Raw genomic sequence first — 138747 nt, forward strand, 5'->3', positions numbered from 1 at the left:
CACACTGACGCAATTACGGCGCCATTAGGCGGGCCCGGTGGGCGCCTCCGCTTTGTGGCCCCTGAATATGCAGATTAGGGACAAAACGCGGCCCAGATACCCGACACCCGCGATCGGGTTTCCATCGGCCCAATCAAGCGCCCTTGTCGCGCGGCGCTCATCCGTGGCAGCGCCGGACAAACATACCTGATTGAGAGCCCCCTTCGGAGGTCCCCCCCCCCCCCCCCCCCCCTCCGTTATCCCAATTAAGCTAATGGCGGCGGCCGGGGCCCGGGCCAGATGGGCCGCGGGCCAGGTGGGCACCCGACAATGGGCCCGCGGGCGACAGACGGCGCTGCCGTTTAGCGACCGCGAACTGGCCACAAAGAGCGGGCCGAGGTGTCCCCGCGGGACCCCCGAGCGGCGCTCCGGTTCACGGCGTCGCCTTTTGAGCCCCGTTCAGGGCCTCGTCGAGAGGACGGCCCCTGACGGCCGCCAATTTCCAGCCCACAAAGCGGACGCCGTCACGGGCTGGCGACCGGGGCCCCTCCTGCGGGGAGGAGTCGCTCGCCGGCCAGGTAGGACCGGGTCGGCGCGGGAGGGGGAGCCCCCTGCGCGCCTCGCCGGAGCCCTATCACGCCGTTTCCCAGTGGACGAGCGCCGAGGTCGGCCGCCTCGCGCTCATTAGCCTCGCAGGGATCCGCTGGCGGACAGCCCTTCCCCCGCCACTGGGTCTTCGGACCTCTAGTTTCGAGGGTCCCTACTCCGAACCCCGCGGTCGACTACCCTCCCTCGTCTCATTTTCGTCTCTCCCCCTCGAACACACGCAAGCCTGCAGGAGTGCAGGCGTACGCACGTATTTATGTGGAGCAGTGTCTCTCGAGGGTTTATGAAAATCGATATGCAGATGCCTGTTGATACGCGTCAAGAGAAAATGCAACCATGTTGAACACTGATAATAACTGTCGTCCAAGTGTTCTAAAGTTTATGTAAAACGCAAGAGGCCCAAGTTCTTTCCGGTAATGACGTGCAATGTCAAGCGATGTTCTGCGCCCTCCCTTTACAAAAACACAATTGCGATGCTTGGTTGAAAGTTTTGTTTTTAAAGTTAGCGATCCAAACAAAGCAGACTGTTCTAGAAGCTGGTTGGAAGAACGAATAGAAACCTTTTGAATCAAAAGGACAGTCAAAGATTTCGCCGAAGGACCTGACGTTTGGACGGTTATATTTAGTATAATAACATGCTGAAGCACTAAAGGCAACCAATACCAGAATGATTATAATGCAATGAAATGCAAAGGTGCAAGCGAGCTGGACAAGAATGACGAAAATAATCCCTGGAAAAGGGGAACAAGAGGGACAAAGGAGAAACACAAATCTCCAAACACAGCTAGGCGACTGGTGCGCGACCCATACTTTCTTTCACAAACTTTCTGGACACAAAAAATTATTACTATTTTTTTGTGTAAAGGAAGCTTGAGTTGGTACTGTTTACTTCGCGAGACTACAGAAAAATCGTGCCAAGTTCCCTCAATCGTCACTATGAAGAAGAGATGCCTCCTATAGAAAGGTCAATAAACCTTTCCTTGTTTTTGTACAGTCCATAGATCTTGATATATATATATATATATAGGTGAGGCAGAGTAGTTTGGAGAACAATAGACCGGGAAACTGTAATAAGTAAGAGATCCGTACTTGCGGAGTTGCTATGCTAGGAGTTTATAGTATGTATTACGACAGTTTCGCCGATTATATTTCTCCTCACACGCGTCACCTACATCAATTCCACTGAAAGCAAATCACCCATAGCACACATTGTACAATACACTGGCTGCAGGCAAATTTCCTTCAACATGCCTTTCCATAACCCAGCAGCTACAGCTGTCAGTCGGAGCACACTTTGGGGTCGTCTTTAATTTTTTTTAGCCTTAAAATGCTAAGGGAAGGGAGGTTGGATGTGTTTGAGGGGCGGGGGGGGGGGGGGGGGGGGGGTTGAAGGGGCCACGATGTGAGTGAGCTAAAATATGCATTTATTTTATCGAAAAATCTCCTGCCTTGGCCGAGTTTTATGAGGCTTATGGGACTATGTGGTTGGGTTAGGTGATTACGTCAAGACCATAGATGAGTTCCATAGGTGTCTTATGTAATCCACCAGTACCAGATCCACAGTACCAGATCTTATGCAATCCTTTAGTAAATCGAGGATGGCTTTCATGAGTTCTGACGAGCCCTTCGGTCGAGCCCACTCGTCTAGCGTCCTCGGTTTGTAACCTTTTTTTTTTCTTTTTAAACGGTGGTGGAGAGGGGCGACGTGCCCCCATTAAGAACAAATGTCTGCATCTTCCCCTCCGCTGTTCTGACGTTACTGGCAAAGCATGCTTCTTATATTATTATTATTATTATGATTATTATTATTATAGGAGTGCTTGGCCTTCTGTGTCGCGTGACTAGAGAATTCAACAATGTACGCACGTTTTTAACCCCTTACTGCTTTGTGCTCACTGTGCCGCTCGCAGCTAGACTATGCGTCGGTGGTGTGAGACGGAATCTATAAAACCAAATCACTGAGAATTGAACGGGTAAATTCATATCGATTTTTAAGTATCGATATTTGGCAGGAGATGTGCAAACTTTGGATTATGAAACCCTTTTGAAACGTTTTAGACTACCTGATCAACATCGACGTAGAGAAAAAAAGGATTTGGTACTTTTGTTTAAAACCCTTCACAGCTTAATTGACACCACAAGTCTCTTATTTGAAGTTAATATTAGGATGCCTAGACTAGGTACCTACAAGACTCAATTCACATTTTTATACATCTAGACAATTTAGCCATTTGTGTCCAATTCCCATGTTATTGGATTGTTATAACGGTTACGCTGAAAAACTGGACATATTTTACTTCAGTCAAAAGAATTTCGACCACTCAATCCAAAACCTGTACCAATTAAGGCAGAGCTGAAATATACTAAGATGTTAAAGTGAATCTCAGACGAATATTTTTTTTTTTCTTTCTTGTGACTTTGTCGGCCCGTTGCTTTACTTTTAAAGCTCATGTAACGACGTTTTACTATCACTTTTGAACTACTTTATGATGATTACAAATGGTATGAGGGCTACATGGGCACTAATTGTAAGAAACTTCGCCAGTTTACACTTTCTTTTTTCTTCTTTCTGCGTGATGTACTCTCGCGATTATAGACATCATCTTCACGGTGCACCAACGTTATGAACTTCCCAAAATTAATATTTGCCTTCTAATTTTATGTGGCGCTGATTCTGATGTTTGTTTGTTTTTGTCTGGTTATAATTTTCATGTTTTATCTTGTAATGTGAGTGTGCTCCTTGTTTTTAAGTGCTTAAATGTCCAGTGTGCCAGTACAGAGACCAAATGGTTGCTGCTGCACACCCAAGAAAATTTATTATTATTATTATTATTACTATTTAAGTAACGACACTTTAGTTGGGGCGCATATTGTTTTTATCTCAGTTTAGTATATGTAATATTTTTTTATCCCTCAACTTGTCTGTGTCCTTTGATTTGTCATGTTCTTTTCCTCCCGAAGATTGCGCCGACTCAATACAAACATTGGTTAAAACCAGATGATATCTATGAACGGTAGATCTGGTATTGTCGCTAGCATTCCAGTCTTCTAGATGTTCCAGCTTTTTACACTCGAACGTGTGTCGAGTTTTAACAATGCATGCCGTTCACAGATCTGGTCGAGTATCATACGATGACCGACATAAAAAGAAGATATACCTGAATGAACGTTTCCTCTTATAAAACACATCAACATGGATCTGCTGAGGTTAGCTATGTAAACAGCTCATGGAGATGAGTTCTTGCTTTGTAATTTAATCTTTGAGCGAGTACAAAAAACAGTCAGAAATTGGTACAACACACATGGGCACATACTGTTTGCTTTGAGTTGATCTTCCTCAATTTAGACGCAGTGATTAAAATGTTGTAATCTCTGTTTTAGTTTTCTGAAACATCTGGTAGGTCTTCCAAATACACCTTATCCGGTATATTCTGATTACGGCCGTCTCTTTGCAATCCTTAATTACTTCCACGGCATCTTTCATGTTTGGAATCGAAATAAAACAATGAAGATCGTCCTTGTGCAGTACTCAGTGGCCAAATCCAATATAGATGCTGGCCTTCACTGTAAGGAAAAAATGTCAAACACCAAATTGAGTCTGCTGCAGTCTTGTCACCACGCCACCACAGGAATTCCTTTCATAACATCCCTGAGCATATCAAGCTTGAAAACTACACTTGTTCTGGAATTTTCTGTTATACGCCGAAGGGAATCTCCGTGGAGTCGCGTTCAGTACGCCACCAGAAATTCCTTTCATAACGTCCCTCAGCGTATCAAGCTTGGAAACTACACTTGGGCACAAGCAAGAGCTATACTTTCTGGCACAGCATGCAGTTTTCAGCCAGGCATGCGAAGCAATTCTGGCCAAAACATGTTAGTATACCCCATCGCAGCAGCACTGTGAGGCGGCATGGTTGACCTCAGCAGATCCACGTCGAGCTGCTTTTTCAGTGCTAAAACGTTCATTTCGAGATCTCTTCTTTTCATGTAGACCATGTAAAGGGACGTAATCAAATTTGTGAACAACACACATTGATAAAACTGAAGGAAATTAACTTCGAATATAAAAAGCTCGAGCAGAGGACTGCAATGATAGCTGCTGTGTTGCAGCCATCATTACAGTCCTCTGCTCAAACATACCATTTCCCGCAACTCATTGGTATATGTTATATGTAGGGCTTCGTGTTTTCGGATAAGTCCGGAAAACTACCAAAAACACCCGCCGGTAAAATTTTTGTCAATTCGGATTTATCCGATAATCTCCGAATTGCTATGTGTTCATGCCACCCTCCACCCCCCCCCCCCTTTTTTTTCAAAAAAAAAAAGTCTTTTTTTTTTTTTTATTTGAGCAGCGCAGGATCAATGGTCCTGGGAAAAAGACACCATAATTATCTTTCAAGCCTCGGACCGTTGTCACAAGGAAATATGATCGTCATCTTTTTTTTTTTTTTTTTTTCCATCTTGGAAACAAGGTTATCCGCTACTTCCCCCAAGAAGCGATCGAGGTACCGTCCGCGTTTTAGATGATTCACCTGCGTGAGGAAGCTTTCATCCGCAAAATGCTGGCATGAATTTGCCAGCGAAGCTCTCATTAGGCACGATGCTGTTCCCCTTTTAATGAGTTTGGATTGCGCAGAATTGAAGGGCAGAAACCCTTTCTTAGTTCGCGGCTCATATGAGGGGTTCTGCCCTTCAATTCTTCGCAATCTGAACTTGTTACAAGGGGAACAGCACCGTGCCTAATGAGAGCCTCGCTGGCAAAATCATGCCAGCATGTCGCGGATGAAAGCTTCCTCACGCAGGTGAATCCTCTAAAACGCGAAGGGTACCCCGATTGCTTCTTGGGGGAAGTAGCGGATAACCTTGTTTCCAAGATGAAAAAAAAAAAAAAAGAAAAAAAAAAAAAAGAAGATGATGATTATATTCCTTCCAGACAACTAACAATACCGGCGGAGACTGCTTACATTCACAATCTATCTCACAATCTAAAAACTAAATGGCGGCTTCGGCTCATTTTGAAGTGCCAGTGGTGTTTTCAGCGCCACACAAGCTGTCTGATATATGTTCAAAAATAAACAACGAAAAGGGAGAGGGTAAAGTGTGTCAAAAGAAACATGCTAAGCAATACGTGGAGTGTGCAACGTCAGTGCACATATACCAAAGAGTTGCGAGAAATCGTATGTGGGCCGAACGGGGCGTTGCGTAAGTGAGAGGGCCAGGGAACATGCCTGGTCAGTGAAACATTCCCCGTCGGGCAATCTTGCGTTGCACTGTGATAGGTGCCAATGTGGCCCGGAGTTGGAAAAAAAACGACAGTTCTGGGCAAATACGCAAACAAAAGAGCGCGAGAATACATGAGGCATTCCGCATAAGAGAGCAAGGGGAGAGTCTGTGTATTAGTGCGCCGTCACTGCACTTAACAGATAAAGAGTTTTTCTTTTGAGCCAACACCCAGATCGACGGTACTAATAGTCAATGTCTGTTTCAATAAACCTTCAGTTGAGACTGCGCTTCGTCTCTGTCTCCTTCTTCGTCCTTGTTTATTCGGCGCTCTCCATTCAAAGGTTCTACAGCTCGCGTATGATATTTATATACCCTTTTGTTAGGCTTTCTAAGTCTTTGAGATAATGTTGAGATATATATTTTTTTTTCTACCATATATAGGGTGTCCCAAGTCACCAGGATCGATCTAAAATGGACCGTAAAAATCGGCGCCTGCATGTAGCAATCTACACTTTTCGTCAAAGGTGTATTTCACAGGTCGGTGTTTTCTCGTAAAATTACAAAGCGGAGCTGTCTGTAAAAAATAGGGCCAAGAAACTTTCCAGGGTCAACGGCGGGTGCACCGACGCAGACGACCAAGTCGAGTAGCGGGGCGGGTTTGGCGCTCGTATTGATAGATGGCGCTACCTCCTTAACGAGACTGCTTGCGACCACCATGGTTTATTCAAATAAACACAATCCTTTTGTAATGTACCTTTGGTTAAAAAATAAATGTGGACAATGAAAGCAAAACTTCAAGGGAAAAAAAAAAAACGCGTTTGCTTAACGACGGCGCTTTTGCTCTACTTTCTGTCATTGGTCGGCTACACCTTCGGACTCTGCTCCAAACGCCATCTATCAATACGCGCGCAAAACGCACCCCGCAACTGGAGTTGGTCGTCTGCATCGCCGCCCGCTGTTGAGCGTGGCAAGTTTCTTGGCCTTATTTTTTACACAAAGAAAGGTGCGCTTTGTAATTTTACAAAAAAGAAAAAAAGAAAACAAAAACGACCTGTGAAATACAGCTTTGACGAAAAGTTTAGATTGCTACGTACAAGCGTAGATTTTTACGGTCCATTTTAGATCAAGCTTGGTGACTTGGGACACTCTATATTTTGAACATAAACGATATTTGCATAAGATAAAGAAAAATAGGCTACCCGACTCAAGTGCTATAATATATTTACCCCCCACCCCCTCAGAAAAAAAAAAAAAGAACAATAAACATGCGTTGCCAGTGTCGTTGGAACAGCGGAGGGGTAGATGCAGACATTTTTTTCCCAATGCACGTCGTCGACACACCTGCCTCCCCTCCCCCCTCTCCCACCACTTTCCGTCGCCCCTTCCTGTCCGAAACACTTCCGACCCCTCTCCCCTTAGTACTTTCTAATAAACCCTGCAGTAAAGCCAACTTGCGAAACTACCCTTTTGCCGATTCCAGTGCCTGCATGTGTGCTTGAGCACTTCTACACACACAAAAAAAAAAAGAAGGGGCGGGGGAATTTTGATTATGTGCACTGAATGTTTATTATTATTGGGAACAATATAAAGGGGGGAAAGAATAAAAAAAATGGCCTTTTTAATGATGCGGGAGGGGAGGCAGTTGGAGTTTAATTTTGGCTAAATTTTCTTTTTTGACGAGATTAAAAAGATTATATAAATTATTAATAAATTAAACTAGAGTGATACCAGTCGATGGCTCATGTATAGGCCTACAGACACATATTATGCAATACGCAGCATGTATAATTAATCTTAAGACAAAAGGCTCCAAATATGTCACCTAAACGTCAAAAATACGATGTTTGGATTTTTTTTTTTTTTTTGAGAGGGGGGGGGGGGGGCAATAATGATACCGAAGTTGTTTAGTTTAAAGAAACAGATAGGTCATTCGATATACATTCCCAAGAAAAATTACTGTGAGTATTTTCGTTTTTACCTTTTTATAACAAAGGACAGAACCGGGCACAAAACTCATGCAGCCTAAAAGTAGTATTTCCCCTTCCTAGCCACTTCAAAATTCTTGCAAATAAAAATAATAATAAAAACATTTTAACTTGTTTTTTTTATTGCAGGGATAGTGCTATAACATTTAGTTTTAATGGAATTAAAAATACCCACCCCTGCAGGAGTGTTCGATTTCACATGAAACCTATTAACTTGGGAGCACTGGATCTTCGGCAAAAGTGCGGAAGACCCGCGTGCTTTTCCTTTACATTTATTGTTTGAGATATTATAAAATGGAAAATTCTCACGCTATCGCTTTTCAATTTTTTCTTCCGAGTTGGTGTGGTCATCAACGAGAGATATCTCTAAACGAACGCACACTCACCTCTCTCAGCGTGTAACCACGCGCTTGTGTGCGCGCGCACGTTGCAGGAGAGCGGCCATAACCAGAAACGAGGCAGCTCGGGAATAAAAAAAAAAAAAATGCTTCAGTAGGAGGAGGAGGAGGAGGAGGAGAACACTTTATCGCAGTTTGCCCCCCCCCCCCCCCCTTTCCCCCCTTGAGAACCATGGCACAAATATAATTTTGTAAGTATTTCTCTTTTACTATTTCCTCCAAAACGTTCAAAGTTCGATAAAGAAACAGCTCAATTATATTAATATATGACTGTGTTAAGATTTGTTTTGGGTACTTGGAGTCTCCGTTAAACCACATAGGTTTAACTATAGTATAGTATAAGCTGGAAAAAAATAACTTGAAAATGAACCTCCTGGAAGCCCTGAGTGGCAGTCGACGTTTTCCTAAGTGACTTCTTTGTCAAGTCTAACTTTAATCTAAGGTGTTAGGCGATAAAAAAAAAAACAAAAAAAAACCTCATTTTCAATGATTTCTGTTTCGTCACTGTTGAACCAAGTATGTCGCAGTACGTTATAATAATTATATATAATTTTATAAATGCACCATGTCATCATACACTCCCCTTCTACAATTCTTTTCAGCAGTTTTTTTTTTTGTTTTTCCGGTGAAGAAAGGACATGTATTGTGACGCGAAGAATTTGAGGCATTTCCAGATTTTAGGTTTACTGGCATTGTTCGTAGCAGCTGCGTCTGATACCGCGCATACATTTGTCTCCGTAAGGTTGCGACAAGTCATACGGTACAATTACGACTGTTCCCTCACGCTGCGTTACTAACGTGTTCAGAGGAGCAACTTGTGGACGGCATCCTACCTTCCCCTAATAAATCTCTTCGTCTCATCGAATTTGTCACTCGTCGCGAACGCCTCTATAGTGAACCGCTGGCTCAAATGCATTGTTTGATCCGCAAGCGGCGATAATATTTATACCACTAAGACGTCAGCTGAACGAACGAGTAAATCCACGCTTTTGGTCAACAATTTTATGTCGGGCGAGTTTTTGGGTATCGCAAAGCCCCTTCGTCACCTCCCCGAAGAGCTCCAAGCGATCCACGGCGGGCTCCAGCGACGACAGCACAGAGCTGCCTTCTATTGACCGTGCTCCGAGGCTCGAGTAAGACTTCAGCTGGCAGCGCCATCTAGGCTCCGGGTTGCAGACCACGGGTCGATCAGCGATGCAGCCCACGGTTGCCAGCGCGGCGCTTCTCTGAGCTTTGCGATCGCGATCAATAAATGGAACGTGTTTCAAATGGGGAACGTCGACTTCCATTTAGACTGAAGCCCGACCGCAATATCGAAACCGCCCCGGTCAAAGCCCGTCGACATTTATTACGTTCTCACGAAAGCCGACAGCAGGAAGGGAAGCCGGTGTCATTGTTCCCTCGGTCCCACTCGTTCTCCGAGGATGCCCGCTGGCGGCTGCCTTGTCTGCATTCTGGCACCCACGAGGTCGAGTTAAAGCATCGAAGTTGATCGAACCCCACCCCAAACCGATCAAACTTCGATGCTGTCATAACATTACTGGAATCCGGGATGGACACTACACAAGGTCATTGACAGCGTCCGACTTTTCACTCGTGACACGGAGCCGCTCGAGGCGGTGTGAACCTTACGCGGAGAGCAAGCCGTCTGCTTTTTACGCAGGACTTGAGGCGACATCAGAACGACACCGAGCTCTGATTGGCTTTGATTCGAGGGATAGTGGGTAGACCTCAATATTAAATGCCTCGAGGTCTACCCATTATTTGTTTTTTTCAACCGGCCAATAAGAGTTCGGTGTTCTGACATCATCGCAACCCCTGTGCAAGAAGACGAACCTGCGCTGCGCATATAGGAGCGGACTGTCAATAAACGTTCGTGTCAACCGAAGGAGAGCGTGCGAGTCCAATATTGGTCCCCTAACGCGTTTTGAAATCGGGCCGCTCAAGCCTGAGCGGTGCTGCGGATATTCTTCCGAGAAGGCTCCTGCCAACAGCCAACGCGCGAAGGCCAGCTTGCCTTTGGGCGCTCTCTCTCGCGCGCAGCGGTCCGTCTACGGCGCGCAGATGGCGGCATTAAAACGAAAGGACAGTAAAAATGAAGGCGCGGAGGAGGAAGCCCACGGATAGCAAGGGGAGAAAGGGGAAGTCCAGGGATGCGCAGCAGAGGTAGAGCCGCGCGTAGCGCCGAGTCCGCCCGGAAGCGGCGCTGAGCAAACGCGTGCTGTCAACAGGAGCCGCGATATTGGCGCGAGGGCAGCGCAGAGGCGAACATGCGCTGGCCGCTGCTGGCTGCGACGCTGCAGCTCCTGACTGCGCTGGGCCTGCCCGAGGATGACAACCCGGCGACCCCCGACTACGTGGAGCTCGAGCTGGGCAGCGAGCCCGCCCGCAACCGGACCCGCTGGGACGCCCGCTTCGTGGACCCCGCCGACGGACGCTTCGTGGCCAAGATCATGGACACGTTCATTCTCAGCAAGGACCTGACCCGCAGCTTCGACTACCGGATCGTCAAGCCCGCCCTCGACATCGCTGTCCGCAAGGTGGGACTGAATGCGAGGAGAGTGCGCGGACCGGGCTCGGGAACACGGCTCGCCGAATTTGGGGTCGAAATTTGAGAAAAACAAAAAGTACTTCGGAGTGGTCACCTGGGCCGCCTGTGGGTACATTCGGTTCTCATGTAAAAGAAATATAGCACCGCCGCGGACAAGAACCAGGCAGACAGACGCGGCGCATCTCGCCCTGTCTCTCTCTCTGGAGTCTGGTCCTGACTTCCGTAGGCGTTGATGCCTTTTGATAAACTAAAAAAAAGCTGCACAAAAGAAAAAAAAACTACGTTGAATTCGGATATGTAGAACAGAAGTACGTATTTGTCTTTTTAAGGTCAAAGATCGATACTGTGTATTTCCGTTTGTTTCTTTTGCTTGTTTGCACGTACCAAGGAGTTCCAATGACCAACACGGTAGAGTTTTCAATCCGGTTGCACCCTGTTCTCATGCTGCTGTACGTACAGATGTCATCATCCTAGGAAAAGACCATGACCTCTGCAGCGCTCCTTCCAAAGGCAACTGGAACTTCTTACAGCGGAAGCTGTTAGTGCACTTTCCCTTCCAAAAATGGTCATGTAGGAACGCAAAACCCGACTCTACAATAGATGCACTGCTCTCCCTCTCCCCGTTGTTCCTCACGACAAGGCTCTCTCCCCCTCCCCCCTTATTTCGCCCCTGAAGGCAGCCGCTGCTCTTGCTCCGGCGACGCTCTCCCTTCCTCCCCTCCCCACTTTTCCGGCAGCCGTCGTTGAGAAATACCCACGTCGTCGCGGGGCGCGGACACGCTCCCTCCCCTCCCCACCGCCGCCGCCCAGGTTACGTTCTCGTGTACAGTCCCCTGCAATATGAAAGACCCATTCGCCTATTCAGTTTATGCGTTGGTGCTAAGCCCGCACATGCAGAAACGAAGACATTGCAAACATTGTAACAGTACACTGACTGAATCAAATCTCCTTCACACGCCTTTCCACAACGGAGCAGCTACCGGTGTCAATCGAAGCATACTTTGTGTGGTCAATTAGAAATTTTTTGGAAAGAGTTTTGCAAATCGGCTAGGTATTCCGGCAAAGCTCTTGACCCGCATCATCCAACCCCCCTGGCAATTGTTTAGATCAGTGGTTCTCAACCGTTGATGTTTCGCGGACCCCTTGTAGGTCGGCGGAGATCATGGAGGACCTCGGTTGTAGTCAGGGGAAGGTAAATGTATAGGTTAAATATGATAATTATTTAATAAATGGATAATTGGGAGCTGTGTGAAGGAGACCTCTCTCATTGACATACATACGAGAAAACTCACCCGAAAATTTGAACTTTTCTTCCCAATTTGAAAAAAAAAGAAAACTTTTATTGCCGGGCTTGACTGATGAGGCAGAGCTTCGCGGACCCCTAGAATGCCTTCGCGAATCCCAAAGGGTCCGTGGAGCCGCATTTGAGAACCACTGGTTTGGATCATCGAGTTAGGAAAGCAGAAATTCATTGATGGTTTTGTTTCTCGCTGGCCTCCTGTAAACGAGTGGGTGTGAAGGGCGGCCGTGTCTACGTATCTCGTGGATGTTCGGTTGTACCTGTCTTCTCCTGGCCACCTTGCTAGGGGAGGGGAACTGATTGGCAGTGGCACAGCTAGTGAGGGGGGGGGGGGGTTATAAGGTTTTCAGCTCCTTCCCCCCCCCCCCCCCCCCCTTTTCCCCGAAATATAGCCGACCATATAATTCTGTCACGGATGGGACTGACGACTCCGCAAATAGGCCGATGAGAAACTGAAGAAACTGAACGTTTAATGTTGTGAACTTGTGCCGAGAAGACAAAAGAGAAAAAGCACTTCTTATGAGTTGTGTATGCGAAAGCATTCTCGGCGCCAAGACGAGCAGAAGCGGCCGCAGCGCCGGCAGGGAAAGCGGTGGTGCCCCGCGCAAACCGCCCACCGTGTATTCCGAGACTTGACAAAGACGGTGGACTTCGTCTACACGCGCCCTCATGAAGGTAGGGCGAGGGTAAGACGGGCCGGGGAAGAAAAAGGACACGGAACGCTAAAGAGAGGTTTCCCCCTCTTCTTTAGCATTCCGTCTGCTTCCTTCTCCCCGGCCCGTCTTATCTTCGCCCTGCCTTCTTGAGTTGCAGCGTCTTCCTTTTTGCACACGTCGCTCCGGCGGTGACATCACACTCTCTCACTGCGCAGGTGCGGCGATACCCGCGGGCTTCACAACGGCTTACGTGACGATGCATATGCGTTGCTGGGCTTTTCTTTATGTTTTATTTATTTCTGGGCGCGGCCGCTTTGACCTCGAGCGGCCTCGCTGGCTTCAGTGACGAAGTATCTGATAAGACGCGTCGCAGCCAATGGAACTTTAGGGGCCGTTTCGCTCAGCCAATATGAAAATGGGAATTTAGATGCAGTTTTTTGCTGTTACCGACGCCGCCGGCTTCGCTGCACTGTACGGCTAACGCTTTCGCATTAATAGTAGGGGTGTCGCAAGCGTAGGAGTCGGCGTAACCGCAAGGGTCGAGCGCTAAAAGGAGACTGACTTCGGCTCGCCACGCTGAGCCCCTTATGTACACTCGTGGGCGTTTGAAACAATCGGCGTAGCAGGTTCGGCGCGTAGAACATTCGGACCTCGAACAAGCAACAGGGTTCTCGAATTTACGAGAACGCGACATTTGCAGAAATAACAAAAACGTTTTCACTCGCTGGCATTGAACGTCGGCCCTTTTGCGCGGGGAGCCAAGCACGATAACCATTCGGCCACGGACGCGCCTGCCCGGAGACGCGCGAGGCAATATACACATGTATTGTGATTCGTGAACGCCCCCTCCGCACCTCAAGTCATGGACATCCCAGCCACTTCCACCCTCTTCCCCCAAAAAAACAACAAAAAACTAATCAATACGTCGCTGTTGACCTGTCATCCATTTACCAGAAAATATTCGCGTCTCCAGTTCGTTGCTCGCCCTCCCGCGGACAAAACGAGAAACGCTCCAGTGAGTTTCCCCATGTTCTCTGGCTTAGCGAGCATGGCGGAACTGCTCGCGATCATGGCTCGTGAAATGTAATTTCCGAATGCAAACAACGCTCTTCACTGTTCCAATGTAATGCTGCAGCCAGCATTAGAGAGTTTTAGTATTGTGTATACATGCAAACGCAAGGGCTGTGCGTTTGTGTAAAGGGTATGTTACACTCCGACGTCGAGTGCAGCGTAGCGCAGCGTAGCGCAGCGTAGCGCAGCGTAGCGCAGCGTAGCGCAGAACGTGGTCCTTTCATTGGCCGGCGAGCAGGAACTCGATATATGCGACCAATCAGTATCGGTGTCCGCTGCGCTATGCCGCGTTTGCTACGTCCAACGTCGAAGTATAGCAGAGTCTTTGGAGTTGCATACTCCACGCTGCGCATGCGCGTCGTCGCCATGCTCCAATCCAAGACCGCAATTTTGGGCTCCGCGCACGCGCGGTGTCGAACACGCGACGCTAACGCGAACACACAGTGCTTGTGTTGGCTCGTATACGCAACACTAAAACTCACTACTGTTTCATCGGTTTCCAACACTGCGGGGTAGACGTTTTTTTTCGAACTGGAAAGGGCCGAGAGTGGTAAAACGACGGCGCGAAAAAATTAAAGAAGCAAGAGGTTCTGAAAATATTGCTAATTAAAAAATACAAAAACGGAATTTTTTTTTTTTGTTTGCGGTGGGAAAGAGGGGGGGGGGGGGGGGGCATTTGTTACGGAAGGATTAGCGGCGACTTTAGAAGTTTTGCCGAGTTTCGAAAGTCACAACTTTGATGGCATTGTATGCTTTACCCGCAATTAATGTAATTTTACTTGAATTTCTCAGACTAGCTAGAATGTTTTTGATTGATTTCAAACTATTTTTGTTTTATACCTTGCTAATTAAAAATGCCGCAATTGGCACCAGTGATGATAACTCGCCTAGCTTTGATTGCCATACTTGTTCGCGTGTTTGAAATTAGATCATAAGCAACAAATTATATTAGAATTTGAAGAACTACGCATTAAAGTATCTTAATTGTATTGTTATTAATAATACAAATTGCGGCAATGTAGGCCTTCATAAACGCCATGATCACAAAAATACGTCATTTAAACACAACAGTCTTTCCAGAATATGCGTCACGTGTCGCTTTAAAACACACACACACACACACACACACACACACACACACACACACACACACACACACGCTCTCTCTCTTCTGCTGTCTGACTCGGATTCCGTCTTTAGATTTTTGGTATTGTGAACAGAGTTTCTTAATTTATACCTTTTGTGAACATATTCTGGACTCATCACCCGTGGTGATATTTTGTAAAATTTGAATGCTTTTATTATTTTTTTCCTGAATATAATGTGAAAGCATTTAATCATCTGAATACCCAAACACTATGACATGACCCGCAATTCATTATTTCACATTACAATTATCTGAACGAGAAAAGGCATCAAGAACAGACACATATCAGCGCTGATTTTTAAACAAATAAATATTCTATGTTACCTCTTGAGTGTATGAATGACCCTGTCTTTAATGGACACTGAACACCAAAATATTTTGAAGTGTCTGGATCGGGCACGTATGCCATAAAATAATATTTCCGCGAACAACACCTTTAACTCAATAGTTACGCTGTGAGCCACATCTTGAGTTTTGAAAGAATCCGAAATTAACACCTATACTGAGAAATTAAATTCAAAATAGAGGTTAGTTTTAGTTTCGTTCCAGAATTAAAACGTGGCTGATGGCGTAAGTATTACGCTAAACATCGTTTTTGCTTTCAGGATAAAGAGGTGACCTGCGCATAACACCCTACCATCCTCGTAAAAAGAGGAATAATTTGTGTCGCTCAGTGAAGCCAACACACTAGACAGGCTCAGCAACTGGTATACCAGCACGCATCCCCGAAGAGCTTGAGTACCTTAGAGCGGCAAACCGGAACCCACGGCCTGCAGCCGAAATGGCACCCCCCCCCCCCCCCCCCCCTTTCAACCCCCCCGGTTTCCACCATCTTGCCCTTTTACCACATTAGTTATCACGTGACGTTAAGATGGCTGCGCCAAGAGGTGGGCCAGATGAGATTGGCCAGATCACGGTCAGCAGACGGGACATCTGGAATTGTGTTCCAATCTTATTCAAATGGATCAGAGTTATTCCGGCAGATCAAGTCACGTGACAAGACAGATACAGAAATGCTGGACGCGGATAAGTTTTCGAACTCAACGGGTACAATGCCTTTACCCGAGAGTGAGATAGAGTAAATTTTGGAACACGTTCGTCTGGATGGTGGGGACCGGGCCGACCGAGCGACCGAGCAAGTGCGGGCTGGCCGAGCGCGGCTGGCGTGGCGACGGCGGTGCGACTCATATTTAACCGCGATGATCGTGCTGTGGGAGTATGGTAGATCTCCATGTGTGCCATGTTTAGCTAGGCAGACGATGAACCAATAGGACCGGGTATGCACGCATCGCACAAGATCTGACCAGATAGGGGCACCGATCCGAGGAAATCAATCGTATGTGTCAAACATCGCGTGGATATCTCGCATGAAAGTTTTGCATTCTCGCTTCACTCGACCAGCGAAGGAAAGTATCTGCAAGTGGAATCCCAGAAGGAATGCGTAAGAGCTCCCACGCATTCCTTTTTGGATCGGATCCACGCGTCGGTGCCCATACGTGATCAGATCTAGTACGACTCAACGTAGCGCAATGCAGTCGACGTGTCCACACTGCGTAACACTGTCAACATAAACGAACGATACTTTTGTTTTTGTTTCGTTTTAGTGGTTGCCGTTAAAACTGCTAGTGCTGTGGAAATTGCTCATTCGGAGCACAAACGTAGGTGATAAAAGTAGCACTACCCTGCAAACGGCCCCTTTAAATAATAATTTAATTCGAGGTGAGGTTTTCTCCGGGTCTGTATGAAGACTAATGAGCTTTTCTCCGAACCCACACAGAAGTGATTGAGCTTTTCTCCGGTGAGTTTTTCTCCGGTGAGCTTTCCTCCGGTGAGCTTTTCTCCAGTGAGCTTTTCTCCAAGATTCAACTTGTTTCACCACAATGCAAAGGGCAGCCGACACTACAAACGATGGAGCCCAAACAAGTGCGCAATAAACGCAACGTCAGGTCATTGGTCATCCTTCTGTGCGTCTATACTATCAGCGACAAAACCAACCATTAATAATGCAATTAAAATGCGAAGGTGCAAGCGAGCTGGACAAGAATGACGAAACTGATCCCTGGAGAAGGTTACGGGGGACAAAGGACAAATACAAATCTCCAAACACAGCTAGGTAGCTGGTGCGCGACCGGAAAATCCGCCTGGTCCGTGTATCGAACCCGGGACCTCTCCATTTCCAGTGGAGCGCTTTACCAACTGAGCTAACCAGGGGTTAGTTCACCCTTGTGGTGTTAGCCAACAACCAACACGCTTCACCCTTCAATCAGTCAACACCAACAAGCTTCACCCTTTTTGGTGTTAGACTGGTGGCGGCTGATAAAACCCGTTTGCTCTACTGACGTCTAACTCCATGGTTAGCTCAGTTGGTAGAGCGCTCCACTGGAAATGGAGAGGTCCCGGGTTCGATACCCGAACCAGGCGGATTTTTCGGTCGGACATCAGTTACCTAGCTGTGTTTGGAGATTTGGATTGGTCCTTTGTCCCCCTTCTTCCCCTTCTCCAGGGATAATTTTCGTCGAACCAACCAAGTGCAGAGTATGCACACGGACCCTGTAAAAAACGCTAAAAAACCTAAAACGATAGAAGTGACAAATCAGAAACCATCAAAACGTTAGAGTTCACTACAATGAGGACATGAAAACTGTCACACGAGTTCATCGTTGCGTAGTTGAACTTGAGTAAGCTATTTTACTTTGAAAAAAACATTTGTTGAAACGGCGTTCGATGAAACAGCTTCGATAAAACGGCGTTCCATGAAATGTCCGGGAACCAAATTCGTCACCAGAGAGCGAGCAGACTTTGAATTCCTGAACACTCCGACAGTCTATCTTGCTTTATTGAAATTGTGTGCTATAGCGACCATTTAAAAGAAAACTACATAAGTAAATTTAAGCTATTATCAGGCTAATTGGTACGCCCCATTCGTATTCTTGCGTCCGCTTCGTTTGATAACGAATCGGGAAGCTTCTTTTTTTTTTTTAATGTAGTGTTTAGCCTAGAAAAAAATTCAACTTGTCACGATCATTCTTAAAAATCCTGGGAGCACAAAATGTGTAGTTCGTGCGTTAGGATTTCGGTGGTTTCGGTGGGCACAGTCTACTACGCGTTATTGAAAAACAAAATAACCGATAACAATTACAATTAAATGAAAATGTGACTGATTACAGTAATCTATTAATGCATCACAAAAGTAACTGAAAAATTACCAGAAGGTAATTTCTTACTTTTCACGTTACTTCTTTTAACTTTTTTACTACGAAATCAAAAATGCAGACATATATGTTCAAAGTGGGTAGCAGACATTTCAGCGAACTCTGTTTTATCGAGTGAATGGACCTTTCATCGAACGCCGTTTAATCGAATCGCAAAGGGCCGTTCAATCGAATTTCTCTGCACCGAGTTTTGGAACATAACAATGCCTTATAGATGTTTTACTTCGCGTTTTTTTTTTTATTCACTAGTGAAATTGTTTTGAAGGTTGTGTCAAATGACAAGAAATAAAATTACCACAATTGGCACTTTTCCTCCAAAAATTCGGCTACTGAAACATAGACGGTAACTAAATAACAGCAGGTGATTGGGTATGCGACTTTCTGAAAAGCTTTACTCATGCACATGACTGAAACTCCGAGCCTGCAAGTAAAGAAGGACAGACACTTAAAAGACTTTTAAGTGCCTCTGCCGTTCTTTACTTGCTGTCGCGGTGTTTCAGTCACGTGCAACTTACAACACCTCGTTTGCGCCCTTACGTTTAGTTCAAGGCTTGTTCACGGAAAAACATTAAACTGACAGGACCGCACACTCGAAATCAAATATAACAATACTCTGATTATCAACTTTATGCTCAAAGTAACTTATCTGCTTTATTTTTTTTCATTTTTTATTTTTCAAACCCTATTGGGACGAAAGCTGCACGAAGGGTCTGCAACAGGTCACCTCCAGCTGGGTTCCAGCGTGCAAGAAAAACAAATGAGATCAGCTTTGGAATTAAATGACTTCTATTTCTCAACACTATGTTACAAGTCCACACTCCTTAGTGTTTAAGATGGTGAAAAAATCGCTCTGAGAAAATCTGGTACGCTCATTTTGCGTCAATTTTGGCACAAAAAAGCAATCCTTTGGTAGTTCTTTTTTTTTGCCTTTTTTTGGCAGGGTGGGTTTTGGAAGCACTCTCTCCAGCTTGTCCTCGGTGGCCTTGCGTTCGGCGGCCATGCAGACCAAGTATTTCCAGATCCCCGGGTGTGCACTTCCTACCACCTTCAGGAAACGCGCGTGCCAACTCCCTACATAGTTGTGTCCCCTCGGGTGGCCCTGGTTCATGAGTAGGTGTACGGACCATAGGTCAGGGGAAAACCGTGGCGCGCGGACGACCAGGCCATTGGGAAAGTGTCCGGGGTTTCTCGACCACGTAGTTATTCTCGAACCATTTCAGGAGCGCAGCTGGCTGCGCCGGAAAGCTGGGCTTGATCTGCTTATACCGCTGGATATAAACAACAGCAAAACTAATAATTGCGCCTGCTAGAATTTTTAACTAAAATTACGAAACTGCTAATGAAACGGTAAAGAGTGCGCCCCCGACGAATTCGATGAGAAGGCAGGAAGGATAGCGCGCAGAAAAGCCGCACGGAGCTCGCAAACGTGGTGTCGTTCACGTACAGGGTTTAAATCCCTGTCTTCTTCACACGCCAAAAAAATATTTTGAGACAAGTGAAAAAAAAAAAAAAAAAGCGTGGAATATGCTGGTTTGAAACACGCGACGCAACGCGTCAATCGCCAGCCAACTCAAAGTCAGTTACAATAAACCTCGTCCATGGCGCCCGGCGATGTGGACAAGGGCCTGCGTGATAAATCACGAACACAGCATCAGAGTATGCAAATAAAAATGTTTAGCTATTATCGCGCTTTAAACATACTCAGGGTGCTTAATATTAATTTGAACAGATTTTGTTTTGAAGAGGGTGAAAGTTAGACGAGTGCCGTCTTTACAATAGATTTATCAGGCCACGGGGACATTAGATAAGGGGATAACCGTCGTGATATGTTGAATGATTACTTTATCTTTTAATTATCATATATCCGCTCTCAAGCATCGATTTGTATAAAGAATTTGTTTGAATAAAGCAAACGCCCTGTATATTTATCGACGAATGGCTGATGACATCGAACTTACATTGGAGAGGTGCAGGTAAGCACTTTCGGACTTCGCAAATAACAGGCTGCAAACCCGAGGCAAAGTAACTGTGCAAACTCCGATCACATTGACGCCATGGAATGTACACAGCTGATAAAACTGGCGCGGCACAGTTTTAAATGTCCAGTCGCACAGAACCGTTGGCGACTGAAAGAAAAAGAATATTTAGGATGGACAGAGGTATGGTGCCTGGATCGCGTCTTCGACTGGTGTGTTTAGCGTCCTATGCTGCCCATTCATCAAAAGTGGTCCCAAAGTGGCAACAAATGACGTCACAGAAGCCGGAGTGTCATGCTGTTGTCGCGATCCTGGTGGTCGGCCGTAGAAATACTGGCAAAAAGCACGAGCGAACGCGAGCGTCACTGTCGTCACGGCGTCCCAGGCCTGCAAGGACTTTTTTACTGGTTTTTAATTTGCACCGAACCTGAGCGCACTGAACGTAGTAACTTAGTTAAACTTTTCTTTTCTCGAATTTCGCTTTATTTTAAAAGTTATAGAAAAATTAAAATGACAAAAACAAGCAAAAATAACCTCCGTCATGACGTTTTTGGTTGCTTGAGTGGCCGTGAACTAGAGGAAGGGTAGTGAGCTCAGCGAGCGGTCACGGCTACCGCACTCCGTGTCGACGGCTTGAGGGGGCGCCACTAAAGCATCTTCTGGCTAGGTTGTATGAAGCGGGCAGCCAGGGCGGCTCGCATTGCATTTGCTGCGCGTTTCAACACTAATTCGGCATGGCATTTCATTGGCCACAAACTACAGCAAACACGGGGTAAAGATTAGTTCAGAACGGGAGCCACTTCGCGCTGCCATACCGCCAAAAGGTCAAGCCGCAACCCAAAGCTGCTCGCCGAAGGCCTTGAAAACGCTCGGAACGGGTCGGATCCTGCAGTCCATACGACCGCAGCGCCGCCGCGTACATCCGGGACCTTTCTACTCTTGCCGCTCGTTGGTGCCTGATCTCACAACACCTTTCTAGTATGCGCCGCCTTTTCCACCGCTTGGTTGCGGGTATGTCAACGGGTCATTTCTTGTTTCCGTACTTTCTAAACTGCATTTGTTTCTTTTCTAATCTAAAATAGTGAACAAAAACTACGTTTATATATAATTGAAACGGTTCGCGCCTCTAATATTTTGTATTTCGACCAAAAAGAAGCTTTTAGTGGCTCTGACCAGTAGTAAGCCCAGGACCAAAGACGTCACATATCGCGCACTTTCGGCACCGCGGGTCGCCCCCATGGGTGGAGGAGGTTTCCCCGTCGTCCGGTTAAAATATGACGCACTGATATTTAGCTACTCTCTCCGTGCCCGCTGGCTTGCCAGAACACCAAGAGACATGGAAACCGCAAAAAGGTAGAAGCTTAAATATGATTACAGGGCCCCTTAATACACCGCTGTAAAAAAAAAAAAATGCATTGATAGTTCTGCAGCTCGACACTTGAACGCGCATTACTATTTCAAAGGGCTGGGCCGAACGACAAGGCTGACGACTTCAGAAAAAAAGGTAATAACAAGAAAAATAGAATTATAAAGAGCGACGCTGGTCAGCCCTCTGGGACACGTGTAGGTGGCAACAGTTGTTCGGGAATCCATACAAAATATATTGAAATTTGTTTGCCCACATCTCAGAGTCCGATAATATATTGCTGATGCCTACAGCGTGCCCATTGTATCATAAAATAATCGCAGAAGTTAACAAAGCTCACGCGACCCAGGAAAACGGAAACACCAGTTGCCGGCGCTTTGTGTTCGGGTGGAGAGGGTCACGTGGTGCGCCGCTGGCGCGGTTTTGGTTTCCGATGCTAAAGTGAACTAAAATAGGAGTAGTGGAAAAATAACCGGGCCTCCAGGTGAGGCACTTCGTGTTGAATCTACCAGGTAGCGCTGGTGCTCGATTCCGGAGGCCTCCTGCCAGCGAAGTTCGCTCCAAGCATAGCTGTTTTTGATCTTAGTGGTTCATTAGTCTGGGCTATGTATGCTTCATGGGTGTTTCAACGTCTATGAATTAATGTTTAAAGCTTACTTGGGCAATGTAGTGAAAACCGGGGCAAGCGGTCTTGCATTCTGGCACGTAGCGGTGCGCATCCGTCTTCTTTCTCTTCGTTTGCATTGCTTAGCGACAAGACTCGAACCTATGTAATCACAATGCTAAACACTTGACATTCACGAAAACAAATTGCGAAAACGACCATAGACACCACAAAAACCCTCTGAGAACGTACGCGACGCCGTATCCCATGTTACAGTAGCCATGTCCTCCGAATTTCGACAACTGCGCCACTCGCGGCAGTCTACACTTCTGGCTTCACACGGCCGATGGGGCACCGCCGACGCTTTTTCCACTGTCCCTATATTCTTGTTCACTGTGCCGGTGCCGCCGACGAGGGCTCGCCGGCGATTGACCACCCGAATTCGCCATATGTGCACCAAATATATTCAAAGTCCTGGGTCATCTAAGGGACACATTAAATATTAAAAATAGAAAAGGAAATGAACCATTTTTGCGGCCTCCAAAAAGCTGAAAATATGCTGACCGAAAAAACAAATGTTGCACAGATCACAGGAAGTAGATGCACGCGTCATTCTCAATAAAGAGACGTACAACGGACTGCACGACGCGATGGCAGCGCGCAGCGGACCAAACTTGCGACGGAATTGGGGACGTTACTTCGGGACAGTCGAGCGTGGTGCCGGCCAATCGATCTTCAAGCGCAGAGGTGCACGCAACTTGATCCCTGTCGTCGTTTGCTTCACACGCCAAACATGCAAAAAAAAAAAAAAAAAAAAAAAAAAAAAACGCGGTCGGGTGTAGTTACGTGACTTCCGGCCATGAGCTTCCGTGCTCGTGTTTCGGTTTCGAAAAGTTGATTTTTCGTTGTCTTTATTAAAACTATACATGACTCTGCTGCAAAATACATATCGGGTCTCCCGACACCATATGAAATCTCCTAAAAACAAAAAAAGTCTAAAAAACGGTTGTCCCTCTATGTTTTTTTTTCTGTAGCATTTATTTAATTTCGATTTTTGCCCGAATTTGGAAATTGAATTCCACTATTTTCCTAATTACTCTGCTCCGAAAATCACTTGTAGGAAGCAGAGGGTTGGTAGGAACATATGCGTGAAATCCGGACCTCGGAAACTAACCTAGATTCTGTTGGCTTCAGTGAACTGTATGTGACATAAATCGAGCCCCAAAATGTATCTTTTCTGTATATTCTGAAGTATCCCTAGCCTTTTTTTTTTATTTCTGTTTCAACCAGCGAAAAAAAAAGATGAAAAACTTTTTTTCAAAACTTTGTTTCGAAACAAAGGGCAGGTATTTTGTCCCTAGTGAACTGAAGTGATTTGTGCTGCATTACAAGTGGACGCGTAAGCTGTGATGTTGAGAGAACATTTTGTCAATTCAGATATGTCCAAAAGCCAGAAGACTAGGATGGACACAAAGCATCTGGCATGCAGGAGATTATGTAAACAACAAGAATTATGAAAAATCAAAAAGGCCAAGTGCAGCTCCTATACCATGTTCCAATGCTCTCTTGGGCACTTTAATTTGTTATTTAAACAATAACTGCTGCGACGTTTGGCATTATGCAAGGGGGGAGGGGGGGGAGGGGTAAATAAACAATGTGTAAAACACGCGTTCTCAGGATGCATGCACAAAACAACAGTAAAAATAAACCTTTACACTTAAACACAACTGTGTATTCTTTTGTAAAAAAAAAAAAAAAAAAAAAAACAGCATCCTCCGAAATATTTTATATAAGTTCAAGAGGAGTTGGAAAGTGCACCACTAAGGAGGCGTCAAGCTGTTAGGGTACAATGAAAATAAATAAATTAATTAATTGACCCTTCTTGAAGTAAGTTCCATTCCCGACTGGTCTGAACAAAGAATGAGAAAGAAAAAAAATGAAAGCCGCTTACAACTCTCTGTAACACCGAATTAGAGCGCAGCTCTTGAGGAGGAGGAGGGAAGGGTACTAAAGGGAGGGTATACCCCTCCTCCCTCCTCCTCACCTCCTCATCCTGCCTGCTACTCCTCCCTCCGAGCGCCGTCGGCGTCGCCGTCGCCGTCGGCGTAACCGTGAGGTCACGTGACACGTCGCGTGACCCTCGCCATGGCGTCGGCGTCGCCGCTCAAGCCGGAAACGGGCGCCTAAGAGCTGCGCTCTAAAGGAATCAGTATAATAACAGAATTCTGCAACTTTTTTTTCGAATGATCCAGTCTTGAAGATACGTGGTGCGGTTCTCTAATGTACAGTTTAAGTTCAATGCCTATCGTTCCTAATATACGATGCCGAAAAACGTTCCACCTTCAACATCTTATTCGACGTTTAAGAGAGTCCCAACCTAGTATGTGCTTCACTTCCGTACAACTTGAGGGGCTATAGTCACTTCTCACAAACCTTAATGCCTGATTTTGAACCCGCTCTAATTTATACGACAGGTAATCCTGTGGGGGATCCCATATCTACAAAGCATATATATTCCAAAATTTGATTAATGAAATTATGCGCGATGCGCGATGTATTCTGAAATGCCTCCTGATAAAACACAACATTCTGCTAACCTTAGCCACTACATTATCAATCCGACCATTCCATTTAAAATTGGACGAAAACTAAACTCCCTGGTACTTATATTTTTCAACATGCTCAAGTATTACATGTTTTACCTCCTATGCAGTCGGGGAAGTTAGACACTTAGAAAAATACATCGACTTCCACTTTTTTTTAAATATTTAGGCATATTTCCCTCATTTTGAAGTATACGAGCATCGCATCATTTTCAACCGGAATGTATCCCACACAATCGTCTGCAAGTAAATCAATATCAGACTGAATGCTCTTGCAAATGTTGTTAATAAATACAAAAATAAAAATGGCCCCAGCACACTTCCTTGTGGCCTCGCTAATGTCACGATTACTGGCGAAGATTTCTGACCATTCAGCATGACACTTTGTTCGCGACCGGACAAATAGTTAGGTACCCAGTTTATAATTTTATAGTAAATACCTAGGGATACAAGCTTTTTCAATAATAAATGATGTGGAACGGCGTCCAAAGCTTTACAGAAATCCAAAAATACACAATCCACATGTTGTTTCTTGTCTATGGCATTCGAGACCAAATGATTTACTTCTGCCAGCAGGTTGATACACGAGCATAGAGTTATTATAATGTACAGAGCGCGACACTGTTAGCGCAAACAAGCGATCACCAGTTTTTCCAGTTTTTCTCTTTGAAACGCAGGGATGTCATCCAAGTTATTATTGCTACGGAAAGAGCTCATTTAGTTCTATAATGTAAGCGATAAAATTTCGTACTCGCTAATACTATTTAGAAGTAAAATGCCAAAATGCGCCGATGTCGTGTTTGCGCTAACAGTGTAGCGATGTGTACGCTAGAGCAGTGGCGTACGCAGGATTTCATTTCGGGGGGGAGGGGGGGGGGGGGGGGGGGGACAACGAGAGTAAAGGGGGCAAGATGAAAAGAGAAAAGAAAGTCCAAGAGTAAATAAACGCAGTTAAAACTTGTTGTTGGCCTAGTTGGTTCGTGATGCAGTCTAGAAGCCTTTTTAACTTGTCCGCGCTTGTCCGTGTCTACTCCCGTGTGATTGCCCGTGTGTCGCGTAACAAACTTCTAAAGTAAATAAAAGCATTTTAATTTTTTTTCTAATAAACTATGCATTCTTCTATTAAATAATTTAAATAAAGTTGTCATACTGGTTTTGGGATGATTATGATACATGAAAATGATGCCCCGGAAATTCCTCACCAGGAAGCCATTTGCATTTTGCTTTTTTTTATTTACAAGTCACGCCAAGAGAAGGCAGCAGAGTTAGCAAAAAACAAGAATCATAAAAGCAAATATTTTATAAAGCACTACTCCAATGCACGAAGCCTCCAGTCATCAGGGCTGATAAAACAATGATGCTTAACCACACTCTAAGAAATGCCTGCGCGTCTACTTACCCGCAAAACATTCGAACAGCCAATCTCTGCGATCTACGAAATCAGCTCAGCGAGTGATGAGGCGGAACATCCGTTTAGGCCTCAAAATTAAGTCTGCGCTGTGGCATTACGCAATGCAAGCTGAGCTGATTTCCTAGGTCGCAATGATTGACTCTTTGAGTGTTTGCGGGTGAGTAGACGTGCAGGCATTTTTTAGAGTTTAGAAAAGCCGAACACCTTGATGGATAGACGATGAACACCGGAAAGCTGCTCAACCATAAATTACTCCCCATCTTAACCTGATCTAACCAACAAAATTCTCACGTGATTTGTTAATTGGTGTCAATTTCTAACGTTTCCGAAGTCCGTTCACAAAAGCAAGTCAAGGAAGTCACACACCGCAACGGAGGAACGATGGAAAGTGGCTCTCGTCCTGAGGCAGCCGGTCGCACACTCGCGCCCCTAGCTCGCGCGGTTCTCAAACTGCCGATGACAACTTCCGCACTCGAACCTTGAACCGCAAATCCCGCGCCTTTAGGCGCCTATATTCACTTTGCTAAGATTTTTTTCGCCATCCGAGAAGCCAATCAGATATCGCACTTTTTAGACCAATGGGAGTCACGCGGTACAAAACAAACACGTATAATACAAAATCCAATTAAGAAAGGAGACGTGCACATACCCCCGAAAACTCCCAAAAAACCTTCGCCCTAACTGTCGACCGTCAGCCGGACATCGCTTCCAAGAAAAAGCCCTCGTCGGGGTGCCAGAGCAGTACCGACGCTTCTTCTCAGAATAAATAGGGCTACAAAAAGGAGCCCCGCTGCGCTCGCGTGAGGCACAGCACATGGTACGCACCCAGAGCGGGGGTCCTCGCTCCGTGGCGACGACAAACCAGCCCTGGCAACTCCGCGAGAGGGACTTGGGGCCGGCACTCGCGAAGCAAGAAAATACGAAAACATATCTTTTCTTTCCTGAGCAACGCTTCGCAGCGTAGCCTACCTCACTATTTATATAAAAAATGAGATATGCGGCCGATTATAGTATATATATATATATATATATATATATATATATATATATATATGTTTTTGTCCAGTCCATGGATCTTGTATATATACGTATATATATATATATGTATATATAAATATATATGTGTGTGTGTGTGTGTGTGAGAATCCCGCAGTGTCGGTTACTCCGCGACGAGCGTTATATAAAACTATATATTGGAAGAGAAGAAAACGCAAAAGCAACAACACACACACACACAAAAAACAGATTGCGGAGGCCGCGGCTTACACGCCCGATCGCGCAACCCGCAGTCCTTGGTTACGTTTATCGTGATTTGTGGTGTCCCCACAAGCTGGACCCTTCGTATTAAGTGTTTTATGTTTTTGTTGTTGTTTCTTCCTACTAAACGTTATGTTGTATCGTTTTACACGCGTGGGAATTCAGAAAAGTGTTAAATATTAAGCCGGATGCTTCCATAATCTTATTGCTGTGCTTTGTAGAACCTTTGGTCCTACATATTTTTGTTATATCGCACAATCCATGGCTTTCATAAAGCGTTGAATCTTGATTAGAGATGGGGGTTGATTAACAAATTAATTCGACTGATCGCCACCCTTTAATAGACTAATCAATCAATCAATTCGTTAATTGATTATTCTCCAGACGTATGACATAAAAGACGTTAAAACTACACATTTTTTTTAGTATTTTTACTACGTCATAAATTGCATATTGCATTTCCTTCCATTTTCCTTTTCTTTTTTTTTTTTTTTACAAGTTCTCCACGAAGTTAGCTCCGCTGTTTTTGAAAAAAAATATACAACACCGCATTGATATTGATGAACCCAAAAGTCAGTAACCTCGCCCACTCTCCCCGCCCCCCCCCCCCCCCCCCCCTTTTTCGGAAATTTCGGGGGAGGCCGCGGCCCCTTCGGCCCTCTCCTCCCCTCCCTCCCCCCCCCCCCCCCCCCCGCCCCCTCACTACGCCACTGCGCTAGAGGTTCAACTGGCGCTAGTGTACTGTCGCCAATTGAAGCAGACAGCAACCAGTCGAAAATTGACTTCCGGTAATGCATTTGTATGGGAAAAAGTAAATGCAATTCCTTTGCGCTGGATTATAAGAGCAAATATCCCGATTAATTCGTATGTACTGGGTAGTTTGGAACATTTCTCAATCAGGCAAACGAAATAATTTATCAAGTACGGCGTTTCCTTTTCAAATTCATGGCTATAAGAACGGTGCTAAAAAGGTTTCGCACATGCATTTTTTGTGCACTGTCAGACACTCTTAGCGCGAACATGACGTCGGTGCTTTTCAGCATGGGGGATATACGTGCCAAACGAACAAAGGACATCTGGAAACCAAGAGACGGCAAGAACTACGCGGTAATACTGGATCAATAATTCCCTGTGCATCTACGATCAGATTAAATTCAAAACCACGTAATATACTCAGATTTTCAATAGGTACTGCTTTATTCATTCTGCTATATGCGAGAAACGTTTGTTCTACGTTCAAAACATCGCCCGCACGCTCGAAATCTTTGATAACAAGTGTCCGATAAAAGCGGCCCGGCATAGAAAATAATAAAAAGAGACACTTTTCATAGCCCACGTACCTTATTCTTTATGTCTTGAATGTTTTAACCGCGCGTAAAGATGCAAGACGGAGTCATTTTCATATAGTGACAGGATGGGCACATTTTCAATATATTAGCGTCACCGGAATGCTGGAGAGTCCTTAACCTACTCTACGTTATTTTCGCTTAGAATCTTTGCTTGTTAACACACCTGCTGTGGAATACAGGTTTGGGCCAGAAATATAGCCGCCTCTGTCGCTCCGAGGCGAGAGCGCTGGCCTACGGATCCCCATGTGGCGGGTTCGAATCCCGGCCGAGGTGCCCGCAATCTGACGGAGGCTTATTGCGGAGGAGGCGCCGTGTAACCGAGCTTTCGATTGCACGTCAAAAGATCCCCCGGTGGTCCAAATTAATCCTCAGTCCTCCGCTGGGGAGTGCCAGATGCCCGTGGTTGGTTTGGCACGTAAAACCCCCAAATTTGTTAACATACCTGCTGTGGAATACAGGTTTGGGCCAGAAATATAGCAAAGTTAAACATCATTCACTAATGGAAAAAAAAAACACAAACCACAGCAATTACATTTTTACAATGTTAATCAAGGCACATCTTATTAGGTACAACCCAAATAACAAAAACGTTCCGTGTTATTTTACGGCGAAGAAACAAAATGCACGCGCGTTTTCCCATAGGAATACACAGGAGCGCCCGAAAAGAAGACTGGGTACTGTCTGCTTTAATTTGCGTCCTGGAAGCCGCATAGACACTAGCACCAGTCGAACCTCTAGCGTACATTACAATAACTGTATCTGCACAAGTATCCACGACGAAAGCTATGCTGGGAGGTAGTGTGCCGTACAGCCAAAGCTACAGGGGAGAGAGCGTATGCCAACCTGTTCAAGAGTATAGTGAAAGGAGGCACCGGAGAGAAGGGCTGGGATTCCCACGCTCCTTCTTTCCCTCCTCTTGAACAGGCCGGGATACACACTCTCCCCTGTAGCTTTGGCTGTACTGAACAGTTTCAGTTAGACGGAGTATAGAATCTAAAAAAAAAGTGCATTGAACTATATAATATACGTTCGAACAGTTCGCAAACACAACACATAACATACTAAAACTTGACGTGAAAAAAAAAAAAATCTATATATTGAAACAGATTAATGGTCTTTATTTTTCTTTATACTTATATATTTCTTAATGTAACCTGGAAAACTAGAACTCCGGAATCATTTTCGTTTAAAACCCAAATTCTCACTGATTGGCAGGTTGAAACAAAACGCCCGATATCCCCCCCCCCCTTTTTTTTTTTTTTTGATTACAAAAAAAAAAAAAAAAAAATAAAGCTCAAAAACGAAGGATCTGTAATAATTCATCTCGTGATGTCGTGAGCCCACGTGCGGATCCACTCATGTTTCCACTCGTGTGAAGATCTTCAGACGAGTGGACAAACAATTTGTTCTCTTTATTTCACCATAAGGGCGAGGGAAGCCAAAGACACGAGCGCACTGTTTCATCAGCTGGATGCGTCTGCCGCATCCAGCTCCTTTGTGTTGCCACCGCCAGGATCGCGGCAGGTAACAGCATGACACTTATATGACGTCGTAATGCATAAATCAAGGGTCCAGGTTAAAATAAAACACAAGTCGGAGACGGGTTTCCGGCACCATGCGTATAATACGTGAATCAGAAAGAAGGGAGACTCCAAACGGAGGGCTGCTCAAATGGCAATGAAATTTTGGGTAGTGGAGAGCGTTCAGGCAAACTTCCAACGCAAGCTTCCAGGATGATAGGACCATGCGCTCATTCCCTCCATATATTTATTGATTCTTCCTGGATCTCCTTGCCTATCGTTTGCACTGGTAAAGAACCCTGGAACAATGCACACCATAGAAGAATGAGAGTGTTTTCCTCTTTTACATCCGTATATGGCCTTTCGTCTGGATTACTAGCAGTGGAAACATTTTAATCTAAAGCCTCAGACACTTGATAGGTCTTGGCAATGAACGTATAACAGATAATTTATATACGGTTATTAGGGCTGGGCGTAGATTAAAAATTTTAACCAGACTAATCGCCATCTTGTAATCGATTAATTAATCGATTATCCAGTTTTGCTTATACCCCTGCATAATACCTTTAAAAAAAGTCAAAAAGAAGTGTTTTGCCTTCACTGAATATGTGATAAACGGCGCAATGTACAATTTACGATTTTAAATCAACCTTGATGTGTAGTTCAGAACAGACCAGAGAAACCCACACACACAAATTATTACTTCAGCCGCAGAGGCAAAGAGGTTCGTAAATATTCTCCGGCAATAGCCAACTCCTTAGATTGTCCACAATAGCCTCTGCATGCGATAAACGGACACTCGCAAGGCGTTGAAGTGACTGGGACACGTATAACTTTCTCCACTTCTTGGAGTTATAAATCTCGTCCGTACAGTTTGCTTTAGGTCAAAATTTTGCCTAAAGTTTGCCTCCATACAGGTGTACTCGTCCATGTCTGCGTGATGAAAGTGTTGAATTTTTTACTTTTTTCGTGTTTGTAAAAATTTATCCGATTAACCAGCTCACAAAAATTAATCGCGAATAGAGCATTAATCAATTAATCGGTAGGTTAATTTATCAAGTGCCCAGCCCTAATGATTATAGTAAACGAAGGACAGCCGTGGCTAAACTACAACTGGCAGTGACTCGCTTAATTCAAACGTCTTCCAACGGCTAAATAACGCGAGTAATCCTTTCCGCCCAAACCCAGCCACGTCATAAACGAAAACGGCAGCTGCCCCTTGACGACTATGCGTAAACTGCCTGTGATATTCACCTGTCACGCGCACTGCCGTAACGAGCGTAAATACGCTCCATTTGACGCTAGCTTGCAGCACACCAAAGGCTACAATGCTCCAGATCGCAGATTTGAAAGGGGTGGTCCAGCGTGCAAGGTGTTGATGTGGATCCAAAAGCAAGAACTTGGTATTTTAGTCTTCTTTGCGTCCTACATCGGGGGTGTAGATGCCTGCTTTTTACGTGCACTTCAAGCACGAGAGATTCGCGACTAGATACACAAAAACGGCTTATAAAAAAGGAAAAGACACGCGGCCATATAGAATAGACCCTTTACGAAAGTCAGCGCCTCTAGTGTCGGTTGCGCAAACTTGACAAAATGCGCCATCACTGCGCGTCGTCAAGCATCGAGGCGGTTGAACCTGAACGCCTGAACCATTCCGCTGCGTTCGGCAATGGTGATAGCTAGGGTGCCTTCATGTGCATGAAGGCACCCTAGTGATAGCGTTTGACATGCCAACCAATTGCTGCGTCCCTCAATGTACCCAAAGAGCGCCAAAAGATGTAGAACAACACAAGATGAGTCTTTTTTTTTTTTTTTTTTTACTTTAAAAACACCAGAGGCCGAAGAAATCGGGTCATGCAGATCCGCGCGGAGTGAGCGACGATCAGATTTCGCCTGTCCGCTGCTGCCTCAACGCTTTTCGAAGCTTCGAGTGCGTGTTCACCGTTTCGGAGTGTATAATTAGCACAAATAAAAATAAATCTTTAGAGGATAACCCGTGTCCACGCGACATCGTTTCGAAATGCGTTTGAAGTGCACGTGTAATCGTGCGATGGATCCCGTAGCTGTGAGCGACTCCTGACCAGTATTCAGAGTTGATTTCTGAGAACGTTGCGTTGTGGTGTCCGATCACAAGTCGTGTGAAGTCTCCTAGTAGGTATGGGCACGTAGCTTCGGATGATAACTCGTCCGCACAAGCACTCGAGCAAAAAAAAAAGAAGAACGAGCGCAAGTACTATAGTGCTCGCACGTCGCGACATTACATGCAATTCGATAGAACATTGTTTTACGTTCACGACATCGGCATTGCATGGTTGCTCTTGCTAGCACGGAGAGGTGTACTTCGTCTCTTTATTGCCTGTATCGGGAGCTCGTGCTGCAACCTCTAAACATGTTTTCAAGCGCGCTTCCGGGGCGGTACCTGGCCTCAGAGAACGATTTGCTTTGCTCGTCCTCGCAACGTTCTGCTAAAGCTGCTCTTCAAGTGCTTTGACAACATTACCTTGTAACTTTGTCCGTGAGCATAGAGCTCGCCCGATCACAACCGCAAAAGGCACAGCATGCCATAGAATACATCACACAGCATATTTGTCTGCCTCAACATAAAATATGGAATGAATGAATGAATGAACGATGTGTTTTTGAGAATAACACTGAAGAGTAAAATAGACGTGCACATGGGATGCATTGGGATGCATAGGAGAGTTGCCTTTATTAAGGTCGTTTGAGGAGCTTGTAACAAAACAAATAGGGACAGAGAGACACATCTGAATCTTGACAGAAGGCTGTTTAAAAGAAACCAGTAGAACAGCCCAATGGAAACAAGTTTCTATTACAAAGTTCAGTCTGCATCGTTTAAGTTATACAACCACATTTTTTCTAACCGCAATATTTCTACTCCCAGGTTTCTTACTTTGGCTTTCCTCTGGCTCCTGAAGCAGCTTGCTTTGATGAGCACTCCGGTGTTGGATCTGAAATAAAGTTGCGTTCTTGTTTACTTATGTTTACTGCATAGATTGTACAGTGAACAAACATACTAAGTGTTCACTCACATTGTTTTTCAAATAAGTAAGAGGCATAATCCGAGCAGTGCTCACTATGTGTGAGAAAAGGCGCGTCACATATGCGATTATTCGTTTACTAAACGCCGGAAGCTTTTACTACGCAGAAAGTTAGGACTGGTTTGTCCTAACTTATGAGCTAGCATGCTCGTGCTGATAGTGGACATAGTGCACGCTCGCGGGCACCACACACGTCAGACTGTCAATGTGAAACTTACCAGTACAGAAAGCAATACAATCAAAACAAACGTCTTTGCTAAAAAAAAAAAAAAAAAAAAAAAAAAAACATGAACCACGGCGTACAGAGGCGAAGTTCACCGGCACGACGCAGGAGCGATTCTGTTTACCTCTCACGCCTCGTGCTCTTTAGTCCGACGCCACTGAGCTTCGCAACATTATCTCAAGTTGTGAGAAGGCAACGAGCCGGAAAATATTTCATTTCGTTTCATCATGCAAAAGAGGCCGAAGAGATGCGCGAGTATCTTAGGCCTCTTTTGGCGTTTCCTTGTGCACGGCGCTGCGGCAGACGGCACAAGTCCGCCTGCACGTTAAAGACACGTTCACGGCGTGATGCGCGCGCTTGTAGCTTTGGGTTGGCTCACGCTTAGGTCTGAACGGGCGACAAGAAAGAACAGTGCTTACCTCAACACTTGAACCGACGCCGAATCAACGTAGGCCTCGGTGATGAACTTGTTGCTTCGGGCAACCTGGCGGCTCGAAGCGATTGTCGGGGCGCGGTACGCCTCTATCTTATATTTGTTAACGCTACGCGGAACTGCAGTGAGGTCAGTGCTCCACGGGGAAGGCAAAGTCACTCGTCCCTGAGGACCGTAGCCAAAGGTACCGGGAGTACTGCCACAAGCACCTGCCATCGCTCGCCACGACGACGCAGTAATGCCGGCGGTTTCGGTATCTCATAGTTGCTTGACTGATATTTGTAAAGGGTCTATTGGCTGCACCTCCAGCGGTGGCTATATAGATATACTTAGGGTTCGGAGTTTTCGGTTTAAACCGATAAAAAACGATAAAAGTACGTCGAATACATTTTCGGAAATTCGGTTTCAACCGAAAAAGGTCCGTTTGTATAATTCGGCGTTTTCGGTTTAAACCGATAAAAACCAATAAAAGTACGTCGAATCCTTTTTCTAAAATTCGGTATTAACCGAAAAAGGCAACTTTGACCTTCCAGTCGTACCGCAGAGCCATTGCGTAAAAGTGGAACGACAGCGTCTATCGAAACGTGTCCCAATGTATGGGATACACTGATGCCATCACGACGTTACGGTTTAATGGGCGCATCACCAATCGGAACGCGAAGTTCGAAATGCCCTGTGACTTCGCCATGTACGAGCCTGTTTTCAAACTTGTTGTATGAGAGACTGACTTGATGCAAGCTATGCAGCCAGAGTTCAGTGAGTACACGAAATATGTTGTGCTTCACAAGGTCGCACCGTGTCTCTTTTGGCGGTCAGATTTGGTTGAATGGCCGATTTTGGCTCAGGCAGCGCTTCATCTCCTCAGCCTGCCAGTGTCCAGTGCTATTATCGAAGCTCAGGGTCATATTAACAGGAAAGAAAAAGTACGGATCAACGAGAACCTGGGAGAGTACATGTGTGTTTACTATAATACGATCACGTAATCCTGATGCACAGAAGGTGAAGTTCCATGTTTGTTTGGGCATAGGCTTCATATCTGACTTGTCTGTACTTCTTTTTTTTTTCTGGTTTCTTTTACAGTTGCACACATTTCGCAAAAGTGTTAATTTCTTTTTCAATGTATCTGTGCCGTTATTTTTTGAGTGATCACAAATATCAGAGCTATACAAGGATCCTCTGATCCGGTGTCCGTTGGTGTTTATTTCATATGTACCGAAAAAGACAGTCAACCTTTGTGGGCATACATATTTAAACACCTAAAAAAAAGAAACCCCGACATTTCAATCTTGAAATAAACACCGAAAAAAGTACGCCGAATATACAAAAAATAAAAACCGAAAACGCGGAACCCTAGATATACTATATATCTCAAGATCCACACTAATAAGCGAGAACGATTTTCAGCACTTGTGAGATCTCTACAGCCATTTTTCAAAGTAGCCAACACGTTAACTGTGCCTATTTATTTAACTCGAGCAGTACGTAGATTTCCTGCCTGCCTGTCCACAGCCTATACACATTTGCAAGAAACACTCGACCCCAGAGGGCAGCAAACCGTTTTCGAGCCCAGTCACTGGGTTCGAGGCTAGACTCTCACCGGCGTCCCTGCTAACCCTAACCGAGGGGACCTGTGCTTTCGATATGCGCAGTCTGCGTATATAGGCGCAGTTTCAAACACTGCTGGCGGCTAAATTCTCGTCTTTTCCCGCTGTATTTTATGTTTCATGGTGCATGTACTTTCACAAGGACACAAAGAAAGCATTGTACCACATTTCAAAAAAAAGGAAAAACTATTTTTGTTGTGTACTCGTACAAACGTACCTGGAACGTTAGTTGTGTTTTTTTTTTTTTTTACGATATGTTTTGGCGGCGCTGTTCGATTAGCCGCTTGTCAAACGACAAAGCGCTTAGCTGTCGAAAATAAAATACAAAAAAATATAGTAGAAAGGCATGCATTTTTCACGCTCACAAATAACGTATTTACCGATGGACGGGACACGGAAATACAATTTAGCAAGTGTTAACATTCGAACGATATATTGTACGTACCACATGGTGCATCGTTATATGAAAAGAATTTATTTGAGAAAGATCTCAAATAACGCAGCCGCAGTCGACGACAGTCACATGTCGACGATCAGACGGCATCCAAGATGACTTCGTTTTGGGGCACGTTTTGGGGCACATTTTGGGGATGGCTTCTTTTTTTTTTTTTTCCCATCAGCACCAAGGCAAAGGAACGGGCGCGACTGACTCCAACCCGAACAACTATTTTTCGCTATGACTGAGAAGGACTCTACGCGGATTATCTCTGGTGAGGGGGAGAACAGTTTTCATTGTTCGCAAAATCGCGTTGAGGCAAATGGATGGGGAGCAATGGGCACGAAAGGATTTCAGCTATTTATACATGAGGAGTATAGACACAAGGTGGAGACAGCGCACTAGGAAATTAAGAGGAAGGTTTTTAGGCTATAGTGGAGTTACGGAAGAGCAGGTTTCAGTTAAGAAGAAAGTTAAGGCCACAGAAAGAGATCGGTGGCTAGAGGGAATCCAGACAAAGGCGGCTCTGGAAAGCTATAGATTAAACAAAACAGTTATTGCCAAAGAAAGCATTTATGACAATTCTAGAGGAAGCTCATTGTTGTTTGAGGCGAGGACGGGTGTTCTGCGAACCAGAACATACAGAGCGAAGTACCAGGAAATGAATACAGTGTGCACTGCTTGTGGAGAGAAGGACGAGACGGCTGAGCACTTGATACCCACCGTAAAGGGCTTCGCCCTATGCCTACCGAAGACAAGATAGATTTAATAAAGTCATTGGGTTTTAGAGCTTCCTTTATTGAGCTGAGTGACCCTCAGCTCAATAGCGCCTTCGAGCAGCAGGCGTCGGGCAGTCAGGTGACAGCAGATAAGTCGCAGGACAAGGGCGCGCAGGTACCAGGGGGATTTAGGGTACTGGTAGTGGGGAGCTCTAACGTAGCACAGGTTTAGAGGGGTGTACTGAACAGGGTGAAGGAAGACCAGAGGGTAACCGTAGAGGTCCAGCCAGGGAAGTGTATGGTGGATGATATGACCAAAGCATGTGAAGGGGTGTGGTATAACCGGGAGGGAAGGAGCCTAGTAACAGTTCATGCGGGGCTTAATGATATGCTCAGGGGTAGGAGCCAGTCAGAACCTCGGGAAGCAGCTAAACGTGGGAATGCGTAAGCTGAGGGACGTGTCTGAGAATGTGCACGTGGTTGTGTGCACCATTCCAGAAGTTCGGGGGCAGTCCGGGGTAACGGAGAGGAGGGTTGTCGAAGCCAACAGAGTAATTAAGGGTATGAGTCGACAGCTTCGGTACGACGTAATGGAAGTAAACAGGGATGTGTACGAGGCTGGCTCCCGCCCTTGTGCAGATGGCATTCACTACAGTGAGGCCACGGGTTACAGGGGGGGGGGGGGGGGGGGATAGGATGGGCCGCATGGTGACTGCTTTTCTGGGGGGACCGAGGGCCCTGGGGGCACTGAAGTAACTGAAAACCCAACAAAGTAAGGAGAGGCACCCAGAGTTGAAAAGAGAAGAAAACGCAAGAACAGGCATAAAAGAAAAAATACAATCAGACATTGTATATATTGACATGCAGGGTGGTAGAAATATGCTAAAATGGGAAGAAGTAGAGTAGCAACTAAGAAAGGAGGATTTAGTGGTGTATCGGTTTGTGGAAACACATCTCAGAGAAATGGAGCAGCCACCTGCAACCCTGACTATGTGTGGGAAGAATGCAACAGAAGGGAGGGAACGAAGGGAGGTGGAATTGGAGCATTTATTAAGAAAAACACGAACTTTCAAAGGATCAGAAAGGAGTGCGCCGAACATTTGTGACTGAAAGGAAAAATCGCTGGGGAATCAAGAGTCCTTGGAGATGTTTAATTATGGACAGGGACAGGTGCTAAAGACGAAAATAGAAAAATGATTGATTGCATATCAAGAGGTCTTAGTGAACTAGGGGAAGGCTCTGAAATAATTATTATGGGAGACACGAATGGGCCCATATCGAGGGTTTGGATGGGCATGCGGACTCAACTGGAAGCATATTACTAGAACTGGTGGAAAAGCATGACTTAGTTTTATGTAATACCAGTAAGAAGTGTGATGGGCACATAACGTGAGAAACTGGCAATCTACATTCAACTATAGATTACGTGCTCATGTCACACAAAATATAGGGTAAGTTACAAGTAATGAAAATAGATGAAGAATGTTCCAAAATTCATGGTAGCGATCACAAACGTATTAAGCTGAATTTTGCAAGAGAAGTAAATGCTGAAACTAGACAACATAATTCAAAGAACACTTTCTGCAGCGAGAAAGAGATGGAAATAGCTGCTGAAAGAATAGAGGAAGCAGTTTCAGGGCTACGGTATACAGATTGGACCTATGAGAGCCTAACTAGGCTTTTTGCTCTGGAACTAGACAAAGTTCAGAGTAAACGAAAGGAGAAGCAAGGACATAGACCAAAAAGCTGGTGGGACAAAGAAGTGAAGCAAGCGATACAAAAACGTCAGGAAGCCTCTAGAAAACACATATATTTTAAGCGTAGTGGGGAGTCAGAAACGGAAGTAAAAGAAAATGGGACGCTTTTATAACATGTCGCCGAGAGGCATCCAGTTTGATCAATGCGAAAATTTAGAGAAAGGGTGAGGAATGAATGGGTAATGTAAGCAAGAAAGATAGAAACGCAGCCAAGAAGTTTTGGGAGCACTTGAACTCACTAGGTGAAACGACGCAAGCTAGACAGGGGTTCATACTCTCGCAGCAGGGAGATCAACTAGAGGGAGATGATGCGATACAACATATAGCAGCAGTGATAGAGGAGAAATTTCGAGAGCGGGTACATGTGGAAGATAGGAGAATCGAAGGAAGTAGCAGTCCAGCTTCTGACATCGCGGATTTTGGACAAAGAGAATGGGAAAAGGCGGAACGAAGAGTCTCTAGTGGCACGTCCACAGGCACAGATGGTATCCCAATCAAGCTGGTAAAGAATTTGGGTCCTAAATCTAAGGCAAAACTAAGGGAAGTAGTGAGCACTATGATAACAAAAGGAAATATTCCAGATGAATGGAGGCTTAGTAGGATGAGTATGATATATAAGGGAAAGGGAGATAAGTCTGATATTAGGAATTATCGTCCTATAACCGTGACACCGGTTATTTACAGGTTGGTAATGCAGATTATAAAGAACAGACTGGAGGAATGGGTAGATTGCGAAAGCATACATGGCGAGTTACAGAACGGGTTTCGAAAACAAAGAAGGTTGGAGGACAATTTATTTTCTCTAACACAGTGTATAGAAATAGCGCAAAAAGAAAACAGACAGCTCTGGCTGGCATTTCTGGATATCAAGGGTGCCTATGACAATGTGAACCAAAGAAACCTCTGGGACATAATGGAGAACTTAAACCTAGATGAAGGACTAACAGCACTATTAAGGAACATTTACAAAGATAACAAGGTGATTATAACATGGGAAGGAAAGGCGACAGGGAAAATAGAGATAAGACGAGGCCTTAGGCAGGGGTGCCCGTTATCGCCTCTGCTGTTTATGTTGTATCTGAGAGGATTGGAGGCTAGACTAGAGAAGGAGGGGGCTTGGATTCGACCTTTCGTACAGTAAGCTAGGCCAAAAAATTCAGCAATCCTTACCGGGATCGATGTATGCGGTTGATATCGTAGTAATGGCTAACAACAGGACAGAGTTGCAGGAATTAATGAGCATCTGTGGTAGGGAAGGAGAGGAATTAGGTTTAGAATTCAGTAGTGAAGATCAGCAGTCATGATTTTTAACGATGATGAAGTTGAGAGGCTGAAGGTACAGAATATTACAGTTGAGAGAGCTAGTAAATACAAGTATCTAGGAGTATGAATATGTGATGGTGCAGAAGATCGCAGTGAGCATGAAAAGTATAGACGCTTTCAGCAAATCAGTTACTCGAGCTGCAACCAGTCGGTGCGCCCTTCGCGCGCTTTCCAGGCCGCCATAGCCGACCTTCAGTTTCTCGCCGTTGCTCCGCGTTGTGTGCTGCACAGGCCACTACCGGAGCCTCGTTTATTTTTGTTCTTCAACGTTGCGCGTTGAAATCTGGGATTTTCTTTAGGTCGTTTCGATATTTAGGACTTTCATTTAATCATTTGATATTTATATTTCGACATAGCTTTTGCATTTTCTTATTTATGGAATGGAATCGGACAGCGAATGCGTCGACGATACAAGATTATGAGGCTTCAATGACCATGTAAGTTCATCCCATTCTTACGTTTTTGTCGCTAATAAAGGGCAGTCAACACTATTGCGACATATGTAAATTGCAACTGACGCAGTAAGGCAATCACAGTCGTGCTTCTCGCTGCATGAGCGCGCTCGTTTCCGTAAAGCCGACCCGCCATGTAAGCGATTTAGCGTGCGACGAGACGAGCGACGGAGATTTCTCACTGTCGCCCGTCACATCGCTCGGTTTTGGGATTTCTAGAAAACGTCGCTCACCGTCTTGGTCGCTTGCTCCGTCGCTTCCATACGGTTTGCCTCGTCGCGCGACTGACTGAGCGACAGCGAAGCGGGTAGCCGTCGCTTATCTGGTCGCTCGCCAAATAGCTTACATGCGATTTATACTCAATTAATTTCCATGCACACACCATTGAACCATTGGCGCCTCGATATTAAGTATAAACCGCATGCAAGCGATTCGGCGAGCAACGAGGCAACCGACGGTGACCCGCTTCGCTGTCGCTCGTGCAATTGGGCGACGAGGCAAACCGCACGGAAGCGACGGGAGCAAGCGACCAAGACGGTGAACGACGTTTTCTAGAAACCCAAAGAACCGAGCGACGCAATAGGCGACAGTGAGAAATGTTCGTCGCTGACTCTCGTCGTTGTCGCCGTCGCTCGTTTCGTCGCACGCTAAATTGCTTACATGCGGGTCGGCTTTACGGAAACGAGAGCACACATGCAGCGAGAAGCACGACTGGATAGCCTTACTGCGTCAGTTGAAATTTGCATATGTCGCAGTGGTGTTGACTGCCCTTTATTAGCGAGAAAAACGTTAGAATGCGATGAACTCACGTGGTCTCTGAAGCCATAATCTTGCATCGTCGATCCATTCGCTGTCCGATTCCATTTCATAAATAAGAAAATACAAGAGCTATGTTGAAATACAGATATCAAATGATTAAATAAAAGCCCGAAATATCGAAAAGACCTAAAGAAAACACGATTTGAACGCGGAACGTAAAAGAACGCTAAAACCAAGCTCCGGTAGTGGCCGGTGCCGCACACAACGCGGAGGAACGTGACGTCAAGATGGCGGCGCCCATGAAATGTTGCCTGAAAGGGTCTGTATAATAGGTAAGGGCAACAGAAATGCAGCTGTAATGAAAAATACAGCACTTTGGAATTACAACAGGTATGAGGTGGTGAGAGAGATTTGGAAAGGGGTCAAGGTGCCTGGCTTGATTTTTGGAAACGCAGTGCTAAGAATGAAATCCGAAGTGCATGCAAGACTAGAAATAGAACAGCGCGGAGTAGGTAGGCTGGCTTTTGGGGAACATTGCAAAACGCCAAACCAGGGAGTACAATGAGAAATGGGATGGACGTCATTTGAGATCAGGGAAGCTGTGAGCAAGATAGAATTTGAGGATCGGTTGAGGCAAATGGATGGGGTGCAATGGGCACGAAAGGTTTTCAGCTATTTATACATGAGGAGTATAAACACAAAGTGGAGACACCGCACTAGGAAATTAAGAGGAACGTTTTTAGGCTATAGTGGAGATACGGAAGAGCAGGTCTCAGTTAAGAAGAAAGTTAAGGGCACAGAACGTGTTCATATATTACAAAAAAAATGTCTTCGTCATATTTACAATGAGCCTTATGGAGCGCCAAGTACTAACTTGTTCCACCGCTCCCATGTGATTAGTGCATTTAACTTGTATAGATATCGATTAAGTACCAGGTATAAATTAGAAACATGAAACAATATTACTAACTTACGTGATCTGGCTCACCTTCAAATAAAGAACATAATTAGTTACTCAACAAGACATAGAGAAAATTGGGTAGTGCATACACCTCGTTCAAACTATGGAAAAGATTGCCTAAGTTTCATACTGCCGTCTTTATTAAATGAATATCATCTTGTGCATTTTGATTTATTTACCTGCAACTTCAAGTACAGTGAACTCCGTAGAATGTATGAAACTGACAGAGTATGATTTTTTACGGTTTGTTTTTTGTTTAATTGTGTGCGCCCTAAACATTTATGATCACAATGTTTTTTTGTTTTGTTCTTTGGTGAGTGTGTTGTTGCAATGTATTGTTACGATTACTTTTCTTCCCGCCTTTTTCTTTTTTTTTCTTTTTTTTTTCTCTTTTGTAAGTACTTTAGCAGGATGCTGCTTAGCTGCCAATACTAAGGGTCTGTGGACTCGTCAAGCTGCAATGCTGCAGCTTTTTTCCACAGCTCCTTCATCTTCGTACAAAGTGAAAATAAACTGATTTGATTTGATTTGATTTGAAAGAGATCGGTGGCTAGAGGGAATCCAGACAAAGACGGCTCTGGAAAGCTATAGATTAAACAAAACAGTTATTGCCAAAGAAAGCGTTTACGACAATTCTAGAGGAAGCTCATTGTTGTTTGAGGCGAGGACGGGTGTTCTGCGAACCAGAACATACAGAGCGAAGTACCAGGAAATGGACACAGTGTGCACTGCTTGTGGAGAGGATGACGAGACGGCTGAACACATGATACCCTACTGTAAAGGGCTTCACCCTATGCCTACCGAAGACAACATAGATGTAATAAAGTCATTGGGTTTTAGAGACAGCGAAGGAAGGGTGAATTTCAAGACAGTAGAGATTACCAAGCAAAGATTAAGTGAATGGTGGCAGTAAGCGAGGGAAAACTAGGTATTTTCTTATTAACTGCTGGCAAGAGGGTTTTATAGCCTCACTTTCTTTTAAGTGCGGAGTGAATATAGTTTTCACATTTCAATATTGTAAGCTTAAATGGTAAAACAAAATGGCTAGGTGGCGTAAGCTACCGCCCGATCCAAAGGGCTCAGCCGGATTCATCCATCCATCCATCCAAGTTCATTTCTAGCTGATAGGGGGCGCGAGAGCCGCACCATCCGCATCAGCAACAGCAACATGGCGGCGGCCTAGGAGCGTTTTTTGGAAAGGTGTGTAGCGCTTTGGGCAAAAAGAGCTCTCTTGCTGCCGGCATTTTTTGCGACTTGAGCGACGCCTATCAGCCAGAAATTTCTGCCACCCGCCTCAGCTGTGGAAATCAGGTCAGCGCGACTCCCCAACTGCATTGTGTATTCGGAGATCGCCGGCTTTCCTTGAAACTTTTAACTGTATTTACCTGTGCAGGATGCTTACACTTTTTATGTTATCTCTCACTGTGAGAACCTGGGAATACTAGGGCTTGCAGCCTGTTCGGCCCAGACTTGGACGTAGTTCAACTACTCTACCCAAACTACTGTAGTCTAACTACTTTTCCAAGTAACTTGGTAACTTTCAATTACAACTTTATTTGGGTAATTAGTAGTTTAATTTAACTACGCTTTTTAGGTAACTTCTACTCAAATTACTAACTACTTTCGAAATCTAATGCTAAATTTTTTTTTCATCACAAAAGTTTTAGCGCGGAAATAGATAAGACCCTGGCAGATGAAGTGGGATTCCCAAACTAGGGGCCCTCTCACAGTCCGTTCCCGCGTCGTAGAAACTGCATCACAGGCGTCCTTGCGCCAAGGTGGCGACGAGCAGCCAAAACATAACACCGGCGCGCACGAACGCAGGCAGAGATGCTTAACAAGCCTTGGTCGGGTATTGACCTAATCCGGTGATGCACGCATGCGTTGCTTTCATGTTGTCTGCCTTTAAGCGCGAAACACATGTACGACGAAAACCTTCCGATCCGACGTGCGGACTGCCGGAATGACCTTGGGGGGAGAGGGTTTTCGTAGCATCGGAGAGCGTTGAAAACCCTCGCCTCCGACCGTCGTATTGCGCGGTCGGACGTCGGATCGGACGGTTTCGTCGTACATGTGTTTCGCGCTTTAGTGAGTTCTGACTCAAGTGGCAGGTTTCACGGCAGGCGCCCCTGGATTGATCTCGCAGCTGCGCGCCTGTTCGCATGGTCGCCTCGTCGTCAGCGCGTACTCCCTTGCAAAGCCGAACTCCCCCGCGCACAAACGCAGACACGGATAATCCGTTCATGGGAGCACGTTCCCACTTCCAGCTGCAACTGTACGAGCGCCGATGCTTGTTCACGTAATCCTTCGCGTCCTTACGACCTTCCACGCCAGAAGGACCTCCTCTTTGTTGAAAACGTTTTACTTGTCAGGCGCGTCAGGCGCGTCAGGACACCGTAGTCGCCGGCGAGGATTGCGAGTCACCCTTGGGAGATCGTTTTGTTGGAACCGCTCTTCTGTAAAATCAAAGCATTTTTTTTTCAGTTGCGTAGCACTAACACTGCAACGAGACGCGCAGTCGTCCGGATGATCTCATCGTCGTGGCGCGAGACTTGATCCTTTGACGGTCAGGTGCACTCGCTCAGCGAACTCTCCGAACGTCGTGAGAATAAAGAGGGGCCAGTCATAAACTCAACTTGCCGAAGAAAAATAAAACGAAGAGTTTGTTATAAAAGACCCTCTAGGCCGAGGCAAGCCTCACATGCTTCGTCATGGACACCAAGTATGTCGACACTCGCTTACCCGACCCTGTACAGCCTGTTTCTGAAATTGAACGCGGCCTTTGCATCCAGCGCCACGGTGGAACGTCTGTTTAGCTTGGCTGGGGACGTCATTAGAAGGAAAAGGGGAAAACTTTCCGATAAGAACTGTGAAAGACAATTACTTCTGCGAGCGAATAAACTATTTTGGAAGTCATAAAATGACTGCATTTATTTTAGGCTCGCAGGGTTTTTTACGGATCAAAACTGCAGTCCATTTTGCTACCACAAAAATATAAAAAGTAACTTCGAAAGTAACTTCAAAGTAACTCCCTACTTTTTAAAGTAGTTAGTAGTTTACTCAATTACTATTAAAAATGCGTACTTTCTACTCTACTCCAATTACTTTTGGCGTCGATACTCAGTAACTTATCTTAACTACCTTTTTTGAGTAATTTGTACATGTCTGGTTCGGCCTTAGCATGGAAATGAACGAAGGGAGCGAACGTCAAGCAGCCCTCGACGCGGGCCGTTCGACGTTCTTCGAGGATGACTTCCGTTGAGATAATCTCTGAAAGGCCTTCCCGGGTACGTTCCCGGTTTTCGCGAAAAAATAGCTGATAGGGTCGGGTCCGGTGTATGAAGTCAGATTAAACCATAGCCACCTTTATACCAGAAAGCCTGTTAGAACCCCATAAAAGGCAGTCACGGAAAAAGAGAGAGGAAAGGCGGAGAAAGAGAATGCCCAAAGCGTCCTGGAGGGAATCTCTTTGGGGCGCCACCACAACGCGAGCGCTCAAATCCAAAAACATTCCAGTTATTTTTTTTTTTTTAGAGGAGAAACATGACGCTGGCCTACACCCTTCTCCTCTACCTCCGTGCAACAGTCACCGCATCCTTTCCGCGATGCCTCGCCGCCACCACGTTTGGGAGTGGAGAAATAGCGAAAGAGAGAAAATAAATACAAATGCGTTTTGGGGAGAGGCCGCTAGGTTCCCTGGCGCTGATGAGAGATCGCCCCCTGCGCTACCATTGCTCTAGCCGTTTTGCCAGGGGCAGTCTCGAACGAAGCGATTTACAGCGCGCGTCCCTGATTTTGAGAGTGTACGTCAGTGTTGCCCGACGGCGCTGGGCTATGGGTTTTCTCGTGCGTAGGCGCAATTCCGGACGCTTGTGGCGGCTAAATTAATGCGTTTTATGGTTTCTTTTGTGTTCCATGGCGAATATGATTTTTCTAGGTTTTTAAGAAAGCATTGTACTATTTTTGTAAAAAAAAAAAAAAAATGAATGCTTGCTTTTGTGAGTGTCTGGGCGACAGAACAAATGCCACTGGAATGTTTATTTCATTTTATGTGATTTTTTTTACGACACCATACACTCACCCGTGTCAATCTACAAAGGTCTTAACTGTCGAAAATATTTGACCGCACAGGATAGCCGAAATTCATGGGTATTCTCCGCTCACAACGCGAAATTCAACGAGTCTCATCAATCGAACAACATATATTGTACGTCCCGCTTAGTGCCGCGTTATCCGAACAGGATTTAAGAAAGGTCTCAAATAACACAGGATATCCAATATACAGTGTCAACGACAGTCACTTTGCGGTGATCGGACGGAATCGTTAATTTTCTTTGGTGCTGTGTAAAAAAAAAGCAGCTCCCTTCAAAACGTGCCCCAAAACAAGCCGAATTCCGTCCGACCGTCGTGAAGTTACTATCGTCAACACTGTATATTGGATATGATGTGTCATTTGAGACCGGACTCAAATCCTGTTCGGATAACGCGGCACCGTGGGGTACGTACAATATATGCTATTCGATTGATCAGACTCGTTGAATTTCATGTTTTGAGCGGGGAATGCCCATGCAGTTCGGCTATTCTTTGTGGTCAAATTTGTTTGAGAGTTAAGACCCTCGTAGATTGACACGCTGAGAGCATGGTGCCGTAAAAAGCAAATTAAAATGAAACACACATTCCAGTTGCAGTTGTCTATCGTGCACGGGTTCACCAAAAATAGCTTTTATTTGTTTGTTTTTGTTCCCAAAAATGGTACAATGCTTTTTAAAGACCTCGATAAATTATATTCGTCACAAAACTGAAAAGAAACAATAAGATGTGTTAATTTAGCCGCCACCAGCGTCCAGAATTGCGCCTACACAGGCTGCCACAACCCACTGACGAAAAAACCCACAGCCCAGCGCATTCGGGCAACACTGACGTACACTCTCAAAACCAGGGACACGCGCTGTAAATCGCTTCGTTCGAGACTGCCCCTGGAAAGGTACAAAATAATTACAATCATTACATTACGGCGCAATACACCCGCGTGTGCCTGAGTTAATTTCAAAAACCAACTTCACCAAGGCACGTCTCTTATGTCAACGTTTCGTGACTGACGGAGCCATTGCGTGCTATAGACTTTTCCAAAAAGAGCTCTCCGGACGACGCCATTTTGCGAATCTCACGACCCCTATCAGCCAAATATTTCTCCCACCCCCCTTGGCTGTGGAAACCTGGCCGGCGCGATTCTCCACATGCATTGTACATTCGGAGTTTGCTGTCATTTCTTGAAAGTCTTTACTATTTCTGCATATTCAGGACGCTTACCTTTTTTGTGTTATCTGCAACTGTGAGCACCTGGGAATACTAATACTCGTAGCCTGCTCGGCCTTCACGGAAAATGACCAAAGAAAGCGAACGTCGTCCGGCCCGTTCTTTGAGAATTTTCTCCGCTAAGATAATCTCTGAAAAGCCTTCGCAGTCTTAGCGAGCAATAGCTCATCGGGTGCGGGGTAGGGGGACAGTTCAGACACATCGGTCTCTTTGCTTCAGCGCTCTGCAAAAAGCAAGCTCTCTTCGAACGTGCCTTACACCAAATTGAGATTTTGTGTCTTCTTGACCGTTATTTTATTCATCCTTGCCTCAGGGTTTAGATTATTATGTTTCCTAACCAGCTGGCCTGCATACTTTCGCACCTTGCAAGTCCAGATTACGTCCGATCGTCGTGAAGTGACTGTCGTCGATACTGTAGGTTGGATATGTTCTTTTATTGGAGATCTTTCTCAAATGAACCCTGTTCGAATAGCGCGGCATCATAGTGTACGTACAATGCGCTGTTCGATTGATGAGACTTACTGAATTTTATGATGTGAGCGAATAATACCCATGCCCCTCGGCTATCTTGTGGCATCAAATATTTTCACAGTTAATACCTTTGTAGATTGGCACGGCTGAGTGCTTGGCGGCGTAAAAAATCTGGGTAAAACGCCGCAAACATTTCAGTTGTGTTCGATCTGTTGTGTAAGGACTCATAGAAATAGCTTTTAGTTGTTTCTATGTGTTCCCAGAGATGGTAGAATGCTTTCTCAAAGACGCGAGAAATTTCGTTCCTCATAAAACACAGAGAATACTAAAACGCAGCAAATAATCCGTCTCCAGTGCCAGGAATTGCGCCTTCGCAGACTGCCACAGCCCGCTGACGAGAAAACCTACAGCCAAGCGCCGTCGGGCAACACTTATGTAGACTCTCAAAACCAGGGACGCACTGTAAATCGCCTGGTTCGAGACTGCCGCTGAAGTAACCATTCGAGGACCCGCAAAAATAAACAATGAAAAAACTTCTACATGTTAGCTATAAGAAACAAAGTAAACTAACCGTTTATTTTCGTAACATTACCCCCTAGTTCGTCGATGTTAGCTCTCTTTCGGGGTAGTGCACACCGCGCGGTGTCCTTGCTTCTAGACAGCGGGTCCTCTGTCGACAAGGCCAGACAGGCAGAGGTAGCGTGCGCCCGTGTGTTCCGTCCGGAGCAAATGGCCGAACACGGCGCTCACGCGAGCGGAACAAATGAAGGACCCGAGCGGGGCGGCTAAAAATAACGAAGCCGGTCCGCAGCCGCACGCGTGGCCTCGGACGCCGCGGATCAGCCGGAGAAATATGGCCGGCTTAGCCCAGCGCGAGGAAGCCCGGACTCTCGCTGAGTCTCCCGTGCGCGCAACTGATCGGCTGTTGCTGGCGATCGGTTCTCGTAGCCGAGCGAGCGGGGCCAAACCCCTCCGAGGGCCTCCGCGGCCCCGGGATGAGCCAATATCGGCGTCGGCGGCAAAGCTCGGGGGTGCCATCGCCCGGGTAATAGCGACTGCGCGGCTGATTGATGGCCTCACTGCGGTAATTGTCGTTGCCGCAGGTCCGCGCGCTCTACCCGCACATTGGCTTCGAGCTGGTGAGCCGGCGCGGCTACACGTCCTGCATCAACAACTACGCGGGAAACTACGCGGCCGAGGAGTTCTTCGGCGGTGGTGTGACGGCATTTGTCGGGCCCGGCTGCTCGATGGCCGTCGACTCCGTGGGGCGGCTGGCCTCTTACTGGAACGTACCCGTGTGCACGGCCGCTGGCGTGGGCGCGCAGTTCGAGGATCGCACCATCTACGGCACCCTGGTGCGGCTGGCGCTCACCATCAATGCGCTGCGTGATGCCTTCCTCAAAGTGCTGCGCCACTTTGGCTGGCAGCACCTCGTGGTGCTCTCGGACAGCTCCCAGTCTTTCTTCCGACAGCTGCGCCGCGCGCTCGAGGGCCTGTTTGCCGACCCGGACGCCCGCGTGCGCGCTGTCTTCAGGGACTTCGACTCAAGCCGCTCGACCGTCAACTACACGTCCCTGCTGGTCGACGGCTCCTCGTACGCGCGTGTGTTCCTGCTGGCGGGCGACGGCGAGGTCATCCGCCAGATGCTGCTGGATGCCTACGACCTGAACATGCACGACGGCCAGTTTGCCTTCCTAACTGCGGAGCCGTACAAGAACGAGCGCTACTTCGGCGAGTTCTCCTGGTACAAGGAGGGCGACCCGCGCAACCCGGTTAGTCATTGCGCCACACCTAAGACCACCGTGATTGCTCAAAGCGCGCGCGCTTCGCTTCTTTGCGCAGGAGGCCCGAAAGATGTACGAGGCCCTGATGATCCTATCCCTCAAGATTCCCACGAGTCCAGAGTACAAAAACTTCGTACGCCAGGTGGTGCGCGACTCCAGGAAGGAGTTCAACACCAGCATCGACGAGACGATTGTGAGCGAGGTCCCTGGTGCGGGCTGGCGCTTCTGACTAAGCGATATCCGATGCCTGCAGGTGAACGTGCTTATCGCGGGATTCTACGACTGCGTCCAGCTGTACGCTTGGGCACTGAATGAGACCTTGGCCCACGGTGGTGACCCCATGGACGGCCGCGCACTCATCGATCTCATAATGAACAGCACTCGATACGGTATCACATTTTGATGTTTTCTTGACAAAGATTTTCAGGGAACCACCTTCGGCAAGAAACAACTGCGTAGAAACCTTGGAATAAAAAAGGCATCCACACAGTGCGTAGTAAAATATTCTCAGTTATGGTTATGAGTGCTTACATAGACGGTTGGCCTGTAGCAACATAAACGAGGGACGTTCATGACGTTCGTAATATCGTCACCCAAAATTGAAGAAAAAAAAAATGAAGAGAACATTCATTAACACGAGCGCGCGGCCCTCTAGTTTCGGCTCTGTATAAGCATCGCGTGATATAGTACCGCGGCACGTCGCTAGGGCCTGGAAACAAAAATGGCACCTCCCGCCGGGAAGGTCGAAGCGCGTACAGTGATTCGTCTTCTCCACTTGAAGGGAAGAAATGCCAAGGAGATTGATTCCGAGCAGGTGGCGGTGTTCGGGGGCAACGCGCGTGTTTATGACACTGGGGTGAAATGCCGCAGACGCTTCCATTGTGGGCAAACGAGCCTGAAAGCATTTCAACGACGACGACCCAGTGATTGCTGAAGGGGAGCAATTCCCGAAAAATCAAAACGAGTTCTATAACAATGACCTCCGGCAGGTTGTCCATATCACTGGCAAAAGTGCGTGACTTTGGGTGGCGAATATGTGGAGAAAGACATAACTTTTACCCAAGTCTCATTGCTGAATCTCTATTCCTTCAATGCAATAATATGAACTTTATGAATGCTCCTCGTATAATAATAATAATAGTAATAATATTATTTGTACATTATGAATGCAATAATGACGCAAGGCCGGTTCGTCAAAGGCGGCAAGGGCTTGTGTGACTGTACCCGAGTAGCACTGGTGACAGAATAGTCTAAAAAAAAGAGAGAAAACAAACAAACAGTGGAGGACTTGAGCAAAAATGACGTCAGTTGTCACGATGAAAAAGACAATCACAAAAACTAAAGGTCACACAAAAGTCACACACACAAGCCTGAAGCTTTTGTCAAACACGCATGTTGCATAAAAAAAGACAAAAAAAACAACAAAAAAAAAACACTAAGAAGCATAACAGCATCGTCAGTTCAATTAGCGTCGAAAATAATAATAAAATGGCTGAGAGAAAAAAAAAAAGTATTATTAACCTAGAATGAAACTACGCCTCCCTTAGACAAATTATTAATGTATCTTCTTCATTCCAATACAAATGGCGTAGAACTTTTCTAATCTTCTTTTTGGATGTGATATCTGAAAAATGGGGCGATAAAGAATTAAATAGTTGCGGAACATAAAATGAATGAATTTTTTTGCCATACCGAGTGTACCAACTCGGAAGGAGGTATCGTGGAGCCTTGCTGAAACTGCCTTTAGACCGGGCGAAGGGATTTAGATTCATCATTCCAGTTGTGATTAAATACCACTGTCTCCAAGAACAAATATAAAAAATTGGGCATTAAGAGCATTTGGAACAAAATTTAAATTGGAGGACGTAAGATTATAGTATACATCTCTTAGACTTCCCTTCAAGATGCTGCTCACCTTCGTTTGCCATAAGCTCGAGCATTTGCCAGAAATAGCTATATCACATCGCAAGTTGCTCTAAGCTAAAGAATAAGCACTACGCTTGCGTACACCACGAGGCATAAATGTTTTGATATGATAAAGTAAACAGAAACACTCCTTAGTTTTGAACATATTTTTGTGAGGTGAGAGTTCCATGATAGGGCTGAATCTAAGAGTATTCCAAGGTATTTTACGGTGTATTAATATGTTAATAAAGTATAAGTATGTTAATAAAGTAAAGTATATTAATAAATAAAGTATGTTAATAAGTATGTTAATAAAGTAAAAGTATGCTAATATTAATCATAATAATAATTGTGTTGTGTGTATGTTTAGACAGCCTGAAGTTAGTCAGCCACAATGGGCATCTGGTGTCTCACCTGTAGATGGGAAATTTAGCCTGTGCAGTACAACCGTTAACCTGGAGTCTTTATCAAGCACCACGGAGCATACCTTGGCAAACCTCTCATGAGGGCCCTTACTCACCCTCATCTTCACGGGTGAGGTGACGGTGAGTGAGTTTCTGAACCAGGAAAATTCATGAGTGTGATGGTGAGTGAGGGTTGTGCCGACTCTGAGGACCGTGAGTGCGTGAGGGCCGTGAGGGCGGTGAGTGCGTGAGTGGCGTGAGGGCCATGAGTGCGTGAGGGGCGTGACGGTGGTGAGTGCCGTAAGGGCCATGAGTGCGTGAGGGGTATGAGGGCCGGGAGGGCGGTGAGTGCGTGAGGGGTGTGAGGGCTATGAGTGCGTGAGGGGCGTGAGGGCGGTGAGTGCGTGAAGGGTTTGAGGGCTATGAGTGCGTGAGGGGCGTGAGGGTGGTGAGTGTGTGAGTGGCATGAGTGCGTGAGGGGCATGAAGTGTGTAAGGGCGGTGAGTGCGTGAGGGTGGTGAGTGCGTGATGCCCCCTTCAGACGGAGCAACTTTCTCAGCAATTTTGGTGTTGCCTAGCGGGTTGTTCCCTAGCTTTCCCTAGATCGACACGAATTGCTGAGATCGGGTCCGGCTCGAAACAAGCGAGCAACTGGGAGCAATTCGAAGACGTTTGAAGCGGCTGCATGCAATCAGGGACGCGATATTTTCAAGTGATAGCTCGTGCCGGTGATGATGACAACAAAGGACTTGGTTCTGGTTTGAAATTGACCATTTTTGGGAAATGAACTGTTTCAGAAAGATGCATTAGTAATGCAAATGAGATTTAAATACATAAAAACACGTTTATAGCGCGTAATTGTGTGTCTAAATAGTGCAAGAAAAATAAAATTTCATGATGATGATGGCAAATTGCAGCAATTGGTTGCTGGGTGTGAACGCGCGTGGCCCGTGTTGCTGGTGTTGCGATGGCAAGTTTCTGGGCAAAATTCACCCATCTGAAGCGGGCCTGACAGGCGTGAGGGTCACGAGTGCGTGAGGGGTGTGAGGGGTATGAGGGCCGTGAGGGCGGTGAGTGCGTGAGGGCCGTGAGGGCGGTGAGTGTGTGAGGGGCGTGAGAGCCATGAGTGAGTGAGGGGCATGAGGGCGGTGAATGGCGTGAGGGCTATGAGTGCGTGAGGTTCGTTAGGGGTATGAGTGTGTGAGGGCCGTGAGGGCGGTGAGGGGCGTGAGGGCCATGAGTGCGTGAGTGCCGTGAGGGCGGTGAGTGCGTGAGGGGCATGAGGGCGGTGAGTGGCGTAAGGGCGGTGAGTGCCTGAGGGGCGTGAGGGCGGTCAGTGGCGTGACGGCGGTGAGTGCGTGAGGGGCGTGAGGGCCATGAGTGACTGAGGGGCGTGAGGGCGGCGAGTGCGTGAGAAGTGTAATGGCCATGAGTGCATGAGGGGCGTGAGGGTGGTGAGTGGCGTGAGGGCCATGAGTGCGTGAGGGGTGTGAGGGCAATGAAAGCGCGAGGGGCGTGAGGGCGGTGAGTGTGTGAGTGGCATGAGTGCGTAAGGGCCGTGAGGGGTGTGAGGGCCGTGAGGGCATTGAGTGCGTCAGGGGTGTGACAGCCATGAGTGCGTGAGGGGCGTGAGGGCGGTGAGTGCGTGAGGCTCCCTTCAGACGGAGCAACTTTCTCAGCAATTTTGGTGTTGCTGGCGGGTTGTTCCCTAGCTTACTTTAGATAAACACGAATTTCTGAGATTGGGTCTGGCTCGAAACAAGCGAGCATCTCTGGGCAATTCAAAGACGTTTGAAGCGGCTGCATCCAATCAGGGACGCGATATTTTCACGTGATACCTCGTGCCGGTCATGATGACAACAAAAAAAAATTGGTTCTGGTTTGAAAGTGATCGTTTTTGGAAATAAACTGTTCCGGAAAAAAGCATTAGTATTCTCAACAAGATTTAAATGCATAAAAACACGTTTATATCGCGTAATTGTGTGGCTAAATAGTTCAAGAAAAATAAAATTTCATGATGATGATGGCAAATTGCAGGAATTTGTTGCTGCGTGTGAACGCGGGTGGCCCGTATTGCTGGTGCTGTGACGTCAAGTTTCTGGGCAACATTGCCCCATCTAAAGCGGGCCTGAGTGGCGTGAGGGGTGCGTGAGGGCCATGAAGGCGGTGAGTGCGTGAGGGGTGTGAGGGCTGTGAGGGCCGTGCGGGCGGTGAGTGCGTTAGGGGCGTGAGGGCCATGAGTGAGTTAGGGCGGTGAGTGGCGTGAGGGCCATGATTGAGTGAGGGTCGTGAAGGCGTTGAGTGGCGTGAGGGTCATGACTGCGTGAGGGGTATGAAAGCGGTGAGGGGCGTGAGGGGCCATGAGTGCGTGAGGGCGGTGAGTGCGTGAGGGGCGTGAGGGCGGTGAGTGGCGTGAGGGCCATGAGTGCGTGAGGGGTATGAGTGCGTGAGGGCGGTGTGTGCGTGAGGGTTGTGAGGTTCAGTGAGTGTGAGTGAGGGGCTGAGGGTGAGTGTGACTGTGAGGATGAGGGTGAGTGAGGGGCTGAAGGTGAGTGTAGCTGCGAGGGTGAGGGTGAGTGAGGGGCTTAGGGGAGTGTGGCTGTGAGGGTGAGGGTGAGTGAGGGCGACCTAAAATGCCGACCTCTGCCACGGAGTAGTCGTACACGACCGCACGCCGGTACAATTCTCATCCAGATCAAAATGGGCAGGGATGGGGTTGAATCCAGGATCCCTAGGCCTTGTAGCGCGAGCTTTTGCTCTACACGCTCAAAGCTGTGATGCGGTAACACACTCAGCCATCGATCCCCCTATATGTTTCGGTAAAAGATATAGTCCTTGAACTTGTTGGAGAATCGAATAATATAAATTGAAGCATCTGTAGGTACATAAAAATGAAAAAAAGTAAAAAATAAATAAACAAGCTCGTTTTCACATCTGTCTTATGTATGTTTCTTTGTGTTTGCTAATGGTTTGGTATTTGTTTCCTTCCATCTTCTAACTTCTGACTCTCGAGACAGGACTCACGGGCAAAATTCACTTCAACGCCAACGGCGACCGTATAGCGGAGTACGCCCTAAAAGCTCTCGACCCGGCAACACTTGAGATGCAGGTAGGAGTCAGGGTGGCCTTTGGGTGACATAAAAGAAAAGCAGGTGCGCAACCTGAGGCGTGCTCTTTGGCGCCGCGACAGCCCGTGGCCGTGTACCACGGGGCCAAGCAGGTCCTAGTTCCCGTGGAAAACGTGACCATCTACTGGCCAGGACAACGAACGGAACCTCCTCGAGACGTGCCAGACTGCGGTTTCTTGGGCGACGCCCCCCACTGCCAGCGGAAAGGTGCGAAAATGTGTCCTTGCTGGGGACGGGTTCAAGCCAAGGTTTTCTTACGCCCCTGCAGAGTCGCCCACACTGCTGATCGTGGTCACCCTGGTGACGCTCCTCAGCTTCTTCGGCATGGCCATTGTCGCCCTCCTATTCTACAGGAGGGTGCAGCTGGAGACGCAACTAGCAAACTTCTGGTGGAGCATCAAGTGGGAGGACATCTCTTTTCCGGAGAGAAGCCGAAAGTCTGCTAGTAGCCTCGCCACCAACGACGAAGGCCTGTCCAAGGGCTCGCCAGTGAGACTCGACCGGTTCTAGTTTAACTGGTAGTTTTAATTGGACCATTGACTGGCGCCGACTAAAATCATTAGAGCCTTCAGTCCTCAATCACTGAGAGCAGAGTAGCATTTAAATAATTATAAGGTCACAGAACCTCAAAATGTCACAAACGCACCACTCTCGCGCTAAACATAAAGAGTAACCAAAGAGTCATCTTTTCCACCTTCAACCTGTCTTTTGTTTCTTTAATTTAAAATTAGTTTTCTCGTATGTTGTCACGACAGCCCCTGTATTTGAGTGTGGCCTACTCAAACCCATAGCATTGGAACTGACCCTGTGGCCTTGTAGACTTCAGAGTGTTCACCTAAAACAGAACGTGGTATACCTTGGTAGTCAAACAAATGTTAAGAAGACAAACAGAGCACTGATTACAACCCATTTATTAAATTATATTAAAATGAACTGTATACAGGAATTCCTTCTTGTTTCAGGTTCACTTTCTAAAGTCCACAAAGTCAAAGGCATTATGTCATGACCAGTATGTATAGAGGCGAATTTTACTATAGAAACTGCGACATGTTCGTAACCAAAAACGACTCGACTGGGCACAAACTCTCTAGTCGAACCGCGGTCCCTTAGAAAGGCTTAAGATGAGACGGATGTTATGGCGTGGCAGCTTGGTGGCGTGTTCATTCATAGCACTCAAGAGACTTTCGCAGGTGACAGGAGGCAATAAATAAACGCAGTCTTTTTACAGCGGCGAATGGCAGGAGGGCGTTTCTAAAACCTCGCGAGATCCCTTCATGTCTCAAAGTTATCGATACCAATGAGCTCTCACGTTGGCGCGTTGCTGGCTCTCCGAAAAGCACATAGACTTACCTTTTTCAGAGATTTGGCGGCGCCTGCTCCACGCAAGGTGGATATGGGGACGTCCACGTCGGCATCTACAAGGTGAGACCGCGATGTAATACTATATGGTATTTGTAACTCCAACGCCCTAAAGATGGCGGGGAGGTAGTTCCAAGACGGCGGAAGAGACGGGGATAGATTTTGCATGCGCCCGCTCGCTGACGCTGGTCAGCGTGTTAATTAATTTGGCTACAAATGCGAAACGGTCAGTACAGGAGCGTACCACAGGTGACGTAGATGATGGCGTGCGTTCGAAAAACCAACATGTTTTTTTTTTTTCTGTTTTCTTTTAAGTTGCGGAAACATCACAACATTTGTGGGATTCTGTGGTAGGCGAGCGTGTTTGGGGCGCCGGTCACAATATTGTGTATGGCAAAATACTTTTGTAGGTGGTTAAAATATCGTGGTGTTTCCGGTGTACCTGGCTATTCCTCTAAAACGTTAGCCGTACATGCCATGGCCATCAAGTTTCGGTAGAGCAGCGTTCACAGTGTTGATGTCTCTGCCAGAGGCTCCCAGCTCACTGCACACCGTCGCGGTTTTAGTTCATCGCAACACGTGATAAATCTGCGCCAAGGTTACTAATAGGGAATTTTAGCATAGCGTAACCGCTGGCTACCGTGCGGTGAGGCATTGCGACCGAACGTTCGCGCTGCACCTTTGAAGAATGATTTCCAGCGCGCGCCAGGAGCGTTGCCGTGCCAGTAGCCTATGTTAAAGCTATATATTGCCGCGCGCCAAGTAGGCAGCGCGGCCGTAGCCTAACGGTTATCGCGCTTGCCTCCCACGCGAAGGGCCAGGGGTCGATTCCTGGCCGCGGCTATGCATTTTTGTTAACACTGTAATGTGATGTTCTGGTGAGATCGAGAACCGTCTAGCTGATTCGAGGTCAGAATTTTCTACGCGTCGAACCTTCTACGTCGAATGCTCCAGAAGCCAACGTGTGTACAAAAGCGGCTCCGCAGGCAAGCCGGAGTCAGTTTCGCACCAGCGTTCGACTTTGCTGCTACGCCGACTTCGACGCCCGCGACGCTCTATTATTATCTTTTGTACTCGTTTATTTTTGGCACAAGTTCGCCACATTAAACGTTTATTTCTTTCTGTTTATTTCCTGTTTTTTTTTTGGTCACCACCCGTGACATTTTGGTGGAGGTGCGGGTTAGCGCATGCCCGCGCAGCGTTCCCCTCCCAGGGCCCGCAGTGCAAGCCCGATTCCGAGCCCGGTGAGAACACCACTCGACGCGGAACCTGAAACTCGGACCAGTCGCCGCACCCAAGGTCTGCACCCGGAATACGGACTTCTGCCACCCAGGACCAAGCAGCCGACGAAGCCGACGATGGACGGCCAGCAGTCACAGACCCCGGCCGCTCCTGCCTTCATCTACCTGCCAGTCGCACCCCGGACTCCGACGCCATTCCACGGGGACGCCCACGAAGACGTCGAGGACTGGCTTCAACAGTACGAGCGGGTGGCCCAGCACAACCGATGGACGGACGACCAGCGCCTGCAGAACCTTTACTTCGCGCTCGAAGGAACGGCCAGGCACTGGTTCGAAAATCGGGAGACATCATTGATCTCGTGGACCGCCTGCAAGAATGAGTTGAGGCGAACTTTCACAAACCAGTATCGACGGGAGAGGGCCGAGGACCTTCTTCGAATGAGAACCCAGGGCGCAAACGAGACCATCACCAGTTTCATCGAGGATGTCCTGCGCCTGGTCACTCGCGCCGACCCTCAAGCCACCGACGAAAAGAAGTTGCGGATCCTGATGCGAGGCGTACGAGATGACATTTTCGGAGGCCTCGTCCGCAACCCGCCGACCACCGTCGAAACGTTTGTAACAGAGGCGACCAACATTGAACGGGCCCTGCAAACACGAGCCGCTCACTTCCACCGAGCTCCTGCCGTCGCTGCACCCACGCCGTCAAGCTGCGCCCTCAGCACCAATATTCCGGGGATCCGAGAAATAGTCCGGGACATCGTCCGTGAAGAACTGAAGAAGCTGATACCTGCCGCCGAACACCCAGCATCACTCTCGATCGCCGAGATTGTTCGGGAAGAGGTTCAGCAAGCGCTCCAGCCAGACGCTCTCGCCGACGCCGCACCGAAACCACCAGCTGTGACCTATGCCGCCGTTGTTCGTCGTCCGCAGCCTCCTATTGCTCAGCAGTACCCAGCTGCACCCCAACGAGAAGTCTCTTCGCCGCAGTACGCGCCGCGCCAAGAGCAGCGTGGACTTCGAAAGACCGACGTGTGGCGCACGGATGACGGACGCCCGGTGTGCTTCCACTGCGGGGAGGCTGACCACATTTACCGGAGGTGCCCCTACCGCCAGCTCGGCCTGCGAGGATTCGCTCCAAACGACAGTCGACCTCGTTTTGGAGAACGACCAAGGGACATCGAAGAATACCTCCGTCGCCCTCCGTCACCAGCGCCCACCGCACCACGAGGTTCCCGTTCTCCATCCCCCCGACGTTCCGCGTCGCCTTTCCGTCGGTCGCGCCGTGACAGCCTGTCCCTCCTATCCCGTCGGGAAAACTAAGTGCGGCAACGCCTGGAGGTGCCGTTGCCGAAGACGACCCGAGTAAAGAGCCTCCAAGAACGCCGGAGCGCTCCCACTCTCCCGACGTCACGCATCGCTACGACGCCCCTGCAACGGTGTCCAACAACCTAAACGTCGTCATCGACGGCCACGACGCATCGGCACTCGTGGACACCGGAGCAGACTACTCAGTCCTGAGTGGGAGGCTCTCCCGCCGCCTTCGAAAAGTCATGACGCCGTGGGAAGGACCCCAAATACGAACCGCCGGAGGACATCTCATCACACCAGTCGGGAGATGCACTGCTCGCGTCGAGGTCCACGGTGAAACGTGCCCTGTCAAGTTCGTCGTTCTGCAAGACTGTTCGAGGGACGTTATCCTCGGAATGGACTTTCTCTGCGAGTATGGCGCCGTCATCGACCTCGGAACAAACCGGCTGACGCTACGAAAACCTGCTCCACCAGCGGAGGAACCCCAAGCGGCGTCACCCACGGTCCGAGTCCTCGCAAACCACGTAAACCTACCACCGCGGTCGAGTGTTTTCGTACTTGTCGGGATCGATGAAGCTTCCTCTGGCGAAGTTCTTCTCGAGGGAAGCCTCCAATTGCTCCTGGGAAGAGGCATAGGCGTCGCAAGGGGAGTAGCTGAACTTCAGGATGGGCGGACTGTGGCCCTCGTGACGAACTTCCGAAACGAAACGCAACACCTCACGAAAGGTGCAGCCGTGGGCCACGTCGAGAAACTCCGAAACCCCGCCGAAATCACCGCGATTACTGACGAATCCTCGACGCCCCAGCAAGACAGTACGTCGCCAGCGCAGCTCGACATTGACCCTAAGCTTCCGGACCCTAAATGGCGTCAGCTGGTTAACCTCCTCGCCGAATACCGCGACTGCTTTGCGACGTCGTCGAAGGTGCGCCAGACCGCGGTTGCCAAGCACCGCATCGTTACCGAGGACGACGCGCGCCCTGTGCATCGATCGCCGTACAGAGTCTCCGCTAAGGAAAGGGAGGTGATCTATCAGCAAGTTCAAGAGATGCTGAATGACGACATCATCCAAGCTTCAAGCAGTCCATGGGCCTCTCCAGTCGTGCTGGTTAAGAAGAAGGACGGAACGCTTAGGTTCTGCGTGGACTACCGGCAGCTGAACGCGGTGACGAAGAAAGACGTCTACCCACTTCCCCGCATCGACGACACGTTAGACCGGCTGCGCCACTCTCGATACTTCTCATCGATGGACCTGAAGAGCGGCTACTGGCAGATCGAAGTCGACGAACGGGACCGAGAGAAGACAGCTTTCGTCACGCCGGATGGGCTGTACGAGTTCAAGGTGATGCCCTTCGGACTATGCACGGCGCCAGCAACTTTCCAGCGTGTCATGGACACCGTACTGGCAGGACTGAAGTGGCAGAGTTGTCTCGTCTACCTTGACGACGTCGTAGTATTTTCAGCTGACTTCGACGAGCACTTGAGACGACTCCGAGCTGTTCTTCAAGCCATTCAGACCGCCGGACTCACACTCAAGCCGTCGAAGTGCCGGTTCGCCTATGACGAACTGAAGTTCCTTGGCCACGTGGTTAGTAACGAAGGCGTCCGCCCAGACCCCGAGAAGACTCGCGCCGTCGCGGCATTTCCAGCGCCGACAGATAAGAAGGCCGTGCGAAGATTCCTTGGACTTTGTGCCTATTATCGACGCTTCGTTCGGGATTTCGCAAAGATTTCCGCACCACTTACGAATCTCACGAAGGACGCCGAGAAGTTCGAATGGGCCGAGGAGCAACAGCAGGCATTCGACGAACTGAAACGACGACTCCAGACTCCTCCTGTGCTTGGACATTTCGACCAGGATGCGGAAACAGAAATTCACACGGACGCAAGTAACGCGGGACTGGGCGCAGTACTAGTCCAAGTGCAAGAAGGCATCGAGCGAGTCATCGCCTACGCAAGTCGGACATTGTCCAAGGCGGAAAAAAATTACTCCACGACTGAGAAAGAATGCCTTGCGGTCGTCTGGGCAATAACGAAGTTTCGTCCGTACTTGTACGGGAACCCGTTCCGTGTAGTCACGGACCACCACTCGCTCTGCTGGCTTGCGAACCTGAAGGACCCGTCAGGACGCCTCGCTCGATGGAGTCTTCGACTACAAGAGTTCAACATGACAGTGGTCTATAAGTCAGGCCGCAAGCACAGCGACGCCGACTGCCTGTCCAGAGCCCCCGTCGAAACCCCTTCCGGCTGCAGCGACGACAATGACGACGAGTGCTTCCTAGGAGCAGTGAACACCGACGATATGGCACGACGTCAACGGGACGATCCTGAGCTGCGCGCATTAATCGAGCACCTGGAAGGGGGCAGGAGTACCGTGCCACGTGTCTTCTCACGAGTACTGCCGACCTTCGCCATCCGACAAGGTGTACTCTACAAAGAGAACTTCGGCGACAACAACACACCGTGGTTGCTGGTAATCCCGAGTGACCTTCGAGAGGAGATCTTCCAAGCCTGCCACGACGACCCGACATCCGGACACCTTGGTTACAGCCGGACACTGGCCCGTATTCGTGAAAAGTATTACTGGCCGAAGCTCCCCAAGACCGTCCACCTATACACACGATCATGCCACGAGTGCCAGCGACGCAAGAAACCGCCGACGAGGCCGGCCGGACTTCTGCAGCCCATTTCTCCTCCAACTACACCCTTCCAGCAGATCGGAATGGATCTACTTGGTCCTTTTCCGCCTTCGACGTCGGGGAACCGCTGGATCATCGTCGCCACAGATTATCTCACGCGGTACGCCGAAATGAAAGCTCTTCCTTCAGGGACTGCTGTGGAAGTCGCCAAGTTTTTCATCGAGTCCATCGTCCTCCGGCACGGCGCACCCGAAGTTCTGATTACAGATCGCGGATCTTCGTTCATGGCCCAGCTGACGCAAGAGATCCTTCGTCTCAGTGGCACCGGCCATCGTCGAACCACTGCATACCACCCGCAGACCAACGGGCTGACCGAGCGACTCAACAAGACAATCGCCGATATGATCTCTGTGTACGTCGACGTAGAGCACAAGACGTGGGACGAGGTGTTGCCCTACGTCACGTTTGCCTACAATACGGCGGTTCAGGAGACCACTGGATTCACCCCTTTCCAGCTGGTACATGGTCGGAAGGTAACGACCATGCTGGACGCAATGCTGCCCCATGAGCCATCTGACAATGAGAGCGACGACGCCCAGGCGGTTGCTCAACGTGCCGAAGAAGTCCGCCAGCTCGCCCGACTCATGATTCAAGACCAGCAACGCGTCGACGCGGGCCGCTACAACCTTCGTCGCAGGGACGTTCACTTCCAGCCCGGAGACAGGGTGTGGGTGTGGACGCCCATCCGTCGCCGCGGCCTCAGTGAGAAACTGCTGAAACGGTACTTTGGACCATACAAGGTACTTCGTCGCCTCGGCGAGCTGAACTACGAGGTGATGCCCGACGGTACAAGAACATCATCACGCCGCCCACCACGACCTGAAGTCGTCCACGTCGTGCGCCTGAAGCCGTACTACGCTCGATAGGACTGTGAATCTTATGTGTTTCAAGTGACTCTTTAGTTTACCGTTCTTTTTATGTGCTTTGTTTTGTTTTGAAATGCATCGGGGCGATGCACTTTTAAGGGGGGAGTAATGCCGCGCGCCAAGTAGGCAGCGCGGCCGTAGCCTAACGGTTATCGCGCTTGCCTCCCGCGCGAAGGGCCAGGGGTCGATTCCTGGCCGCGGCTATGCATTTTTGTTAACACTGTAATGTGATGTTCTGGTGAGATCGAGAACCGTCTAGCTGATTCGAGGTCAGAATTTTCTACGCGGCGAACCTTCTACGTCGAATGCTCCAGAAGCCAACGTGTGTACAAAAGCGGCTCCGCAGGCAAGCCGGAGTCAGTTTCGCACCAGCGTTCGACTCTGCTGCTACGCCGACTTCGACGCCCGCGACGCTCTATTATTATATTTTGTACTCGTTTATTTTTGGCACAAGTTCGCCACATTAAACGTTTATTTCTTTCTGTTTATTTCCTGTTTTTTTTGGTCACCACCCGTGGCAAAAAATGCCATGGTCATCATTTGGTCACCACCCGTGACATGCCATGGCCATCAAGTTTCGGTAGAGCAGCGTTCACAGTGTTGATGTCTCTGCCAGAGGCTCCCAGCTCACTGCACACCGTCGCGGTTTTAGTTCATCGCAACACGTGATAAATCTGCGCCAAGGTTACTAATAGGGAATTTTAGCATAGCGTAACCGCTGGCTACCGTGCGGTGAGGCATTGCGACCGAACGTTCGCGCTGCACCTTTTAAGAATGATTTCCAGCGCGCGCCAGGAGCGTTGCCGTGCCAGTAGCCTATGTTAAAGCTATATATGCAAGAACTGTATGGTAGAGCAATCGGTGCGTTTTGGGGTTCTATTTATTGTTCTGTCAAAATAAATATTCAAATATAGAGTATACTACCATCTGTATACCGTGTTATTCGCATCGTGGCTACCCGTTTTGCCAAAACTGCCCGTTCTAAGCAAAACTCACGATCGGCACAAAGAGGCACTTAAAAAATGCTACGAACATTTCTTTATTTGCCTTTCTAAATAACTGAAAGCAGGTACACGTAGTCTGTGTTTTTGTTTGGAAGCGCTTGGAGCAAACTGCCATGCTTCTTGTCACGGTCTTTCAGCGCATAAATTGCGAACCCCTTCCCGATGTTGCGCTAGCAGTTTGGCAGTTCTCCCCTACTTTCTGGAAATAATAAACCTTTCGTAGATTGCACGCAAGAGCCTCGCACTACTAGCGGTAGCTTTTGCCGTCAGGTTGAGCACAGGATGTGCTTGCGACCGCAGGACCCGAAAACCGCAGCGTATGCGATCTACGAAAAGTTCCTAATAAAATTAGACATCCCGGTCCCTTCGTGCAACGCTGTTGCGAAGAGGACCACAACAATTCCTATTTTGACGCAATCGCTTTTTCTACAAAAAATGCATGATACACGAACACGCTGACCAGAATAGCTGCGCCGAGGCCGACAGTCCCTGGGGTGACAGTCCCTGCCACCGTCTCCGCCGCCGTCCCTGCCTCTCTGGTTCTTCGTCCGTCCGCGAGAGGGCGACCGGTGGGCAGGACTTGCGAATATAGGTGGGGACACCGCGCGCGTCGCAGCTGCCGTATTTGATATTATGCCTTCTCGCTTGGTTGCAAGTGGCGCCACCAGATGTCTCATCGATAAGCGGCTAGTGGTAGCCTGTCGCGGGCCCGGTTTCCCATGCATCTTTATGGAAGATATGCATGTTTCTAAAGTTGTTTTCTGTGCGGGCCGAGTCATGTAGAACTTAACCCTTGCGCTATGCCTGTTTCTTGGACACAGCTTCGCCAAGCTTAGTTCCTCAATGGCAGTAAGAACAGTTTTATGAGGGCGTTGAAGCGGAGAGATCTTTGGCGCGCTGTACAAGCCAGCGTCCTTCGAGGTCAGAGCAGACGCTCCAAACAAAAAGCGCTTGCGTTCAGGTGCCATGGCAACGAGACGCTTTTTTCGCTTTTGCTTGTTTGTTTTTTCTTAGTTGCGACGTTGGCCGGTGGAGACGCTGTCGGCATAGGACTTTATCTGGCCGATAGGACTTTATCTGGTCGATCAGGCGAGGATACACAGCATGCTGTGTGTCTTTGCCTAAAAAGTATAATGGGCGAGGCGTTTGACTTTCTGATGGGGCCCGCATTGCATCTCCTACCCTCACCCTAAACAAAGCAGAAAAAAGGTGGTAAGGTACAAAAAGGTCCAGGCGAACGGTGCATTTTATAAAGTAGAGTTTTTATTAGTTTTTTTAGGGGCTCCGTAAAAGTGCACATTTCTGAAGTGGAAACGTAAAAGGAAACCGCTAGGGAGATATATAGAGCCGAAGTTCAGCGCCTTTTAAACCACAACGGTGCCCCTTCTGGCGGCACAATGCATTTTTACCTGAAATTCAGGGGCTGCCGATCAATTGCGTCAGTAGCATGCGACACACGACGGACCGGATAAATTAGGAAGCTTTATTTCTGCACCTGGGATATAGACGATCAAACGCAGAAATTCATGGCAACAGAAATACATATGTGATCAATTTCTGGTCGTTGCTGGATCAGGGCACCGAAACACTTCGCCTGAAACTCACGCCTTATATCTTTGGTCTTCTGCTTCGAGACTTTTCGGCTCTCAACGACGTGGTCCATCGCAGGGCATGACGGTGGCTGTGAAGATGATCCGCATCAGCAAGTTTACAGCCACCCGGACCATCCTGCTGGAGCTGAAGCAGGTAGGAACTCGGCGCCTAGAGTCCCGACCGGACAAAGCCGAGGGTTTGAATGATGGCGTAGCGCGTGCCTCTTCTACCACGACAGATGAGGGACGTGACCCACGAGAACCTGGTTCGTCTCGTGGGGCTATCCGCCGAGGACCCCAACGTGGGACTCGTCATGGAGTACTGCCCTCGCGGCAGCCTCAGGGTACGTCGCCAGTTCTTTCCCCACCGGAGTGGCCTAAGCGCGGCCCCGGTGAATTGTATGATGAACCGAGGCTGTGTTGAGCCAAAGTTTAGGCGCGTTGCCGGTTTGAACCCGTAGTTCGAGACAGCATTGAAAACTATTGGCGCGACGCTTAAAAAGCACCGATTGTTTTGACACCGCAGTAGTTGTGTTGACATCCCCAACTTTCTGGGTCATCAACGCCTCGGCGCATGCACTAAAATTAAAATTTCAACTGAACAAAAAACATCGCAATGTTCCCCGGGAATATCTAAAATAAAAATTACGGCTCTTTTCTTTTTTTTTTTCATTGAATCATTTACCGCATGTGGTTAGATGGCCCACATCCATCAAAGTGTCAATTTCTGCTTTTCGTAACAAAACGTCGTTATGTTCCCGAGGTCTGAAATTGCCTGGGTATCATAGAAGGCAAATCAATTAGAAATTTGAAGAAGAAGAAGTAAATAGATTTTTATTCCACGGAATGTCCCAGAAAGTTGATTATGGAACGCTTTTAATAAACGTACGCAGGATTTCAGTATTAGTGTATTAATACTAATAACGCAAAAACACGCTATAGGGGAGGCAATGTGGAAAGAAATGGACACTAAAAAGCGAAATTTAATTGACATCATCAGGGTCAAGTGACCATGTCACGTAACAAAGCGTGTTGTTTTGCGTGGCATGTAGCGTAACCATGTTACGCGGTGAGGTCCCCGTGACCACGTCACGTGATTGTCACGTGGACCACGAGACGTCGTGCGACATGAGTGTCTCGGAATAAAGACGGTCGGACCGACTTTAACGACCTTCAAGCTTATTCTACGAACAAGAATTTCGTCAGAAATGACAGAAATGGGCTGCAGTAGTTTTAGTCTCTCACCGCCAGCAGCGAAAGACTGGCGCACAACGTGCGCCGTTCTGTGACTTCTCCTAGTAACGTTTCGAATGACTTCGATTCCCGCCTCCAGCGCGAACCTCCTACTTTCGATTGTACTTCGGCCTCTCGCGAGCTTAGAGCGCGCACGCGCGATCAAAGCACGGGGAACGAGCTCGTACTGAAAACTGGTCATCTCAGAGACGCCCTGTGCTTCTTGCCTGTCTATGACTGTGCGGAGCGCAAGTTCGTCTGCTTCTTTTGCAGGGCTTGTGTTGACGTCAGAACACCGAGCTCTGATTGGTTCTGAATGAAGGACAGTGGGAAGACCTCAAGGCAGCTTGCTTCGAGGTCTACCCACTATCCTTCGATTGGAGCCAATCATAGCTCGGCGTCTTTCTGACGTAACCGCAACCCCTGCGCTAGAAGCAGAAACGGCTTGCTCTCCGCATTGGGAACGAGCTTTTTCGGTGGCAGCCTTTTCTGGTTCTTGCCCTTAACGTAAAGACCAGGATTTTCAGTTTCCAACGTAAAATTCGAGAGTTAGCTTTAAAAAAAAAATAAAAAAAGATATGGCGGAAGCTTGGGATCATCACTTTCTTCAACCAACAGCGTCAAAATTTACTGTGACATTGGCTTTTATCTCCATCGATGAATGCAGAACTAATCCTACCAGAGACGTCATAGTGAGCGCTTGAGAGAGCGTGGAATGCCGGCCACAGCAACGCTTTTGGCTCGCGCGTCGTCAATGTTAGAAACATTTTCTACATACCATCAGAATACTTTCGGATTGGCTCAACTCGTATTCAGTGGAATCTGCCAGGTATTCTTTCGTCGGCTCGTGCCGCCAGTGTCAATCACAACCACGTGTCTGAGTTACAAACGCTCAGATCACGTTTTTGTCTCGTTTCTTACTAATTGATTCTTCGATGTCAGACATAAATAAGTGTTTTCATCAGTACCCAATGCGGAGGCTCCAGGAGATTGTTTTTCAGGAGTGCTTTAATTTAAATCGAGGTATGAAAATCCACGTGATGTAAGTTAAGATTTAAATCCTGACTTAAGTCAGAATTTAATTAATTTTGATTTGTTCTTTTGCTTTCTGCCAGCCCGTTTATATTTGAAACGTTTTTGGCAAAGAGCGAGAAACAGTCAGCAGTGCTAGGAGTTTAATTTCATAATGCAGAGATCAAAATAATAAATTACTATTCTGATGACATTGCTATTTTTTGCATGGATAAGAAAAATGTTACTGACGCGATAACGTTCAGCAAATATTTTTGCAAGGCTAGCGAAGCAGTTATCAACTGGAGAAAGTGATTTGAAGGTCACTGACGTATATAGGGGGGAAGCCTATGGGGCTTCAGTTCCTCCCCCCCCCCCCCCCCTCTCCTTTGACTAAAAAATTCCTGGATACACCACTGTTGAGGGTGTAATACTGGGAAACAGTGCAGTGTCAGTACCATCTATGTGAGTCGTTGCTAAGTTTTCGAAACAGTCAAAGGCATTGGTCGAGATTCGGGGGTCGCCACCAATAAAGATATTACTATTAGTACTCGTATTAGTATTACCAGATCCCTCCAATACGCTAATGGTCACCTTCTCCGCAACCCCATGGGAAAGCTTGGTACGCAACCACTCGCTGCTCTGGCGTCGACAAGCGGAAGAGAGCCGTCAATCAAGCCAGCACCACTGGAAGTCCGACAACAAGGAAACGTCATCAAAATTTTAAACTCACTCTGATTGACCCACCTCTGGATCGTAGTGACGCGTCATCGCAATCACAGCAGCGTCTTCAACTCTCTAATTGTGCAAGTCCCCCAACAAGAGTCGAACTCAGCACAGCACGACGCACTGCTCCATCATCAAGAGACGGTGTTTTTCGTTTTGTTTATTGTTGTGCCAAGGAAGTGACTTCTGGAGCGGTCACTCTTTGCTACGCTAAAAGCGAAAAGCGTGTGGGTAACCGCGTGACGATGTCACGTGACCATGTCACGTGATTTTGACATCGCGGATAAGATTTGAGACAGCCGCGGAAGATTGAGAAACCGAGCGAAACCAACATATTCTGCGTATACCGACTTCATCCGTATAGGATCAAAGTAAATCGAGCCTATCAAAGCACTAAAATATGTTACTTTTTATGAATACGTAGCGAAGGTCACACGAAGGGTTCATTTTGGGCTGGATATCATCCGAAGAGGGTCACGCTCGAATGCGACAAAAAAGCGTTACACACAAGCAAAGGCCACATAAAGCATTCACAGCCCATATCAGGCAATGCATAAGCATCCAAAGAGAAGGCATTTATGGCTATGATTTATTTATTTACTTGTTTATTTATATCTTCAAGGTCCTGCCATACGGCATAATGCAATATGGGCTTCTGAAAATTCCGATTGTAAAAAAGTAACAAATATATTCAAGAAGGATATATAAACATACATAGAAAGGAACAAAAGTTGAGCATAGAAAAAAAAAACAAAAAAACTAGCAACACGTTATTACTTTAGTATTATTAGAACCGCACATATTCCAAATATTTGCTTAGCAGCTCTCTAAAAGTATCAATATTGATAGCAGTGACTATGTGGTCGGGCAAAGAGTTCCATTCCGTTATTGTTAAGGGCACCGAAGAGTTCTCAAAGGAAGTAGTGGACACGAAGATGGGCTATATTTTGCAGGTGTTGTCTAATCTTGGAAAATATAAAATGGGAGATGGTAGCAGTGTGTTTTTAAGAGCTGGATTGTGACGGTAAATTTGGTAATACATTGTTAATCGATATAGTTTTTCGGGTTAGTTCTGGGAGATTTGCTCGCTGACGAAATCCAGAGATGCTGGTGCAAAAAAGGTCGTCAGAATAAATAAATCATAAAGCTATTTTTTTTTGGACTAGTTCTAATTCTTCAGTCAGATATATTTGCCACGGAGTTCATACAGATGGTAAATATTGTGACTTGGGGCGTAGGAGGGTGAGGTATATGATGCGTTTAACGTTAGGAGGGTCTAGTTCTAAACTGCGTTGCAGAAAACCATGTGCGCTGTTTGTCTTACCGAAGACGAGGTACGAAGAGGAAGATCATTGACACTGGGTTATTTATGACGGTGTATTGAAGTCGATTGGGAAGAAATTCGGAAATCCAGGTAACGATGAAGGGATCAATTTTTGAAATTGTAAAGTTTCATGATAACGAGGTTATGAGGCACCTTTTCAACTGATTATGAAAAGTCTAGGAAGATAGCATCAGTTTGTTGTTTACGTTCCAAATTATAATTAATGTTATGCACGAATTTTTTAAAAAAAGGCGTGTTTCGCATGACAGCGTCTTTCTAAATCCGTGCCAGTTTTTGTTTAGAGAGCTATTTGACTCAATGTAACTAATGATTTTATAAATATTACGTGTTCAAATGTCTTCGATGAAATACTGGTGAGTTATACAGGGTGATAATTATCAGGTGAATTTCGACCTCCGGTCTCATCCACAGGGACCACACGGCTAATTTTCCAGTCAAGATGTACGCTACCAGAAGCGCGATTCTCGAACGCTGTCGGTTAGATATGATATATGTTTAGTGATTTTATAGATTTTGGAGTTTATATACTCGTCACCGTAACTTAAAGCAAGTTTCTGATTTTTGTTGGCTTTGACAACACCACTGTAGACAATTGGATCTCTTCCATTTGCTGGTAATTAAGAATAGAATGCTCCGCAGCAATGTTAAGATTTTGGTTAGTAAACACGAAACACGAGCGTGTTGGTGCATAGATAAAGACTTCTTTTCGTGAAGCATTTTTGCTTATACAGCTAGGGACAGCTTCGTTTCGGGCAATTGCGCTTTTCTCCGATGTTGATGAAACCGACTTGGAAGTTATATTTCGGGGTCTATCGGCATACACCGAAAACGAGGAACCCTACTTATGATATGATCCTGTTATTACAGCGGAGCTGCATATGACTCGTTGGTCGGACCTTTTCGTGTCGGCGTCCTCACGGAAAAAAAGAAAACCGTCAGCGATTGAAGCGAAGAGTGCATACATCACGCATACAACATACAGCACAGCATTAGTTTTTTTTAGATGATTTTACAGTCTATTGAAAGCCCAAGTAGGAGTGGGGTACAACATATGCATTCACACATACAACAACAAACAAATAAGACGACATTAAAAGGTCTACAACAATCAACTAGCAAATATACAGGATATATACCGGGTGATTTTTTGTTTGTTTTTGTTTTAATTTAACAGACTGTTTAAAAAAAGCCGTGAAAGTTACACCTATGCGGTTTGTGCAGGTGAGCTATACGGCCAGAGGTATATAGTATAGGAGGCTAATCGTAACTATCAGTCCCCTAATTACTTAAATTATTTAATTAACGTTTTAATTAATGAAAATAGACATATAGTTCCAAATATAAACTTGCTGAGCGTCCTCAAAAACCACTGAATCAACTTTTTTTATCAAGATTGTGGGGTTCTTTACGGAGATCCCTCTACTAATAATCGCCGCCCGATCGGTATGAGCTCCGCCCCTCACCCAGGGAGTTACACACTGCAACGAGAAGACAGCGAACGGGTTTACTGTACCTCCCGGTTGCCCGTCGTTGAGAGCCGGAAGTCCAGGCACGCTGACCCTTGTTGTCGCCGGTTGATCAGAGCTCACAGTCCGAGTCCGTGTACAGGCCTGCGGATCGCCTTTCCTACGCCAGCGCTGCGTAGGCTGGATGTCCCGGGCTATCGCTGACCGAGTCTCGCTGCGGAACCACCCCGGGTCGTCGTAGCCCAGGTCATATCGCCAGGGCTCGCCGTTTCCACCGGTCTTGCCCCACACCTCACTGATGGGCCGCTCCGGGGTTCGCCATGGGCCAGGCCAGGTAGCCCGGCTCCGACGTTCTTGTCCAGCTACCAGCCTCGCTCAGCTCGTGTCTTCTCCGCCGACCGCCTGTCACGTGCCCTCTGCCTCGTCTTTCACCCTCGGCTTCCACACTACCCCGCCCCTCAAGGCCCGGTCTTCGGGGGAGGGGGGAGGCGGGTGTTCACTGGTCGTGGCCCACCTCGGCCATGATGGCGTCGTCGGAAGGTAAGGGCGACGGAGGGGGCTGGTGGACGACACTGGCCCGATGGCTTGGGCCGGAAGAGGTGGTGGCGGTGGATGTTGTCCAGGCGGAAATGCCCTCAGGGTCTGAACCGCTGCCGCCTCGTTGTCCGGGAGGGGCTGTGCCTCCGGCAGGTCAGTATGGAGTCGACCTGCTTCGTGGGTCTCCAGATTTATGATCGGGACCCCGCACAGCCAGCAGGTGTCAGACGCTCCCAAGACCCGTGGCGCCGCCGGCTGCGTGTGGCCACGGAACGAGAGTGGGACTTGGTGGTCAGGCTGGCCAGGCGTTGGTCTGGGTTGGTGCTTCCAACGCCGGCAAGAGACGAAATGGACCGCCCCTCCCTCTTCCCACGCCGTCCACGTGGCCACGCGTAGCAGGCGGCGCCACGGGTCTTGGGAGCGCCTAGACACCTGCTGGCTGTGCGGGGTCCCGATAATACATCTGGAGACCCACGAAGCAGGTCGACTCCATACCGACCTTATGGAGGCACAGCCCCTCCAGGACAACGTGGCGGCAGCGGTCCAGACCCTGAGGGCAAGCCCCCCAGACCTCCTGGCTCCCGCTGCCTTGGCCTCCGTCCAGCCAGCCCGGCCTCCCGAAAACCGTGCCGCCGCACCGGCTGCCGCAGCCACCGCCATTGAACCCGCTACCACGACGGCACCCACAACATCGGCCGCCACCACCTCTTCCGGCCCAAGCCATTGGGCCAGTGTCGTCTACCAGCCCCCTCTGTATCCTTCGACTTCCGACGACGCCATCATGGCCGAGGCTTGAGGCCGACTTCATGGGCCTCAGGGAGCCGCTGGGCTTCATGGGCGGCCGCTGTTGCTGTTGCCGGAGTGGTCACGTTGCAGCGTCCGAAAGCGGCGTAGGTGGTGGTGGCTCGCGAAGCCGGCAGACAATGCCGACCTGTCTCGCTCGTTGTCCCACTCACCCCGATGCAGCAGGGGACTTGCTTTAAGCTGGTCCGGCCGACGCAGACGGACCTGCCCCGTTCCGCTTAGAGGTCACAGCGGGCTTAGAACTGCCCCCCTGAACCGTTCGTCAGGCCGAACAACTGTCAGCCACCCTGGGCACTTGGAAAAACGAATGGGCCCGTCTTCCCTCCCGGTGGGCTTCCTGGGTTACGCCGTCTATGGCAGTCTTTCCAAGAAGCTATTCTGCGCAGAAAAAGTGTTGAAGCAACACACAACGAACAAATACTCTGCCGCAGACTGTGGCAGTAGCCATAGCCTTCACCGCCAAATAGCTTGCCGACGGGTTCGTGTACCATGCGGCTAACTCAGCAAGTCCGCATTCGAAAGCTCGCTCCTGGGTCGCCAAGAATAGGGGATTTCTTGTGTCCTACAGCTACCTCCTGTTATACTCTCCCCATCGTGACGACGGTAGTATCCTTTCAAGCCAGCGATGTGAACCGGGCAAGCCTCTTCGTTTGTATCTCGCCGAGTAAGCCTAGAAGCAAGACACGACGCTCGCGTCTTTGTACCTCGGGTGCCCTTCTCACCTAAGAGCAAGCGATGCGGCAAAACCCCTAGCTGCGTTGCTCAACGCGTGAGTTTCCTTCAGAACAGGTAACGATGGAGTGAACCTAGTCCATCTTTTGCACAAGCGAAGGGATCCAAAGCTTGTGGCGGGACGCTCATATACTATACCTGCGTTCCGCAACGGCTACATATACCATGTGCTACTCGATTTAAGTGTCAGCGTCCCGTTCCGTCCACGTGCATACGAGCTTTAGGGACTGCTCAGTCCTCGGATGGGGTGACAGCTCAGCGAGCAAACCCGCTTGAATCGTTCACGCCTCAAGGCAAGCTAAACAGCTATAAGCCACCTAAATGTCTACCGCCTCATCCCCGGCCAGGTCATGACGCGACATAACTTATTAAAAGTCTTGCTGTCACTGCCACGACCGGCCAGAGTGAAGTCGAGAAAGAATAATTTAAAACATTTCGTAGCTTTCTTGGAACGACCCCCCTCAAGAAAGAGTCGTCCCTCTGCCCTTCGACGGTTGTTGGAGTGACGCGAAGCAACTAGCCGTCTTGGCCTAGCAGTTACAAATCATAGTGCTCATTAACTCGCCTGCCAGCGTTCCTAGTGTCAACCGCAATTTCCGCCAGTCTACCCGACACCCGCTGACAATCTCGTCCGCCAGTGTTTCCGGTGTCATCAGCTATTCCCGCAGTATTTCCGACACCCACTGACAAAAGCCCATCTGCTCCCCGGGCCTCGACAAGCGCTTACTTGCCTACCGCATTACCCCAAGCCTAAATCCTAAATATGCAATGAGTTATGGCTGTTTTTCCCCCTGCCAGTCGCTATCCTGCCTTCCAGCGAACATGCCGTGGCTCTCCTCTGCCTCGGAAGACGACTTTCTTACATCTTAACCACGCTTTTCGTCTCCCGCCAACCATTATAATGGGGTACCCGAGAAAGCGCGTCCGCTACCTCGTCCTTCGAGCCCTTTAAGTACTCGATTCGAGGAGACACCTGTTGAGGTCTGCTGTGAGACAAGTTGCCAAAATTCCAACATACTTTGTCTTAACGGGCATCGTTAGCGTTAGTGAACAACCCGCTCAACGAATCCGTAGGACTCCCTGGGAATGACTAGAAGCAGAGGCATACCGAACGGGCCCCACGTTGGGCCCCATTTCAATGTGGGGTTCTTTACGGAGGTCCCTCTACTAATAATCGCCGCCCGATCGGTATGCGCTCCGCTCGTCACCCAGGGAGTGACATAACACAACGAGAAGACAGCGAATGGGTTTACTGTACCTCCCGGTTGCCTGCCATCGAGAGCCGGAAGTCCAGGCACGCCGACCCTTGTTGTCGCCCGTCGATCAGAGCTCACAGTCGGAGTCCGTGTCCAGGCCTGCGGATCGCTTTTCCCACGCCAGCGCTGCGTAGGCTGGATGTCCCGGGCTATCGCTGACCGAGTCTCGCTGCGGAACCACCCCAGAATCGTCGTAGCCCAGGTCATATGGCCAGGGCTCGCCGTTTCCACCGGTCTTGCTCCAGACCTCGCTGGTGGACCGCTCCGGGGTTCGCCATGGGCCAGGCCAGGCAGCCCGGCTCCGACGTTCTTGTACCGCTACCAGCCTCGCTCAGCTCGTTTGTTCTCCGCCCACCGCTTGTCCAGTGCCACCTGCCTCGTCTTTCACCCTCGGCTCCCCAAAGATATAAGAGAGGGGCAGAATTTTACGGCGTTCTGAACAAGTGCCATGGTTGCACGCGTTTCTAGGTTTCGAATCCTTATTAAAGGGACCATGAAATGACCTTTTTACTTTTTCCAGATAACTTTTACATTAAACCGTCAATGTTCACTGAATGCCGAACAGGCATCCATTTTCGTCTCGGTTTATAAACTTCTACACAAAAAATTAATGAAATATCGACTTTTTCTTTCTCTCCAACTGACCGCAGAACAACCCGTGACGTACGCTGTTTCCGCAACCGGAAGTTCTTTTGGCAGTAGGAAAATGGGAGCGTTAGCGGCGACGAGTTGGGGTACGCCGGTAGGTTTTACTGCGCTGATGTCACCGACGTATTTTATGAATCGGCGCCTCTCATCGCCGCATCGCAGCTGAGCGAAATTCAATGAGATATGTTCCGCTACAGCGACAGCATGGGACGCCAGTATGCCTGTTGGGAAGTGCAGCGAGTCTTCCGGTGAAGACTCCAGAAGTCAACCCAACTGTCATTGTTGGTAAAAAGCGGCCCGTGTCAGTCGTTTGCAAAGCGACGTAGATGGAAACAAATTGCCGCGGCGTTTTTCGCAGCCTCGGAGATGCAGGAACGAGCCGACGTTAAAAAAGATACGTTTGAACTACGAGTGTCAGCAAGAGCCACGTAAATACCTGTTCACACTCGGAGCGGACGCGCGCGTTTGATGGAAGTGCTGTATTCGCGCTGTTGGTAAGCGCTTCGGGACCGTTCTTTTACGATTGCAACTCGATACTGACGCGACACTCGGCAAAGAAAGGTTGGACCGGCATTGCACGTATACCTCCCACGAACTGTTATAGCTCGACAGTGACGTGCAGTCTGTCAGAATAAAAATGGCATACCAATAACAAAGTGTACATACCGTGTTACGAAGGTAATCCATACGGCGTTTATTTCAGCTCTATATCACACAAAACAAGAAGATAGAATCGAGGAGAGTCCCCTTTCGACGAGTGTTCGTCAACACTGCCTCGGAAAACAAGGGGAAGAGATTGACCTCACCTCTTAATCTAAAATTGAGGTCAGCGATCAAACTATAATGCGGGAAGGGTCCACAAGGGTCCCGCGGGCATATTCCATTCAGCACGCCAGCCGGTCGTAGGCAGACGGTCTTGCGACGAAGCAACGCTGCGCCGAGTCGGAGTGCCTGCTAGGCCTATATTCTGAGCAGCTCGCTTCGTCGGAGTCTGGATTCGTGGCCATTGTCACTTTTCTCGGGTGTTTGTGGATCCAGCGTTCTTGTTCGTCGTGGTCTGTTTTAAGTACTTTTTTTCTTGCTGCTTGAAGTCGGCACGCGCGAGAAGAACACGTAGAAAAATAAACGTTCAGTCAGTCAGAGCTTTGAGAGGAAGGAAATCAAAGGAAATAAACGTTCATCGGTCGTCACCACCCAAGTAACTGAAGTCGGCCCTGCCCTACTGCGCACGCGCAGTAGTTGCTTCGTTTACCACACGATAGATGGCGCTTGGCTCTCAGCATTTTCAAATTTGGCAGTTTTCGCCACACATCTCTAATTATGCTACAAAATGTGGATCTGAATATTATTTAACAAAACTTTTAGGAAACATTCGCCGGCTATTTATTGTTTACGATCGCGGTGCTGGTGAGGTAGGCTCTTACCCAATAGGCGATGTGGATTCGGCTGACGTGCTCCGTTTCCGCGGAGGCATCGTAGTGAAAAGGCGAAGGAAAGAAGGCGCAAGAGTCCAGTTTTCTTTTAAAAGTTCTATAGCAAATATTTTTTTTTGGCTCCCTATTTTTGTGTTTTTGTGTTTCTTTTCACACCTTTTTGCGACGTGTGGTGGATGAAATTCGATTTTAAAATCATTTCATGGTCCCTTTAAAGCGCATTTTTGCGGCAGCGGTCCTGCTCCCTGGTGTTCGCGGCGCGAAGTTACCCCTCGGCTCCCTCGTAGGATCGGGGAAAGTACGGCGTACGTGCGTTGCGCTTTTCAGCCACTGGGGAGCAGGACCGGGGGCTCAGAGATGCGCTACGATGAGAAACCAAAACCTAGAAACGCGTTCAAATGAAGCGTTTCTACAGAACGCCGTAAAATCCTTACCCTGGGTTATATCTTTCTAAAAAGATCTGATTTAGTGGCTTTCGATGACACTGAGCAAGTTTCTAAATGGAAAAATATGTTTATTTTCGTTAATTAAAAATTTAATTAACAAAATTTAATTAATTAGCCGACTGATCGTTACGATTAGCCGCCTATACTATGTCCCCCTGGCCGTATAACTCACCTGCACAAACCGCATAAGTGAAACTTTCATGGACTTTTTAAAACAAACCTGTTAATTAAAAAAAAAAAAAACCTCTCTATCTCTCTCTCTATATATATATAAGGGTGGGGGAGAGAACAGCAACCATCAAGCAGCATGTACTGCAATCATGCACTAAAACAAAATGACCTACCCAGATGTAGTATGAAGGTTTATACAATCTTAATGACCATACGAAAAGGATGAACGTGCAGCAATGTACAAAGCGAACGTGCTAGTTATCAAGCCGTTTGAGACCGTGTACAAAGTTGGTGTCGATAAATAGTTTGAGAGGTAAGCCGTTCCAGTCGCTAATAGTGCGGGGGAAAAAGCTAAACTTAAACATATTAGTACGCGCAAAAATGGGTGTTAGTGAAAACTGATGTCTGCTCCGTGTAGTTCTTGACGCTAAAGCGGAAATATATTGCAAGGGGTCTATGCGAGTCTGTCCTTGTTGAAGACAAAAGAAGAATTTGAACCGCGCAAGTTTCCTTCTGGTCCGAAGGGTGTGTATTTCGCTAGTCTGTATAAGTTGAGACGGTGAATCTAGCCTTTCATATTTTCGTACTTTTCCGTAATCTAACCGCTCAACGTTGCATCATTTCCAACTGCCAGATGTCTTTCTTGGTTAATGGATCCCAAACGACATTTGCATACTCCAACTTAGATCTGACTGATGAGTAATAATCATGTAGCTTAATCATGAATCGGAGCGCTTTTCAATTTTTTTTTAATAAAACCAACCTTCCTGGATGCCGAGGTACAAATATGTTTTATATGAGCAGACCATGAAAGAGTGTCCGATATAATTAAACCAAGATATTTACATTCCCGCTCTACAGTAGCCGGGGTGTCCGCGATCATAAAAATGTATTCAAAGTGTTTATTTTTTTTTTGAAATACGTAAAAGTGTTGATTTAGCAGAATTAATCTTTATTTTCGAGGTATCACACCATGATGCAACGGACTGCAAACTATGGTCTAACAATAACCGATCCGAACTTCAATTTATTTCTTCAAATAATAATGCAATTGTCGGCAAGAATGCGTATATGGACACCTGCGTCAACGATTGATATAATACCGTTTGTCCTTTACAAACAAAAGGGAGCCTAAAACGCTCCCTTGGGGGACCCCTGACGTTACAGGCAGAACTGGAGAGATGCAGCTTCCGACGGAAACAGACTGTGTGTGATGTGATAAGTATGCAGCAATCCAATTAACAAAACCATCTGGAAGACCAAGTTGTTCAAATTTAGAAAGCAGTTATTCATGGGGCACCTTATGGAAAGCTTTGCTGAAGTTAAAAAAAAAAAAAAAAAAAAACTAAATTTGACTTTCTCTATCGAGGATTTGCGCAAACGCATGGATGGTAATAACGATTTGGGTCGTAGTTGATAAGCCTTTGCGAAAGCCATGTCGAAACTCTGTTAGATAATTTCAGCTGTCCAGCAGTTGATTGATTCGACTGGAAAGGATATGCTCAATTAATTTACACGAAGAAGTAAAAGAAATGCAACGGTAGGTTCTCAACTGCTAGGCGATACCCCTTTTTGTGCACAGGTACTACTATGGCAGTACGCCAATCATCTGGCAGCGAGCTGTTTGAGTATGATGTACGAAAAATAATGAGAAGTTATAATAGGCTAGGGACTCAGCGTAACGTCGTAGAAACGCGTTTGGAATCTTACCAGGACCATCACTTGTTTTCGTTTTCAGTGACAACAGCAAAGAAACTATGCCGTAATAAGTTACGAACTTAGAGTGACAGTTTGATATGGTAGAAAGGACATAATCATGGTTGCAGTTATTGGAAAAAAACAGACTGAAAATACTCATTGAAATGGCACGCTATAACACAAGGATCAGTGGAGACAGTATCATTCATCATGATTTCCTCAACGGGTTTATTTTTTTCAGTCAAGTAGCGCCAACATTTTTAGGGTCCTGTTCAGGCACGTAACCAGGGGGGGGGGGGGGGGGGGGGGGGGGGGAGAAGAAGCATGGGCCCGCCCCCCCCCCCCCCCCCCCCCCCCCCGAAATTTTCTATTTTGCTGGGACCTCCTCTCCCCTCTCCCCCTCATACGGCATTTTGTCATGGGCCCCCCCTCCCCCCTCGAAGCAAAATCCTGGCTACGTGCCTGGTCCTGTTTCAGAAATTTTAGAAGCTTATCGGAGAAATTTGGCTACGAAGCTCGCTCTGCCGATTACTGACATCACAGCTAATCGGCCTGGCTTTTTTCGCTTGTTTTATTCTGCGTTTGAGATGTAAGATTTTTATATTAATCCACGGATTATTAAGATTAATACGCTTGTATTTTGTAGGTACAAATTTGTCAAGGCAGTACACACATAAGTGCTTAAAGTTTAGCCAAAGGGCAACAACACTTGTATCAGTGAAATTATCACGGTTTATGTCAAGATAATCGAGTATGCTAGTACATATCGTCAGCTCGCGGAAAGTCTTTGAAAGGAGAGTATATAACTTTTTTAGATGAAAAGCGCTCAAGCAAACGGGTCAAGAGGACCAAATAGTGACCAGATATACCCTGTTTAACCGATATTGAGCAATCAGTGAGCGAATTGTTTAGGAAAACAAGACCAAGAATGGAGTGAATGGTACCATGCACTCTGGTTGGATCCTGAACTAATTGCGTCAGTTCAAAGGCGAACATTATATCAAAACATAATTTCTGTTGCAGAAGGTGAACCACACATATTCGCCCAGTCAACGGACGGGATATTAGAGTCAGCAACCAGTATTACCTTTTGGCTGCTAAATTTAAAAAAAAAAAAGGTCGAGTAATCTGCACAAGTAGTCAGCAGGAGTAGCAGAGGGGTGTCGATAAACAGCTCCAAGGATAACAGTGTTGCCCCAACAGTTAAGGCGTAAAAATAAGCTTTCATGACTTTCTATTTGGGTTTCCAAAATCACTTCAATGCCTGGTTCAAGTAAAACAGCCAGTCCGCTACCCTTCCGTCACGATCCCTGCCAAACTCTGTTGATCACAAATGTTACAAACTGATCTGAAATATCTGGTTTTATCCTCTTTGCCCACTCGGTTTTTTTTTGTATGCTTTTTGTTTTTATAGTATTGTAGTATAGTTTTATAGTATCAAAAACGTGTACTATATAAATGTGATTGATATATTTATTTTGTTATTTATTATATTTTATTTAAGAGTGCTTCTTGTTTTAGTGTGCTCTGCAGTCGACGAGTTTCATTTCATTTACGTATCGGTACCGAGGCCTCGTCAGACCTTCTGGTATTTTGCCCTGGCACTGCAGACAAATTTTATTGTCTGAACTAACTGAAATAATAAAAAAAAAAAAAAAAAAATTTGGGGCTCCGATCCCCGCTGTGAAGGGGGTTGGTCAGCGAGGCTGTGCTATCACCTGCTACGATTGCCTACTGCGCTATACGAAATGCCTCCGCCGGTCGCAGCACGCCGCCGCTGGTCGTATGGCCGTTTCTTTTCCCTTTGCCGCTCCTCGTATTCACGCTGCTCCTCGGAGGTCCTAACTGTGCGTGGCCTATTCATCGCGGTGCTGCAGCAACAATCAAATCACTTGCCATACTCCGTTTCATTTTACGTTTAAGCGCAGCGGATGTTACGAGCCATCGGAGCCAACCGGAGGGCGTGTGAGTGTCACGCGACTTTAGAAAGGGGACACAGACACGCGCGTAAAGCGTATCACGGGCCACGTCCACAGAACGGGATTGGCTAAGATAGTTCATAGCATTCGTTGCGTCCAGACGTAAGGGGAAGGGGGATATAGGCGGGTTCTTGTTGTATATATGAAAGGCTAGTGACGTCACTCCCCGCGTCGCAAGCTGCTGCCGCCGCGGCAGCTAATAGCGAGTTTTAGTAGACCGTGTTTCCCCCTCCGCTAAGCCCCTCCGCTACCCGGAACTCTACAGTCAAGGCCATCGGCGCGCAGGCGCAGTAGCGTTTGCTTGGTAGCGGAGGGCTAGTGGAGGGGGAAACACGGTCTACTAAAACCCCCTAATGACGTTAACCCCTTTCGAAGCAGCTGCAAACCTAATCCATACGGGAACGCGTGGGAGGGTGTTCCTATTGTTCACACGCGCCTTATCATTCATCATGTGATTTTGATGATTGTTTTGTTAATGCTTGTTTTGTGGTTTTCTTTATTGAAACGGATACTGAGATGTATACTGCATGCCTGATTTCAGAGGAGATATGCTGGTTTGTCTTCAATTGTTCGCCGGGAGGTTTTTGCTTACAACACCAACGACACGAAAATTTCCTTGGCTGGGAGAGCGAGGTATACAGCTTTGCTGTAAAAAAGAATACATTGTACTGATTCGGAAATACCTCTCCGTCACTAATATAATCAGTAAGCCAGGTTTCGGTTACAACACAAACATGCGGGTCATGCATGACAAGTATAGATTCAAGTGCGTGCGATTTGTTGGCGACGCTCTGTGCATTTAAGTTCAAAAGTCGGGACTGTTTACAATTAGGTTCAAGTCAGTCATAAGGGGTGGTTTCTATCAGGGTTGGAATATTTGCGCGTGCATTTTTGTTTTCGTCCCATATAAATACTTCATCATTCACGTGAAGTTTATTTTTAAATAGATAAACACGGGCGCCTTCATCTTTATCGTGTCTGGCACTCATCCACACAATTTTTCTTTTCATGAGTGTAGCCTGTGAGTAATCATTGTTTGTAAAAACTTTCGAGCTTTAAGTTTTTTTTAGCATTGCGAAGAATTTCTGTTTTCTCGTTGTAATCCTGAAAGTATAAAATTATCGGTCTTTTGGAGCCAAGTTTACCAAGCCCGTGTGCACGCGCCATGCGAACACGCAACGCCCAGTTCGTTTTGAAAAAGGTCAACGCGTAATTTTCAATTGATCATCAGATTCGTTAGGCGTTTTGGGAATGCAATGAATTACAAGGTTTGAACGGCAACTCCTGTCCTCAAGATCAGCATTTTTTGCATTTTGTTTCATAATAATTTGCTCAAGAGCGGTTACAGATTGCTTTATCGATTCAATCTGCATAGTCTTTATTTGTATTTCGTTCAGAGTTTTCTCGATATTCATATATATAAACATTAGGTCTTCCATTTTTGTCATTACGCTCATGTCGAGCCCTGAGCTCGGATATTTCATTTTCAATCGCGGTTTGGCCATCAATGATTGTCTGAAACATTTCTTCAGTTGTAGACCCCGGGTTTGACTCCCCATCCCCTCACAGAAGAAGCGTACATACGAACAAACAGTCATGCGCAATATGAAACAGAGACAGTGGGCACGGCACAAGTGCAATCCCAATATCGTCACTTCTAAATGATCCGAATGAATAACCAACCTGTAGGAAAAGCCAGCAGAAGTTAGGCGACACGTTCGCACGACAATCGCCGCGCACCCGAACCCGTACACCTGAACCACATAATTGATGATAAGGCCCTCCTGACAACAATGCGAAGCACGTAACGCTCACCGCGTACGTTTCTCGGTAAAGATTAATGTTGCGCAAGCTGCCGCGACGACGGCAGCTTGCGACGTGGGGAGTGACGTCACTAGCCTTTCATATATAAAAGAAGAACCCATTCTGTACTCCGTTTCACCTTAGGTCCGGACACAGCGGACGTTACGGGCTATCCTAGGCAACCCCGTTCTGTAGACGTAGCCTATGATACGCTTTCCGCCCGTCGCTGTGCCCCCTCTCTAAGGTCACGTGACACTCAGACGGCCTGCGATTGGCTCCGATGGCTCGTAACATCCGCTGCGCTTGGACATAAGGTGAAACGAAGTTTGATTTGATTGTTGTTGCAGCACCGCTATGGGTAGGCCACGCATAGTTAGGACTCCTGAAAAGCATGCGTGAATACGAGGGGCGGCAAAAGGGAAAAGAAACGGCAATACGACCAGCTTCGGAATTCGGTGTAGTGCAGTGGGCAGTCGTTGCAGGTGATACAACAGCTTAGCTGGCCAACCACCTTCACAGCGTGAATTGGAGCACCAACGTATTTCATACGGTATTTTCATATCACGCATAGCGGTCCGACGTGCTGACGTCAATCCCAACTGAAGAGCCGGATTATTTTGTTTCTAACCTGGTAAACAAACCCAAACGGTTATGCGAACTACGTGCCTGAACCAAAGTGTACTAGCATTTTTTTAACACTTATCGAAATGCGGTCGTTTCAATATGCTGCGCGAATATTTGTACGGATTTTTCAAAAGGACGTGAATGGCATTCTCTAATGCAGTAGTGTCAAACAAGTCAGGATGGCCGAGTGGTCTAAGGCGCCAGACTCAAGGATTTGCTTTCCTTGCCCCTAATAAGGGTTCGAGATTTCTGGTCCACAATTGTGGGCGTGGGTTCGAACCCCACTCCTGACATTGACTTTATTTTTTTTTTTACGTGTTTTATTAGTCATATCAAAACGACGGATCGCGTGTTCACGATATGACTTAGAAAATGTAACCACCTCATTGAAATCCCGTGCTTTAGCTATTAGCGCCGAGATGTTTCGGTGGCGCCCTCTTATGGTTTCCTTTTGTAACGTCGCAACCAGGATCCGCCTCGCCGTGATTGGCAGGATTTGCCTCGCTGTAAACCTGCGATTGGGCAGGCATTCTCATAATACAGGAAAGAATGGTTTGGGCAATCACGAACTTCGACCACAGCGACGCTTTTGGTCGCGCACGTCGCTATTACTTCGTTTAAGTCCGGACACAGCCAACGAGCGGATGGAACTAAGCAAAGAGCGTCAAAAACGCACCATTATGGTGGTCGTTGTATATCTCTTAATGTTCTATTATCGCTCACCTACTATGGTAGAAGGAAGGCCCAGAGACTTGCGCTTTTGACGCTGTTTTATTGGCCCCATCAGGTCGTAGCGTCGGCTGCGTACGAACTTCAAGTGAAACGAAGTATAGCTGCTATTTATACCGCTTAACTTGAAGGTGCTTAAGGATTTGAACGTCAAAAAACAAAACAAAAAAACATTTGATCACCTGAGGAGTGTGAGAAAAGCCTGCAAAATTTATTATCTTACGGAGAAGGAAAAACACTGGAAACACGTGGTTATGTTATATTAGAATATTCAATAGTTCATAAAAGACGCATTCAAGTTGTAAGGTATTCTCATTTTTAACTCTGAATTGTCTTACAGGTCGAGGCATGAAAAGCATCTTAAGATATGCTGAATTTTATTAGGACTGTGTGGAAACGATACAGCATTGCTATACATTTATCAAACGATCGTGGTGCCACCTGCCCTCACCACTGCTTCAGACACTAAAATGACGACGTTAACCTTCAGGTAGAGAGAGTGAGAGAGAGAGACGGAGAGAGACACTTTATTTTAAGAGAACTTTTATTCCGAGTCGTCAGAGAGCATGCTATAGTCTTATTATGTGTTCTTTGCAAATGAACGGAATCGGACAATTTTGTCACGTGATACTGGCATGAATGGTGGTTTAATTCCATCAACTGTCCTAACAGACGAGAGATTAATGCCGTTCTTCATCCCTTAATTAAACGCCAGTCACAACACAGCGTCTCCCCGCCACCGAAGTTTCGCGCTACAGCCAGTGCGAAGGATATGGGGGTGGCCATATTCTGGGAAAGCGAAGGCCTCATCCTCACCCATTGCATCCTAAGTGGCATGACAGTGAAGGCTGCATCCTGCAGACATAAGGAACAATTTATTCTCGCATTGGAGATAACACGACCGGAAAATGCCCCAGACCTGATTTGTTTTCTCGGCAATGCCCCGGCCCACCGGGAGACACTTCTTTAAAGTTTGATTTTAAGAAAATAACTTTGAACTGATTTCTCATGCTCCCTGCCCTCCTGACCTTGCACCACCTGTAGTTTGGCTGTTTTGGATTATGAAGGACATTCTCCGTGGTCGAGTGTTTTCGATATGCTCCACTGCTGCGTGTGCAATATACCAGTAGTCTCGCCAGACCCTAAAAGCAGTCGTCGCAGTGGCCATGTAGTTTTGGCGTCGACGGTACCAAAATTATATATAACTACCAGGGTGTCGAACCGAAACCAAACCGAACCGAAAACCGGAACCGAACCGGTATTGACAATGAATGTGCTATCAATGCCATTTGTTTTTTAAGTGCCGTCAACTGACACACACCTCGCTTACATATTTTTCTTCTCCACTCAGTCTTAAGAATATAAACGCTGCATCCATGAATCTTGACAAACGCTGCATCCATGAATCTTGACATAGGAACCAGTATTGCGCTGGTCGCGGCTTGCACGGAAGAAAGAGAATTGGAAGGCTGTGCAAAAAAAAAAAAAATCGCGTCACGGGATTTCATTTTTCTACAATCCCGTAAATCCTAAATGCTGCTGTGTGCTCATTTCATAACACGTTTCCAGAACGCGCGAGTTCTTGAAGCTTGCTTCCATCGGAATGAGAAAAGAAAAGGCTGTGCAGTTTGATCATAATGCATCCGGTTTCGTATAGGCACTTAGAAGGTAACATATTTGTGAGACAGCGAACTCTTCTATTTTAATACTTATCGTATTACGTCATTCTGGCGTTGCGTTCGGTGAAATGTTTTTCATATTCCGTATCTTGTTTATTGAAAACTTCTTTAAGGGTCTAATTTGAGTTACCGAAGGCTAGTTCAAATAAAGAAATCTATATTTTCTCCCCACTGTTCCTTCAATTGCTTACACGCCGAGGTGGCGGGATAGTTAGCGAGTTCTACTTGTAAGATGGGTTTGTAAGAAGGTCGCGGATTTTACAGCTACTGCGTCGGACCCAATTAGATGAAGTCCGAATGCGTAAACGTCGGTGAGGTAACCTTTGAGTGCACATAAAGAAACCATTCCTGGTAGAAATCCCTGAGCCTTACACTACGATGTATCCCGTTTCGTATGTGCTGATTTCAGATGTTTTTATTTTGATGTTGCAATTTGTCATTTATAATTTCCGAACCGGTTCGCGAACCGGTTCAGCGCCCCGAACCGGTTCGCGAACCGGTTCGCGGATCGAATTAATCGAACCGGAACAGAACCGGAACAAAATAACTTTACCTGAACCTGAACCGTAACCGAACCCGTACTTTTTTGGGTTCGACACACTGATAACTACACAGTGATTATGTAGGCAAGTGGCGACGTTTCTGCAGTTTTCTGTGTGTACTGGTTGATAAATAAATTAGGAGATATTATAACTTTAATGCCCTTGAATTCAATTAGGGCTGCATTTATTGATCTCAAGATTGTAAGATCTTAATATAGTAGTGCTGTTAGATGGGTGAAACTTTGTTAAGACGCACACTTACACATCGCGTACGAGCCGGGACAACCATAGGGCCGGAGGTCTCGATAATTTTACAATTAAGTTTTAACTACCATGTTGCAGACAATAGTTAGCCGGCAGATAAACCAATGTCCCATCCGTCGATACGAAAAGAGTTTTTGAGAATTTTTTGCTGGTTTTGGGCCGACTTTAACATTTAAATTTTTCATTTCCTCCTGTGTGTGTGTCTGTGCGCGCGCGTGTGCGTGTGCGTGCGTGCGTGTGCGTGGGTGCGTGTGCGTGCGTGTCCGTGCGTGTGTGTGTGTGAGTGTGTGTGTGTGTGTGTCTGTGTGTGTGTGTGTGTCTGTGTGTGTGTGTGTGTGTGTGTGTGTGTGTGTGTTCATCTCACGTAATATATGTTTTGGGACCGCAGGACCTCCTGGAGAACGAGTCACTCAAGTTGGACTGGACATTTCGCTACTCCATCATTAACGATATTGTCGAGGTAAACGCGCATCGAAGCAAGGGTTGTTTGGTGCCATGCTTTCTGTCAGTTTCGTGAGTGCGCCGGTATCCCTGTGCCTGCTTGTGATTGCGGACTGGAGCGCAGAGCACGAATACTTCGGTCTTATATAATCGCTTACTTGTTTCAGCTGAGAAGGTTAAGCATGGGTTGTTGCGCGGCATGGTGCAGGGCATGAGCTTCTTGCACTGCGGCTTCATTGGCTACCACGGGCGCCTGAAGTCGACGGCCTGCCTCATTGACGCCCGCTTCGTGGTGAAGATCTCCAACTTCGGACTGCGCGAGCTGCGGAAGCAAGTGATGCCCCCCGAAGTGGAAAACCCACGTAGGTGGCGGGCGACCTTAGCGGTCGACCCAAGGTGCTCAGTGCGCGTTCTCACCAGGGAGCCTGCTGTGGACGGCGCCGGAGCACTTGCGCGAGGAGACTCCAGGAGGCTCAGCCAAGGGCGACGTCTACAGTTTCGCCATCATTTTGCAAGAAATTCTGACGCGGTCAGGCCCTTTCGAGAACCTGGAGAAATACTCCAAGCACTTTCTGCCGCCCGAAGGTAGGGCTTTGTGTCCCGGAGCCCACCGGCCGACGGCTGACGGCGGCTCGCGTAGAGATTCTTTTCAGAGTCAAGCTGGGCTCGAAGCCCCCGTTCCGGCCGGACGTGACCCCTTCGGACTGCCCGCGGGAGCTGCTCTCCCTCATGAAGCTGTGCTGGAACGAGAGCCCCGTGTTGCGGCCCTCGTTCGCCATCCTCAAGCAGCTCATGCGCAAGTATACCAGGTGAGAATCGTTGTAAGCGTGGTGGTGCAAAGACCCATCTGCCGACGGCGTTTCAGGCAGATGGGCAGCACCAACCTGCTGGATAACCTGCTGCAGCGCATGGAGCAGTACGCCAACAACCTGGAGCAGCTGGTGGAGGAGAAGACGGCCGCTCTGGTCGAGGAGAAGCGCAAGAGCGACGAGCTGCTCTACGAGGTCCTGCCCCGCTACGTGGCCGAGCAGCTCAAACGCGGCGAGTACGTCCAGCCGGAGGCCTTCGAGTGTGCCACCATCTGCTTCAGCGACATCGTCGGCTTCACCGCCATCTGCGCCAACAGCACGCCCATCGAGGTGGTCGACCTCCTGAACGACCTGTATTCCTACTTCGACGCAATAATCATCAACTACGACGTCTTCAAGGTATGCGCCCTCCAGGCTCACTGCCTTGGCTCCTGACATATACTTAAATCACCCATAAGGGGGCGTTGCATTTAGAGAATATTTCCACCAATGAACCAGCTCAGTTATGAAAACCAGGGCTGACAAGCTCGTTGGTCCACCCGTGCCCAGCTTTAAGGCGATTATCTTCTGTTTCGTGATGTGTGCAGGTGGAGACCATCGGCGACGCGTACATGGTCGTGTCCGGGCTGCCCGTGCGCAACGGCAACGAGCACGCGCGCGAGATCGCCCGCATGACGCTGTCCCTGCTGACGGCCATCGCGGGCTTTCGCATCCGGCACCAGCCGGGCAACAAGCTGCGGCTGCGCATCGGCGTTCACTCGGGGCCCTGCGCCGCGGGCGTGGTGGGCCTCAAGAGGCCCCGCTACTGCCTCTTCGGGGACTCCGTGAACACGGCCTCCCGCATGGAGAGCTGCGGCGAGGCCATGAAGATCCACATCACCCGCGAGACCAAGCGCCTGTTGGACACCTTCGGCACCTTCCGGCAAAGGCTCCGTGGCGACATCTACGTCAAGGTGGGTCCTTCTGCGCTGGGACTCCGGTTCAGAAGGCTGCTTTGCGAATGAAATGCGTTTTCCTGCATTCTACACCAGGGGATGAGAGTTCACGTAATTCTAGAATGAATTCATGCAAACGTATTTGAGCAAAAACTTATTGAATACAAGGGGATGACCGTAAACTTAAAGGGAAGATGGGGCACTTCTACATTTGAAAAAAAACGCTTGAATTGCGTTCATTTGGCCTTTAGAATAACAGATATCAAAATTATATTTCAATGCGACGCGCCGGAGAGCCACAAGAGCAATTTCAAAATAGGGCTGAAGCCCCGCCCCCCTAGCCTTGGGCAGCCAAAAGAGCCGTCAATGACGCCACGGACAGCGACAGTCTTTCGCGTTTTTCTCGCGTTTAACAATACTTACGCAGCAAATGGTTTGGGTATTCGGGTTCGCGAGGTACAAATACACTAGAATTCACTTCTAACTCAATTTTTCCAAGAAGCTCCGTAGCTTCCCTTTAATATGAGCAGGAATTTAAACGTGAAATGATGGAATTTGAATTGCTTCGTGATTTTAAAGTTTTTCGACCCTTCACTCTATGGGCGAAAATGTGACCAAACTGTCTCATAATGTCATTAGAAATGAAAAGGTGAAACAAGCAGTATGTGTTATTCCCTAGTGGGTGTTATATATACCTTTCATTGCATTTGGATACGCCGGATTACTTGAATTCCGCATGACAGGGAGTTACCCTTTTTTATAAGCGCCTCACATACACAAATAGAAAAAAAAAGAGCAACCACCAGTAAATCATGATGAAGTGTGTGGGACCAGCAACATCTTTATATCTATTCCGACTGGCTGACCACAACGAGAAGGCCAGTAGCAGTCTGACGTTCGTCAAGGCATGTATCTATCCCCCCTCTCGACAGTGTCGCCGAGAGACTCGGCTTCGTCATCTCCTGACGAAGCCGAGTCTTTCGGGGAAACCGTTGATTAAACTTCCGCTGTTTGCTGTTTCTCACCGTGAGTTTTTCATTTCGTTATATATACGCCTTTGGCCCCTTGGCTCCTGTGCCACCATGCCCACTATATATATATATATATATATATATATATATATATATATATATATATATATATATATACCGGGTGTTCCATTTTAATTCGAACAGATTTATTACAAAAAAAAATCCGTAAAAGATGCACTGATACGGTTTGTTCAGGTGAGTTATACGGCCAGGGGGACAATATGTGGGTGGCTAATCTTTGCGATAAGTCAGTTAATTAATTAAAATTTGTTAATTAACTTTTTAATTACTGAAAATGAACGTATGGTTCCAATTAGAAACTTAGAGAGCGTTATCGAAAACCACTAAATCAACTCTTTTTAGAACGACTTGAAGCTCGTGGGAAACTCGGGAGCGCAGCAAAGTTACCACTCGTGAAGCAGGCGCAAAGGAGGCAGTGGCGGAACGCGATGATAATCTTTTCATTCACGCTTCAGTAGGAATTACCGGGTTCGTTTCCTGCTAGAATCATTTTTACGCCCAGGAGTCAGGTGATTCTCTCGGAGAGAATCAAGGGACTCCGACTTTATTAGAGTCACGCGACTCTCCCATGAGAGTCCCCAGGATTTCAAGACATCCAGGACCATGGCAGCAACCAGAATGTCAACACGTCGTCGGCGTTCGAATACTTCGAGAGTACCCTTTGGAAGGAACCGCACCCACCGGGAACCACCCTTCCTCCCGTCGCTATGGAGCTAATGAGCGCGTTGTAGACGAGCTTCCTAAGACCAACAACAGCCTAGAAGCATGGCTCCGGAGTATTCAGTCTTCGCTCGGATTTTCAAATCTTGAACCGTACCGGTTCATCGAGGCTTCGAAGACCGAACAAAGCCTCACCAAGCAGATGATGATCCACGGCCTAAGAAAATGCACCCTATCGGGTTCAAAGCCATACGCGAGAATCTCGCAAAGGCTACGGAACGTCCTGACCTAGTATTACACACAGCCCCTCATTGACTCTCTTTTGGGCTTCCGCTTTTCTTACTGCAGGTAAGTTATATATAAAACAAGAGTGTATGTCAATAAAACTATTTCTTTAGCAGTGCCACAAAACTCGTCAATGTTATCTTCATTTTTGCTTAGGCTAAACAGGGTGCGGCATTTGTATCGATATGAAACGTTAACGAATTAACAATCACTCAGTCATTAAAACGACGATCTTCTGTGGGCAACTTCTGGGCAATGTGCACTTGCATGGCCCACATCTCGTGGGGAGACTGCGCGTTGCCCAAATCTCGTGAAGCTTGTTTGGAAACAGCGCGTTGGCCTATAAGTGTAGGTAATAAGATAACGGCGCAGGTAATACTATAAAGTAATATAATGGTAGATAAAAAATGTAACACTCATACACAGTTTTTGCAGAACATGTTTGCAGCAAGTGCTTAATTTAGGCGCGTGGTGCTAATAATGTGTCCTACAGCGATAAAACAGCAAGCATTGACGTGCGTGCTGTTTTCTCCCTGTGCTGTTTTGTAGGTTGCTGTTTTGGTACGTGTTCTTCTGTTGCTCTGCTGTTTTGACTCCGTGCTGTTTTGTCGCGTACTGTTTTGTCGTGTGCTGTTTTGTCGTGGTGCCGCGATGGGCGCAGGACCCCGACTGTCACGCACGAGAGGCAGCGCGTAAGCGCCTTTCATAGGTCTGCTAGAGCACAACTGCGGCGACTATTCTGGTGCCCCAGCAAAGCTCCGAAACCAAAGATCCAGGGACACTTTTTAAGGACGCAACAGCTGCCACTGTCAACCTCATCACACTATTGTGTGGTCGTTGGCAACTTTTTGATCAAGAGGAGGAGCAGGAAAACGGAACTCCCTTAGTAAGGTATTTGGTAAAACTGTCTACCGTGGTTGTCCTCGAGGGGTGACATTCTGAAATTCATAAAAAGAACGCTACACTCCTTAGTACAAGTGCCATGTAAGCAGACACTTGATGGTTGTGACATAAGAGAACCGCGTTTTTTTCACCGCAAAATAAACCACACACCGTCGAACGCTCAGTGTGTGGTTGGGATTAGATGCTGAAGTCTCAGATCTTGCGATTATCTGATATAAAAGTAATTTATTTTATCTTTTATCTTAAAGGGGAAAATGGGGCCCGTTTCCGGTAGTAGACGGTATTCATTCCCATTTATCCGTCGGCTTCGATGGCTGCCATCTTTTAAATAAAAAGTAACGAACATTGTTTATAACTTTGGTTTCTTCTCTCAAGCTTGGGACGGTAGGGCTACATTTAGGCAGAGAATGAGCGTTCAGCAATGCGTAGTTTCTTTTTTGGGGGGCTGAGAAAATTTTAATTTTCACTCAAACACAAGATATACTCGAATATTCAGGGGCCACTGTATTTCATTTTACTGGTTACACCCTCCTCGAGTTCCTCCGACTCATCATTTTTACGGTCGACAATTGTACAGGGTAAAGTTTTCTATTGTGGCGTAGAATGTGAAAACACATATACATCTTTCTTTCTTTATTTTTTTGGAGCTGTATTTTTTTTAAGCAAATGTGTTTAAAGGTGCGTGTATCCTGCCTATTTCTAAATAGACTAAAAAGTATATGGGGGGGACTGGGTCACTTATATTGACAACTTCTTGAAACAGTGAGAATACTGATCGCCCCAACTGACATCCGCAATTGTTGTTTTGTGAAATTAAATAGCTGAGGACTGTCCGATTTGCTTGTATCCTTACCCTAGTTCACAGGTTAAACAAGTAAGTTTTACTCATTTGCACTGACTCTAATTTACTGACCTGAATTGAGCTTTCTAACAAAACACGCGAGATAGTAACTGTACGTCATTTTACTCCCCCGGCGAGTCCTCGGTGTTATTTCTGGTGTTTCTCGGGGTTTTGCCTTATAATTTTTATATTCCTTATCTAGAACCATGATTTAATTATGGGGTGTTTCATCAGCTATTATTTGCTGACACACATTCCTAATATCGTCCGTTATTTACCGTGAACTAACTAATAATTCTAATATCTTGCTTCTCCAGAATATTGTAAACGCTATTTGATTTGTGCGACGAATGACAGATGGTTGCATCAATCAAGCACATGAACTAATAAAGAGTTGCAATTTATATAGGTACAGGGTAGTCAAACGTGTACTTATAAACATAAAACAGGATTGTTCCTTCTTAAAAACAAGTCATACACTTGTTCGTTGGTAAATAAAACGAGACACTCACGAAGAAACTCTGCTGTTTTTGTTTTTTGGTCATTGTGTTCTTTAAGACGGTTTAATTCTGGTGTTAGTTAAAAAAGATATGTACCCCAGTACAACCGTACTCAAGTAAGCGCCAAATGAAGGGAAAAAGCCGCAACAGAAGCGCTACGATTCCCACATGGCCTTGAAACTTTAATGGCGTGAGTTATTTTTTTCTGCCCCACGAGAAAACTGGCAACGGCCTTTCCTTGGAAACGGAGTAAATGCTCGATCGATAGACGTCCCGGTGTTTCGGATACCTCAGGAATATTTCCCACGAGGCTGCAGGTGCAATTAAGAAGCGGCTCTGGTTTCGATTCGAACAAGATGGAGCCGATACGAGTAGCCCTGTTCTTTCTTGCTTCTACTTTTGAGAACAACACAACAGCAAAAAAAGTAAATTAAAAGACAGCCTGCCGTATGACAGACGAGTCTCTACTTAAAATTTGTTTTAGCACAACGCAAAGAAACATTTAGAAACGTTCGTATGGTCTTTATCGTCAACAATTCTGAGAATTGACTAGTTTAGAATGTCGAATTTATACTTCGTTTCAGCTTCCGTCCGAGCGCAGCCAAAGGCTGAGAGACGGTTCGCAACTTCGAGAAGAGCATTCCTACGCACCACAAAGTAGTCTGCAGAAGTAATCTTTTTTTAGTAACTGTTTGGTGCGTAAACAATGCACAATATTCCATATGTGTACTGCTGAGAATGATCTGCAACTAAAATAATTACTTATCTGAAGTTTTTTATTTTTTATTAATATGTGTAAATGCATGTGCTTTGGAGGAAATACGTACATCCGCTGGAAACATGGCTACAGCGCTCGGTTTTTCTGTGTGATTTCGTTCCCGTAATGGCCAAATCATGTGCTTCACTGCTTTCCTCACCAAGTCGCTTCGAAACGTTCTTTCACAAAGGCACGCTCGGGCGTCAGGCGCGAGAGGTCGTGATGAATGTCTACTTACAAAATCGGCAGAAGACTCCGGCCGCGTCGAACCGCGAATGCGTCGTAAACAAGAAAAGCGTCCGGGCCACGACAATTCACTGATACGCGGGGAAATCGGGACACCCCTTTACCTGCCGATCACATTGAACGCCGAGAAGCTGGTGGAAAGGACTGCGCCTCGAGCCCTGGTATATGCAGACAATACAAGGAAACATCAACGGCCGGGTCATCGGGCACCTTCCATTGAGTACCTACGTCTCGAAACTGTGTCGAAATGCCGAACAGGTTGAAAGCTCGGGCACAGACACTAGCGGCCAGCCTACGTGCTCACATCCCCTCTGACTAAATTTCAGAACGTGAACGGGCACGTTTTGAACTTGTAGCAGACGATACCGTTGATACACCCGTAGCAGACGAAATACTCGGCGAGCGCGGGCGGCGCAGACGACCAGCGGCGCAGCGGAGTGATACAAAAGTGCAGGCGAGATCGCGTGACCCATTGCCGGCGTGTGATTGGCTCCGGCCACACGTAGCTTTGGCTGCGCTCGGACGGAAGCTGAAACGAAGTATAGGCCGACGATTCATTGCAGTTAAAATGTTCGAAGTGTCAAAATTGTAGTTTTCTTAAAGCATGAAATGCTTTTTAACACTACCCCCCCCCCCCCCCCCAATCCCAATTCCCAACATTAAGGCCTTCCGTCCGTCCGTCCGTCCGCCCGTGCATTTCCCGCTAAATTTAGCGGAGTAACTGAATTTGTGTTTATGTCACGTGCTGTCAATTGATATCATGTGACCTGACGTCATGTGGCAATATACCAATTAAGTTTTCCAGCCAAAGTCGACGGGACAAATGAAGTCACGTGACCTATGCACCAATTCAGTTTCTCCGCGAAACTCAGAGGGAAAATCAACATCACGTGACCTCAAGTCACGTGACCTAGGCACAAATTCCATTTCCCCGCTAAATTTAGCGAAAATTTTACAGTAACGTGACTTGACGCCAGGACCTACACACTAATTTCGTTTCCGCCCAAATTTAGCGGGAAATTTTAAGTCACGTGACCTGGTGTCAGGTAACCTATCTAGCAATTCAGTTTTCCTGCTAAATTTGGCGGAAAAATCGATGTCACATGACCTAAGTACCTTCAGTTTCCACGTTAAATATAGCAGGGAAACTTACGTCACGTGACTTGACGTCAAGTGACCATATACATTAATCCCCTCAATCTGATGAAAAATGACGTCGCGTGACCTATACATCAATTAAGTTTCGCCGCTAAATTTAACGGAGAAATTGACGTCATGTCACCTATGCACCTTGTTTTCACGTTGAATGTAGTGGGGAAATTGATAAAAACGAAGGTTCTTCACTCCCTGAAATCACGGGTTAATGTATTCTAAACAATTTTAAGCGATCGCAGCTTAAATACTGCATTCTATGCATTATAGGACTTTGGAGATAAAGGTCGTTGTCCTTTTTTTTTTATTATTTTCCAAAAACCACTGCGCTTCAGTTTTTTTTTTTTTTTTTTTTTTTTCTTACATCATAGGTGTTGTTTGAGTGCCTGCGACCGGTTTTGCCCGGTGATCGCTGCGAGGCTCCGGTGGAGAATAAAAAAATGGCGGCATGTTTGGTCATTCTGCAAAACGCATTTAAGTGTAGTTTTTTTTTTGTTTTCTTTTTTTTTTTGTATGATGGGTGGTGCTTTTTGGTTCGGCCTAGGGAAGGATGACCCTTAGTCTTTCAGTGCCTGGGGTGGGTGGTGCTCTTAGTTCAGGGTGTGCATAGGGCGGGATTTTGTATGGAAACCGATTATGTCACACCATTATCTCTATGTGATGCTGCGGGCGCTTCCCTTTAGCACCACCCGCATACAAAGCCTTTGCGCTGAATTTTTTGGGTCACCGAGGAAAGGAAGCGCGCTTTCCTGCCCTTTCCACACCTCCTCGTTCCGCGCGCTCTTTCTAAACCATCTGTTTCTTCTCATCTCTTTCTCTCGCCCCTGTCATTTCCGCGCGCTTTCTCACACCACCTGCTCCTGCTCCTCCCGTTCCTGTGTGCTGGGTCCGTAGCTTAGTCAGCAGCGTACTCAGCTTCCACGCCGGCACAATTGATCATTGGTACCGGTTGCCCTTTTTTACAGCGATAGCTGTTATGGGCTTCTCCCAGCACTGTAAATGACGCCTGTTGTTGATGTTGTTGTAGTTGTTGATGTTGTAGTTGGCGATCTAGGGCGCCCGTCGTCGATGTTGCAGAATCCTTAAAACAAATATCCCGCCGCCGCCTGCGGGAATCGAACCTGGGTCCGCTGCGTGAGAAGTGGAAGCGTTACCAACTGAGCTAATCCACAGCTTCTTTTTTTTAATTGCCATCTTTTGACAGTGAACAAAGAACCACAATACACGATACATTTCACTTGAGCATGTAAAATAATATATTGAGCAAAGATGAAGTTAGTGAAGATGAGGATAAAACGCCGCCTGCAAGGATTCGACAGGCAGTGAGAATTTTTGAAATTATCTGATCATCGACAGCTTCACAAATGCCGGAAACTACTCCAGTTCCGGACATATTTTCTGGTACACAGCTGTTATGAAGTTCACATTTGCAATGAAATAATACCCTGCTGTGCGGGCATCCAGATCGTCCCCATGACGAACTGCCATCCTATGTCTCCAAATAGCATGCAAGCCCAGTACAAATACGAGGTTTTGTGGGAACCCAACGACTCCACAGACAAGAAACGTGTCACACGAGCCGTGAGCGGTGGGTCTTTTTTGAAGATGCGTTGGAGCGCATCCCGGAACAGGGTAGCATCCCAACAGTCCAAGATCACGTGCTTCACGGTCTCCGGTCCCTTGCACAAAAAACAATCCTTTCCCCATGGTACAAACACGCCCTTTTTCGCTAAGCATGTCTTTATTGGCAGCGTCTGGTGTGCAGTTAAAAAAAAAAATATTTTTTCATATCCGCGAATTAGCATTCTTTGCACGCGGAAAAGCACATCACGTTCCGTAGTGTCAGAGTACAAAGAGCGATACAGTGGAACGAGAAACAGGCATTCAACAAGATCACGCGTCAGACGCTTTCGTGTGAAAGAGCTTAAGTACTCTTTTGAAAATCTTACACTAAGAAATCGGTATGCACCAACTACCTCTTCAGGGAAGACGGTTACTTTGCCTTTACATGCGTCACATCGAAACAATAAACTCGGGTAGCTATCTGAACAACCGTACTTGGATGACAGTTTTCAAAAACGAAGGGTCAATCGGTCTCGCAAAAAGAAAAACCGTGAAACCAGCTGTCGTATAAACAAATGCCACAAAATAAGTCCCCTCGACTTCACGCTGCGAAGCAGGTTATCTGGTCTAGTTCTTTCCCACGTAGACTTCCATATGTACACGGCCATCACATGGTGCATGCGTTGAAAATGCACGCTAGAGCAGTGCCGAACCTGGACCAGGTACCAAATCTTTGCAACAAATAATAAATTACACACCGTTGCCCGTGAGAACATAGAAAAATCCTGGCCGCCCCACTTCGCGGCTTTAACACTTATCTTCTCTGTTTTGTTAGGCCAGAGCTCGTTGCTTGCACGGTAGTTGTTCAAGGGCACTTCCAAGTATACACCGGACTTTGCGGACCACTGAACAGTTTCAAACATACCCGGAGCCACGTTCCAGTGGCCGTGCCAGATCCCCAAGAATTTCGCCCAGTTCACAACACAGGCCGTTTGGGCGCGGAGTGCTTTAGTGAGCAGAACAGCCGCTGATACTCTATCGCTACAAAAAAAATCGGAACATCATCTGCGTACACTAACATTTTAGCTATCACACGCATTAAAAAAAAAATGTTCTCACTCTCTATGACAGAAGGCAGTAGGGCTCAAGAAATACAGCGAACAACAACGGAGAGAGTGGACACCCTTGTTGTACAGAAGATAACAGAGAAATGCGCTTAGTTACTTGTTTGTTAATTACAAGACTAGTAGTGCAGTTACTATACGCCCATTTTTACTCCATCAAAAATAATTTTACCCACGCTAACATGGTTTAGAAGGCAAAGAAGAACATCATGGAACACTCGATAAAAAGCTTTTTTAAGATCGACTTGCAACAGAGCAACTTTACGGAGATCAGCATCACATACTTTCAACACGTTACGCGCAACATGAATGTCACTCATAATCGTGCGTCCATTGATACCGCACGTTTGACCCCCCCCCCCCCCCCCTACCCGATCCTCCCCCCCCTCCTACCACATCTCCAATCACCGATTGCATTCTTCCCGCAAGAATTTTCATTAGAATCTTATAGTCAGTATTAGGTTAGTAGCTAGTGTTATCGGCCGGGAATTTGCCACATTAAAGAGTTTAATCGGGTTCGCACTTACAGGGATAAGGACTGTGTGGGTAAACAAAACGAAGGCGGGAAAACTTTTGTTTTCATAACACTCGCGGTACACTTTTAGGAAAGTACAAGCTAAATATATTTTTATACTTTTTCACAAAAAGGCAGCATTCAAACCATCAGTGTTCTGGTGATTTTCCGCTTTACACGTTATCAATGGCTCTTTTACCTCGAACCTACCTATCGGCTATATTCTAATCATTCTTTTATGTCAGTACTTATCGTTGACAGAAGGGGCAAAACATTTTCTGTGAACCCATCTTTTTAGGGGGCTTTGTAGCTCAGTAAACATTCGTAAATTTCAAGAAATGCACGCTCAATCGGCTCACGCGCCGTGGTATCCTGATAATTTATTTCAGTTATTTCGTTGGCGCGTGCGTATTTTTTTTTCTGTGGCTAACGCTAGTTTTGTTGGTGCTTCACCCGCGAGAAACCTTTCTGTCGGGAACGTATTATTGCGCCTCTCACATTCTCGACGCATTATTTTGCTCCGAACGCAGCGCCGATACCCAACGACTTTGCCGTGTATTGTCGCAGTTGTCGCTGTGACGGTACGTCGATTAACACAGAACGTTTCAAATTATTAAGATCGTTTAGCGGTTATACGGACTGACCGACTGGCCGGCCTTATAAATCTGCAGCTTTAATAGCCTCAGAGTGAGTCCGTAACCACGTTTCCAAAGGTCCGTTTTTCTCCGCCAGGGTGCGCGAGCGCGTCTGCAACACGCGACAGCGCCCCTTGGCCGATGCTGTTGTAAACCGGTGTTTTAGCGTATGCAAGACGCCGCCATAAATGCGGTGCTGCAGCATCCATTTATGGACAAGTCACAGTCATATACAAGGGTCTGTCTGCGTCTCTTCTAACGCGCTAACCAAACGTTTCAAACAAAAAAGAAAATAAATCACCAAAGAAAGTGTACCGCTCGCGGCTTTAGCCTCCTATTCGAATACTGATTTATATATATATATATATATATATATATATATATATATATATATATATATATATATATCGCTTAAATGCCGCATAACCAAAACGCGACCTAAGAGTTTTTTTTTTTTTGTTTTTTTCGCTTTAGTGGCGCTGCTTGAAACTTGAGAGCTATAAGTCTACTGTCGTCACTCGCCACTCGCTTTCTCAGAAGGCCGGTAAAGTGCGAAATATCGGAGCTGCCTCATTTGACAGGCGATCAGCATTAGGATTCCAGTGCCTACAGCAATAGGCACGCAACAGCCATCAAAAAAAAAAAGGAAAAGAAAAGAAAGCGCAAATATCCGAGGAGCAGAGCCCTCCCTCGACGAGAGACATCCCTTGAGCCGCGCTTATATTTATGTAGCCTGCCGGTCTGTTGTTCAATGCAGTATGTTTTGACAGGTTGTTAGTGGAGAGTTTTAGTAGACCGTGTTTTCGGGCCACGCTGTTTGTAGCGGGAGCTCGCGCTGCCACTTCGAAGCATGCTCCGAAACGCGCGCCCGTAGCGGTAGCGAGAGTTTGAAAACGATCTACTAAAACTCCCTAATATCATGCCGAATCGGTTAACGATTTTGTTGTTTGGATGATAATTGGTTATTGCTGCCGCCTTGATACTCTTGACGTTAAACCTAGTCTTTTTTTGCATCCCAGTACTCATTGAGACGAACAGGACCGTCTCGTAGTTACTGGGGATATACAGACCTGGCTATTATACTGCCCTGTAAAGATTCCTTCTCCGCAACCTTTCCTGTGTAGAATGAAATCATCTTCTATGCAATTTGCGACGATGGACGAAGAGTATTGCGGTCACTTTTCAAAGTGTTTCACCCTTTAGACACAATTACTCTAGAAATGGTGAATAACGTGACTAATTACGTTTCAGATTGATGGGAAGTTTTAGTAGATCCTTTCGATATCTCTGCTAACGATACCCAATACTCCGCCAGCGCCTTGGAGCATGCATTGTATTGTTTTGAGATCTTCAGTGTAGTTATCGGAACAAGCTACTAAAACTTTCTGCTATTTGTAGTTGTGGCACTCGGAAAGCTTAGCTTACTGTTCAACACAGTTAGCTCAAACACCGCATTGCTGCTTTTTCGCATCTTACTCAGGGTGGGTTTTGGATAGAATCATATTTTACCTCCTCAGATGGCACACTGGATGAGATCATTCTACATTTTCGCTGAAAACGTTTCACTTGTAACCAGGGTGTCGAACCGGAACCGAACCGAACCGAAAACCGGAACCGAACCGGTATTTTTTCCGGAACTGAACCCGAACCCGAACCGTTATATTGTTATCACGATGAACCCGAACCGGAACTGAACCGGAAAAAAAATAACGGTTACCGGCTCATGTCAAAACGGTTCGGCCACGCGCTGTTGATAATGAATGTTCTATCAATGCCATTTGTTTTTTAAGTGCCGTCAACTGACACACACCTCGCTTACATATTTTTCTTCTCCACTCAGTCTTAGGAATATAAACGCTGCCCCCATGAATCTTGACAAACGCTGGATCCATGAATCTTGACATAGGAACCAGTATTGCGCAGGTCGCGGCTTGCACGGAAGAAAAAGAATTAAAAGGCGTCATGGGATTTTATTTTTCTACAATCTCGTAAATTCTAAATGCTGCTTTGTGCTCATTTCATAACAAGTTTCTAGAACGCGCGAGTTCTTGAAGCTTGCTTTCATCGGAATGAGAAAAGAAAAGGCTGTGGAGTTTGATAATAATGCATCCGGTTTCGTAGAGGCACTTAGAAGCTAACATATTTGTGAGACAGCGAACTCTTCTATATTAAAATTTATCCTATTACGTCCTTCTGGCGTTGCGTTCGGTGAAGTGTTTTTCATATTCCGTATCTTGTTTAATGAAAACTTCTTTAAGGGTCTAATTTGAGTTACCGAAGGTTAGTTTAAATAAAGAAAGCGGTATTTTCTCCCCACTGTTCCTTCAATTGCTTACACGCCGAGGTGGCGGGATAGTTAGCGAGTTCTACTTGTAAGTGGGTTTGTAACGAGGTCGCGGATTTTACAACTACTGCGTCGGACCCAATTAGATGAAGTCCGAATGCGTAAACGTCGGTGAGGTAACCTTTGAGTGGACATAAAGAAACCATTCCTGGTAGAAATCCCTGAGCCTTACACTACGATGTATCCCGTTTCGTATGTGCTGATTTCAGATGTTTTATTTGTAACTTATTTTGATGTTGCAATTTGTCATTTATAATTTCCGAACCGGTTCGCGAACCGGTTCAGCGCCCCGAACCGGTTCGCGAACCGGTTCGCGGATCGAATTAATCGAACCGGAACTGAACCGGAACAAAATAAATTTACCTGAACCTGAACCGTAACCGAACCCGTATTTTTTTCGGTTCGACACACTGGTTGTAACACACACACACATGCAAACAAATGTTTTTTTTAATCGTTTGAACTCCCCCCTCCCACCCCCCCCCCCACACACACACACACGCACAAATTGTTTTAAGTGTTTGAACAATGAAAACTAGCAGTTTTATTTTGATCTCTCGATGAGACCCTGATATGCAAAACTGCGTTTTAGAAGAAACGCAGGGGACGCTAACTCCAGTCTTAGTCTTCCAAGCAGGCGACACCGTCAGCGTCGCCACATTTCTTTTTGTTTTTGTTTTATACATTTTTTTCTTCTGTTTTGCTTGCGAAGTTTTTTTAAGCGTTTCAGAGTCCTCTCCCCTGCCTCTTCTGTTTTCTTTTTGTAATGGGGTGGTGAACTTGGCCAGTAGGTTGACGTTTTACATGACGGGGAAACAGCTCAGAAAACGCGGACTACGAAGAAGAGCAAACACGACAACAGCATTGTCCCGTCGTGTTTGTTCTTCTTCGTGGTCCGCGTTTTCTGAGCTGTTTCCCCATCATTTATTCTGGTCTTTTTTTCCCCTTCTTCACACTTGCATTGTGTGGCTGGTGGAGCTCGCAGGTGTTTGCAGCCGGCTAACTCTTTTCGACTTTGTGGCGCTTCACTTCGTTTTTTCGAGGCTAAATCAGAGCTAGCTTCAGTAAAAAGGCAATTTCGCATTAAAAAAGAGAAGTGTATGTCCACGACAACACCGGCGTGCGGTCGTGTATCACTACTGCGTGATGCACGTTAAAAACCCCAGGCTTGCTGTTGTACTGCACTGGCTAAATTTCTCATCTACAGCTGAAACACCAGACGCCTATTGGGGCTGACCAAGTTCTAGGCTGTATAATCATACACACAACCCAATTATTATTGTATGTCCACGAGCATTTGCTTATTTGGCTTATCTTGAATGATGCAGTGCGCGTGCGTGCGTGCGCGTGAGCGTGCGCGCGTGTGTGCGTGTCCGTGTTTGTTTTGTTTTTTTGTCTGGAATTCTTTGTGATTTGAAACAAGTGCGTCGTTCTTTAAAAACAAGGGCCAATTTTTCCGTGTTTTATTAATATCGATACATGCCCTGTTCAATACGCATTGTGTAAGAGGCAGAAAAACCCCGAATGCGTCTTTTTCACGCCTCTCCGCGTAGCCGAACTTGACGGGGCACGCTGCTTCTCCGCAGGGCAAAGGCATGATGCGGACCTACTTCCTGGAGGCGGAGGACCCGCCGTTCTCGCCGGACATCGGCCTCCAGGGCACCTTCTTCACCAACGAGCACCTGATGCGCCAACTTTGAAACACCGTCGCTGTACGCCGTCGTGATTAACATGCGCCGCGCCGTCCACTCGCAGCCACTGCGCTTCACAATGTCGTAACCCCGTAATGTCACAACAAAGAAGGGCACTCTGTATACCACGCACTCAAATGCATCGAGCGAAGAGTCTCTCGGAGAACCGTAGGCTGGGCACCGACATTTCGCCAAGATTCTTAAGGTTTGAGGAGGTTTCAAAAGCTTTGAAGAAGATTTTTTTTCAAGCACCTACGATAAGCTTCTTCCGTCTTCCTGATTTGTTTAGACAAACTCTTACTCTCATATATATGTAGAGAGAGAGAGAGAGAGAGAAAAAGGAAATTAGGTGAAAGGTTCAATTCCGCTTTAACTCAAACCTGTGACACCGGGGATTCTTTATTCGAGGCGACTTGATCAGAACTCTCTGATGAGACAGTCTGAAAAGTACTTATCACCAAAGATACCGCACGAGTACTGGGTTAGAATCACCGGCTGCTATTTATCATTAACGCTACCCTTCGCAATTTGTTATTTCAGGGCGCCTCAAGTAACATATGCTATCAGCTCGCTTCGATTAATCTCGACGTGGCCAACGCACCTCCGAACACAAGATGATTAATGTTAAACACCATAAGCTGGCTATGACAAAAAGCTAGCTGGCAGGGTTGGCTGAGCACTACTAGAGCGCATCATTTGTAGCAAGAAACGCCGAGCCTTGCAGATAAGCGATTGAACTGGTATATCAGCGCGAAGTGGAAGATGCGGACAAGTGGACAAAGCGGACTTCAGAACTACTTACTGCTTTGTGGTGGTGCTGGTTCCCCGCTTGACGGTCCGATCTAACAAGGCACAAAAAGCAAGCGTTTCGCACCATTCATCCGCTCCTGCTTCGAAGGTAAGAGCTTAGGAAAGAGGTCAAGAAGCGGATAAAACATTCTTGAAATTTGTCACTGCCTCATTGCGCGTTTTGTCTGCGTTCCCCACTTCACTCGCAAACTGGGATCACTGATCTGTCAGGCGTCATTATGTACGAGAGGCTGTGGTTCGCTCATTATTGCTTCATAATTTGCCTGTCATTGTGAAGTCATAGGTTCTGACACTAAGGTCTGCTTTTATGGTGACAAAGACTGGCATCACCAGGCAGGCCAAATGCGAAGCGAGATTCGCTAACGTAAAAATGACTCGGATTTATATAGTTATAAACGCTGCGTCATTTTCGTGAAAAGTCGTTTTTGCGTCACAATTTATCTGCCTCGAGACTTTTCGAAAGTCGGAACGATAACCTTCAGTTCACCTAGCCAACAGCATAGCAACATCGCCTAAACAGCACCCGACTCGTCCACTCTAGAGCAGCCTCCTTCAAACGTCAACCCTCTCGACGACTCAGACACATTTACTATAGACAACAACGTTCGATCAAATGCTGACACTGTGATCGTGTCCAATCAGTGCATGGCATATGACGTTTTGGCGGCGTGCCTAGACATAACATTCTCTCCACTACCATCCTGGCCGATCAGGATCGGCGAGAAGCTTCTCACCATTATCGGATCACTCATTCGCCGGGCTTCAACTTCAGACTTAGCTATGGCACAGGCCCATGTTGTATGGGCGGTGTAGAACCTGAACATTGGGTGTGCATGCTCTCTGCGAAGGGCACTAGGAAAAAAAGAAAACTGCCGGATTTTGCAAATCAACGATGGTAAAGTTCTCTTTGAGTCATTGGGAGCGTCGATTGCTGTCCTTCCAATTTGGTCCATGTCGGGGATCCGCAAGCCCTAGTTTGGCCTTTCAAGCCTCCGATGTATCGAAACGACGTCTTACGAGAATTTTAAATTCCTCGGATAGCGAACTGAAGTAAAGAATGCCCGTTCCGTAGAACAGCTTTTGGAGAATGGAATGACAGTGGGCGTTTATTAGGTTCTTGCTGTCTCTTTATTTTTATTTTTTGTCTCTTTTTGATTTCTACTCTTCATTGCTTCAAGATAAACGCCGCCGGCACAGCGGTGCTTCGTTTTATTTTATGCGGCGCTTCAGATATCTTGTCGCGGAAAGGCAGTCGACTTTTATTACTTTTTAACCTGACCGAAACCGCATACTCTACCAAATTCCTTTTTTGTTTGCAAACAAACTCGTATATGCCTTCTATCGGTAAGTTCAAGCCAGATTTGGGTCGCCATACTTTGCCAAATCAATATATCCGTTTCCTTTTTTTTTTTTTTTTCGTTTTTTTTTCTGCGTGTTCAAAAAAATGGTTTACGGGTACTGTTATGACCGATACCTCCTTGTCGAAATGTTCTGTCAAAAAGTTTCCTGCCCTTCTCAACAAACTGTATTCTCACTGGGGAAAGTGAATCTGGTCTTCGCCGCTGTGAGGAGTTGACTGGTTCCTCATAAGCTCCGGGAGAAAGTAAACGATTGAGCATTTCAATGTTGACTGTCCAGGGAAGGCTTCTTTATTCTTACAGCTTTTAGATTGTTTTCTTGGCACAGCGTTAATAACACGCTTCGCGTTGTAGTGCGTAACGAGTTTGTTGTTAATAGTGAATTTGATGTCGCGCATTTACGGGCAGTTGTACGCATCATTTCAAAGTGGTGTCCTCAAAGTGCATCTTTACATCACTCGCTCGCATGCGATGTTTCTTCTTGGCTAAATTTTGTGTCGTTTCCTTTGTGTCTTGCGTCGAGCATTGTCATTCGAACTTTCTTCTTTTTTTTTTACATTGTAAGGCCTTGAAATGTTATTCGCTGTATTGTCTAACGTTTATTAAACGGTTGGATATAATAACCCACGACTACATTTGCAGCTTGTACATATTTCGAACAAGCGTCGTCGTCACCACAAACACTCTTCCTCTGTGGTGTTTTCAAGCGACGACCATCCGACATGTTGTCAACCATTGAGCACCTTGTCGTTTATTGCCTTCTACGTCAATCGATACTGTCTCTTGGCTTGTTTTCAGAAGCTGAAGGTCCCTCTCTCTCTCTTTCAGTTGATTCCGTCATAAAGCAACACCTCCAACATTGCGATGCCGTAGTGCTGGATTTTCGACGTCACGTACAGGAGGCTAGCGAGGGGTCCACGTTGGAAGCGAGCGCTACGTTACTGGAAGCGTGCAGCAAGACAGTGGCGCTACGGTGCAGCTCCTCACAGCGAACCTTAGTTTCTAATCAATGTCAGCTTAGCTGAGTACAGCGTTACACAAAACGTTCCGGGCCACAGCCGGCGCGAAATTATGTTACAGAAAAGCCGCAAATTGAAAAAAGAGATCTCCTCCATGCGCCTGCGAAAAGTACCGGCATTATCTCATACCCAGTAGTACACTATCCTCCAGCGAGTTAAGAGCAATCCAATAATAAGAGGAACAAGAAATACTTCTCGTGTAGATTTTATTCATTACTGACAATGATAAATGTCGCCCCGTAGTGATTTCCGGATCGTCGAACACACAGACGCTTCGTAAGGGCATCCTCCAGCGCAGGTAAACGAAAAACATGGCGGTGTGTTGCCGCCGTTGCCTCTCACCACTGAGGGACAAACGACTGAACCCGAGCTCCGAGCAACTCCTGCTGGTCGAATGACGTGAAAACACATACAGAGTAACGCTGGACTTGGCTAGGTTTTCGAATGTCAAGGAGCCAAACCTTCACTCCAGAACCAGATGGAAAAAAATGGAGTGTTATAATGTACCCTAGAGGTCCAACTGGCGCTAGTGTGCGGTTTCAAATTAAAGCAGACGGCAACCAGTCTGAAATTAACTTCCTGTAATGCATTTATATGAGAAAAAGTGAGTGTATTTTTTCTCTGCGCTTGATTTAAAGATAAAATATCACGAATAATTCGTACAATCTAAGAAATGCCTGCGCGTCTACTTATCCGCAAAACACTCGAAGAGTCAATCACTGCGATCCACGAAATCAGCTCGTCGAATGATGAGGAGGAAAATGTGTTTAGACCTCAAAATTAAGTATGCGCTGTGGCATTACGCAATGCAAGCATGACGCTTTGCATTGCGTAATTCCACGGCGCAGACTTAATTTTTAGGTCTAAACGGATGTTCCGCCTCATTGTTCGCTGAGCTGATTTCGTAGATCGCCGACATTGACTCTTCGAGTGTTTTGCGGGTAAGTACACGAGCAGGAATTTCTTAGAGTATATGTACTAGATAGCTTGGCACATATCTTCATCACGTAGACAGAAATATTGGTAGGTTACGGCGTTTTTCTTTCAAAATCAGTGCATTAAAAACGGTGCGAAAATAGCTTCGTACATGTGTTAATGTACACTGTCTGACACTGCTAGCGCGAACACGGCATCGGCGCTTTTCTGCAGGGGGTATACGTGCCAAAGCAATGAAGGGCATCTAGAAGATCAAGAGAGACGTCAAGAGCTACGCACTAACACTGGATCAGTCCCTACCTGTGTATGTAGATGGTCAAAATAAAGTAAAGCCAAGTAATGAGTGTGAATTGCGATAAGTAACATTCGCTTTATTTGCTCTGATGATCATGTATGGGTACAAAGGTAAGTTTTTTTCTAGTGTTCAAAGTGTATATCTGCACGCTTGCTTCAAACTTGGCATTCCCATAGCCGGTTGTTGTTACCTTTTTTTCTTTTTTTCTTTTGGGGGGGGAGGGGGGGGGGAGGGGGCGGGGGGGGGGGCTGCCTTGACATGTCAAAGCTAATCGAGTGTGGAAATATGACGCACGCGCGGCATCACTAAGGCATCACCTTCCGCAGTCACTTTTCAGGCTCGATACTGACGTAACGTTTGGCAAAGGAAAGATTATTCCCGTATTGCCTAACTAGCGCACTACCAATTCAATTTCTAGCACAATTCGTGTTGACGTTTGTTCCACCGTCACCTCGGAATAAAAAGGACATACTCGAAAAATAAAGTGTAGTACGTACCACGTCATGCGAAGTTAATCCATTTCGTGTTTATTTGAGCTGTGCGTCAAAGTCAGCAACAAGTATAATTGACGAGTGTGCCACTGCGACGAGAGCGTCCGCCACCGCCGCGTGACACAACGAAAATGACGAGGAGACGACGAAGACATAAGAAACCTTCTAACCGAAATATCTGGGTCAATGTTCAAGCTATTCATATAGAAAGGGTTAACTTTAAAAAAAAAAAAAAGGGGGGGGGGGGGGGGGGTCCCGCCACTGTATTCTGTTCAACGAAGCAGCCGGTCGTACGCAGCAAGCAACGAGCGCCTTGCTAGGCCTCGCCCATTGAGTACAGCTATGCCGTTCAAGTCGGTGGGATCGTTGTTCTTGCTTTCAGAACCTGTGGATCGAGCAGTCGTCACTGAGCATTGTAGTTTCGAGTACGTATTTCTTTTCTTCTGCTGCTTGAAGCTGAGAAGCGCGCGAAGAGCATGTAGAAGTATGCTCGTTGGTCTCAACGATAAAGTATCCGAGCGGTGTTGGCGGCCATGAAACTATATCCGTAGAACTCCATCGTAACCTACATAAAACTTCCGATCGTTTCGCTTGGCGGATTCGAGTTTGTTTTTAGGTTTCGTCGTATGCACGTTTTGCGTCATAGCAAGGACAAGTTGTACTTAGTAAACAGTTTCTGCTGCAACGTGTTAAATCACGCAGGCAAACTAAAGCAAAGCGGAGGAAATACCTGGCCCAGCCACGTGTTTTTGTCCCTACGTTACCATCGAGCGATCGGGGATAATACACACGCCACAGTAGGCAATGCATAAGCATAAAAAGATAAGGCATTCTTAGTCAGCTAATCATACCAGCTCATAACTACTTATAAATAATTGTAACAATCAAGATTTGCCAAACGGCTAAGTGGGAATCAAACCCCGGATCCTGCGATCCGCAGCCCGACGCCTTTACTCGGCGCGACAAGAGGGAGGAAGTGACGGAGAGGGCAAACAGCAGGACCAAGCATGACTCATGAGAGCCTGCGTAGACAGGCGACCGTCGGCGCGCGGAGATTCATATCGAATACCACATGACCCCACAACGTCATGGGGTAGATCATAACGCATCAACGGATAGTGCAGCAGGCGTACGATGTCACAACTTAGCACAGCAGCCCTATCGACCTTTGCATCGCTTATTACGCTGCCGAAAAATGCTGAGTCACTAAGCTGTGGACCCATGCGCAGCGTCTGATATCCCGCACAGCAGAGCTACAGCGCATGCTCAGAAGGCGGTCCACAGCCCAGCAGACAAAGATGGCGGCCCGCAGACGGCAATTTTTGAAAAGGTCTAGAGAGATTAGGCGAGTGCAATAAACCTCCTTTCGTCGCGATTACTTCAGTTACCACAAGGGTTCAATCCAAGAGCAAAACCAAAATACGTTGCTAGGTTCTACTTCGCTCATTTGCATTAAACAGTTCACGCGCATTGCGCTGTCGACGCTTTCGTGCTGTGCTGAGGAAGAGGGCTGTCGCTGACGCACCGACATACCGGATTCGCCAAGACAGCAGAGACGGCTGCCTCCGCTGCCTCGACGGGTTTACACGACGATAGATACGGAAGCCTGCCCTCCCAGTTCAAAGCACAAAACCGTGAGGCTGTCGGCGTGAAGGTCATTGAAGTTTTGAGGAATAACATGTATTCCCTTGTAAAGCATTTGCAGAACCCGTGTACACTTGTAGATGGTTGAGCGTGTTGGTTTGTAGTTTACGATAACGAAACAAGGACATGGAAGCCTGCGTTGTCTGTTTGTCTTTTATGTCCCTCTTTCGTTACCGTGTACCCTTCTCATTAGAGCATACCCCTCACAAACCCCACTCCTTAATAAATTTAAACTTGTCTTGATCGTTCTGATAAACCCGTTGAGCACATTAGTGTGTCGTGTTTACAACGTATTCAAAACCACCCAAAACTTCCCGTAACGAAGCATCAGCAATTTTTTTAATTTTATATAACAAAAAGAATACGCACAATACACGCACGACTTATTCTGTGCTTCCCGAATTTATAAGAATCATCAAATTCATCGTATTTTTTTCAGTCTTGTAAAATTAAATCGTAGTTTAAAAAATGAAAAAATTTCTTGAAATGTGCGAGTGTTAGTAAGGTGACCAGACCGATGTGAAGCCTTTCAGAATTACTTTATTGTTATTTTATTTCATGCAATACAAAATACATGCAAAGTCAGGATGGCCGAGTGGTCTAAGGCGCCAGACTCAAGGTTTATATCTTGCCCTAACGAGGGTCTGAGGTTTCTGGTCCACAAATGTGGGCGTGGGTTCGAACCCCACTCCTGACAACTTTTGCTTACACTACCGCAGTTTTTTTGTCTTTTGTTTTTCTACAAGGTGACAGGGTGCTTCTTGAGGCTTAACAAGTTTTCGAAAAGTTTTTGCAATGAGAGTTCATTCAATATGTATTCAGTTTTAAAATCGTCTACTAAATATATATTGTACAAAATGCGAATAAAACGTTTTGGACTCTTGCGATCCGTGCTACATGAGATGTCGTCATTGAATTCCACGCGGTACTACAAAACTCGTCTAATTCTTTTACCAAGGTGCAAAAGAAGCGAACTTACATGCAGGATTTAAGAACTGACGTGTCAAGCAATCTATAATCCTTAGCTAGCTTTCTAAGAGCAGACGCGACAATCTGGGTAGCATAATACGAAAACGAGCGACTGGTGTCGAAATAAACACCCAGGTTACGAATCTGTTGAAAACGTTCAACCGTAGGGTTTCCAATAAGATACTGATAAGTGATAACTAGAGCCCTGCATATTCGCGATTACCCGCGGATCATCCGCGGATATCCGCAGTCAAGTGGAGGATTCGAATAAAAATGAATCAGATTTGGCGGATTGCGGATGGAGATGCGGATGTCAGGGCGTGCGGATGCTGATTGGAAGCGGATATCCACGGATCTGGATACATATTCTTTGCCGAGGCGGCCCAGAAACGTAGGCAACCGAAGAGTGTAGTGTGAATAAGTGAGTAAAGGTCCGTTCACACTCTTGCACCCGAGTACGACTGAGAGAGACGAGACCGGTTTTTAAGCCTCTTGCGATCTCTTAGGACCGGATGCGCTGCAGCGGAGCTGGTCCTAAGAAGTCGCAAGAGGCTTAAAAACCGGTCTCGTCTCTCTCGGTCTCACTCGGTCGCAAGAGTGTGAACGGCGCTTTATACTATATAGCGCAGCATGGAATCTTTCGCGGGAGCAGATTATGCTCTTTAAAAAAAAAAAGGTGCCAATCGGGAAGAAAATTGTTATTTACACCAAGAGAGACCTGACTCTCACCAAAGATCGCTTTAGTTAGAGCGTAGTGGCTCGCCAAAAATGATGTCCCTATAAAAAGTAAAAAAACGCAGATGCATCAATTGTCCTTGAAAAGCGTGATCTTGTTTATTAGGGAAAGAGCGGGAAACGTTCGTCAAGCAAATAAAAAAGAAATGAAAAAACCAAAACGTACAAGAAAAATGGAAGTACAAGAATTAAGCCTCCTCGACAAGTCAAACATCGCATGTGCGTGTGTTTTCTTTTTTTTTATATTTATTTCGACATTTAGCAAGCTGCTGCTAAGTAACGGGTTTAGAGCAGACTGGGTAGCTGATTCGTTTTTAAAACTGAAACAACTAGGAGGTGTTATCATTATTGAACATTTGATATTTTTAGAGTGGCGTACTCGCGTCTTAACGCGTAAATGCGAGTACTTCGTCGCGGTGACTGACCGCATTTCCTCTGACACGTTTTTATTGTTTAGCCTAAATAAAGTTACACAGTGTTATGAGTCTGTCCTTTATTAACTTTCGTGGTTAAAAAAATACGCTTCTGCTTAAAGTGGGTGTTACAAAGCATAAAGAAAAAAATATTAAAATTTCTTACCTTTGAGCGCATCTCTTGGGCAGAGTGACGCAGACTCCCGGGACTATCTCATAGCAGCGATCATCTTTCCAACGACGCGAAGTCTGTGGAAGAATGATCGCTTATAATATGAATACAATACGACACAATACAGTAAAATGACTTCCATCATAAACTCACTCGAAGAGATGTTTCTTCAAATATAAGCAAACAGCTTATTTTTGTAGAAAGATAAACCAGTTGCTTATCGAGATTTTTTTTTTCACGCTTGATTTAATAATATAACATAAATTCCCAGATTGCGGGTCGGATGCGGCTTTGAATTTTGCGAATTCAGTTCGGATGCGGATAAAAACTATGGGGATACGGATACAATAATTTACGAACACTGCGGATGCAGTTTGGGTGCAGACAGAGAGTTCGCGGATCGGATGCAGATAATAAATCTATTATCCGCGCAGGGCTCTACTGGTAACAAACACTTTCGCGTTTTTTTTATTTTTTTATTAACACAGGGTGAGTATTGTCTCTTGGATTAATCACAGTGTAGAGGGAATAAAGAAGGGCTTAGATGAGCTTGATGTTGAAAAGCCTGTGTGTCCCGATGGTTTGTCTCCCAGAGGTTAAAAAAATGTGCTCGTTCGTTGTTTCCCACTTCTTAGAGATTATTTTTATGTAAATCATTAGAATAAAGTGTACTCCCGGGTCAGTTGAAGATAACGTTTGTTCCGCCATTCCATAAGCACGGATCAAAGCACAATCTAGATAATTATCGCCCCATCTCACTGAGGTGCTTATGTTGAAAGATTTTAGAGCATGTCGTTTATCGAAATGTTGTGAGCTATCTTAATACGAACAATTATTTTTTATATATATATATTCAACATGGTTATAGAAAAGGCCATTCATGCGCCACATAGCTTATAAAACTTTTTCACTTGGTTTCAACTTCTGAAAAGGGAGGAGAAACGCACGCCATCTTTCTTATTTTGCGCAAGGCATTTGATGCTACGCAAACTGAGCTGTACTGATGACATATGTCGCTGGATTGCTTTCTGGTAGAAACCAGTACGTTGTCATAAACGGTTCAAGTTCAGATTTTGTTAATGTGACATTTGCAGTGCCGTAGTGTCAGTGCTGGGACCTCTTTTATTAATGCGAAAGCAATAACTGTCTCATGGAGCGAGCCGACGCCATCAGCTTTGAAACCATGCAAAACGGCACCTCAATGAAACCATGCGCAAAGCTAGCCAACGGCACCGTTTACACTTCGGTCCCATTGGCTGGCGCGCGTCGACGAGGCTCCCATTGGCCGTTGCGCGGCAGTTTTTGTGATGTCATCCTGACTGTGTTCTCACACTGTTGTGTTAACACTGATCACGGCGTTCACTCGCCTCTTATGGGTTGTACGGCGCGTGGCGATATCTAAGGCGCATGGAATAAACCAAGGGGTTCGTTCTGCTGGGAACTACGTTGCTGTCTGTTCCTTCCTCGCGCCGCAAGGCACACGACAGTTCGAACGATCGCTCACCCGATGGCGCTGCGTGTCCGCGACGCAGCGGCTCCACCGTTCCACGCCCAAGGTCAGCGCGTTGTATGCAGCAGATTAAAGAAGGGAGTAAAGAGCGACGTGCGTGCTTTCGCATTCACAACTCATTAGAAGTGCTTAGGTGTACCTCGAGCCTTTTTCTTGAACTTGTTAATGACCTATTTTTGACAATAAATTCTTCCATAGGGCTGTTTTCGGACGATTGTGTTTTGTACAGCAGGGTAGGCTGTGCCGGTGATTCAGCTATTTTACCAGTCCTATCTAGATAAAATATCCGACCGGTGAGGCCTTTAGGGAGTTGGGCATAGAGTAATATACACAAGGTAAAAAGCGGACACTGCCATAGGCCCCTGCGGCCCAGATAGACCAGTGATAGCCAGCGCTCCTAGCGGACGGCATTAAGCATAACTTGGTTCCGGTTTCGATCAAGTCAGTTTCGGTTTCGGTTTGAGCGTTTCTGATGTTTCCGCTCCAGTACTCCGGTACTCTTCTCCTTCTTTCTTTCTCCCTCTCTTTCGTCCTCCCCTCGCTCCTCTTTAGGCTCTCGGGAGCTCCGCGGCTTCCGGAGCCGCTGTCTTCTTTTTATTTTTAATGTTGACACAGTTTTATTTTATTTTATACGATAGGATCGGTGCAAAATGTTTAAAACAATATCTCAACTTACTTCACGAAAAAGAGGTGCATTTCTTTCTTTTTTTTTCTATTGTAAAACATTGAAGTTACACAATCGCCACATTGACTTCTGGCTGGTGGAGCATTTTGCGGTCAATAACAGTAAGTGGTTTGAAAACATTTTATTGGACCATATTCATACATACATGATTTACCTAAGAAGCTCTCTATGTTTTACGAGAAACAGATACTCACGAAAGTAAATGAATACGAAGGAGTTCGGAATATCGTACCCCTCGTAATAGATTTTTAGCCGAACTAAGTTAACAAAAACTTTCCACACGGAACATCCTGAATGATCTCTTCACTTTCACGCCGATTCGGGCACGGGAAGTGAGTGCAGAAATAAATAAGACGACATCGCTATCATTAGCAGTCATAAGGGTATAATAAAAGTGCGAAACACACGCCAGATAGTAAACATTCTCATTTTCCGGCTAATATAAAAACTCGAATTGGCATAGCTTGAAACTCACTGCGGGCGAGCCCTCACCAAACAATGAGAACTCTATGCGAAATCTGACAAGATTCAACGTCCCTAAACATTCCCCGAAACGCATTTGTTCAGGAAAAAAGGATGGCTACAGAAAAACAAATGGCAAAAAAAAAAAAACTATTCACAGTGGATACAAGAGTGGATACACTTTTTTTTAAATATATTTTGCCCTCTGTATACCATGCCCTAGAAAAATTTTGTAGAAAGTGGATAAACATTTTTGTAAGTGTGCCGTGATACACATTTGCTGGAAATAAGGGAAACAAATTTTGGAGTGCAAGCGGCACCGCCCAATTAATAAGCACTTTCTATTTTTGATTTGGCAACCGCCTCTGTTAATACACTTAACAATTAAACCTGTTTAGTCACTTACAAGCAACTGAAGAGTGCAACCGAACTTTATACAAGCTCCGGATAAGAAATCCAACATGCCAACACAAGCGTATTCTGCAAAATATCTTTAAAACCTTTTGTAGCACTTCTGAGAAATGGCTAAAACCACCCAGACCTGAAAGTGTGCGATACAAGGCAGCACACATACCTCGAACAGGCTCCACTCTCTATTATGGCAAGAAAGTGATTTCTAGTTGCTGAATGAAATTAAAGGCAGCCTGTGATGGTACTACTAGGTTCCCGAAGAGTTTTCCAGGCACGTGGTATGCTTTTAGCACAAGAATGTACTGATGGGGCCTGGAAAGTTGTCAAACTCATCTCTCAACAGCTGAGAACAGCCACAACTGTGGGTTGTCTGTTCAAGCAAAACCTTGATCAAATAGCCCCCAACTTAAGGTCATCAATTATGTTAGACCTGATGTCTGATGCCATCGCAGAAATATCCTCTAGTAACGGGAATTTATCAATTGGAAAGCATTCCACATTGTCTGCAATTGAACTCTGATGGTGCGAAAATATTGGCAACTCCTTGAGGAGGTCAGCCTTGTCATCCTTAACGTTCCCGTTGTTCGACAGTTTGATCACTTTCTTTATCCCTATCTGTTTAAGTCCAGTGGCGAACTGACACACATTTGGGTTTGTATGGAAGCCCAGTATTTGTCGTATAGCTCCAAAAATATTTTCAAGTGGGTCTTGTGCAGGCATTGTCTATGTTAGAACGTAAAGTCATGGCTCGTTGAAAGTTCATGCCAGAGCAGCAAGGCATTCGTTATAGTTACTTGCCACCCTATGATGGTTTGTGCCATCATAGGGTGGCAGGTGACTTCTCATCAAAACGCGGGGACTGGGGCCGTACCAAAAGAGTCGAGAAAGGTTTGAAGGTCAGTTTTCACGTGCTCGGTTCGTCCGGGAATCTGGATATGTGCCGTGAAAAGAGAAAAGCAGACGCCGTCGGACAACGATTGCTTGGGCGGGAAGCACTTTGGGTTGAATTCACGGATACTTGTGGTCATCAGATTTATTTGTTTTCTTCCAACATGAACGCCAGAAAACCGTCAAGTTGTGCGGACCACCTGCGGACTACGTTCAGTGCGTCTTCAAGTTCAAACTGCCGCCTGATCGTTCGAACTGTCGTCTGCTCTTTCAAACGTTTCTGCTTGTCATCTGCTCTCTTAGACGACGCCGGCCCGTAAACCAAATGTTGGCCCGGTACTTGCGATAAGAAGTAGTTGCAGGCCTCAGAAGACTTAAGTTTGAAGGTTGGTAAGCAGGATCGATGTAAACAGTAAATACAAGGAGATGTTGATCATTGTTACCACTGACCATCACTGACTTGTTATGCCTAATTGACTTGGTCCGATTCTGCTTGCGATTTTCAGTATCAACGTCGACCATCTCAGCTAGGTTCACGCTTTTGCGGCGTCGCGACTGAAAATTCCGAGCGAAATCTCATCATGCGAATCAGGTTTTAGCGTGCATACTGCGGCGTCCACGCGGAATGAATCGCCGCATTATTTACGCGAAGTTTTGCGGTGTAACGAGCCTCGGTAACTTCGCTGACGCCGCTCAAGTAGTCTGACATCGCCAGGAAGACGTAGAATCAACAATTCGAACGCGAAAAAGGGCAGGGGTACTCACACCGACGCCGACATCATCGCATTTCAATGGTTTCTTTATGGGCGACGGCGAGCTTCTTGACCACACCCCCATGACGCATGCGCTTCGCCGGTGGCGTCCGCTAGGGGCACTCCGGTTTGTTCGTAAACATGAGTTGGTGTATAGAGAGCACCGAGGCTGGCAAGGGCAAGACAGTTAACCACTAGATGCCATACGCTTAAGCTATATGCATATATTTCCGTGTTTTCTTGCTCATTCTCTGAAAGCGATGTTGAAGAAGGTGTTGCCAGAAACCTTTGGTGATCAGAATAACATTATCCTGGCAGTAGTCATTGACTCAGGGTAATTCCTTTGGAAGTTTGTATGGCCCAGATGTGCACAAAAGAAATTTATGCCTGAATCGAAATATCCGAATTACGTCCGAACTAGGCCCGCTGAGGGATCCTACTTCGGACGTCCGACGGATGTGCGAAATGGTTACCTTTGGACGTACGTCGGACGTAAGATAAATATCCGTCGGACATTCATGGATGTCCCAGGGACGTCCAATATATTCCATACGGATGTCCGTCGGATGTCCGTCGGACGTCCATGGTTTGCTGGAAAGGCCAAAAGGTATAGTCTCTACCTGAAGAGGCTCCACTGGCAGAGGCTTCGCCAGTTTTAACAGAAAAGAAACGGATTCAGAAAAATGTGGAGAATGTTCAAGAACCTCAAAAACAGGAATAAAGCAAACAAGACCGGGGAGAGTATCGCTCTTAAGTTGGGGATCTCGGAACAAGAACTGGCAGCCAATGCCGGTTCTCAGTTCTTCCCCACCGGACAACAGGTGGGCACTAGAAGTCAGACCAGAGTATGCGGAAGCGACGCTCATAGACGCTATTTTTATTATGGGTTAGTTAGTTCAAGCACTTTCACAGCCAAAGAAACACCACCCCGGGTGCGGACCGAATCGGCGTGGCTGACCTGCGTAACTTCCTTTAAAAAGGCAAAGGGCAGCTTCTCGAAGTTTTCAACAAGGTTTGGGAGAGCTGAGCATTCAATCGTAATCCCAATTCTGAAGCCGGGCAAACTACTCATCTCTCACCACAAATTTGAGCAAAATTATGGAGAGAATGGTACTGGCCAGAATGACCTAGGTGCTGGAAGACAAAAGCAGAAATGAGGTCCCTGAATACTCCCCGTACCAAGTCGGACTTAGGACAGGCATTAGCACTATGGCCAGAATAGCTCTCATTCATAAGGATGTGCTATGAAAACAACCCTCTTGAAACCCGAAAGCAGTAGTGGCAATCGACGTGATGAAGGCATTTGGTTCAGTCCTGTACTGGGCAGTGATTCAAGGGGCCATCTACAAAGGATTCAGGGGAAGGTGCCTGAAATACATCCCATACTTCTTGACAGACAGGACCTTCTCGGTAAATGTTGGTGAAGTGGAAGGCAAGAATAAGCACCTCACCAAAGAGTTACTTCAGGGCACAATAATTTCAACCACGCTGTTCAATTATGCTAATGGCGGACTTCGCATTGAATCTAGATAAATATGAGGGGTTGAATTAAACCATCTACATCGACGACATCACGCTATGGTCAGCGGCTATGAGCATCTCGCTGCAGTAGGAAATCCTGCAAAGAGGGCTGGACGCTATAGTGACCTTTGAGCAGAGTATCAGCATGTAGATGTCCGCGGAAAATACGACTTTTGTCATGGTAGCCAAAAGAAGAGCAAGGAGAAGAACAATACCATGCATCTTGAAGTGAACGGATCAGCCATTCAGAGAAAAGCAGAGGTCACGATCTTGGGGGTGATCATCCAAGAGGACGGCCGTGCTACCAAATTGATGACACCGTGAAATGGACATAAAAATTCACCATCGGGACAATCAGCCTCGTCAATAACAAATTGTGGGGGGTACGAGAGCACACCGTCCGCAGGCTTTTATGTGCCCTGCCGCGGTCAAACTGGAAGATATTGCATCAGAGGACAACGACAGCAAACATCTCAGGCTTCACAAGACATCGGCAGGAAGAAAGATACTGGACAAACTAGGATACCCGCACTTGATCCCTCCGCTCAAAACGGCAGCACCACCTTGGGAGAATAATTCCTCGTGGCAAACACCATGACCATTCCGCAGAACATGGGAAAACGAAATGAGAGAAGAAGACGGACAATGACTAAGAGCCGCCTCAATGAAGCACAAGCTGAAACAGAAGCAGGCAAGATCGTCTGTTACACAGACGCAGCAGTCTCCAATGAAGGAACAGCCATGGCAGCTGTCAACGACGAAAGGGAACTGGCCCACATGAAACTAGGAGAGCCCATCAATCCACGGGAGGCAGAACTCAAGGCCGTTCACATGGCAATAAAGGATGCAGATCCTCCACGAGAATATGTGGTCTATACAGACTCTAAAGCCGCGTAGGAAGAATGTGAGAATAAATCCGTCCACCTGCCACAAGATCGCGAAAACCATCAAGTCAACGGTCACAAGTAGACAAGGCAGTGGAACCCAGGATACCAAAACATCTTTGGGAATGAGGCGGCACACGCCGCAGCACGGGTTATGCTCTCTTCTTCTTCTACACCCCCCCCCCCCCCCACACACACACACATACAAACCCGAACACGGTTGCATTACCTGCGCCTCCGACGCAACAGAAAGGCAGGATCCTGCAGCCCTCAGGGACGTTGAACGGAAAGCTCGCCGAGAGAGTCTACAGCCCTTCAGAAAAGTGGACACGCACCCCCTGCCGTAAGTACCCTATTCGCGACAGGGGAGTGCTTGTCTCCAAGGGCTACGCACGTGCACCCCCATGGTGCCCAAACGCACGGTCGCGTTCGCGTGACATAACTAGCTAAAAAGGCAAGAAGCCCAACAAGCCAGGACAAGTGAAGAAGATGACGCAGACTATGCAAAAGACATAAACGAGAGTCTCCGCGGGCTTTGCTAGGTCGTTGCCTGATAAGACCATGTCTTCTGGAACTGCGAAAACATCTCCGTAAAGAAAGAAGAGATCCTTCAAAACAACCCCGAAGATCGAAGAGTGAAGAGCTTGGCGGAATGGGCGATATCACCCGGATCCGCTAAGCATCAGAAATATATATTTAAGTCATAAATATATATCTGTTCATGCATCCTACAAAAAAGGACAGTCTGCAAACACGAGTCACCGCAAATCCGTGTTTCGAATGGCGAGTGCCAAGTTTCCTCCTCGAACTCATTGTCGTGCGTCATTCGAAGCACGGATCTTGCGGTGACTCGCGTTCGAAAAAAAAAAAAATTGGTTTGTGTGTGTGTTTATACAGCCTAGAACTTGGTCTGCCTCACAGGGGCGACGAGTCTCCCAGCTGTAGATGAGAAATTTAGCCAGTGCGATACAGCCGCTAGCCTGGGGTCTTTAACGTGCACCAAGCAGTAGTGATACACGACCGCACGCCGGTACGATGCTCATCCAGATCGAAACGGGCAGGGGTGGTGCTCGAACCCAGGATCCCTGGGTTCTGCAGCGCGAGCTTTCGCTCCACGTGCTCCGAGCTGGTGTGCGCTAGACCACTCGGCCACCGATCCCCCTTGACTCGCGTTCGAATTTCTATGCAGACTGTATTTTGATATGACATATAAGCAGTGCGACCCCGGCTTTACAAGTTCGGCGCATGTGGAGCGAAGGCTTGCGCGGCAGAACCGAGGGATCCTGGGTTCAATCCTCATCCCCGCCCGTCTCGATTCTGTATTAGTATCGCGGTCACGTATCACTACCGCGTCATGCACGCTGAAAATTCAATGACTAGTAGTGGTACTGCAGTGACAAAATGTCTCATCTACAACGGAGACACCAGATACCCATTTGGGTTCACTAACTTTCAGCTGGCTAAACTTGCAAACAACAAAATTAGCGGCAAATGCGCCAATGCATACGAGACGAAGCACGTGCCCCGTGCGGCCTACTTGGAAGCAACTCTCCTCACAGCACTAACCGCTCATTCACACTGGAAGCGGATCCGCGTTCGCAAAGCTGTTGCGAACGCGGTTGTACAACGATCCCGTGCAATTGCACGCGCACTCGATGTCATCGAGTGCGCGTGCAATTCTACTGGATCTTTATACAACCGCGTTCGCAACCGCTTTGCGAACGCGGATCCGCTTCCAGTGTGAATGAGCGGTGTGTGTGTGTGTAAAACTTTTATTGAGCCTGCAGCAGTAGCCCTAGACTACCGGACGCGGCCTCACGTCGTCGCTAGCACCCTCCGAGGACTTTGCCTCTCTAGGAGTGCCGCGATCTGCTGGACAGCCTGTAGTTGTACCTCGTAGTTGTCGCTTTCGGTGGCGTCTTTGAGTTCCGGTGGAAGGTCCGCCTCTTGGCTTGCTTCCCGTCTTCGTTTGGTGCAGTCCCACGCGATATGCGCAAGCGTTGCCCTGTCGCCTTTACATAACTTACACACGTCGTCCTGGAATAGGTCTGGGAGAATATGCTTCCCTATTACGGGGGTCAACATGTATCTTGTTTGTAATTGTCGAAATACCACCGCCTCCTTCCTCGTGAGATTGGGGTGGGGTGCCGGTAGTAGCTGCCTGTCTAGCCTGAATGTCCTAAGCATTTCTCCATACTCACGAGGTTCGTAATGCGGTAAAACGAGCTGCCTTTGGAACCGAATGGCGGCGCAGCACTCGTGGCACGTGTTTCCCACGTTCCCACAATGGTAATTAGTAGTAATTAGTAATTGCGTTGCGTGCATGTTTAGACAGCCGCAAGTTAGTCAGCCTCAATGAACTTCTGGTGTCTGCAGCTGTAGATGAGAAATGTAGCCAGTGCAGTACAACCACTAGCGAGTCTTTAACGTGTATCACTATAGGTATACAGGATCGCACACCGGTACGATGCTCATCGAGATCGAAACGGGCGTGGGTTTGGATTGGCCCGTAGCTCTCAAGCTCTGAGCAGCACTCCAAGCGAGCAAAATAGAATATTTGGCTCGCGTTTCGAACATGCGTCAATACGCTTCCCCACTATAGTTGTTTTCGACTCGGTTCCATTCGAAGTGCCAGCGTAGCAGAGTCTACAAGAGCGAGCTGCGAGCTTTCAGTACAGTGCTTTCAGTGTACCTGCCAAGCACGCGCGCTTGCGCAGTGCGGGCATCGTTGGGGGAACGTGCTTTTGCGAGTAGCTTCGGCTTCGCTATAACGTAAAGTGAAAAACATACGTGCTCGCGGAAGCTATGAAAGAAAGCAACGATGAAAAGAATGTTTAATGAAACGCTGCGACCGCGAGCTGCAAAATTCTTTTTTTTTTCTTTTTTTACACGTTCTCTTATTGCGCGTCTACAGATGCTGACAGATGCTTTTATTCGAACGTGGCACCTGTAAAATAAAATCGAACGTTGCAGCGCCACACGGACGGTGCAACCAGCTTAACATGGTCGCGTCTTGCGTAAGTCTTACGTAGGGTGCCTACATGTCTGTTCTTACGGACGCTCTCGCGCCCCCTGCCCCAGAGCAACGGGTCTATTGAACCCAGGATCACTGGGTTCTGAAGCGCGAGTTTTCCCTCCACGCGCTCCGAGTTGCGGTGCACTAACACATTCGGCCACCAATCCCACAGATTGGTTGTCGCTTCATAAAGGCCGGTTCAGACACTTGTGTTTGTCAGCGTTGCGTCGAGAGCCGGAAGCGAGTCACCGGCACATCTGTGCTTCGTATGAAGCGTGCAATCCATTTGAAGGAATCATCTTGGCACGCGATATAAGCAGCAGGGATGTCCTGGTTTCTCGCAGCCGCAACGCAGTCAAACGCAGTCAAACGCAACTGTCTGAACCAGGCTTAAGAAAGGCGAAGTGTGAATTCCGTCAAGGAGCTGTAGTGAGGACAATCCTCCACTTCGCAGGGAGCAGTAGCGGCATTCGCGCGGGGCAATTGGGAACAAGGACGTGGGTCACTTTTGCTAGCGACCGCAACCTTGACTATCGTTCTGTAGAACAAATGTGCGCTGCACCTCTGCTAAAAGCGATTCCGCAAATGAAACTAAATATTTTGAATATGGTTTGTTTTACTTTATGTGTGCGCGAAGCCAAAGCTATACACGCTTTAAACCCGCGCCAGATTGAGCCATCATTGCCGACCTTCTCTTGTCTTACCAAGATGCCGAGCCCCTGAAGAAGGCGTTGATGAGACTCCACAAAGGCCTATGGTAGGGAGGACACAGTAGCACCTAAAGTGGCAAGAGCCATGTCCTGCTGTGACAATGATGATGTGATGGGAAAGGAATAAGAGGAAACAAAAACTGAAGGTCGATTATGGCGGCGCCCATGCGCAGCTGCCTAAAAGCACCTATACGCATGACCATGTTGCCCTAGCCGATGCTTGCACTGCACGAATGCGCGTGCTCTGCAGGGACGGTGAAAGCCCAAAGTTGACTTTTGTAGCTTTTCCTACGCTCGTACTTAAAGTGAAGCGGAGTATAATGGTCAAGGTTTTTATTGTACACCAATTCCATTCCCAATGTAGGTCCCTGTTTTGACGCAAAATGTACAAAAAAAAGTTGTCATGCTCACTAAGCCTTATTTACATGTGGAGCTTGTCGAAGCTACATAATGCAAAGGCAACAATTCCGTCGACGTTCGTGCTATGTTGGTCTCTGACATGTTCAACTTCGCTCCCAGGTTATCTTAACTTAATTCTCTCCGTTTCGCTCTGCCTTCTCCACTCTCTCCCGATCCAGTTTCTTCGGTAGCATGGTGGGCACATGGGCGGGATTGGCCCAGTCATTTTCTTTGAAAGTTTGTTTGCTAAAGCTCTTGCAACGCCGGTACTTTTGCTAATATGAGTGCGAATGCACCAAATAATATGGGGTGGATGTGGAGGTGGTGTCGCTGCAAAGCCTATATTCCACGACCATCTGAAGCCTAATTAATTAGCATTGTGGATCCAAGGGTGAGATCTTCGGTTGCAACGTCACTCGTGTAAAAAAAAAAACTTTAGGAGGGTGCGCATCTGGTTCAGTTGCTGATGCATCTTGAATAAAAACAGCGTGAAAAAAAAAAAAAAAAACGAAGGACGAGTCAAAGGAACTGAACCGGCAGCGCTCGGTGTGTTCAATTTTTTTTACTCGTCCTTCGTTTTTTTTTTCTGTTTTCTATTTTTTTTTTCACACTGTTTTCATTTGAAAAAGAAATTGCCAGCGAGCACACAAAGATGCGCTACGATTGACGGCGGTGGCTGCGTTCCGGAAAGGCCCTCTTTAGCGTGGAAGCTGGGGTCTCGCGTCTTTCGTAGCTCTCGTGGGGAACGCGACAGAACAGCACACGACAAAACAGCACGCGACAAAACAGCACGGTCAAAACAGCACGCGTCAAAACAGCACAGCGTCAAAACAGCACGGCGACAAGACAGCACGCGTCAAAATAGCACGCGACAAAACAGCACAGCGTCAAAATGGCACAGCGACAGAAGAGCACGTGCCAAAACTGCACGGCGTGAAAACAGCACGACGTCAAAATAGCACACATGTAAAAAGGCTGTAATAGGTAGCATATTATGAAAACAAAACAGAATGCAAAGAAAAAGGGTTGGACACTGCATGGCATTATTTAACAGCTAGTGGAGAAACAATAAAAAAAAAATGTACGCTGGCGGCGACGGGATCGCACTCAAGTCAGTGTCCCGAGTGCTGTTGCTGTGCGATTGCTAAAAACAAATGAAGTTAGCAGTAGTTACTACTACTTAACTACGCTAATCTCTGAAGAGATTTCGTAGTTAGAGGGGATACCTTCGGCGTCGATGTTGGCTGCGTTGTCTGGTCTTTTTTGAAGTATCAGGGAAGAGGAAGAGTTATTGGGAAAAAGATATCCGTAAGTTCAAGTTATGAACTGCCTAGTTTATGGTTGTCCGGTGAGGTTCCGTAGTACTTGTCGTTTCGTAATTATCCCCTAAGCCTAAAAAGTCCCCCCCCCCCTGCAAAAAAAAAAACAAAAAACAGGAGATGCGTTGATTACAGATGCATTTTTATTTATTTATTTATGAATACTGTTCACCCCAAGTACGGGGCTTTAACAGGTGTGGGGTATAGAAGAGCACTGAAACATACAACATCAGGACTACAATACAGTACACATTCAGTGACATTCACTTAAAATAAAGGGGCTGAAATAGCACAAACATTCAATATATTATATAGCACTGGACAAAATGAATTCTCAGCACTCGAAATCTACTACTTAGCAAAATATTTAACTACTATTTATCATTCCAAATCAGTCATATTCAAAAGGGCGCTCTCAAAATCATCTAAACAGTCCGATGACAATATATTTTGTGGGAGATCATTCCAGTTTTTTACAGTTGTAGGGACAAAAGAAAACCTATAAGCGTCAATTTTACATTTGGGCACTCCAAACTGATTAGTGCTAACGTATCTGAGTTCTCTCGATGCGCGATGTGTTAATCTAGAATCCGGTTTAATGTTATACAGGTGATGAGAAAACATAAAGAAAAACTTTAGTCGAGCAATTTTTCGACGGACAGAAAGTAAGGGGAGGTTGAGGCTGTTCAGCATATCTGTGACAGAATCAAGTCGCTTGTATTTGGATAGAATGAATCGCGCCGCCTTCCTCTGAACTTTTTTGAGTTCACCAATTTGATTTTTTCTATAGGGGTCCCATACCGATGCAGCGTATACTCTAAGGTAGGCCGAATATACGTTGTGTAGGCCATTAACTTCACTTTAGGCGGAGCACTAACCAGATTCCGTCTTAAAGACGAAAGCTTTTTCATTGCTTTGTGACATATTTCATTTATGTGTTTACTCCAACTTAAGTCTTTAGAAATCGTCACACCCGAGTATTTAAAACTATCAACTTCAACCAAAGGACTTCCATCAAGCTCGTAAGTAAAAGAAAGGACATTCTTAGTTTTGTTAGTTATTCGTGCAAACACAGTTTTTGTGTATTAATTTTCATCTTCCATTTTGAGCACCAGTCCTGAATAGACCCGACAGATGCACTTAATCTGCGCTGGTCGTCTTGCTCCTCGATTTTTGAATATACAAGACAATCATCCGCAAATAGCCGCACAGTAACCCCTTGATATATTTCCGCCGCGATATCAAATTAAAAATAATACTGGCCCGAGTACTGACCCCTGGGGGACGCCCGAGGGCACTTCAGATACAATTGAACGGTCACCGTTAACCTCTACATACTGCACCCGATTAGATAAATACGCCCTGATCCAGAATATCACGTTCTGATTTACACCATGCAAAGAAAGTTTATGAAGTAGTTCAGTGTGTGGTACTCTATTAAACGCCTTAGAAAGGTCAAGGCATATCGCATCAATCTGTCCTCTCTCATTAGAAGAAGCTGAAAAATCGTCAAATGTTCCTATGAGTTGCGTGACCGTCGATAGTTTCTGATAAAACCGGTAAGATAAGGTGACTTTAATGGGGAGCGTATTCAAGGTGAACCATGGACATCGATTCTGCGGGGCTCATTCGCCGTGAATAAAATCTCCTGGAAACACGTGGCTGGAGCTTGCAGGCGAGAAGTTGTACGTTTTGAGTTAATCTCACAGATTATTGCCGACGAAGGCCTTGATCGAGTGGAAACCGGTGAAGCAGTAACATGCTGCAGCCTCAATGCTGTGGCCTTACACTGCAGCATGGGCTGAACACTCCGTTGCCGCACACGCTTTCTGTTTTTTCTTTTAACAACTAACGGCAACACATTGCCGTGCGATTGAATTATTTATTGTAGAGGATAGCACCAGCAAACGTGCGCGTCAAAATGAGCAAAACTGCTCGAAACAATTGCGGTGGCTTAGCTCGGCTATGCCAGGATATACGAAGCGTGAGCTTATGCGCATAAAATGAGAGGCGCTATCAAGCGGCTCCGGTGCAGCGTCAGACTTGGCTACTGCGCAACGGAGGCGCACAGCTGGGCACGCGGCGGCGCCAGTGCTTCTGCCGCGGCTATGACGTCACTCCACTGGAATGCGCAGACCGGCGAGGGTGGCGCGGCGGCGGCGGAGCGCGCGGCGGCGGCGGCTCCGGCGCACCAGCTGTGCGCCGTGTGCCGTCAGTGCTGCTCGCGCATGCGCAGCACGGAGCACAGCTCATTATGCAAGCCACGCGAAACTGCTTAACCTCGGCCAGTGTAGCTCACGCTACAAAATAGCCAGAATACGCACCAGCGGGGGCTTCGGTACTGCCTAGGGAACGGTCATGATCAAGTATACTCCCCACTCCGAACTTGCTTCCAGAAGAACCGATTCCAAAAAAAATTGGCCGTCAACGAGTTGGCTTTCGACGAATTGGCCAAGAACCTCAATTCCTTTACAGTGCCTTATTTGAGACGTGCATTTTTAAACTTCAAAAGCTATATTTAGGGTTCAGCGTTTTCGGGTTAAACCGAATATAACCGGTAAAAGTACGCCGAATTCATTTTTCCAAATTCGGTCTTAACTGAAAAAGTTCAGTATTTTCGAGGGCGTTTGGAGTGGTGTGTGTGTGTGTGTGGGGAGGGGGTGGGGGGGGGGGGGGAGGATGTGACTCATTACTAGGGTGTCGTGTTTTCGGATGAATTCGAAAAACACCCGCCGGTAAAAGTCTCGTCTATTCAGATTTATCTGATAAACTCTAAATTTCGATGTGCTCAAACCCCTCCCCCCCCCCCCCCCCCCACACACACACACACAGTTAATGGTTTAATCAGCGCGTAGAGTAAATGGTCCTGGAAAAATGCCACCTCACAGATCTTTCAAATTTCGGTCAGGACAACAGCTCATGTACTATCGGGTCAAGACAAAAGTCACTGTTTATGTTTCCGGTTTGGGTCATACTATTTGTGCCTGAGAGGAAGGAGAGGTTGTTTTTTGTAACCGTGAAAGCTATGGACCATAGAAATTACATAAAGTGGGGAAGAGGACAGTTGAAACTTCTATATTTTATCCTTTTCCACTCTACCTCTTGCCTCCGCGCGGTAGGTTGATGGAATGGCATGGAATGAATACAAGCTTCCCAGCGACCACCTCCAGTAGGTTATTGATTTTAAGGTATCGACATTTATCGAAATAACACTTGTATGCCACTTTTGTTGTAGGACAAATTAGTATTGCCAGTATACACCAACGCCAAATCCAACTGAAGAAAATATTAATTGCTACAATCGTGCTTTTTTTTTTTTTGTTTAGCATACGTTTACATTTGGATATTATTTGTTTTTATTTTTAATAAGAAGCACTGCGAAATTGAGCTCCTAATTTCGGAAAATTCGGAATCAAACAAAAATAAACACCGATAAACTCCGAATTTTCGGCAAAAAATAAACTCAGAAAAACACCCTCCGAACTTGACGAAAACTAAACTCCGAAAACACGGAACCCTACTCATTACTGACCATATGACCACTTCCTGTCGCAGTTTTCAGCTTGTCTGCGAGATCGGTTCAACTTTAAACAAAAGCTCCGGGGGCATAAGGGTCTTCAGGACGAAATCTGGGTTCTTCACCTGATAGGGATTTGTGCCGAATTCTTTCTTAAAAAAAAGAGAGTTTAATCGTTGAATCAAACAACGGAAATCAAGAGGGTCCGTAAATGCCCCGCATTGTTTAACACCCCTAGCTTCCGTCTACTAGAGGAGGGCATAAATGCGAGTGTTTTATTGTCATTTCTGCCGTCGGCGCAAATTCATCCCTCTCGCAGTCGTGAAAATGGGGGAAAACGCACCGAGTACAATGCTCGCTAATTTCTCCATTTTGATATTTGCCTCTCCGACCGAAGTTGTACTGAAGATCATGCTCTTCCTGTGTACAAATACAAGTACACCACGATAATGTCAGATCACGATAAGGCCCCAGTGCGTCTTGCAGAACAGGTCGCGTCGGCTGCCAAGGACGGCAACAAATAAGAAGACCAGTACCTGGTACTCCATATACATTTTACACAAACGCTTTTATTGGTTTCATTTTCTTTAGTATACTGGTTTTGTCAATAAACCTAATATAACTGAGAAGTTTGAGTCTACAAATATTCACCGCTATAAACCGAAAACTTTTGTTTGGAATGAAAACCGGAAAAAAGTGCGCGGAATTTCAAATAATACAAACCGAAAACGCCGAACCCTAGCTATATTGTCAATGTCATGTTTTGACGCTGTGTTGTCTTGTCGCTGTGCTGTTTTGACGTCGTGCTGTTTTGACGTCGTGCTGTTTTGGCACGTGCTCTTCTGTCGCTGTGCCGTTTTGACGCTGTGCTGTTTTGTCGCGTGCTATTTTGACGCGTGCTGTTTTGTCGCCGTGCTGTTTTGACGCTGTGCTGTTTTGACGCGTGCTGTTTTGACCGCGCTGTTTTGTCGCGTGCTGTTATGTCGTGTGCTGTTCTGTCATGGTGCCGCTCTCGTGCCGTTGTGGACCTTTGCCTGCTCTGTTCAGCGCGGTGCGCCTGCCACGCCTGCTCCTCGGACCCAGTGCAACGCTCGCATGGTTTAGCCATGTACGTGAGAAGTGAGCGAGGGAGCCCATGACTAAAGCCCCTTTAGCCTGTGAGCGCGGTTGCGGTGGAAGAAGCGAAAGTACGTAGGCGAGCTGTTCTGTAAAGGCGCGGAGAGGATACGAGAACGGAACCTGGGAGGCTGCAGTGGGGAGGCGAAGGAGCGCGGGGACGCCTTTTTTGCAGGTCGTCAGGTCGTTAGGGGGCAAACACTTTCTCCCCCCCTCCCCCCTCCCCCTCCCCCTCCCCCCCCCCCCCCCCCACCCCCCGGGCCCGAAGTTCCTGCTTTTATTTTGATCGTGTTCGTCCACCTCTTCGGCGTTTTGCAGGCGGCGTTGCGGTTCAACACGCACTTTCCGAAAACAAATGTGCTGTCCACTGCAGTTTTTATTACCTTTTAAGGGATATGGAATGCAAAGAAAATTCGGCAGAGACACTTAAGACTTCTTACACGTGGGAATGCGAAAGCATGACGCACGTACTAGGCACACCTTTAGTCAGCCGGAACCGTAGAGCCGCCGTGGCGAAGGGGAAGCGTGCTCGTCTCGCACCGCGGAGGGCCGGGTTCAATTTCCACCCAGACCGAAATGTACGAAATTTTCTTTTCAAAGCCATTAATTCACTTTGTTTACAGGAATCTCCCTGAGATATTTTTCGCAGCCAATGGGAATTTAGGTGCCGTTTCGCTGCTACATATACAACGCCCATCCAATGAGAATTCAGTTCACGTTTTCGCCGGCTTCACCGGCTTTGCTCCATAAAACACAAAATGCTTTCGTATTAAAATTTTTTTTTTTCGATGTACAACATCAACATCAGGCCGCACGTAACATTTGCTTGGTTGTGCCCAACATTACAGAATGCGGCACCGTTGCTTTTCGTGGTTTATTTTACGTTTTATATAGACGAAGGAGCTGAACCTTGTCTCATAAAATGTGCAGGTGATTCAAAAAGGCGTGTATCTCGTACAACATCACCAGAACCTTTGTTCGTTCGCATCGGTCAAGAAACATGAAGGACACAATGTTTGCATTCATAACCTTTTATACAACATCCCGATCGTTTCGTAGTTAACCTGCTCGTTATACACGAACTAAAAAGAAAGTCTAAACTAAGAAACGAACTCACGAAACCCGGTTAAAAACAAGGCGGGGGCCAGATGCAAAGCTAAACTGCAACCATACGAAGACGCGCTCGCACGATATGGAGGCTCGAAAAGCGTGTCAAATTTCAGTGTTACGTAGTGTACGCACTTACATGTACGTACCCTCTAGTCTTGCCTGCCCAGGCAAGACAGAGGGATGTTCAGCTCGCCTTTGTTGTAGATTCAACATTTGAAGTGAGTTTCGTGTCGAAATGACGAGCAAGAGCCCAGAACATCGCCATCGGGCGTGTAACGTCCGAAAGTATCAACTGTCGAGCCAGTCAAGTTGTACCAGATGAGCAAGTCGAGCAGCCACCGTTGGTTGATTCCGGAAAAATAAACATTCATTCATTTATTCATTCATTCATTCATTCATTCATTCATTCATTTCTCGTATTAGCTATTTATGAATTTATCGGGATTTATGGCGAGGAACCACAAAAAAAATTATGTTGATTGGGGCGAAGCTCTGGTGGTGCTGATGATACTGATTTTATTGTTCATAGGTAGTGCTGATGGCGATCTTTATTTTATTGCTCATAGGTAGTGCTGAGTTCCGGGTTGCGTTTCGACTTCATTATTACTGCTTCATGGTCGGTGAAATGCAGTACCAGTGGTTCTTCTAGCGGATCAGCTTGGATCCGCTAGAAGCCGTGGGAACGCGTCTCCACCGATTAAGTGTCCATGTCAGAAAGAGAATGTGTGGTATGGAACGTGGTTATATACGCATTTGAGCATTTGACCGCAGCGCCCTCTCGTCTATAAACGTTGAGCCAATGCATGCAAAGTTTAACGCGATTATATACGCATTTGACCGCAGCGCCCTCTCTTTTATAGACGTTGAGTGGCTACATGCAACGTTTCATCCATGACATCCCCAGCTCTTGAGTTACTACCACATCTCAGAGCCCCCTACTCGTCCCGCAGTCGTGGCCGAGTGGTTAAAGCGATGGACTAGAAATCCATTACGGTCTCCCCACACAGGTTCCAATCCTGTCGACTGCGCAAACATTTTTTTCTTTTTATGTGAGCACGGACGCCGGACGGACGGACGGACGGACGTACAAGGCTAGACCCTAAGGAGCTTCGCCTCTAAAAAACACGCTTTTAACGGCAAGTGTAAGTACAAACGGAACGTACGCTGAATAAGACATTTCCACGGTCGACTAGGACCAAAACTTCTTAGGCACGCAACACATGACTCCGTCAACACGTCAACACGATAGCGACACCACCATCTGAAACTAAACAGAACGAAACGACGAAACCATGAAGTGGCTGCCACTGCGACGGCTGCTTTCTTCGCTTTGACGTAGGCGAAGCAAGTAGTAAGAAACGCCGGAGAAGAGGACGAACACGATCAAATTGAAAACGGGAACTTTCGGCCTGAGGGGGAAGGGGGCGGAGAAAGAGGGCGAGGGGGCACGTAGGGGGTCAAGTGACTGCGCCCTGGCGACCTGCAAAGAAGGTGTCCCAAGGGGTCATGTCGCCACAGCGCGACCACCTGGTTATTTCGCAACAGCGGTTTCCGGTAAAGGGGAAGGGGGGGGAGGGGGGGGGGGGGGAATGAGTGCGTCGCCGGTCGCCGGAGGCTCCGTGGATGTAGCAGCCGAACGATGAAGAGGCGGAGAGCGTTCTCTCCGTGATCACGTGGGTTTTCCGGAACAGCGGCGGCCTACAGGAGGGAAGGGGGGGAAGCGAGAGAGAGCCTTGCTGCAGTTGGCGTGTATGTGTGAGGAATGACGGGGAGAGGGAGAGCAGTGCCTCTGCTGTAGTTTTCCGTTCGTACATGAGCTTTTTCTGCCAAAAAGAAACACTAACGACTGCCACTGTTAAAAAAAAATAATATAAATAAAACGTTGACGGCAGTTGAAGTGCGTGCTGTGTCCACATGCTTTTCGCCGCATGAGACCGTAAATCGTAACCAGAATTGCGCTATGCGCAACGGACTTCACGTTTTATGTCATCGAAGCCCTTAATTTGAACCTTAGAATCGCGTATACGCGCTGGTAGACGCTGGAGTGTCAAATAGTCGGTTTTATTCTTAGCCCCGAATTTTCAAAAAGATGCGGCGTTTATTTCCGCTGTGGTTTTTTTTTTGGCCGGGTTGGAGAGGAGGGGGAGGGGTGCAGGGTATAACTCAAACAACGTTCCGTTTGTACCTACACTTGCCGTCGAAAGCGTGTTTTTGTGGTTCCTCGCCATAAATCTTTCGACGGATAATTTCATAAATGGCTAATACGAGAAATGACTGAATGTTTATTTTTCCAGAATCAATCAACGGTGGCTGCTCGACTTGCTCATCTGGTACGCTGGGAGCCAGGATGACGTCCGTAGCGCGGCTGAGTTTACCAGCAGGTCAATGTCCCGGACGCGATTTTTCATGAGGAACTGAATGAGAGTCAGGCACTGGTCCATCCTGGACTTCAGCTACACACGCAGACAAAGGGAAAAATGAAGTTTCGAATAGTTCCCCTTTGGGGCCGCGAGGTAACGCTAGAGTGCATTAAAATGGGATAGCGTTCTGAACGACATCAGTTCACCTAGGTGCTTGGACTGGACGACCCTTAGCAAAAAGAGGCTGTACTTGAAACATTGTTAAAATATATTGAATATGCATATTAATTTTGTATTCATTCTGTATTATTTTGTCCACATTCGAAATACGCGCGCAAGGTATTCAATATATTATAATTATTAATCAGAAAAGACTTTAGATGTACCAGAAATATAATTCCTCCACCCTCAAGATGCCATTTGTATATTAAAAACCGACTACACAATTTTTTATTCTGTTAGTAAACGGTGTCCCTGTGGAATGTCAAGGTACTACAACATACATCCCACAACTACACATTAGAAACGAACACAAATACAAACACCATGACGCACTGAACACCTGAATCACAGCCCCATTGACTGCTACAGAGCCTTATATAGCCTACATATAGAAGGTAATCATTTGGCCGGTGACCACCTCTGCATTTATTAAGGTTCCAAGTATTCGATCTTCTCCTCGGACGTCTGTCAAAGGAAAAACAGTGTTTTGAAATACGTGGACGATATCTCTTACTAAAAATCATTGGTACAACTAATATTTATTCGGCACAGTCGCTAACACAATATCCCCAAAAACGGCTCCCAGAAGAAATGCTATTCCTTCTCTGCATAGCACCACTCAGGACGAAGCGAGACAAGGCAGTTTCTTTACTTTAAAATAGTTATTTTGCTTTTCTTTACTAGTTCACTATTTACTATGGTCATTAACGTCACTATATTAAAGTCACTGCTCGCATCACGTACAATAGTGAGTATACATATTCAGTGAACTAACATTGTGCTAACACAACCACGCCAAACATATCTGCCCACAGCACTTGGTGAAGCTTTGCAGCATCAGCAAGTGTTATGGTTGTAGTTCCCGAACCCCGTTTGTGATTGGTGTGCAAGAAACTCATCAAATGTGCTCTTGATAGAAAAAAAAAGAAAACAGTAACATAAATTGGGCTGATTTATAAGTGCGATGCTGCACAACTCAAATGACAAACTAATCAAATGTTGTAATTAGGCACTGTGTACTCCACATCTGCTTGAAGTGAACTTTTGATAGGCGAGCTTTTCAATACTTTGGTAGTTTAAGTCAAACTACCGAAGTATTGCAGTCTAAAGATACTTAGAGTATAACACAACAGTATTTACGATTTACAAGTATTTCAACAGTTTTGTGGACATATTTTTGATCGCTGCATTTTTATGAGGGTTGAAGTATATTTTGCACGAAATAAATTAATATTTTAAGAAATCTATGTGAAAGGTACTTTGTGCCTACTAATTTAGTATTTACAGATTTCAGAATGAATGAAGAGTACTTCAAATTGAGTTCAAATAAAGGTATTTTTAAAAGATTTTCAGAAATATATTTCAGTACTAAGTAAAAAAATAAGAAGTGTATATTTACGGTATATTTTCAGTGTACTTACAGTTATGAACTGTACTTGAAATACACTCAAATTAGAATGTGGTATATTTCAAACGTCTTAGTTTTCGCTAAGCTAAGAGGCGGTGACGAGCGAGCCTTTTTGTGTGATGTCACTGTAGTTTTGATGTAACTCGAGCTCAAGCTACATCAAAACTACAGTGACATCACACAAAAGGGCGTCACCGCTTCTTCACGTTCAAGAAGCATGCGCGCCGCTATTTCGTCGCTCAATGCCGTGTTTTCGTGACTGCTCACATGGAAGCTTGACATTCGAAAGCACTATGTCCGAACAATAATATAAACGAACCCACTTACAAATCGACCATAGCGACGCCAAATTGTCTCCACCCGCCCAGCTGCACAACCTTTAACCGGATTCCGGCTTGGCGTAATAATTTTGCCTAGGTTAGGTGGTGCTGCATATGGGCGGGGGGCTTTATGAACGCTGATTTTTCTCTCCCCAGTCACGAATTTTGATTTGGTTCACGCTGAACGGAAACTTAGAGTTGCAGGATCCACGATTTGCAGCCAAGCTGCAATCCCTGGCTGGTGAGAGCGCGTACCTGCCCGCCTGGGAAGGATGCTTCTCCACCTACCGCATTATGCTGCGGGGAAGCAAACCAGGCGCAAGGACAAGGGGAATTATTGTAAACAAGTCACGAGGGGCGTCCACTAAATCCTCGGATTTGGCCCCAACAACCAGAACACGAAAGGTGCTGAGTTTAGTAGGTATATCAAAGTTAACTGAATATCTTTAAAATTTCGGGAGTGGCAAATTAAGAAAATCGTTACACAAATCGAGGACACCTAAGTCCTTATGAGTTGTGAATGCGAAAGCATGAAAGTCGTTCTTCCGCTCCCTTAGTTCATCTGCGGCGTACTTTCGTGGACGGCCACGTTTCGCTACTGCCGAGGTTAACGGTCGAAGTCGACGGCCAAGTGTGCGCTCTCGTGAAGTGGCCGCGCCGCGCAGAGCTCGGCCGTGCAGCCTCTCCGGAGTCTGCCCGGGCGGGGTCTGCTGGCTCTGCGGCCCGCCGCTCCCTCTTACCAGAGGCCGGGCCGCTGCCCCGCCAAGGACTTCCCTGGTGGCGTTCCTTGGAACTACGCCGCGCGGCAGCCAATGGGAGCCGCGTTCCTTGAAACTATGACGCGCGCCTGCCAATGGGAGCCTATGCATCAAATGGCTGCTACAGACGACAGGCTTCGCTCCATTGTTACAGGGGAGTTTAGGTGCCGTTTGGCGCGGCTTCAAAAGCTGATAACGCCAGTTCCCTTGCATTAAAAAATGCAATGAGGTTTATATTTATGCTATTATCAAAATAATACTGTTAAAATTTTACTAACTGCGGTTTCTGTCGTGTACACTAGTGTTTTACCATAAACCAAATCAGATATGAACTTGGAAGCTCTGCAGCCGCGGTCTGTTTTGTCTAGGTTTGGTGAACCCGACTAAATCAAGTTTATTTGTTGTCACATTTTACATGAAAACAGGGACTTGGACAAAAAGCTGCTAAAGAGCAGCTTGACAAAGGTCCCAGCCCCCGTGCAGTTTGCGACAGTTTTAAACACAATTTAACAAATAAAATTTGGACTACAACAACACAGTGTACAGAGACGAGTACAAACCAATGCAAAATCCTGGTTTATACATTACTAGATATTATGCAAACATATAGACGAAAAATACGCAGGCCAGTGAAAAACACGACTAATTAAAGCAATGATACAATCGTACATAAAATAATAATCCTATTTATAACAAAAACGTCAAAAGAATAGACAACCAGATATGACAATAAGGCACTACCTTGCTAGCAATTAAACCAACTGCGATGACGCGTTTGATCAAACTTGTTGTCCGATCAGTTACAGGACATGCTTGATTTTCGGTGGCTAAACTTGATCGCCGTAATCACCACTTCTGAGACTTTACAGCAAGAATTACAAGCACGCAGTGAGATACCGAGTGATTATTCATGCGTGTAATTTTATAATTGCTCTGTATACTCATTGGTTCAACAACAAACTAGTATTTCGTTACTTTTTTGTCTACTATAATTGAAAGTATTCGTTACTTTTGGCTTCACCTTTATACTTGTTTGTCAGTACTAAGGCTAAGCATTTTCTGTTATCGTGTCAATTTTATTAATCCCACAGAAAACAAAAAGTGACACAAAACGACTGAAATTAAAAAAAAAAAACATTGGGCAACTGAACTGCTGAACTGTACGTGTTAGATTAATTAGCAATACAAAGAAAATATAGAGTGGCACTGTAGGAAGTAGTTTAGTGGGAACATAGAATCTAATATCGTTTGTTTTAGAGTTTTAGAACTGTCATTAATACTTTGTTAATTCACCAGCCGGCTGCATTCATTGTAGGAAAGTGATGTAGGAAAGTGATATTTTGTTCGCTACCAAAACCGAAACATAGTTCTCCCCAGTTTTAGAGCTCAGCTCTTAGGGGCCCGTTCCCGGCTTGAGCGGCGTCGGCGTCGCCGTCGGCGTCGCCGTTGGCGTCGCCGTCGCCGTTGGCGTCGCCGTCGGCGTCGGCGTAACCAAGGTCATCCCAAGGTCACGTGACCCCTCCCAAGGTTATTTCAAGGTCACATGACCCCAAGATGACCCCACGTGACCCCCTGAAGGTCACGTGACCCATCTGAGGTCACGTGCCCCATCTGAGGTCACGTGACCCCTGAGGTCACATGGTCTCCTCCCCAAGGTCACGTGACCCCTCCAGGTGACGTGACCCCCAAGGTCACGTGAACCCCTGAGGTCACGTGACCCCTCCCAAGGTCATCTCAAGGTCACGTGACCCCAAGGTGACCCCCACGTGACCCCCTGAAGGTCAGTGACCCCTCTGAGGTCACGTGACCCCCGAGGTCACGTGGTCTCCTCCCCAAGGTCGCGTGACCCCCTGAGGTCACGTGGGGGTCACCTTGGGGGTCACGTGACCTTGAGGTGACCCCCACGTGACACCCAAGGTCACGTGACCCCCAGGTCACGCCTCCCCGAGGTCACGTGAACCCCCTCTCCGAAGTCACGTGACACCCCCCCCCCCCCCGAGGTCACGTGACCCCCCCCCCAGAGCATATTAAAGAATGAGGGGAGGAGGAGGAGAAGGAGGAGGGGTCTACCCTCTCCTCAGTACCCTTCCCTCCTCCTCCTCAAGAGCTGCGCTCAAATTCGGCGTTACAGGGATTTGTAAACGGCTTTCACTTTTTCTCCAGTTCTCTCCGCCATTCAAACGTGACGTCACCGGCGAGGCGCGCGGCCCGCAGCCGGGTACGCTCGCGCCCGTTTTCGCGTCCAACAGTGAGAAACAGGTGTGTTCGTGCTACATCAAGTTCATAATAATCTCTAGTTGCGCAAAAGTATGACCTTGGCCTACGTGCTGAACTATGAGAAAGTAAAAAAAGAACGGCAGCAATTGGGATTTTGAGAAAACGTTTTCTTTAGGGGCGAAGCTCCTTAGGGTCTAGCCTTGTCCGTCCGTCCGTCCCTCCGTCCGTCCGTCCGGCGTCCGTGCTCACATAAAAAGAAAACATGTTTGCGCAGTCGACAGGATTCTAACCTGTGCGGGGACACCCCAATGGATTTCTAGTCCATCGCTTTAACCATTCGGCCACGACTGCGGGACGAGTAGGGGGCTCTGAGATGTGGTAGTAACTCAAGAGCTGGGGTTTCTGTCATGGATGAAATGTTGCATGTAGCCGCTCAACGTCTATACAGGAGAGGGCACTGCGGTCAAATGCGTATATAATCGCGTTAAACGTTGCATGCATTGGTTCAACGTTTATAGACGAGATGGCGCTGCGGTCAAATGCTCAAATGCGTATATAACCACGATCCATAGCACACATTCTCTTTCTGACATGGACCGTTGACTTAAGCGATGGAGATGCGTTCCCACGGTTTCTAGCGGATCCAAGCTGATCCGCTAGAAGAACCACTGGCTCTGCATTTCACCGACCATAAAGCTGTAATAATGAAGTCGAAACGCAACCCGGAACTCAGCACTACCTATGACCAATAAAAAACATTCAGCACCATCAGCACTACCTATGAACAATAAATCAGTATCATCAGCACCACCAGAGATTCGCCCCAATCATCATCATCATCATCATTTATTATTCCTTGAAGGCCCAGGGGGCATTACACAAGGGAGTGAACACTTAAAAAACAAACAAGTAACAAGACTATTTATCTACGAAAACACGCTGTAATCTAGTTATGGGTTAGAAAAAATAAGCTAACGGCTGCAGAAAATTTCTTAGTATCAGATAAGGTAACAATTACGTCAGGCAGTGAGTTCCAGTCGTCAATGGCCAATGGTAAAGTAGACATTTGGTGAGTGACGGTTGACGATGTAATCGGACGGAGTTTACAAGAATGGTCGAGACGAGGGAAAATGCGGTAAGGAGGTGATAACAAACTTTGTCTGAGATGACTGTTGTAATAAAAGATCCGATGAAGAAGAGAAAGACGAGACACCCTGCGGCGGTGGGAAAGAGTGTCAAGGTTAGCTGATTGGCGAAGTCCTGATATGCTTGCGTATGGGGAATAGTCGGAATAAATAAAACGGAGGGCCCTGCTTTCAACGGATTCCAGGTTGTTAGTTAGGTATGCCTGCCACGGTGACCATATGGAAGAAGCGAATTCTAGTTTAGTTCTGACCAAGGTAGTATAAGCTAGTTGTTTTACGGTGGATGTAGCTTGTCTGAGGTTACGGCGAAGAAATCCGAGAGTGCGGTTAGCATCGGCGATGACAGTTGTTATATGAGTGGTCCATGACAGGTCAGATGTCAGATGAATTCCTAGATATTTATACGATGAACAAGCAGTTACTGGGATGCCAGAAAAGTGGTAAGAGGAGGATAGAACATGTGAACTGCGGGAAAAAGATAGCGATTTACATTTATTATAGTTTAAAGCCATTTGCCATTTATGACACCACTGAATTATAAGTTGGAGATCGTTTTGCAAGGTTAGCTGATCGTGGCGT

General features: G+C 46.8%; 1 protein-coding gene, 2 non-coding genes and 1 pseudogene across 3 annotated transcripts; 3 read left to right on the top strand and 1 right to left on the bottom strand.

Annotated features, from left to right (window-relative positions):
• Positions 1–10461: 10461 nt before the first annotated feature.
• LOC8038704 (atrial natriuretic peptide receptor 1-like) lies at positions 10462–102605 on the top strand. The gene is made up of 17 exons (XM_029993610.2): positions 10462–10731; positions 48831–49499; positions 49570–49704; positions 49765–49900; positions 54838–54929; positions 55011–55155; positions 55217–55437; positions 56308–56370; positions 65095–65172; positions 65258–65362; positions 86533–86604; positions 86794–86947; positions 87006–87170; positions 87226–87394; positions 87451–87793; positions 87982–88347; positions 102492–102605. The coding sequence occupies exons 1-17, from the start codon at positions 10462–10464 to the stop codon at positions 102603–102605; spliced, it is 3297 nt and encodes a 1098-aa protein (XP_029849470.1).
• Positions 83104–83223, top strand: Trnal-caa. The gene is made up of 2 exons: positions 83104–83141; positions 83178–83223. It is a non-coding gene; the product is annotated as a tRNA-Leu (tRNA).
• A 7125-nt stretch (positions 102606–109730) lies between the features above and the next one.
• Trnal-caa lies at positions 109731–109846 on the top strand. The gene is made up of 2 exons: positions 109731–109768; positions 109801–109846. It is a non-coding gene; the product is annotated as a tRNA-Leu (tRNA).
• Positions 109847–124376: 14530 nt separating this feature from the next.
• Positions 124377–124926, bottom strand: LOC115312206 (annotated as a pseudogene).
• Between the last annotated feature and the right edge of the window lie 13821 nt (positions 124927–138747).

The sequence above is a fragment of the Ixodes scapularis genome, unplaced genomic scaffold (genome assembly GCF_016920785.2).
Source record: "Ixodes scapularis isolate PalLabHiFi unplaced genomic scaffold, ASM1692078v2 PGA_scaffold9__187_contigs__length_104089568, whole genome shotgun sequence".
Classification (NCBI taxonomy): Eukaryota; Metazoa; Arthropoda; class Arachnida; order Ixodida; family Ixodidae; genus Ixodes; species Ixodes scapularis.

Bases quoted from the DNA above. Each gene is read 5' to 3' on its own strand.
- LOC8038704 (XM_029993610.2), top strand. From the start codon at position 10,462: ATGCGCTGGCCGCTGCTGGCTGCGACGCTGCAGCTCCTGACTGCGCTG. The intron at 10,732-48,830 runs GTGGGACTGAAT...TCGTTGCCGCAG, and splicing joins TCGACATCGCTGTCCGCAAG to GTCCGCGCGCTCTACCCGCA. The intron at 88,348-102,491 runs GTGGGTCCTTCT...GCTTCTCCGCAG, and splicing joins GTGGCGACATCTACGTCAAG to GGCAAAGGCATGATGCGGAC.